This window comes from Homarus americanus, unplaced genomic scaffold (assembly GCF_018991925.1).
Source record: "Homarus americanus isolate GMGI-L3 unplaced genomic scaffold, GMGI_Hamer_2.0 scaffold41027, whole genome shotgun sequence".
NCBI classification, from domain to species: Eukaryota; Metazoa; Arthropoda; class Malacostraca; order Decapoda; family Nephropidae; genus Homarus; species Homarus americanus.
The window spans coordinates 5,981,611-6,107,225 of NW_024745073.1; the positions used below are offsets into that span (position 1 = coordinate 5,981,611).

The following is a 125,615-nucleotide window of genomic DNA, read 5'->3' on the forward strand; positions in this document are numbered from 1 at the left end:
CTCTTTTCTCCCTCAGGTACTCCCTGCTAATGTCCTGCACCCTGCTGCTGTTGTGGACCCAGCTGCTGTCACGAGCCCTCATCCGCTGCTGCTGACACAGCCCCTGCTCCTGACCCAGGCCCACACACCCCAGCAGGCGCATCTGACGACTCTGTACCTGCCGTGAGGGAAGCACAAAATTCATCGCCTCCACACACCCTTATTCTCCCTCTCTACTCCCACAGATATTGTGTATCTAGACAGTTGTCCCCAGCGACCGGCTCATCCACGCCATCGCCGTTGTCTCACATGAGGCACGCACCGCCCGTTCTGCCTCACATGTGCTATGCAACCCTGCAGACAACAAGTCTCCTACACAGCCTGGAGGGAAGGGGGAGTATTGTAGTGGAATTCTCCCCTACAAACGCTGTTTGTCGCTGCCTAGCCGACCCCACCAATTCCCCAGTGTATGCCTCGTGGTCTAGGTCAACCAGCGCCGCCATACACCACGGAGCGGGGGTCAACTGCTAAGCCACGCCTACCCCCGCTATTTAAGACCTGACCTCGTGGTGATCTGCCTCTCTTTCTACCTACACCAACCAGCCAGCAACACCTCTCCGCCTCCTCCCGCCGCTGCCTGGCGGGCTCCTTGCCTGGCGGTCCTCTCTCCCGCTGGCGAGCATGGCGACCCACAAGCTGTCCTTCTCTGAGCGTCCTCACCAACCAGCTCTCTCTACATCACGCTTGTAACCATGCTGCCTTCCCAGCACCAAGCTGCATTGTACATCCAATACAACATGTATATAGAGAGCACATTGTGAGTTTCCTTTCTCCATCCCATCCTGAGTGTGAACCAAACATCTCATACCCCACAATCTACTTCCCGAAAAGTCGATAATCTACTTTCCCGAAAAGTAGAAAATCATCTACTTTTCGGGAAAGTAGATAACCAACTTTCCCGGAAAGTAGATATTTCCCATTTTTATGATACAAATTTCCCGTTTTCTATGATAGGCTAATCTACTTCGCAAAATTAGGTAATATTTCCCCAAAATTCGAAAATCTACTTCCCCGAAAAGTCGATAATCTACTTCCCGAAAAGTAGAAAATCTATCTACTTTTCGGGAAAGTAGATAACCAACTTTCCCGGAAAGTAGATATTTCCCATTTTTTATGATACAAATTTCCCGTTTTCTATGATAATCTACTTCGCAAAATTAGGTAATATTTCCCCCAAAATTCGAAAATCTACTTCCCCGAAAAGTAGATAATCTACTTTCCCGAAAAGTAGAAAATATATCTACTTTTCGGGAAAGTAGATAACCAACTTTCCCGGAAAGTAGATATTTCCCATTTTTATGATACAAATTTCCTGTTTTCTATGATAATCTACTTGGAAAAATTTGGTAATATTTCCCAAAAAGTTGATACTGTACTTCCACAAAAAGTCGATAATCTACTTTCCCGGAAAGTAGATATTTCCCATTTTTTATATTACAAATTTCCCGTTTTCTATGATAATCTACTTCGCAAAATTAGGTAATATTTCACCAACAGTTGATAATCTACTTCCCCAAAAAGTCGATAAACTACTTTCCCGAAAAGTAGAAAAATCTACTTGACCCACCCTGGCCCACTTGGTTCACCTGGCCCACTTTGGCCCACCATGGCCCACCCTGCCCCAGCCTGGTCCACCCTGACCCTTGGCCCACCTAGCCCAACCTGGCCCTCAGTCATCTGGTGTTGGTGGTGGTAATGTAGCCTCCTGTCATCTGGTGGTGGTGGTGGCAGTGATGTAGCATCAGTCATCTGGTGTTGGTGGTGGTAATGTAGCCTCAGTCATCTGGTGGTGGTGGTGGTAATGTAGCCTCAGTCATCTGGTGGTGGTGGTGATGAAGCCTCATGTTATCTGGTGGTGGCGGTGATGTAGCCTCAGTCACCTGGTGGTGGTGGTGGTGGTGGTGATGTAGCCTCAGTCATCTGGTGGTGGTGGTGGTAATATAGCCTCAGTCAACTGGTGGTGGTGGTGATATAGCCTCCTGTCCTCTGGTGGTGGTGATGTAGCTAACTGAAATACTGTACCTGTTGGAGTCAATGAGGACCTCATGACACTGCAAGTCCCACTGAATTACATACTCACGTTATGTCTTCTTCATCAGTGCATATGCCCAAACACTGGATGCAGAGAATGACATCGAGGAGGCCTTTTATGCCGACCTTGAGAGAGTGCTTACCTCTTTCCCCAGAGAAGATAAGGTTGTGCTCCTTGGTGACTTCAATGCCAGAGTTGGCAGAGATGTTGTCTTTGGCAGAGAACCGTAAGGGGCAAGTATAATCCAAACAGCCTACTCCTCTTCAGCAAGTGTGCTGAACACAACCTCACTACTGTACAGGTATACCTTGATAACCGACGCATATGCATGGACTGTGAAAAGTCGACAGTTGCTGAATCAATGGTTATCAAAGCAATTAATCCCATAAGAACATAAATTTGAGAAGTTAGGGACTGGCCACCCCTCAAAAAAAATTCCCATCTACCCTTGATATATCTGTCATGCACACTGTCACGCAAGAAAATAAAGCAGACATGAATAATAAGCATTAAATAAGGAATGTAAACATAAATTGAGTCTTATTTACTAGTGTTGAACCGTTGAGTTAGCATTCCTCCCTGAAGCTGGACAAACATATTGGTTAGGTTGCATGATGGGTAATGCCCATGTCAATGCAGTAACAGCCTTGTTGAAATGCAGGCACTGTACAGACTAGAGACTGCCACCACTGTTTGTCAAAAAGCGACCAGTGCAAATGAGAAGACGGTTCAGCACAACAGAGATGTCATGCATCAGTTGTTGGATGTAACTTTTCTTGTCCAACCATAGTTTGCCTTTTTGTGACCATAGGGTAACAAAGTTTGTGCTTAGGAAAGGTGGAAAGACATGAAGGAGTAAATAATGGTGGCAATTTTCTGGAGTTTGTGAAATTGCTTTCTGTGAAATTGCTTGGAAAGTATGATGCTGTACTAGCCAAGCACTTGTGTGAAGCTAAAGGTAATCAGTCTTACCTAGGTTCTACAAGCCAGAATGACTATATCAAAGAATTTAATGATGATTACCGAGTTCAGTCCTAGCTGAAGTTCATCAGACCAAATATTAGGGCATCGTGATTGACTCAACAACTGACATGTCCCATTGTGACCAATTATCATTTTCAATCGGGTATATGTTGATGACTCCTTCAAAATACAGGAGAGATTTAAAAAATTCACAGACAGTTCCAGATCAGAAAAAAAAAATTGTTTTACTCAAAAGGGAATTCTAGATGACTTAAATCTTGACAGAAGTTGTCACATGCATTATACACAGACAGGACCAGATTGTACTGCTGTCCAGATCCCAGTGCATAAACGACCATCTTATTGATGCCGCCCATGTGCAAAGTTGTGACTAGAGACTCTCGACAGTCCGCATCTGCACTTGTCTGTTGCCATAGGACTTTTGGGGGTTTAGGGGTTCTGATGATGATGATGATTAGCTGGATGATGGCTGCACGTGAGTTGATTATGTGGTAAGGCAGGAGCGCAGGCTGTAACCACAAATCCCTTTTCCTGATCCAGTGGTGCAGGTAGCTGCAACAACTGGGGAGAGGGAAGTTACAATGGACTGCCAATAGCCCAGTTTGTTGGGTTTCGCTTTAGTAGCCTGTCCATCTTACATTGCCTTCATCCACTGGTGTAGTAGTTGGTTTCCCATGTTGGTCACCTGTTTCGCCGTTGGGTTCTTACTGGAGCTCTGTAAGCATGTCTGCCTGATGCGGGGCTCCATCGCAGATTTTTTGTTCAGGGTTAATCCGCAAGGCAGTGGGCCAGTGGTTGGTAGGTGCCAGGACATGTCCACATGCCGGTGGGTTTATGTGCCTTACATCTGGGACCCACTGCTGCTTTGAGATCCCCTGCTGGTTTAGCCTGGGGCCACAAGGCACTCGGTTACCGTGTGTTGTCACAAGGAGGCAGAGCAGGATTTGTGATAAAGAGGCTGTGTATTGGCAGGGGAAGACATATGCAAGGCTGCTTTCCTGTTCACCAGGAGAGCTAGCCAGCGGGGGTAGCTGAAAATGAAAGGAAGCAAGTAATGCATGGACCGTAACACTAACATAATGCTACCACACTAGACTACATTCAATACCCAGTCACCCTCATAGCTCTGAACAGGGCTTCCTGTCTTTCAGTGTCACATTACATCCACTACTCCATTTTCATATCAGTTCGCTCAAGTCTTACTTGTGTCATCCTCTTCAACTGCCCATGTTTCACTGCCGTACAGCATCACACTTCTCTCACCAGCTGCATACATTCTTCCTTTCACTTAGAGGGAAAGTCTTCTAGCCATCAATAAAGACAGCAGCTCAAACTTTTTCAGCCAGTTCTGACTTTTGCAACTGAGAAGGTTTCAGCATCATGGGGTGATTATTGTTTAAATGTCATGAAATAATAATAAAATTGGGTCTGTGACCAACTGGACAATTTCATGTTAGTTGAACATGCCATTAATTGGGAAGTTTGCCTGATAATGCATTTTCTTTTGGGAGTTGCCAGTTGATTAAATGCCTCCCTGTTTGATAGCTGCCTACTACCTGGTAGTAAAATGGTATATGAATATGCTTTACAAATGACAGTGCTGTAGTTAATAAAAAAAATTTGGAGGATGTGAAAAGGAAGAGAAAGTTAAGTTGAATTTGAACAAAGTAATGAGTTGAAAATAAAGAATGGAAATGCAGTGAACATGTAAAGATGTACATACATAGATGAATTTGCATCAGCTATTAAAAAAGGATAACAATAAAATAGAATGTCCGCTTGTCACATTTATTCTACACACTGTACCATAGGGCCGGATGAGGTTCAAAGTTTATGCTCTTTCACAACTCTATTTAGTTATGTTAATATTTTCAATGCAAAGGTAAATTTTTTATGAAAGAAAACTATATTTTGCCATTCATGTGAATTACAATATTTCTTTTTCCAAAGAAAATTTCACTTTTAAAGTGAAAAACAAATGCAGTACTGTATGATCATTTCTGAAATTAGAAGAGCACAAACCTTCCATGGCCCTATGCTAAAGGAACACGCGTCTTCTCACATCATGGTCCAGCAAAATAAATTAATATTAATTAACATTAGTTTCACTTGTATGCAAGGCAGTGGGTACACTATTGGCTTCCTAACATTGGCAGTGATGAACCTCCAATGAGCCTCACAGTAATCATCAGTGTACGAGATCATTGAAATCACGAGCAACATCAGCGCACCATGACCGTAAAATTCCTCTCAAAACAAAGTCATAACAACACTTCCAAGGCAAGGAGCCATATTTTCAAATTTAGGTGTTGAAGTGGCTAAAGTGTATTTGGTGTTTCAACTAGATCTGTTGGAGTTCCAACAAAGTTCATAAATGTGGCTTATGATCATGTGTTAGCTTAAAGTAGCCTCCACAATGGAATGATATCTCAGTTCCTCACACACACAAGCACCGAGAGTTGAATGAAATGGCATTACAAATGGTTATCATCTGCAAATGCAGGCAGTAATTGTAGCTGGCACACTTGTTACTGACATACCCTTATTGTTAATAACCTGACTGTTACTGGCAGTGCTAGTTTCAAGTATCACTATAATAACAAAAGTATCTGGAAAATACACTTAAGACATACACCCCCCAACAAAAGTAAATATATAATTGAAACATCCAATGCTTGAGATCTCCACTTTGAGAAATGAGATACTTCTGACACTAACATCAGCTTACTTATGCAGTAAACTGATTTAAAGGTACAAACATGAACTTTGACTCATGAAGCTGGTGGCTATTGCCTCATATGTGCTCACAATTCAACTACTGTAATAAGTATTGGGCGCTGATGTGCTGAGACAGGGGCATTGAAAATGTAGTTAAAACTGAAACTATACTATACAAGTAGTCAATCACTAGCAGTAAGTCCCATGTAATTAAGGTTACAATATCACCCTAATTTCATATAGATTATTTGCCATGTAGTCAGACTAACTTCAGAGACAAGATTTACTTGCATTTTACAACAGCACCCACAATTCATACGCATCACACTTTTCCAGCCCTACATGATGAGTAGGGACTCAAAAGAACATAAGAAGCTGTGATATGTTCCCTACTGCAGAGGAAAGGCACTGGATATGCTGTGGCCAGGGCTCTACTTGTAGCAAAATTATGGGGGTTAAGAAGAAATGCCCATTTAGGATCTTGCATCAGGAATTATCAGGGGTGAAAAGAGGAGTCATTTTATGAAGCCAATGACAATGGCTCATATTACAGAAGTATTTCATAAAGACATAGTCAATAAATTTACTGCATCTTGGTTCAATAGTAAATAATACAAGATTTCATGTTTTCTATTGACACAAACTGACTAATTTCCTTTTGTATCTGTATGAATGAATAAGCAGCAACAAAGAAAACTTGCATAACTGATGGACCTACTTAAACTAATATTTATATAATTGTCTGATGGACTTGTGGGCATCTTTTTGACATAGTACACCAGTGTAGATCCCAGGATAGCACAGTGACTAGCTCGGAGCACACCATGGCCAGTGATGACCTGCTCTTCGGCTGGTCACCAGATTGAAATTAGGTCCTTAAACTGTTAAATGATGTACACAAACCATTACATCAGTGTCCCAAGAGGAGCATCAGTTTTTACATAGAATCATAAGACCTAAATTACAACTCATATTGTTTCATTGACAAGAGCTACTTGAAAACTGGAGGTTTCTTATCTCTAATGAAGTCACATAAGAGTCTGAATTGTTAAAAGTCATGGCTTTTGTGTTACAAATCCCTGGCCATTTAGATGAAAGCACAGCCTATGTAGGTGTAACTATGAGAATCAAAAGTAAATTGAGCACATAATAGTTAATACTTTTGGAAATTAATGTTTTAATAAATAATAGTAACTATGAACTTAAAAGGCATTACAGATATATAATAATAAAAACTCCCCTATTTTCACCGCCCTATCCTTCCTGGATATTCCTATTGAGATATTGGTGAACCATCAGGGTAACCCTCAATTAAGTACAGAAGGCGCAAAGCCCTGGGACATTAAACTGGTAATCTACAATCCTCATAATTAGTACAGTACTGCCCAGATTTACAACCTCATCAACTTAATGGTGTCATGTACCACAAACAGAACTTTTAAATGACTAATGTGACACCCACAACACCCACATTCACTATTTGACCATTGTGCTCTCTCTCTTGTCTTCTTACAACTTTTTCTATGTCTTCTTTATCTAACACATGTTCAAAGTTATGATAATGAATACAGTTCCACTTACTCTGCCTTATTTCCCATTGTGCTATGGACACTTAGGATGAGTATATAAAGTAGAAAAGTACAAAAAATAACAAAACAGCAGCTGTATAAATGTTCAACAGCTAAAAAAAAGTGTACGTAGAAGACTCTGGTCAAATAAGACATTCTAACATATATTTAGTATTCAAAAAAGGAGATGCATAATTCACACACAAAAAATTTACCGTTAGTGTGTTTTCAGTATTCTTAATACTCTATTAAGAGTAAGTTTGCTGACTGAATTTTGTCTTCTAAATACAGCCTGAAGTTACATTGTACTGAAGGCAAAAAGGACACAGAAATATATAAATAAATACAATATTAACCACATCCTCACAGGACAGGTTAAAACTAATGAAAATGAAATTGGGAAATGGATGTACATGTTGCATATGGCTTAGGCTGCAGCCATCCCCGGGTTACTTAAATCAACAAAGAACATGATAACATATGGGAATACTGTGGGTATACCTGGAGTACCCAGGGTTAACCTACACTCTCCACCACTCGACCTAGCTTTTCCAACAAGTACTTCAAAAGGTAACATAATATTCTGTAAAAATGCACCAATGCAATCTCTAGTAATATAAATTCCTTTTTTTTTTACAGCACAATTAAAGTCCTTTATACAGTAAGTTGTCTTAAAATATCAGAACAAACATGGAATGAATGTAATGTAATTTGTAAATGGAAAAATATGCTCAGTAACTAATTTCTACAAAGCTTGTTGTGTTAAAATCATTATTGATATTTTATTACATTGATCATATTAGTCAATATTCATACAGTAACTGCAATATCATGCCAGATGAAATACCCCATTTGCTCTGATGAATTGGCTTCAGGACATGAGGCTTCTTTTAACAATGTCTTAAAATCATGGCGGAGAAGTGCAGGGGTCCCAAGGTAGGGGTGGGTGGGTTGGGGGTGGGGGAGTAAGGGAATGGAGGGGTGCAGGGTTCGAAAGCAGTGTCACTTGGTAAGCAAATATACACAATTCATATAAATGTTAACTTTCATTTAATTTTTCTTTTTAATCAAACTGTGTGTATATCAACTTAGTTACATGCTCTGAGTGAGCTTTCAATAATCTATTTTACTGACTTGAATCAACATCAAATGCCCATTTTTTTGTTTATATGAAGGATTATGTAAAACAGCTGAGGTAATACAAATCACAAAAGAAACCTGAGAAAGCAAATCTATTACTACTATGACATTAATAAATTAATAGTGCACAGTTCACTTTACATTTCCTGTAACATTGACAGAGAGCCTTTATATATTCTAATCACAAGTGAGGATCTTCCTATACTGTACTGTAGCCCAGTCCATGAGTAAAATACAAATCTTTAAGCTTAAACTTAAGCACTGCTTTCTCAACCCTACACAACCCAAAGTGACTAGTATGACAGTGCGACTCAGCAAAGAGCCAACTCGCCAACCTTGATTTTTGTGGCTAGGTAGAAGAAAATGGATGCCTAAGCCAGTTCTGGTTCTGTTATAGTTTGTGACGATAAATAATATATCCAGATTTTAATAGGTAACAAGTTTGCACTGGTTCATAGTATAGATTTTCCACTAGAGTAAAACAAATTACTTTTAGGTTATGTAGATAAATACTAACAACTAGAATTTATAAAAGATGGTTCAAACTATGTCCCTTACTGAGGCATACAATTATCTTCCACCACATCACATATTTGTTAACAGGGTAACAAGTCCCTGCATTCTACAAAGAGATCACATTGAGCGTATCTGAAGTCTGTCTGTTGGTGAGGAGGGGTGATGTATTACTGCTATGGGTGGGTTCACTTTTGTATAAATATGGCACCAATGTTGGGCATGGGAGGCAAAAAGTATTCACCAACCCTCTATACAGTACAAGAGTAGTTAAAGCAAAGGAAATGGACGTGAAACTGAGTACAGGAAATTATAAAATGGTAGGTAATTTGATATCAAGTATACAAATTAAACAATGAAAACAAATCACATTAACAAAGAGTCTAAGAAGTAAATCTAAATTGACAAACAGGTGAGACTAAGAACCTAGCTGCAGTTACCATAATATGGTACAAAATGCTTTGTTATACATTACAGTAAAATGTTCACGACAACCCTATAAAGTGGACATAAAAGAAATAAGGACAGGAAATGAAAATAAAATATTAAGACAATATAAAATACAATAAAATAATTAATCTTATATTAATGGGCAGTGTTGGCATTCTAGGAACTATCTCGAGCCAGACCCCACTGTAGTCCAAAGCTTTGAGGACTTATAAATAACAAAATAACATTCACACATGAAGCTAACTTATAAATTGGGTGGGGGGGTGGGGGGAGAGAAGAAAAAGTAAGGTGGGGGTAATCCTCCTACACCTTATCTGCAAACTGGCATAACCAGATCTGCTGTACAGTGTTAAGGACAGTGTATTAGAAAAAAACTATATCGAGTTAGATACATACAACATGACAAACAAACAGACATAATGGGCACCCGTTTTGTTGTTTGTGGCCTGGTCTGGCTTAGATGTTCCTGATGTCTGGCAGTGGTGTTTTTTTGGGTGGCCATCTATCAGCATTACAACTCCACTTTACAGATAAATGGCAGCTATTCTACTGTTAGTAATCAGTCTCTATGACTCTATTACTACTAACCATTACAAATCAGGTATTTAATATAAATACATTTTGCATTATCTGACAACAATAAATAAAAAGCATCATGATTTTCAGGTAAGATGCCATAAATCTTTCTGGGAGGAGCAATGTTGGCTCACAAGGATGACATATATTACCCTAACACTGGTCACTTGACCCTTTTACACATAATAATAGTATAAGAGCTCCTGGCAGTGGACAAACTATGCTGGTTGTTCTACTCTCACACTATTTACAAATATACATAGGCAACTGTACACACAGATACATGCTTCTTTTTTAGTTTGCACAGAATATCATTTTTTGGTCCAATATTTGGTCCATTCACTTGGATTCCTATAATCGACAAGTTCAACATTCTGAGCTCCAACTGTGGGCACTACAACATCCCTCAAACACAACACCTGGCTGGGGAATGCTCACACCACACACACACACACATTGTGTTACTCCGTAATGGAATGAGATCAAGACCTAACTTTTGTCTTTAAAAAAATTACTTTCTCCCTAACATCACACTGCTTTAGATATATCTAAAGATAAAGATTTTGGACATGAGGGGCATTTGCGTCTGTGTTTTTGAGGCCGAGCTAAGCTTGGAAAGCATAACTGAGTAACAGCTTGTTTGGCTTCTGGGGACAGCTGCTCTAGGGGCACACTCCGCGATTCTTCAAGCTGGTCCAATTCAACCCACTCATCAGCAAGTCTGCAAATAATTGAAACAATTACCTTGTATAAATTCTCAAATTCGTTACATAGCAGGGATTCATAAACTCATTCACCCACTCACCTGTGGTGAATGAAAAATCTTAAAGGCAGGTTAAATTTTATATTTATTACCTAGTCGGGTGCGTTAAAATTGTGCTGCCTGTGAAATATTATCTCGTAACTTTTACTCAATCACTTCAAATGTTATATACATGGTACAGTATTTCCATAATTTGGAATATATTTTGGGTTAGTAAAAATCTGTGGGCAAGTAGATTTGAGAAATTACTAGCCTAATGGGCTAGTGGAAAATATATAGATTCGAGCAGGCCTACCTAAACATATTAATTTAAAAAGCATACTGTACTTGTAGAATAACAACCAAACATCCTAACAACACAATTTCAAATGTACTGCACAATGAAAATCAATCATAAAGCTTGAAAAAAAAGAGGGGGGAGGGGGTGGATATTTCTCAGATTCTATGGACAGTATTCTATCACAATCTGGCCCTGGGCAGACAGCTAATTTTGGAAGAGTTAAGGTTTCCCATCTGTCTGACAATTGCATACATTTACTATTTGAGATAAATGTACTGAAGTGATCAATAAAGTTTATTCACTTTTAGTCTGCAGCCTATACAGGTATGTGATGTTTATACTGGTCATGTTAGTGTTAAAATTATACTGTACAGTACTAAAAAATGCCTATACCTACAAGTTTTACCAGTAACATGGCTCTTATGTTCTAATATTATTAACTTTTAATTAATTGCATAATATCACCAAGGTAAAAAACCCAGTCTTGTAGTTTCAAAGCCGAGGGCTAGGATGACCCTGCCCACAGGAGGCTTTTGACTTAAATCAACACAAAACAATTAATACTTAACACAAGGTACTTACACTCCTGGTGGACACCATCTTACTAGGACCTCTTTACTTCCTTTGGAACAACTCCGTCTTGCTAGAACCTATGGGAACAAAAATTACCAAGTTCAAAAAGTGAAGAGCATTTATGTCAAACCGCATAAATGGATCACCTTGAGGTAGACAAAGTACTGTACAGTACTCCATTATACTGTACAGTATTATACAGAATATTCTCTTTTGTATGGTAGGCTGTTACAAGACAAACAAAGAACTGAAGGCAGGCATCACTTGAAGACTTGATGCCCCAGGTTATTTCACCTGATGATTAAACACCTAAACACTAACCTAACTTAATGTAATTTAACCAAACCACCAAAGGTAGCAATGTGGTGTTAATCATCAAGTGCAATAAGCTAGGGTGCCTAATCTTCAGATGATCTTAAGTTGGGACTTCACTATGGAAAATCATCCTACTTTGCACACTTAAGACTCATGTACAGGTGATGTAACTACACTGCCCAGAAGAAAAGCAATTTTCTGATTCATCTCAATAAAGGCATAGGTAACTGAACAATTGAAATATAGTGATATCTCCATTAGCCAGAACAATTGGTGCAGAGCACTTCCGGAAATGAGAGATTTCCGGATAACGAGATGACTCTATCAAAGCCGGAAAAAATCCCTTATCCCCAGAATTTTCTGAGTAACGTCAAAATTTTCTCGAAAGTTCCAGAATGATGCATTATTTCAACACTCGAACCTGGAAAAATATCCCCCATCCCCGGGTACTGGGAAATTTTTTTTGTAATTTTCCAGAAAATGTGCCCCTTTGGAAAATTGTTCCCAAAGCCAGAATTTTCTGGAAAATTCCAGCTTTGGGAACAGTTTTCCAAGAAAATTTAAATTCTGGCTATCGGAGAGTTCCAGGTTTGAGGGATTACGGCTAACAGAGATAATACTTTAATAATAATAATAATAATAATAATAATAATAATAATAATAATAATAATAATAATAATGAAAAAAAGTTTGGAGCATTACAAATTCATGCTCAAATATTGTATGATCACAAAGGTAAATTTTCCAAACATATCCCACAACAGTTGCGGTCAAAATAATAGTAAATTGTGATCCAGTTCACAAGGAGTTAAAGAAATATTTGTAACAGAGACAAATACAGTACAGTACTGTATAGCATTAATATGTTTAAAAAAGATGTTTTATGATATTATAAGAGTAAACTCCCCAAGGCAAAGGAGAATTTGTATCTAAGTGCAGTACTTATACTGTATTGTATCTGGCACAGTATTAAGAGGCCAAGAAATACAGTGCAGCTCTTATGAACAATAAGCTACTGAAGAGGGAAAGCTGTGGGGTGTTCCCTTATTTTTGTCAATAAGTAAAACTTCTTTGCATCAAACACAGGGAGGTTGGGGGCTTCAAGGCAGTAGTTTGCAATCGCAGTTTTTTTTTCAAATAAGCATTCTAACACAAAGTAAGTGCTGTTCCAACGAGTGGGGACATCTTGTATTAATATTGTACAGTGAACAAAGATAGTACGCATTTACTGACCCAGAATATTTAATATATGTTAGAGAAAATAAAAACTGCTAGTTACATTCCAGAGTAGTTCACTCACGGTTAGATCTGCCATATGTGTAATAATGGAAATGGATAGTTTTCACTACCAGAGACAAAAATTAAAAAATAAAACTATGAAAGTATCGGCTGAAAATTGGCCGATACCAATACCTGTACAACAAAAATGGGCCAATACTGGTGATACTGATACATCAGTAGATTCCTACAAGACATATCATCAGTACTTTTGGACAATGGGGATGGATGGTGATTATTTTGTGAAGTTGGCAGAGTCCATACCAAGAAGACTTGAGCATGATAAAATCAAAAGGAAATATAACTAATTACTAAATAATATGAAAATAAAAGTTTGAATGTGTAAAAAAATATTTTATGTATCCTTTATATGTGTGTTTATCTGAAAACCATGCAATATTAGTCCACCAGCCAAATCCCAAAAGAGGTCTAGTGGTACCAGTTGTTAGGGTGATGTATGGGGTTCATCATCAGGATAGATGTACAGTATAGTCTGCATTTATGCTGTTTTTGTTTACGCGTTTGGTCATTTACGCCGTGCCTTGCCAGAATGAAACTGCTTTAATTACACGGTAAATTTGGTCATTTACGTGGCGGGCGGCTGGAGAGGTCCAGACCACTGAGCCATTTTTTACTCACAAGGTCCATTCTTGGCCATATGCGGGAAGCGGCGCGATGAGTGGTGCGCATTAGGCCGCTCTTACGTTACCACTGACGTCATATCGGACTGTGATTGGGCCACGCATCCTTACCACCCACGCATTCCCTCCGCCGCTAGCTGTGATTGGTCTAATGTAACATGACGTGCCCTGCCACCAGAGGGAAGAAGTCGCTGACCTAGCAGGGCCTGTCTCATTATTCTCAGTCCGCGTATACAGTTCTGTCTTGTGCCCGCTATTCCCCTCGCAACACACAATGGCTTCCGCAGAATCCCCACCACCAGAGAAAAACATTGAATTACCTGGACCAAGCCATGATAATGTGAAGGAAATCATCGAGTTGGGGGAGAAACTTAAGCTCATCCTTGACAATGACCCAGACAAGTATCGGTATGAAGTGTTTAATAACCATCTGACGAAAGTTATGGAGCCGTATATCCAAATTTATCTCGACAACATCAATGCTAGTCGTCAACGTAGTATTGAGGACTTCCTCGAAAACCTCTGCGAGTAGTGAAAGTGATTCACTGGAGGGCAACTATTCTGCCCTCTGCCTCGGAACCAGCCATCCACGTGTGCCAACCCAGCTTTTCTACTAACGTAAGTGTTAAAAAACCTAATATTATTGATATTTCTCTTAATTATTAATTGTGTGTGCATACCATCATAAAATTAAGATGTTATTTTTACTACAACGTACATATTGTGTCGGAAAAAGTGGAGTTTGGGGGTCGGCCAAGTCTCTATTTCAATTAATCCCATATGTTCTGTTATTTCATTTACGCGTTTCTCGTTTTATGCGGGCCTCCATGGGTTCAATTGACCGCGTAAATGCAGACTATAATGTACAGTAATACCCCGATTTACACGGTCAATTGAACCCGCAGAGGTCCGCGTAAAACGGGAAACGCGTAAATGGAATAACAGAACATATGGGATTAATTGAAATAGAGACTGGGCCGACTCCCAAACTCCACCTTTTCCGACACAAAACCGACACAATACTTATGTTGTAGTAAAAATAACATCTTAATTTTATGATGGTATGCACACACAATTAATATTTAAGAGAAATACAGTCGCCAGGTTAATGTCCATTCAAATAATGGACTCAACTCCCCCCCCTCTCTTCACTCGCTGGCTCCCCCCTCTCTGAGAAATGTTTGGGTTAAAACAGTATATTTACATTTTTAGTAATAAATAATACCTCAGACTAAAGTTAGGATAATATAATTGACATTGCTGGATTCCTTGCAAGACCAGGAATATTTTGAATATACACGTCATATATTTTGCACAAAAGATAACATATTTGCTCTGTGTAAACAAAATTCTTACATTAGATCTAAAATTTGTATGTCTAATGCAAAATCCATGATGTTTATAATCAAAATGATCATCAAATTGTAAGAATTCCAGCAATGTAAATTATATTCTGGCCGGGTAATTTGTATGAATTTTATGAGCTAATTAAAAAAATTATACTTCACCCGCGTATATGAGTAGATGCACCGCGTAAAGTGGGAATTCCGGTTCTGGCGGGGTACCGCGTAAATGTAGAAATGCGTAAACGAGAACCGTGTAAAGCAGGGTATTACTGTAGTCTGAAAGTGCTGCAATTTTTTATTACAGAACCATTTCCATGGCAACCATCAATAATTTATGACAAATACATATTTGGTGTTGAATGAAAGGTCTGACATTACTCTAAACAACAATGTCTCATTGTTATTGCTCAGCTAATTTGCATATAATTATGACATCACAACCTTAAAAAATTTGAATTTTTTCCATTTCTTACATTTTCCATTTCCACTGTGTATTTGTTGTTGCATCTTGGTGGCTCAAAATGGTGCTGTCCAAAAAGAAATATATCTACTGTAGGTCATCAAAAAATTTTCATTGTAAGGAATGAAGGTTAAGGAAATTAACAATTAAGCCTTAGCTTTAGGGTTATGTAAATGACGATTTTGAGTACTTAACCCCTTCACTATGTGGATGCCACTTTTAATGTTTTATGTGGCTAATGCCAGATGATTTTTTTCAGCACAGAGGGGATCCCGTACACAAGTGTAAGTAAATTATCTCCCCCTAAGCAAAGGTAGGTCTTCTCAGGGTTGATAACTCTGCAAGTATAATGTATCCTGTCCTTTATACAAGTCTTATTTTAAAAATTTTATAAATCTTAATCAGGATCTGTGTCCAACTCAAAGAAAGAGTCCTCAATTCCCAATTGCTGCAGTTCTCAACACTGCATTAGTATAAAACAGATTAGTATAAATCAGAACACAACATATCATCTCTGTGACATTATACCTCTGCATAGAACAATCTGCATGGTAGCTACATTGAGTAAATGCTAGTACAGTGGTCCCTCGATTAACGAACAGTTCAATTAACGAAATTTCGGTTAGCGCATTAGCTCCCATAAGGATTTTCAGTTCCATTAATGAACAAAACTTCGATTAACGACAGCCTTACGAGAAACACGCTTTGTTGTGCGCATCAGCTGATCGGCTAGTCCGCCAATACAGTAATTGGTTCTATGTTTACATTCGTTTACAGTGGAGTAAATATCAATAAAGTTGTGCTCTTGAATATTTTTGCATTTTTTATATTAAAATTATTGGTCATTCTGAAATTTAGTTAACATATTGATAATATACAGTGCAGAAATTATTATGAAACATGAAGAAGGCATTAGAACCAATGCACTCTGTAAAGAATATGACATGTCATCATCGACTGCCTCAACAATCAGCTGTTTGATATGTAAACAAAGCTGCCAGGAATACGACATACACACCTCAAAGTAAGTTAAAATACAGTATTCTCTTGTTTTTTATTTATTATTGTACAGTATACTGTATAGTACAGTACTGTATTTAGTTTACATTTAATGCTTTGTTAATTCTATTACCGGTAGACGAAATTTTTGGTTAACAACCGACTCTGTGGAACCAATTGTGTTCATTAATCGAGGGACCACTGTACTGCTTTGGGTACTCAAGGAAGCAACATCATGTTTGGTGCAAGGTGCCAATCATCATCAATCATCCACCCATTGCCAGCAGGTGACACCTTCAGGTACTGGTACGGTGTAAACTTCTAAATTCATGGCAGTTTCTCATTTGTTGTGTTCATCTTTGCAAACAATTTGTGCCATACTAAATCAAACAACACATGTTTCTTTCCACAGTACAATAGACACACCAGTGACACTTAGACCTCCTTGGTTTCCTGGGTGATGTCAGATACTGTCTCAAAGTTGTTTTAGACCACCAATCAATTCAGGATGTGCTTCAACCATCTTCAGCCTTTTTTGCTTTCCTACACAACCGAAGGTAGCATATGGCTCATATCTCCTCTGAGTTCATTTGCCACAACATGCATTGGAATGAATCTCCTTCTTTGACATACACCAGTCGCAAAAAAAACACTCTTTTAAACTATGCATCCAGCAGTATCATGAACACATAGATGCAACATAGAAGTAACCGATTTACTCTCAGTTTCTATTTCCCATGTGCAATATGAAGAAAATGCAAGTCAGCTTTTTCACCTGTACTGAGCTCCAGTACTTCACTGTGGCCTCCTAGAACCACCTTCAGCAAAGGTATACCTCACAGCCAGGTTTCAGCCTATGGTGTAACTTGATGATCCAATCATGTAGTAGAAAGTCAGTAATATTGACCTTGTTCTTTGCATTTGACAACATCTTCAAGCATTATTTTGGAAGTGGTGTCAGTTCTGTTGGGTTCCTTTTACCTTGTATTTGAACACTGCCACAGCAGAATCTTTCACCCGATATGATTGATTCCTCATTCGCAAAGTTGTCACCAACAGAAGCAACATACTGGCAGTTCAGACCAAGAATAGTATCCAATAGCTGATCTGAGAGCTCATCAAACGTGATGCACATCGTGGTGTCAGTATCCTAAGTAACATCATGAGATCAATTACACCCAGTGTTGGCTTGCTAGACTTTAGCAGTTCAACAGTGGCATGGTCTTTCTCAAGCCATGGTAGTATCCCACTTTTCTGTGTCTTTCTGAGTGACACATCTAGGTTAAAGAGAGAAAATGTAACAATCCCTTCATGTCCACATCTCAAGGCTCTTCAATGATCTCCTGGATTGTGACCTCATCTGCTGCGATGTGGCTTTTGGTAGCCTCCTTGTGGAGGTCACCACTATCTGTATGATGAAATCCATTCATGCAACAACAAATGCACAACAGAAATGAAAACTAAAAAATGGAAAAATAAAATTATATGCAAATTACCTGAACAGTAACAATAAGACATGGTTGTTTAGAGCCATCTCAGACCTTTCATTCAACACCATGTTAATAGCAAAATTGTAGCAGTTTCAATGAAGATAGGTTTTTGTGATAATTTGATGTTGGTTGCCATAGAAATGGCTCCGTAATAAAGAATTGCACCACTTTCCGACTCTACACCCACCCAGGTGCAGAAACCTAGCACTAGCTGGTAGACTATATGCCTAAAACTACTTTTTTACATGTCTTTGTAATGTACTAACCTGTGGTCTCAGTGTGAAGGTTTGACTTGAAGGCTGAGTAGCACCTCCATTCTGTATCTGCGTAACACACATGAGCCTCCACCGTACACATTCCATCACACCCACATCAAACATATCAAACATTCGGGCAGCTGGAATAAAATTTGTTGTAAATGTACATTGTACCATTAAATTTTTGGCTATATTTATGAATATGGCAACTAAAGCCCTTGAAATTTAAGAAATTTAAGAAATTTGTACAAAACAGATGGAAATGACTTTTACTACAGCTGCTACTCTTCCTACAACATCTCATATCATAGCTAACCATAATTTGACTCTGATAACTATAGTGTATATAGTATTAAAACTATCAATAGACCAACATCCAGTTTTGTGAAATATGTTTCTATAGTCTCAGAACACTAATAAACAATTATAAAATTGGCAAGGATTCTGTAGAGAAGACTTCAATCAACTCATGACACTGACAGGCTCTAGAAATTAACCTGCCAGACCATTGGCAATGTTCAAGATCATGAAGCATAGGGTATCCCTATAGGGAGGAAATCACGACCGTAGGAAATGCCTACACCATTGGAGTAGTGCATATTCCAAATTGCTCACACCGTGTGCCTTGCTCCAGGGCTATCAACTTGTGAAAATGGGTGGTCTTTTTGACTACTGAAAAGCTTATATCTCCATTAATATCAATTTGCACAATAACCTAGAAAATTTATTCAGAATTCAATTCTACAAAAAGTTATTTGACACATACTATGGAAAAAGTGTGCAGGTTAACGAGCAGAAAAATTTTTGAGAAAAGAAAACGACCAAAATAGAAAAATCAAAATAACCTAATGAACCAAACACAATGTTTCTCATATATCGGCATGCACGACTTTTCCTACCAAACTTAACATCTATCTACGTAGCTTCCAGTCTAATCGCTCTGATAGATAATATAGTTTCTTTAAACACCAGTAGCGTTTCTAAAAATTAGGTGAAGTCTGCTTATTGTTTTATAATATTGTACATTATTTTTTAATTACTCGAAAGTATATTCAAACATGTCTTACATATAGATACTGTACTAATAAATGCATAAATTATTAATGCATTTTTTAATAGGGAAAACCCCCTTCCCATGAACATTCCAGTAATCCTTAGGCAATCCATACGAATATCACTAAGCATTGATCATGCCGTGCAATACACTTCTTGAATATCAACTGTATGCATGGGGATACTGGTACCCTACGCTTCACGTTTCTGAATACGACCACATGACTTATCCAAGCTGATTTTCTTAAAACACCCAAGTGATCTTTCTAGCGATTTAACTTCAAACCTTTTACTGCTTAAGTTAACTGAACATACCGTCATATCGTGGGCCAAAGGCTACTACTTTTGAAGACAGATATCACCTAATCAAGGGACCATCCATAGATCTCAGGGTTGGCAACCATGGTCCTCCATTTACAGGTGTTTTGGGCTGTCTTTACCAATCCTCTACCTTCCCTTGTCCCTTCTACCCCCAATTTTACCCATAGTTAATCTACCATTATCCCCTTATTTCTAATTATATTACCAAAGTACCTCATTTTCTGCTTTCTGTGAATTTTCATTATACTTGTTGTTACTCTCGTCAATTTTTGCACTTCTCATTTACTTTTTCTCTCAGAACAATTTGTCTACCATTCTCCTGCAGAATTTCACAAATCTTTTTCTCAAACCTAAATTAATGTGCCTATTGGAGAGATCTCTACTACAGTATTTGACCTATTCTTGTATAATTTCTTTTGCATCACACTTATGCTTATTGATTCAGTTCATGCTAACAAATCAAAGTGCAAAGAAGAAAAAAAAAAACTCATGATGTGATAAGGCCTTTCTACAACAACCTATATTTAATCGAGACCAGTGTAAATGTCCAATCAAAACCTTCCCTAGCCATTATTCTACTGTATTTCAAAAAATAGCTAATGCAATATTTCTTTATATAATTATTACAGTAGTGTACTACACTCTAATGTATCAAGGGGGAAAATGTTGCCTGTATAATCTTGAGTAATGTGCACTCCCACCCCCCTCTGTCTCTCTACCCCCCCTCTTGCTCTATCCCATTTTTCTCTTTCTCTAACTCCCCCTCTTTTATCCTTCTCTTCTTCTCTCTCTCTCTCTCTCTCTCTCTCTCTAGCTATCTATCTATCCCCCTCTCTCTCTCTCTCTCTCTCTCTTTCTCTCTGATTCATGTTTAATACAACTAATATGTGTAGAGCTAATAAGTAGAACTGATAGACCCACTGAACATAAACTAAAATTATTTTTCATGGTTGATGGTAATTTTTGTTGTTGTTGTTCACGCACGCACGCACGCACGCACACACACACGCACACACACGCACACACACGCACACACCATACTTAAGCCATATCAACTGGGGTACAGTACAGCATATAAATGATACCGACCTCCACTCACATGCAAAACTATGACATCTGCTGGATAAACATGACCCACCTCTCTTTAAACATCTCTCACATACTTATTAATTATTATAATAAAAATAAATAAATAAATAAAAAAATTCACAGAGATGGAAACAGGATGCAGGAAAGCCTATAAGCATATTAAAAGAATGGGTGATTTTTTTTCAGTCTTCAAAGTAAAAATAAAACCAAAGTCATGTCAGGTGTATTTAGTGTATGATGACAAGGCTTATATTACCTTCTCTGTCATGTTAATATTGCATAAATAAATTAATATTGCATCAGTAGAGCAACTTTTGAACAACACTCCCATGGTTTATTTTTATTACAGGCTGCTAGCAGTTTTAGAAGCAGCCACACAGAGAGAGATTAGAAATATACTGAATACAGATTGTACTTCCTGTAGGTACCGTAATCTTTCAGAAACGATTCTCTGCCATAAGGAATAAATCAAACTACTGTACCTAAACTACTCCTCTCATGTTCAATGATTATGTTAACCTAAGTCGTTGTCTACCTTTATTTATGCTTTACAAGAATTATTAGAATGAAACTTTATACTACCAGGGGTATAGGTCTTTTTTCTAATAAAATTTTCTTGGGTTATAGTAAAAATTCCAATTTTCTGTTTTCTAAGGCCAAATTTTTTATCAAGGATTACAAGCCTTAGGCGACTGACATGGCACTTAACACTTAAAAATCCAACAGCAAACACATGGATATTAAACCTCTTGTAAACATCATTACAGTATACTGTACAGTACTGTACATTACTCTTGAAATGTGGATCACAGAAGTCAAACAGAATATTTGGTAAATGATTCTTGAAGTGACTGTCATTCTACATTGTGTATAAAACTGGTGGAGTCAAGAAACAGAAGATTTAGGCAGGGGTTACAGTGGCAGTTTCTGGATCATTCAAGTACTGTACCATTAACTTATAAATTGTGAAAGAAAGTCATAACGAACAAGAATACAATACAATACAAGGGACAATTAAGCCAGTAAGCAAATTATGAAAAATGCTTTATATGATCGATTTGGTTAATGTGTGTGTGTTTGTGTGTACACACATATATATATACAGCACTGTACACACATACTCCACATATGAACAAAAATATCATTCAAACATTTACATACAAGGAAGACAGTTCACAATAAGTGAACACAAACACCCAAGAACAAAAAAGCTTTGGTGCAGAAATAGGCAACAAAAACAAGGAATGAAAGGTTTGCAGCCAACCAGTTCTCCTATAAAACATTACTTACGGACTGGAGCTTTAGCCCTTGAGTCTGGTGGCATTGAAGGAAGGAGGAGTAATATATCAGCTATTTATACCAAATCTTAGCATATATAGTATAATGAATAAATAAGTACAGTATATAGATCTTGGTGTTATAACATATAAAATGCTGTTATAAAGATTCTTATTGCTATGGATTATTTGTTTTTACTGTATGATTGTACACTGCTATATTTATGATAAAGTCGACATATGCATCATATTATAATACATACCTGACCAAGGCTTTTTTCTATAACGGCACTTGCGTCCATTTTTGCGTATCAACTTGGTGGGTGAAGGTTGGGTGGGGGGTCGAGGAGATGGTGTAGCTGCCGCTGTGCTGAAGTGGTGGTTCACGTGCCGACCTAGTGCATTCTGGATGAAGAAATGTACAATAATGAAGATGATAATAATGCTTAAGTTATCCTACCACTCTTTAGGGGTCATTCCAGGATGACAGGATAGTGTGTGTGTGTGTGTGTGTGTGTGTGTTCTGTGCGTGTACTGTGTGTGTACTGTGTGTGTGTGTGTCAAAAACTCAAGTACATATTGTGTTACCTTGGAGCTGACCTTAACTGAGAGATCTCACTGTAGTACATCACATGGTTCTCATCTCGTGTCATAACTACATTGTGTCAAATCAATCAAGATTTAGGTAATAATTCCATCTGTTCAGTTCTAGGTTGACTTATTCTTCACTTTACACATACAACATATAAGATAAATTAAGAAATTGGGCAATGTGAGACTCAGTAATAACTGTTAGATCTAAACCAACTGAATTAAAGGCATTGCAGCAAACGATGTTTAATGTATTTACTACGAGTTTTAAGAGGCAAAACAATTTACTGTACAGTACAGTACCTCACTTGCATCATCACAGCATATATCTTTTGAATGTGTTTACAACTTACTGTATACTAAACTGGATGTACAGGGTAACAAGTAATTTTCATAAGCACAATATTGTCTAGTGTTCAATGTGTCACAGTAAATTTCAGTATATTCTGTATCAATGTAACTTTTTATGCAATCAGAGAATTTCATTAGATTTATCTTTGTCCTATTTTCTGTAAAGTCTCAAAATTTGGGTTCTGCATATCTCTTGAAATTTTGGTAAACTTGGCAACACTTGACTGACAGTACAGTATGTGCCTTGAACTCCTTAACTGGCAACACTTGGTTGTTGAACTGCTAGATGCATAACCAATGAATGTGGTGAAAACCTCTGATATGGCCCAATTATTCCAGATACTCTATTTGATTGATTTTGTTGAATGTGACCAAGGAAATGATGTCCTGGACAAGTTGCATTGTAAATGGCTATACAATATACAATAAAGCACTCTATTATACAGTACTAAAATTTGGGGACTGCAAATTTGAGTTAATCTAAAATAACTTTACAACTTGGTGTCTTTGGGTAGATTTGTCTTGTTACAGTACTGTACTGTACCACATCATTGGCACAAGTTACATTAAGCACCAGATACCAGATAACAACCACAAGCCGGATAGTTGCTATCTGTCAGATATGATAACTGGCACAACCCTATTTGAAAACCATGAAATGAACCCATTAATTTGTAATACAGTACTGTACTTTACATATATAATGAAGTCATTGAATTTAAAGGGATACCTAGGATAGAATTATTCCCAATTATGTTAGAATTAAAAGTGGTGTATGGTGTTACTTTCTCCCTGTGGTTCTTTTCATCCCCTGACTTTGTTGTCACTCATGTACAGTACTGAGAACTATAGTATTCCACACTAACATGGCCCGTAAGCCAAGCCCCTCGTCTATAGCTACAAATAGCTGATTGGTTCCCCTGAGTGTTTTACCTCCCCCCGACTGCGCATATATATAAGCGTGTACAGTATTTATATCGACCTTTTATAATAAATATTTAAAAATTTCTAACATCCTCTCTGAAGTGGAAATGCCCTGAAATGATTTGCATTTTGATAGTCCAGATATTTAACATTATTTTCGATAATAACAAGTCTGCTTGCCAATTGCAAACACATTTAGTTTGAAATTTCTATGAACCAATCAGCTTATTAGCATAGAAGGGGGGGCGTAGCTTAAGGGCCAGGGGCCGGATACTCAAAACACCTCATAAGTTACGTATATCAGCGAGGTACAGTACCATATATTGCAGACTCCTCACAGTCCCATAAATTTAGCATACTCAAAATTTAATTACAGTTCCTTAAGCAGTCCGTAAGTTATCATAACTCTAGCGTTTACCCTGTAAATTCAGTTCTCTTGTCGGAAGGTAGATGACAGTGCAGGAGCTAGTTGGCCAATCAGCACCCAGTTAACAAAATCATCAACCAATCACAAGAGAAGGAGAAATCAGCTGAGAGCGATGCACGTGATATTAGTTTGTAAACAAAAGATGGAAGGACAACCACCTGAAGAAACGACCAAATTTCAGTGAGATTGAAGTATGTGCCATGGTGTGGCAAGTCGCCAAATTGAGAAAGAAAATAATTTTAGGGAAAACATGGTGTTTTCCTTTCAATGTTTGGGTCATTTGGTCTGAATTGTCTTCAAGTTCATACAAAAAACAACAATTTAAAACCTGAAAATATATCTGATTATCCGTAAATTTTCTTAAATTAATACTCTACCCTATGATACTGTTCATGAAAAGTCTGGAACTAGACCTAAGGTAGCTGCTAGACAAAGTGTCTCACTGACGGCCTGACACTCACCAAAAAAAACCATGTACACATTCTCTAACCTAACATACCATAACATAACCAAACCTAACCTATTGGTATAATTTCTTATTTAAATATTCCTCATGTTATAACTAAATTGAGTAGGCCCCACGTTTAAACATTTATTGGTCTAAGAATGAAAAAGGAGTTTTATATGCCCCTATTAATCAAGTTAATTGCAATCCATATTTTATGCATATCATTTAATTTTGGCTGACCTTTAGAGCCTTTCATGTTAACATAAGCCATATACATAAGAAAATAGGGCCAGGCTATTGGTGTTATATTAGAAAAACAAGGCGAAGTCTAGGCAGGAATGTTCACTTCACCTCATATTTGGCTTTCATTACTGAGGGATATTTACGGCTATACAACATTAATAAGGTCTATCTATAAGTTTACGCAGTCATAAAACATATTTTTACCCTAAGTGTGAACAATACAAACCTTCTGTTTTGGTAAAAAATACTTTATAATTTGTAAGATGACCAAAGAAGCGTCTCTTCCAAACTGTGACAACTACAAACACTCAAAGCCTCGTATTATTGCAACAAAAATTTTATGAAAAAGACAAACTGAAATACTATATTTCAGTATGTTGATGTAAAAACATTTTCTTCATTATTCTATGATAAAATAAGTCGAACAAGCATTATTACAACATATATTATTATTATTTTTTATACAATCGGGTTGAGAGTGTTACAGAGCTTCAGGGGCTGGTGTAAGTTATGGGCTTTAACTTACGGAGTTCGATGTCAAATATTTGTTTTGAGTATACCAGTTACGGGGTACACAAAGACATACAGTCCCATAAATGTTTTTGAGTATCCGGCCCCAGATAACATGGAAAGAGTACTGTATAGTGAGTTTTACCTTTCCAGACAATCATGAAACCACATTGGAAATAAGTTTAACTGTACTAAAACAGGTACTTTATGTGTTATCCTTGGTAAATGTTTACATACTGTAATATTTTTACATAATAAAATAAAATCTGACATGAAGTATCTTGTGCACTTGCAACAACACCACTGAGAGTCAGCCCACCTGTCAGTAAAAGGTAGGTGGCTGAGGTGTCTTAAGGTGTGGCTGAATCAATCATCTTACCTGAGACGTAAATCTCTGACCACACCCGTCAACGATACATTTGAATGGCTTGTGTCCTCCATGTGTGAGAACGTGTCTTTCCAACCACGACACAGAGCACGAGGCTTTGTCATACACCTTACAACCGACCCACAGGCACCTGAAGCTCTCTGCCTCCAGTTGACCTTCCACGTGCACAGCCTGAAATACAAAAAAATGTTTTATTCTTTGTATCTGTATTACACTAACAATTTATACCTACGCTGAAAGTAAATTAACTTTCATAAAATATCACAACCATCATGAGTGGACAATACACACCATTAAGTCGAAACTGACAAATGGCGACTTAACACGAGAGTTGGCGATACATTTTCTAGGCAAATATAGACATACAGTACAGTATACTGTATGTATATTCATGAAATATATATTCTGTAAATTGTTTAAAAATCAGAAAGAAAGAAAATTGACAAGTACAGTAGTTTCATAGACAAAAGTCACATTATAAAGAGTGTAGGAGTTAAATTACGGCACCGGTTGAAGGTAGTGTCAGGTTTACATATTTGTGGCTGACACAAAACTCAACAGGCATCTACTTCTGGGTTATATAGTGTATGAATGGTTTATATCTAATAATAATGCTTTTCGTCACGTATTATGTCGGAACCACAAAATAAAAAAAACTCCTTAATAAAAAAAAAACTCCAATCCCCTTACTCCTGATTCTAGCCAGTGTCTAAGCAGGTAATTTTGGTCGAAAATGTACCTTTCCCGATAGTGATAAACCTGTGCACTTTGGTCAAGATCTATCCACTAACACAAGGAAACAAAAAAATTAAGGTTGGGTGAACACAGACAGACGAGATAGACTCAGCAAGCAGTGGTAGGAAACATTAAGAATCTAAACAAAAAATTAACCAAAGAAAGAAAGATGAATTTCATAATACAGCAATAATAATAACAATAAATAATAATAATAATAATAATAATAATAATAATAATAATAATAATAATAATAATAACTAAATACCCCATTAAGTTGTCCGAATGACTGGCCAAGTTTATTATGACTACAGTAATATATTTCCTCCTTATACTGTACCACCAGATACCCCCACACTAAGTAAGCACTTCCGTCTTAAACAGCTACATTTTACTACCAAGTTGTCAAATATTCCCAAATGCATTATTCGTTTACTTTCTTAAAATCTTATCAAGATCCCACGCCAACACCTGATGAGCCGCTCGCCTGCGTGTCGTTATGATTTAAACCAGATGGCTCTCTAAAGTATGTAATAATAAGAGGTATGATAATACCCTTGCTGCCGTCACCGTGATCTGCCTACAACAGCTCATATGCCAAGATATGTGAAGATGACACCGTGCGACGCCAAAGGTGGCAAGTGGCGGCAGCGACGCTAAATGTTCTCATCCCACCACCTGAGCAGCCAATATGCCATCCTCTCTCACGTCATGCACATGGTAAAAATAGTGAAGCTACTCTAAATATAGCAAACAGTACACGTCACACAATGTCCTTTAAAAAGGGTAAAGTCAACTGCACACTTGGTGAAATTGCTGGGTAGTTTACATTATTTAAGGCTGCCCACAATTTCCACAAAAGCATATACTGTACTTTATATACAGCATACACAAACTAATCAGTAAGGCACACACACCTTAATGATTATTTATTTAATTTACAATTTGTAACTTAATCATTGTAAACCAATGACAATTAGGGTCGACACGCCAGGTTATGTTGGCGAATTCACCCACATATAATATAGCACATCTAGTCGTTAACGTTATGTTGGCGGCTTCATCAACCAGGTATGGGGACATGTCGCTGCTTACTGCATATATTTCCTGCTTCAATAACCCGTCACTTGTGTCTCCCAGCACGTAACCTGAGCCAGTTAATACACCACGCAACGATATCAATCAGTGAGAAAGATATCTGGCATGTCTTGGTTTATTATGAATGTGTGCAGTATTGACTGTACAGGAAGGCAGCAGCCAAGTAAGATCGTTATATATAAATATTATGTTAAAACTATTCAGTTTCGAAAATTACGCTAGTGAAATTGGTTTATCTAGCAATCAAGCTAACACACACACACACTGTGTGGCAGAGACAACATGTAGCTCTTGGTGATTTTGTGCGCAATTTGCTTCTGAACATGTGTTAAATACACCAATGCGCTTAAGCAAATTATTTATTTTATTTTTTCACCTGGTTTATGAGTTTATATATAATCGCCACGCGCTCAATTCTATATATATATATATATATATATATATATATATATATATATATATATATATATATATATATATATATATATATATATATATATCAGTGAGATGATTATTACATCACTGTGTTCACGATAGTTTACATCTGACTCATCATCACTCACAGAAAACCTCACATAAATGGCGCTCAAAGGTCTTCGTGAATAAATGTTAAGTAAATTTCTAAAGTTACTGGGATAATTATCCTACGAATCGTGAGTGAATCCGACCTCTCGTACCTCCAGAATACTATCGCTCGTCACACGACAACTCACCTCACAATACAGGACCACGGGTACATCACCAACACCCTTGATCCACATTCTCAGTAAAATACCGCGGCCAAAACTAAGGTACATCACCCTGGCAACCGCACAAGGTCATCCTTATTACCGTAACCAAGAGCATACGTCATCACCCTTGACCCACCAGGCAGCAGCACCAGGCTGTAAATCTGTGCCATACGGTTGCCATCCTTCTCCAGTACAAACCCCACCAGGCTGCTGCTGCCAATGTGGTTTTCTAGTTACTGGACTCCGTCAAGTGTCGTGCACCGAGCCGCGTGACTCCGCTTATTCAATTGATCTGTTGCAGCAGCAGAATTTCATAAATATTACGTAGGATCTCGTATCCCACTAGCCTTCAGCGCCACTTTACGACAACTGTATTGGTGCGTTTTCTCTATGGATGTTCTACGTCACATGAGTGAGCTTCTCTGATAGGTTATGCCGGCTCCGCCTACCAACGTCCTCGCTCTTGTGATAGGTGGAGTTGGTAGCCAAGCAGTGACGTCATCCGCGCATCATGTGACCTTGAGGGGGTGAGGACGCGCGCCGCAGCAGACACCAGCCAGACGATCACAAGACTCTGAGCGTGTACTACATACTTCGCTCCTCCGTCTTCACAACAAGGATTGCATTCTTTACCACGATATATCACCAAAAATTAATATTTAATATATATAATTGGTGTTGTTGTTATTGCTACTAAGAACGTGAAACAACCGTACGTGAGAGCCCAGCTAGCAAAGGTTGCTGGCAACCACGGTCACTACCCTCACTGTTGATTGGTACACGCACACTCTAGGCGCTCTCTTACTTCCTCTTTCTCGTTTGCGCTCTCTCAAACATACACGAGGACATCTGAAACAATCGCAGGCCTTCCCCGATGTGATTATCAATCCCAGAGAAGTAGATGAAGTCTGCCGTGCCACCCGATATGCATTGCAACTCCTGTATGGCTGTCTCACTAATGTGGGTACTTGAGGAGGAAAGTTGGCTGGTCCTGGGTTACACAAGGGAAGTTCAGCCAAGGAAGAGCAAGAGTAAACAACTCAGTCACAGGTTGGTTCTGCGGCATCCTGTGGGACAACCACTAGTGTCTAGCTCCGAGGACTGGCGGCCATAATTATTGCTCATATGTTTTGATACCTGATGCTGGCTCGGCGCCCCCCCCCCTCCTACCCGCCCAGCCGGCCATTCCCCCCCCAACACTAACCCAGCCGGCCACCCGCCCCCCCTCCCGTCTACGCCCCTTTACAACAAGCAAGTTCATCACGCCTGGCGGTCAAACACCCCCCCGTCCATGACCTCCATGTTACAGCCACTTGATGCTGTTTTACTGTCACCCAGACCTCACACTGAGTTGCTACACGATGTGTCTTGCTGTAATGTCTCGCTACAGTGTGTCCTGTTGTTCCTAAGCACCATAAGGAATTACTGAGAGAACGTTATTATTTAGACCAACAGCCATGGTGTTTATTTGTGGATATTCAGGTATCTGGATCACATGGAGATTAGCATTCATTTTATTTGACCTCACCCTAAAACTAACTTAACCCCCAGGTAGCTTTAGGGTGTTTGATCATCAAATGAAATAAGCTAGGGGGAGGGGCTAATTTTCATGTGATTCAAGTCAGCTTTTCATTTATTTATGGTCCAGTAAGAGTGTGTCAGTGCTGGTCAACACAGCCCCATTGTCTCAACTATCACAACTACAAATAGTCACCACCAATTATACCCTTTAAACAAGTCCTACCATCAATAATATACCCGTTAACAACCTCCTTCCCTCCTTTTTTTTAGGAAAGTCTATGAGGTAGTAGATAATGACGAAAATTACGATGTTATTTACTTAGACTTTAGCAAAGCATTTATTTGACAGAGTACCACATCAGAGGCTTCTGAGAAAAGTTAAAACTCGTGGTATCGAGGGGAAAGTTTTAAATTGGATAAAATCATGGCTCACCGATAGAACACAGAGGATCAGCGTAGATGGTTTTAAATCTGAATGGGGCTGTGTAACTAGTGGGGTTCCCCAGGGGTCAGGACTGGGCCCATTCTTGTTCATAATCGACATAAACGATCTAGATATTGGGATCAGCAGTGACATAAGCAAGTTTGTGGATGACCACAATAGGGCGGCAGATTAATTCAGGGCAGAATGCAAATGCACTACAGGAGGATTTAAATAAACTGCAGGAGTGATAAAAAAATGGCAAATGATATTCAACACCAGCAAGTGCAGCGTACTTATTATTGGAAGAACAAATACTGTCAATGTATACAGCTTTAGCAACATCAACCTAGAGAAGTCGACTTGTGAAAGAGACTTAGGGGTAGTTGTAAGCCCGGACCTTCGTCCTAGAAAACAGTGCGTTAATGTTCGAAATAAGGCAAACAGAGTATTAGGTTTTATATCTAAAAGTGTAAGTAATAAGAGTGCGGAGGTCATATTGCAATTATATCTTGCGCTAGTCAGGCCACACCTCGATTATGCTGTTCAGTTCTGGTGCCCTTATTATAGAATGGATATCAATTCACTGGAGTCGGTGCAGCGAAGAATGACGAAAATATTTCAGGGACTTAGAAACCTTCCATATCAAGAGAGATTAAAGAAACTAAACTTGCATTCCCTAGAAAGACGAAGAGTGTGGGGAGATATGATATAAGTATTTAAGTGGGTGAAAGGAATCAATAAAGGAGATATAGATAAAGTTCTTATAATATCCAAGCAGGATAGGACTCGTAGCAACGGATTTAAGTTGGATAAGTTTAGGTTTAGGAGGGAGATAGGAAGGAACTGGTTCACAAATAGGGTGGTGGACGAGTGGAACAAGCTTAGCAACCTTGTAGTAAGTGCTGGGATGCTGAAAAGTTTCAAAAGGAGGCTAGATAGACTCATGGACGATAGAGAGTGGTAGTAACTCTTGACAGAAGCTGCCATGCACAGGCCAACCGGCCTATTGCAGACCCCTTATTTTCTTATGTTCTCAACACCCAAAAGTATACTACATACGTTCACCTATATAATACTAACCCACTTTACCGCACCATAAAACATTAGAAAACATTGCACATATGACCTTAACTAGTTCCTCTGTAAGAAATAATGAAGAAAAAAGAAAACGGCCAATCAGTATCATAAACTTTTCCCGCGCTGAGTTAAACAGATGACAAACGTTCAGAAGCAGTGGGGAGGCAGGCGCGTCTAGCGGTGCGCCTCCCTGATAACATAACTTTTAAGCGACACAACCCACACAAAATACCCTTCCTTTTATTATTCACGACTAAGTTGGGGAGGATGAATGGCTGTAAATATACAAGAGAGGAATAAAAACGGAAAATAATTTACCTTTTAATATAACAAGTTTGAACCCAGTTTTTTTTTAAATTTGAATAATGTTGTTAATGCTTTTTTCGCGTATATAACAACAGCTAGATGTAGTATTTATCAAGTGATTTTTTTTTCAATGACAAGCTCCAACAGGTGACCCCGACAGTACAGGTATTCTTCATTCCCTTGTCATATGATTTCTAATTTCGGATTCCCTGGCCTTGAGGTCAATCCCTAATTTCGTGTCCATAATAACATTAAATAAGAAGAATTTGAGGCCAAACTTTCACTGACCTCCAACAGGAACCAAAAAATGTATAACAATGCGCAAATGGAAAATGTTTGAATATTTGGTTTTGCCAATATGTAATATAATCCCCTACCCAATCTGGGTAAAATAACTTGGTATCATAACGAAGTAAAATAATAATATAATATAACTGCAAGACTGTGAGAACAAATGGAGAATAGGTAAAAGAAGAAGAGAGGAAGACGAAAAAGAGTTGAATTGAATTGAAACAGTTTATTTTGCCAGAAAAACACAGATACAGGGTTGATAATAATTGGCTGTTGAGAACCTGAGCTCTCTTTTAGGCACCTGATAATTATATACTATACATTTATCTCAAGGAAGTATTATGTAACATTTAGTAACATCTGGAATAGTACAATAGCATGATGGTAATAAGAACATCTCACAAGACGAAAAAGAGGAGAAGAAGAAAGACGAAATGAGCCGCCGAACACCAGGACAGCTGCACTACTCGTCGTAGCCAGCACAGTGTACAAGTACAGTAGCCACTATCACAACCTTGTACAACCTAGATAAGCAACATTATGCACTGTGAGAACCACCCCAACAGGCAACTGAGGGTAAACAATACTTATTATCAACCACGAGTAAAGGTCAAGTGAAACACGTGTTGAAGTACTGTAAGGGCGAGTAGAATACCCCAAGGTGTCCTCTTTGGGCCCATTGTATTTGTAATCAGCGATAACGACGAAAACACTGTATTGTATATTTCACCAGGTAGAACTATATAACACGACGATACAGATAGCTTGCATCCCAATAGTCACCAGTGCCCCCCCCACAACATCCTCCTGCCGCTGCCACCACCCACCATAGTAACAGCAGGTGGTCATCCATGTTCACTATCGGGATCCTCCGTTTTATCGGAAATTATCGTGTAAATAGATAAGAAATTACCATTGCAATAAAAATATTTGCCAACTAGACATAATCCTGACAGCTCTGTCCTCTTGTTCAACCTTAATACTGTACAACCCATGTTGTACTGCTCCCCCATTATACTTATGTTTTTCAATTCCACTAATTTATGTATATAATTATAATATAAATAAAATAAATAAACAAAAAAAAATAATAAATAAATAAAATAAATAAACATTGAAGTGATAACCGTGGTAACATGATGAGATGTTCTTATTACCACCATGCTATTGTACTATTCCAGAAGTTACTAAATGTTACATAATACTTCCTTGAGATAAATCTATAGTATATATCAGGTGCCTCAAAGAGAGCTCAGGTTCTCAACTGGCTCAGCCATGTTAATATTGTTATTATTATCCATTCTGTATCTGTGTTTTTCTGGCTAAATAAACTGTTTAAATTCAATTCAACACTTATTTCGCCTGATGATTAAACACCCAGGCGTTAGAGTGGTTGACCTTAATGTGAAATAAAGCTAGGGGTGGCTAATCTTCAGGTGACCTAAAGTCGCCTGAACAACGACGGGTTTGCTATCGCCTGTCTACCAACCAACCGATTCAGCCTATAGAGATAAAGGATAAAAGGGACTGTGCTTGGGTTTCGTGTGGTGAACAAGCAAGCAGGCAAGTAGGTAGACAAGCAAGTAAGCAGACAGGCAGGTTCAGTGCTTGCCAAACCAGTGTCTTTTACCCCTGTCCAGACAAGCATCAATAGAAGGTGAGGTGAGGGGGGGGGAGGAGACAGAGGTTATTGCCTTCGTGGGAGTCGTATCTATTACAACATAAGTTACAACACACACACACACGCGCGCGCCAAGGGGAGGGGAGAGTAGTGGACGCAGCTTCTCACACAGTCCTCTAAAATCGACTTTGGTGACAAGATTGAACCCGCTCCTAGAACTTTACACTAAGTCGAGGCCAAACTAAGAGTTGTGTGTCTCAAAATTGTTGTGATGCCTCCCTCCTGTACTTTCATCCTTATAACCCCCTCCTTCTCCTTCATCCTTCTCTTTTTCCCTCTCTTCATTCTTCACCCCATATCCTCTATACTCTTCAATATTCTATCTTTTCTTTTTCCTTCTCTCGTCCTCCTCCTCCTTCCTGGTGGTAGTCTTCCTGGGGGCCAATCGATAAGGTGCTGTAGAACCACCGTGGGCGCCACCAACACCTCCATACTTGTCCCTACTGCTGCTATACTACACACGCCCTCCCCTCCTCACTCTCACCTTCACCTACTCTTACCCTCAATCTCACTCTCACCTTCACCCACTCTTACCCTCAATCTCACTCTCACCTTCACCACACTCTAACCCTCATTCACCCTCACCCACTGTCACTTAATCACTCTCACCTCCACCCAGTGCAGTTGGCGAGTTGTCCGGTCTTCTCGGATTAATTCCTTGATATCGAGTCCCAGAGCTCGTTAAACTCAGGGTGTGGTGGTTGTGTGGGCAACAGCTTCTACACTTTCAAACACATTCACGCCTAGGGCCAGGATGAACAACAACAACAACAACAACAACAACAATAATAATAATAATAATAATAATAATAATAATAATAATAATAATAACAAACAAGGCAAACGGCTGAGAATCTTAATATCAGAACCAATAATAATACCCAAATATACAAATATACAGTAAACGTAAGCTGTCATCACACCAGGAGATAGGACAGATGTGTGTGTAGTGAAGACGCACAAGGTATAATTAGTGAGACTACCTGGACACCCTCATAAGCTAAGAGGTTTGTTGACGTCGGGTTTTACCTTTGTCATCTCCTCCTCCTCCTTCCCTTCTGCAGCCTCCTCCTCCCCCTTCACTTCTTCCTTCACTTCCGCCTCTTCCTTCCCTTCCGCAGCCTCCTCCTCCCCCTTCACTACTTCCTTCACTTCCGCCTCTTCCTTCCCTTCCGCAGCCTCCTCCTCCTCCACTTCCCCCTTAAAGACAATATCACTAAAAATAAAGTACTGTATGTATGTAGGCATACTATTGACGGGGGAAGCTTGCTTGCTTGACGTGGTAATGAGTTTTGGCTGGGGTGTGTGTGAGAGGGGGTGGATGGTAGAGGGAGGGAGAGGTGGAGAAGGGGAGGGAGAGGTGGAGAGGGGAGGGAGAGGTGGAGAGGGGAGGAGAGGGGAGAGGGAGGGAAGGGGAGAAGGGGAGGGAGAGGGAGAAGGGAGGAGAGGTGGAGAGGGGAGGAGGTGGAGAAGGGAGGGAGAGGTGGAGAGGGGAGGGAGAGGTAGGGGGCGCATCATACATCCCAGGTGCACGCCGTGTCCCCCCCAACAACCCCCTCACCCCTGACCCTCCTGTTCCACTCTTACTCTCTCTCGTCCTCTTGTTATCGTGTTTCATCACACACACACGGCAAGCAAGGCACACACACACACACACACACACACACACACACACACACACACACACACACACACTGTGACACAATAATAATCGAACACAAAATGATTAGATCAATGCCAATATGATTGACTGGACTGACTGATGGATGGATACAAATATTTGCACATATACTGAAATGGTTCGAGAGAGAGAGAGAGAGAGAGAGAGAGATTATAAGTATGTGTACTAAACGTTCATGGTGGTAATTATACACGGAGATGTATGTGTGTGTGTGCGTGTGTGTGTGTGTGTGTGTGTGTGTGTGTGTGTGTGTGTGTGTGTGGTGGGTGTGTGTAGGTGGGTGTGTGTAGGTGGTGGTGTATCTCTCCCTGCCCGTCTCCCTCCTCCTCCTCCTCCATAACGTCTCGTACCTCCTCCTCCTCCTCCTCCCGTCTATAGACTTTACGGGTATAATTATTTATTACCAACTTACAGTATCCGTGTGTGTGTGTGTGTGTGTGTATATATATGTATGTGTGTGTGTGTGTGTGTGTGTGTGTGTGTGTGTGTGTGTGTGTCGAAACCTCGTTTCTATGTCACATCAGCCCTTCCTGCCGTTATATCTAGTGCCAAGAGTGCCAGTATACGCAGGGTGGTTTGAGTGGCCTGGTGGGTGGGTGGTTGGGTGGGCGGCCAAACCCGACGCACTGGCCTTGACCCTGTGTTTCGGGGAGGGGGGGGGGGTTCCTGCCTCCCTGATATGCCACCCACCACCACCCTACCTCACCACCCAGGCCTCAGCTTACCACCTTAATGTGGGCCACCCAAATCGGCATCATTGCCACCCACCCGGTAACAAGGCCACGCAACCCAGTAACACGGCCACCCAGCCCAGTAACACGGCCACCCATCCCAGTAACACGGCCACCCATCCCAGTAACATGGCCACACATCCCAGTAACATGGCCACACATCCCAGTAATATGGCCAGGTGTGGGTAGGCCAGGGTAAATATACTCTCAAGCTAAATGGGTGGCCATGTTAGTGGTTGGGCGGTACAGCAGGGCGTCAGGCGGTACATAGAGCGTCAGGTAGTACAGAAGGGCGTCAGGTGGTAGAGAAGGCGTCATGTGGTAGACAAGGACGTAAGGTGGTAGAGAAGGACGTCATGTGGTACAGAAGGGCGTCAGGTGGTACAGAAGGGCGTCAGGTGGTAGAGAAGGACGTCATGTGGTACAGAAGGACGTCAGGTGGTACAGACGAGCGTCAGGTGGTAGAGAAGGACGTCAGGTGGTAGAGAAGGACGTCATGTGGTACAGAAGGACGTCATGTGGTACAGAAGGACGCGTCAGGTGGTAGACAAGCAGGCAGGTAGAGAAGGACGTCATGTGGTACAGAAGGGCGTCAGGTGGTAAGAGGTGCGTCAGGTAGAGAAGGACGTGTGGTACATAAGAGTAGTAGAGAAGGACGTCATGTGGTAGAGAAGGACGTCATGTGGTACAGAAGGGCGTCATGTGGTAGAGAAGGACGGGTGGTAGAGAAGGACGTCATATGGTACAGAAGGCGTCAGGTGGTAGAGAAGGACGTCAGTGGTACAGAAGGACGTCAGGTGGTCGTAAGGTGGTGTGGTGAGAAGGGCGTCAGGTGGTAGAGAAGGGCGTCAGTGTGGTGAAGGGCGTCAGGTGGTACAGAAGGACGTCATGTGGTACAGAAGGACGTCAGGTGGTAGAGAAGGGCGTCATGTGGTACAGAAGGGCGTCAGGTGGTAGAGAAGGACGTCATGTGGTACAGAAGGGCGTCAGGTGGTAGAGAAGGACGTCATGTGGTACAGAAGGGCGTCATGTGGTAGAGAAGGACGTCATGTGGTACAGAAGGACGTCAGGTGGTACAGACGAGCGTCAGGTGGTAGAGAAGGACGTCAGGTGGTAGAGAAGGACGTCATGTGGTACAGAAGGACGTCAGGTGGTAGAGGTGGGCGTCATGTGGTAAAGGAGGGCGTCAGGTGGTACAGAAGGACGTCAGGTGGTACAGAAGGACGTCAGGTGGTACAGAAGGGCGTCAGGTGTAGAGAAGGACGTCATGTGGTACAGAAGGCGTCATGTGGTAGAGAAGGACTGCGTGGTAGAGAAGGACGCTGCGTGGTACAGAAGGGCGTCGTGTGCAGAAGGACGCGTGGTACAGGATCAGCGTGACAGAGGACGTCATGTGGTAGAGAAGGATGCCGCGTGGGTACAGAAGGGCGTCAGGTGTTAGGAAGGACGTCGCGTGTACAGAAGGGCGCAGGTGGTAGAGAGACGTCATGTGGTAGAGAAGGACGTCAGTGGTACAGAAGGACGTCATGTGGTACAGAAGGACGTCATGTGGTACAGAAGGAGGCCGCGTGGTAGAGAAGGACGTCAGTGGTACAGAAGGGCGCCGCGTGTGGTAAAGAAGGGCGTCATGTGGTACAGAAGGGCGTCAGTGGTGGAGAAGGACGTCAGTGTGTACAGAAGGGCGTCAGGGTGGTGAAGGGCGTCATGTGGTACAGGGGCGTCATGTGGTACAGAAGGGCGTCAGGTGGTAGAGAAGGGCGTCATGTGGTACAGAAGGGCGTCAGGTGGTGGAGAAGGACGTCGCGTGGTACAGAAGGGCGTCAGGTGGTAGAGAAGGACGTCAGTACAGAAGGGCGTCATGTGGTAGAGAAGGACGTCATGTGGTACAGAAGGGCGTCAGGTGGTAGAGAAGGACGTCGTGGTACAGAAGGGCGCTGTGGAGAAGGACGTCATGTGGTACAGAAGGACGTCAGGTGGTACAGACGAGCGTCAGGTGGTAGGGAGCAGAAGGACGTCAGGTGGTAGAGGTGGGCGTCATGTGGTAAAGGAGGGCGTCAGGTGGTAGAAGGACGTCAGGTGTGCAGAAGGACGTCAGGTGGTACAGAAGGACGTCAGGGTGAGGTGGCGTGGTGGAGGAGGCGTCAGGTGGGGGGGGGGGGGTGGTACAGAAGGGCGTCAATGAGCTTAGGGTAACAAAAACAGCAAGAACAAGTGGTGAGGTACTTTGGACCTACTGACACTATGGAGGGTTCTCTCTCTCGTCAACGCCCACTTGTCAACGTGTATATGACTTCTCCTCCTTCTTCACTTCTTCCTTCCTCATCCCATATTCGGATCACCTGAATAACGTCACCCCAGCCTGCTCCACCTGAAGAATCGTCACCCCAGCCCACAGTGAATATAATTTGTATAATTAGGATAACATAAATATATTCCTATGTGTTATGCATCTTTATTGTGAAAAGTTTAAAGAAAAAACGAATAATATACACCTAACCTAACCTAACCATGGAGGGTTTCCTACTTTCACTCTGAAGAATTGTCACCCTGCCAAATTCTGGGGTGACAATTCTTCAGGTGATCCTACCTTCACGTTTTGTCTATCACCGTCTTGTAATAATAATAATAATAATAAAAATAAAAATAACAACAATAATTAATACAAGTTCAATTGTTTCATTCATTAAAGTGTTCTTGCTCTTGTTGTTGCCAGCGCCTGACGTCCATCCGTCAGTCAGTTCGAAACACACACACACACACACACACACACACACACACACACACACACACACACACACACACACACACACACACCGTTAATTATTATTATTATATTATTACACACACATAATAAACAGTACGTAAAGCCTTATAACTGCTAATCTCCGTCTTTTCAAGTGATTGTTAGTCTCTTTCTTCTAGTGCTTCACTCTCCTATTTCCTCCCTCTCTGGGGACCAAGAAGGAAGGAAGAAAGAAAGATTAGAGAGAGAGAGAGAGAGAGAGAGAGAGAGGAGAGAGAGAGAGAGAGAGAGAGAGAGAGGTAGTGTGTAGTGGTGCCCTTCCCTGTGTGCTGCGTGAAGCGCCCTCCACCCATACACACCAACCACCTTGCCTCCTGCCTCCTCTTGCCCGGCCAGGCCAGTCAGGGCGTGGCCACCACACACACACACACACACACACACACACACAACACACAAACACCTTCATCTTGACCAACCTTACCTTGCTACAGACATTCCTTCTGTCTTTAATTCCTTCCCCTTATCATTATTTATTCCTTGCCAGCCCTACACACTTCTCTCTATAACCAATATCATCCCTCTATGTGTGTGTGTGTGTGTGTGTGTGTGTGTGTGTGTGTGTGTGTGTGTGTGTGTGTAGTTTCATATTATTATTCATTACCTAGTGCCTATTATTGTTATCACCGGTGTACAGAGGGTGTGATAAGTGATACAGGTGTGTACAGAGGTGTGATAAGTGATACAGGTGTGTACAGAGGTGTGATAAGTGTGTGTACAGAGGTGTGATAAGTGATACAGGTGTGTACAGAGGTGTGATAAGTGATACAGGTGGGTACAGAGGTGTGATAAGTGATACAGGTGTGTACAGAGGTGTGATAAGTGATACAGGTGTGTACAGAGGTGTGATAAGTGATACAGGTGTATACAGAGGTGTGATAAGATACAGGTGTCAGAGGTGTGATAAGTGATACAGGTGTGTACAGAGGTGTGATAAGTGATACAGGTGTGTACAGAGTGTGATAAGTGATACAGGTGGTACAGAGGTTGGGATAAGTGAACAGGTGTGCGGTGTGATAAGGATACAGGTGTGTAGAGGTGGTGATTGATACAGGTGTGACAGAGGTGGATAAGTGATACAGGTGTGTACAGAGGTGTGATAAGTGATACAGGTGTGTACAGAGGTGTGATAAGTGATACAGGTGTACAGAGGTGTGATAAGTGATACAGGTGTGTGCAGAGGTGTGATAAGTGATACAGGTGTGTACAGAGGTGTGATAAGTGATACAGGTGTGTACAGTGGGTGTACAATTTTTTCCTGTCTCTTTGTTACACCACCGCACGTTGTGATGATGATAATGATGATGATGATGAGGATGATAATAATAATAAGTCACTGCTGGAGATTCGAGGTCATCCTCAACGGCAAAGGTCAAGCAAGTTACTATATCAACTGTGACTGTGTGAGTTTCTCACACACACCCCCTCCTGTCACTATATGTAAACTTGCCGACATAATCCATGGTCCTTCAGGCATTTACGTCCTTAATGCACGAGCCAAGAAGGGTGCCCATTAAACTAGCCTCCTGGGATAAACGAGAAGGAAAAACAACTGTGGTGTGTGTGTGTGTGTGTGTGTGTGTGTGTGTGTGTGTGTGTGTGTGTGTGTGTGTGTGTGTGTGTGTGTTCCTGCACGATGGGACGATAAGGACTCTACAGTACTTAAGGTAGTGAAGAGAAGGTGAGGGAAGAAGTAAGGCAGGTGGAGGGTAGATGGAAGGAGGGAGGAGGGAGGGGAGGGAGGAGGGAGGGAGGGAGGGGAGGGGAGGAGGGTAGGGAGGTGGGAGGGGAGGGAGGGAGGGAGGGGAGGAGGGAGGGAGGGGAGGAGGGAGGGAGGTAGGGAGGTGGGAGGGAGGGAGAGAGGTAGGGAGGGAGGGGAGGGGAGGGAGGGAGAGAGAGGGTAGGGAGGGAGGGGAGGGAGGAGGGAGGGGAGGGAGGGAGGGGAGGGGAGGGGAGGGAGGAGGGGGAGGGAGGGAGGGAGAGAGGTAGTGGAGGGAGGGGAGGGAGGGAGGGAGGAGAGGGGTAGGAGGGAGGAGGGGAGGGAGGAGGGGAGGAGGGAGGGGAGGTGAGGGAGGGGGAGGGGAGGGAGAGAGGGTGGAGGGGAGGGAGGGAGGGAGGGGAGGGGAGGAGGGTAGGTGGGAGGGAGGAGGGAGGGAGGGAGGGAGGGAGGGAGGGGAGGGAGGGAGGGAGGGAGGGAAGGGAGGGGAGGGGAGGGGAGGAGGAGGGAGGGGAAGGTAGAAGGAGGAGAGGAGGGTAGTGGAGGTGACGGAGGGGTGCAGGGAGGGAGGGGGAGGTGAGGGAGGGGAGGGAGGGGAGGAGGAGGGAGGGAGCGAGGGGAGGGGTAGGGAGGGAGGGAGGGAGGGAGGGTAGTGTGGAGGTGAGGGAGGAGGGAGGGAGGGAGGAGGAGGGAGGGGAGGAGGGAGGGAGGGAGGGAGGGGGGAGGAGGGAGGGAGGAGGGAGGGGAGGAGGGAGGGAGTAGTGAAGGAGGAGAGGGGAGGGAGGAAGGGGGTCAGTGAGATAGGTGGGAAGGTGGTGAGGATGAGGTGGTGGGTCAGGCACCCTAGTGAGGTAGATCAGAGTAAACAGTCTCATTGTGCGGTTCTTTTGTGTGGTGAGTCGCTCAGCGACCCTGGCCCACAACACAATCTCCCCACACTAACCACCATACTACACTACAATCACCATCACTGCACCCACCACCATCACACACAACAACAGTACATCAATCACCACAACCACAATCACACCAACAATCACCAACAAACACCACAACATCATACACACCACATATCACAAAACAACACTTAACCAACAACAACACCACCCACACATCATCATCACATACCATATACCTACACACCATCTCACCATACCCACACCATCATACTACCCACTACCATAACCATCACCACACTACACCACCACCACCACCACCTACACCCACCATCCCACCAACCTACACCCACCATCACCACACTACACCCACCACCACACTACACCCATCATCACCACACTACCATCTATACCCACACACCATCATCACTATACCCACACCATCATCACTACACCCACCACACCATCATCTACCCTCACAATCACACTTCATATAATATTTTTTTCTCACATATCCGGCACTACATAACGACTCCCTCCTCAAGAGTTGGACCATCGACGCCTGCCTCCTCCCTCGAGATGTTTACTCACACGATATACACCCGATAAAAGAATCTATTGTCCTATCACCACAGCCTCTTTACACACTGATGTCTTCTTTACCTGGTATTTAAGCTTAATTAATTGTGTAGTGTTGATAAGTTTAGTGTGTATTAAATTATTCCCAGTAATAAAATAATCCACAAGAATTGGAAGAATCTGTCGCGTGGATGAAGAAGGTTTAGGTGGTGGTGAACTCGACTAGGTCTGGGGACGAGATGCCATGCAGAAGGGCTGGGGACAGGCCACACACACACACATATACACACACACGCACACACATACCCCCACCACCACACTGGCCTGGCCAGTGTGTGTGTTGTGTGTGTGTGTGATTCACTTAATGCTCTCCCCCGTAAACAGATTTTTTTTCCTCCATCGCTGAAATAACCTAATTCCTGCCACCTTGAAATACACACAGGAAAAAAAAAGATGACGGGGGGGGAGGAGGGAGGGAAAAAGAAAAGAAAAAATACACAGAATAATTAATGAAAGAGCGAGGAGCGAGAGAGAGAAAAGACTATGCCATCGGGTGATCCCTCCTTTTCCTCCCTCCCTACCTACCTCGGCGCCCTATCTGGTAAAGATTTCCCATACACAGTAACTTTCACAAGAGTACTACTACTACTACTAACCCCAATGGTGTTCAACCGCTCGTTCCGCCATCTACCATCTTAATTGACGGTTTTCTCTACAATATAATAAGGCTTTTAGGAGTTAATAATGAGGTGTGTGTGTAAAGGAAGGAGAGGAGGGACGTGGCCTACTGGTGGAGGTATGGCAGAGAACCATCTGTGAGGTCGTACACACACACACACACACACACACACACACACACACACACACACACACACACACCTAAACTGACAACATTACCAAGAAACACACATTAATCAGGTCAGGTTAGGTCAGTGTAACTAAACTATCGAATAAGACAAAACATTAATACATCAGGTAAAATAACATAACCACCGCAGAGGTTAGTTAACGACCTTCACCTGGAGCTGTTAATGACGAACTGTTTTAGGGTTTATTATGGGTCTTATCTCCCGTGTTATTATTATTATCTCTTGTCTCTCTCTCTCTCTCCATCTCCCTGTCTCTCCCCTCTACCATATCTCTCACCATGTCTCTCTAGCTAACGTTAAATTATCCTAACCTAATATAATCTATTTTTTGTTTTTTTTTACCTACTATTTTTAGCTAACTTGTTTATTTTACCTTAATGTTATAACCTCGCACCTTATTTTACTAACCTAGCTAACCTTGTTAACCTAACGCTAATATATTATAACCTAACGCTAACCTTGTTATTTAACCTAACGCTAACCTTTATTATAACCTAACGCTTTTTAAACGCTAATTTACCTGCTTTTACCTACTTTTTACCTCTTTTTTACCTCACTTTTAACCTTTTTACCTCTTTATAACGCTAACTTTCTTTTTTAACAACGCTAATATTTACTTAACCTAACGCTAACTTTTAAGTCTTAACTATACCTTTACGCATTATACTATTATTTAACCTAACGCTAACCTTATATTACAACCTAACGCTAACCTTGTTATTTTAACCTAACGCTAACCTTATATTATAACCTAACGCTAACCTTGTTTATTTAACCTAACGCTAACATATTATAACCTAACGCTAACCATAGTTAACCCAACGCTAACCTTATTACTTAACCTAACGCTAACCTGCGTTAACTAACCTAACGCTAAACTTAGGTTACTTTAACCTAACGCTAACCTTGTTATTTAACCCAACGCTAACCTTATATTACTTAACCTAACGCTAACCTATATTACTTTCTAACCCAACGCTAACCTTATATTACTTAACCTAACGCTAACCTTTGTTATTTAACCTAACGCTAACCTTATATTACTTAACCTAACGCTAACCTTATTATTTCTTAACCTAAACGCCAACTCTTATATTACTAACTTAACGCTAACCTTATATTACTTTAAATCGCAACGCTAACCTTTTGTTATTTAACCAACGCTAACCTTATAATACTTAACCTAACGCTAACCCTGTTATTTAACCCACCAACGCTAACCTTTATATTACTTAACCTAACGCTAACCTTTGTTATTTAAACTAACGCTAACCTTATATTACTTAACCTAACGCTAACCTTATATTACTTAACCTAACGCTAACCTTATATTACTTCTAACCTAACGCTAACCTTGTTATTTAACCTAACGCCAACCTTATACTACTTAACCTAACGCTAACCTTATATTATTTCTTAACCTAACGCTAACCTTTATATTATTTAACCTAACGCTAACCTTTATATTACTTTAACCCAACGCCATAGCCTTTGTTATTTCAACCTAACGCCAAATCTATATTACTTAACCAACGATAACCTTTTATATTAGCTAACCTAATCGCTAACTTTATATTACTTAACCAACGCTAACCTTATATTATTTAACTCAATGCCAACTTTATATTACGTAACCCAACGCTAACCTTATAATACTTCCTAACCTAACGCTATCCTTGTTATTAACCCAACGTTAACCTTATATTACTTAACCTAACGCTAACCTTGTTATTTAAACTCAACGCTAACCTTATACTACTTAACCTAACGCTAACCTTATATTACTTAACCTAACGCTAACCTTATATTACTTAACCTAACGCTAACTCTTATATTACTTAACCTAACGCTAACCTTTATATTATTTAACCTAACGCTAACCTTTATATTACTAACTAACGCCAACCTGGTATTAGCTTAACCTAACGCTAACCTTTATACTACTTTAAACCTTAACGCTAACCTTATATTATTTAACTCAATCGCCAACTCCATACATTGAACCCTAACGCTAACTCTTATATTACTTAACTCAACGCTAACCTTGTTATTAACCTAACGCTAACCTTTATATTATTTAACCAACGCTAACCTTATATTACTTTCGTTAATCCCAATGCCAACTTTGTTATTTAACCTAACGCTAACCTTATATTACTTAACTAACGCTAACCTTATATTAATACGACCCAATCGCCAACCTTTTATATTACTTAACCTAACGCTAACCTTTATATTACTTAACCCAACGCTAACCTTATACCACTTAACCCAACGCTAACCTTCATATTACTTAAATCAACGCTAAACCTTATATTACTTAAATCCAACGCGAACCTTATATTACTTAACTAACGCTAACTCTTATATTACTTAACCTAACGCTAACCTTATTCTACTCTAACCTAACGCTAACCTTGTTACTTAACCTAACGCTAACCTTGTTACTTAACCTAATGCCAACCTTATATTACTTAACCTAACGCTAACCTTGTTACTTAACCTAACGCTAACCTTGTTATTTAACCCAACGCTAACCTTATATTACTTAACCGTAACGCTAACCTTGTTAGTTTAACCAACGCTAACCTTGTTACTTTAACCTAACGCTAACCTTTATATAACTTAACCTAACGCTAACCTTGTCACTTAACCTAACGCTAACCTTATACTACTTAACCTAACGCTAACCTTTTATATTACTTTTAACCTAACGCTAACCTTATTACTTAACCTAACGCTAACCTTATATTATTTAACCTAACACCAACCTTGTTATTAACCGAACGCTAACCTTATTGTCCCACCGCCAACCTTAGTACTACTTAACCTAACGCTAACCTTATATTACTTAACCTAACGCTTTCAACCTTGTTACTTAACCTAACGCTAACCTTATATTACTTAACCTAACGCTAACCTTATATTACTTTAACCTAACGCCAACCTGTTATTTAACCTAACGCTAACCTTATACTACTTAACCCAACGCTAACCTTGTCAATTTCAACCTAACGCTAACCTTATACTACTTAACCTAACGCTAACCTCCTTATATTACGAACAACGCCAACTCATATTATTATTTAACCTAACGCTAACCTTATTATTTAACCTAACGCTAACCCTTGTTATTTTAAACTCAGCGCCAACCTTATACCACTAACTTCAACGCTAACCTTGTTACTTAACCCAACGCTAACCTTATACTACTTAACCCAATGCCAACCTTATATTACTTAACCAATGCCAACTTGTTATTTAAGAATCCTAACACTAACCTTATATTATTTAAACCAACGCTAACCTTGTTATTTAACCTAACGCTAACCTTATATTATCAACCTAACGCTAACCTTTGTTATTTAACCTAACGCTTAACCTTATATTACTTAACCTAACGCTAACCTTTATATTACTTAACCTAACGCTAACCTTATATTACTTAACCTAACGCTAACCTTGTTATTTAACCCTAACGCTATCCTTATATTATCAACGAACGCTAACCTTATACTACTTAACCTAACGCTAACCTTATACTACTTAACCTAACGCTAACCTTGTTATTTAACCCAACGCTAACCTTATATTACTTAACCTAACGCTAACCTTATATTTAAACCTAACGCTAACCTGGTATTACTTTCTAACCTAACGCTAACCTTATACCACTTAACCTAACGCTAACCTTGTTATTTAACCTAACGCTAACCTTTATATTACTAACCTAACGCTAACCTTTATATTATTTAACCTAACGCTAACCTTGTTATTTAATCCTAACGCTAGCCTTATATTACTTAACCTAACGCTAACCTTTTATATTATTTAACCTAACGCTAACCTTTATATTACTTAACCTACTAACCTTATATTTAACCCAATGCTAACCTATATTACTTAACCCAATTAACCTTATATATTATTTAATCCCTTAATGCTAACTCTGAGTATTACTTAAACTTAACGCTAACCTTATATTACTTAACTCAATCGCTAACCTTGTTATTTAACCTAACGCTAACCTTTTTTATATTATTTAACCTAACGCTAAACGTATATTACTTAACCTAACGCTAACCTTGTTATTTAACCTAACACTAACCTTATATTACTTAACCTAACGCGAACCTTGTTATTTAACCTAACGCTAACCTTAATTACTTAACCTAACGCTAACCTTTGTTATTTAACCTAACGCTAACCTTATACTATCCTAACGTATTAACCTTATATTACTTAACCTAACGCTAACCTTATATTACTTAACCTAACGCCAACTTTGTTATTTAACCCAATGCCAACCTTATACTACTTAACCTAACGCTAACCTTATATTACTTAACCTAACGCTAACCTTATATTACTTAACCTAACGCTAACCTTGTTATTTAACCTAACGCTAACCTTATACTACTTCACCTAACGCTAACCTTATATTACTTAACCTAACGCTAACCTTATACTACTTAACCTAACGCTAACCTTATATTACTTAACCTAACGCTGACCTTGTTATTTAACCTAACGCTAACCTTATATTACTTAACCTAACGCTAACCTTATACTACTTAACCTAACGCTAACCTTATATTACTTAACCTAACGCTAACCTTATATTACTTAACCTAACACTAACCTTATACTACTTAACCTAACGCTAACCTTATATTACTTAACCTAACGCTAACCTTATATTACCTAACCTAACCTAATCTTATATTACCTAACCTAACGCTAACCTTAATTAACTTAACCTAGCGATAATGTCTGCCAGGTGAAATAATTAAGTTGTTCAGGTGATCCACAAACTACACAGGCCTCTTGGTTCACGGGAGGCGGCGGCTCTTTACGCCCAAATTATTACCGGTACTATTCGTGTATGTCTTGACCTATTATAGTATTTTGAACCTTCCTAACCGTCACTGTGACTATTAGTGAGGTTGTCTACTATCTTGTTCTACTCATCTCCAATTCTGTTTTCGTTGTTCATCTGTTTGTTTTTTATATCATGTTTATGTTTGACTCTCTACCGAATCACCTGTTGCGTGTGACCACCGCCAACACCTAAGCTGCGGGTGATTGTAACTTGAGGAACAACATACCAACTTGTGACACTCACTATACCCTTTTGTGAGTGACACTGACCTCTGCGTATGGCACTGACCCGGAGCGTGATAGTACCTTACCCTCACGTAAAGTGGGGGAGTCAACATGGGCGGAGCTACACTCACCTGAATGTGTTCTAGGAGGGAGCAGGCAGGGTCGAGGGTGAGGTTACACTCCCGCCAACGGCACACATCGGCCGCCTCCTTCTTCTCGGGAGGGGGGAAGCGGACTGTGGGCGTTGGCGTGGAGGTGCCCGAGCTGGGAGCGGAGGACCCTGCACCAGAGCTGGCAGAGCTGCTTCTGCTCTTGCTGGTGCAGGGGCTGGTGTGAGCGGGCGGAGGAGACGACTTGGCCGAGCACCGGGCAGCCGTGGGGGATAAGGGAGGCTGGTGTGCGGCCCTGGGGGAAAGGGTGGGCGGCGTGAGGCCGACATCACAGCTCAAAGTTAAGCCCTGAGTTGGGTGAGGGATTCCCTGAGTTGCACGCTTAGCGGCAGTGGGCGAGTGGCCGCCAGTATGGGGGAGGGCTTCACTGTGGGTGAGTTTGGTGGGTGTGGCCGGCAGTAAGGAAGGCGTCTCTATGTTGTTGTTGGTGTGGTGCTCCAACTTCCTCCTGTATTCATCACTCACCACTCGCCGTACACCGTTCACCCGTTCTGGCCGTACTGTGCCGTTAACTCGTCCGTTTACACTACCATTAAAACACTTAATGCCATTTTTACCTAAAAGGTGTCCTACACCGTTCTGTAAAGAGTCTTTTGTAACACCATTGTTTCTATGGTTGTTGTTGGGTCGTGGGCGCTTCTCCCCCGTCCCCGGCAGCCCCGTCAGCCGGTGCAGGAGGGCAGCCGCCTCTCCGTTTACGCCGCCATTGACACAGCCATTGAGGCGTCGCACGCCGTTTACTGGCGACGGTGGCGGCGAGGCCCTCGGTAACTTGGTAAGTCTTTCCGCGCCCATACCGATCTCATCCCCCGACCGCTTGCGGACGTGGCCAACCTGGACCCGGCGGCGGCGGTGAGCGGCGTCGTGAGGGGCGGTGCGGCGTGTGGCCCGCACTGGGAGGTGGGCGGTGTCCGGCGGGCGGTCCTTGTGTGGAGTGTGGCCCACTTGGCCTCCAGGGCCAAACCTGCCCATCAGCTGGTCGCCGTCGTGACCACCCTTCCGCCCCATCCGCACGCCCGACCCATCATTGGGCGCCATGCACGTCAACTGATGCACATTGTGGGCAGCAGGTGGCGGGGGCGTGGTGTGATCTGCCCCTGGCGTGGGCGTGGGATGGGAGGAAAGGAGGGGGGTGGTGCCGGGGCAGCAGTCGTCGAGGTCCTCAGGGCGGGGCGGTGGTGAGCTCGTCAGTGAGGAGCACGGTGAGGACGCGCTCCACTCTCCTCCAACACCACTGAAACAACAAGAAACAAACACATTATCTTCAGTTCACAGTAACACACAACTAACAGCAACATAAACACAGTGTTAGTGGCGGAGCAACACACAAGGTGGTGAGATGTGTGGTGGTGGTGGAGGGGTACAGTGTGTGGTAGTGGACGCTTCAGCCACAATGACACGCCTCGTTACCTCCACCACCACATCTGCTCCACTTCCGCCGGAACTGTTGGCCCTCAACCTCACAGTCTTCACCTGCCCCACCATACATGATATAATTTTAGCCAAAACAAATCTAATATAGGAAGTTATCAATGCAGGAAGAGATGGAACAAAGAGAGAGAGGGCAGGAGAGGGTGCAGGAGAACTGAGAGGGTGTTGGAGAAGAGAGGAAGGAGGTGGGTGTTGGAGAGGGAGGTGTTGAAGAGGAAGGGAGGTGTTGGAGAGAGAGAGAGGGAAGGAGGAGGGTGTTGAGAGAGAGGGAGGGTGTTGGAGAGAGAGAGGAAGGGAGGAGGGTGTTGGAGAGAGAGAGAGGAAGGAGGAGGGTGTTGGAGAGAAGGAAGGAGGAGGTGTTGGAGAGAGGAAGGGGAGGAGGTGTTGGAGAGAGAGAGGAAGGGAGGTGTTGGAGAAGGAGGTGTTGGAGAGGGAAGGGAGGAGGGAGTGTTGGAGAGAGGGAAGGGAGGAGGGTGTTGGAGAGAGAGAGAGGAAGGGAGGAGAAGTGTTGAAGAGGAAGGAGGAGGGTGTTGGAGAAGAGGTGGGTGTTGGAGAGAGGAAGGAGAGGAGTGTTGGAGAGAGAAGGGAGGAGAAAGTGTTGGAGAGAGAAGAAGGAAAGAGTGTTGGAAAGAAATTGGAGAGAGGAAGAGGAGGAGGGTGTTGGAGAGAGAGGGAAGGGAGGAGGTGTGTTGGAGAGAGAGGAAGGGGAGGAGGTTGGAGAGAGAGAGGAAGGAGGAGGGTGTGTTGGAGAGAGAGAGGAAGGGAGGAGGGTGTTGGAGAGAGAGGAAGGGAGGAGGGTGTTGGAGAGAGAAGGGAAGGGAGGTGGGTGTTGGAGAGAGGAAGGGAGGAGGGTGTTGGAGAGAGAGGGAAGGAGACAACAGAACACGGCGCTAATAAACACAGGAACAGGGCGAGGAGAGTGGACAATTATCTCACTCCTCTCACCCAGTAGCTCTGGATCCCCTCCAGAAACACACACACACACACACACACACACACACACACACACACACACACACACACACACACACACACACCACTATCACAACCACCAACACAACAACCCCCCCCTCCTCCTCTCTCGGAAAATCCCAACAAGCTGAGCACGATCCACCTGTACTAGAGGAGGAAGAGGAGGAAGAAGAAGAGGAGCAAGAGGAAGGGGGGGAAGAAGAGGAGGAAGAGGAAGAAGAGGAGGAAGAGGAAGAAGAGGAGGAAGAGGAAAGGGAGGAAGAAGAAGAGAGAGAAGAAGAGGAGGAAGAAGAAGAGGAGGAAGAGGAAGGGGAGGAAGAAGAAGGGGAGGAAGAAGAAGGGGAGGAAGAAGAAGAGGAGGAAGGTGAAGAGGAGGAAGGTGAAGAGGAGGATTTATCTCACTGCTCACCCTACGGATCTTACTATTCATATTTCACTATCCTCTTTGAGTCTTGTCTTCACCTCACCTGGCATACCATTAATCATACATACATACATACAAACGTACACACATACATACATACATACATATACACACACATATACATACATACATACAACTTATCTGTTCACCCAATTATGACAGACCAACAAGTCGCCACTACCACGCCATCATTACCTCCCCGTAGATAACCTAGATACGTGTAATGGGAATTGGCCAAGAGAAGGAGGCCATTTAACAACACCTTCTATGGCCCCTGAGAACGTGTAAATTCATTCTCCTTTGACCTAACCTAACCTAACTTGACCTGACCTGGCCTAACACGTAACACCAACTCCCCCTTTCCTTGGTTGTGGTCCTCGTGATGATGATAAACTCTGACCGGGTCCATAAAAATTCCCTTGAAACTTCAGATAAAAAATTCCTAACACCACCTCATTTCTCCCTCACCTACCCCTCCTCCTCCCTTTCATTTCTCCCTCACCTACCCCTCCTCCTCCCTTTCATTTCTCCCTCACCCACCTCCTCCTCCTCATTCTCCCTACCTCATCTCCTCCCTAGCCTCACCTACTCCTCCCATCTCACCCACCCTCCTCCCTCATATTTCTCCCCACCCACCCCTCCCCCATTCTCCCTCACCCACCCTCCTCCCTTCATTCTCCTCACCCACCTCCTCCTCCTCCTTCATTTCCTCCTCACCCACCCTCCTCCTCCCCATTTCTCCCTCACCACCTCCTCCTCCCATTTCTCCTCACCACCCTCCTCCCTTTCATTTCTCCCTCACCTACCCCTCCTCCTCCCTTTCATTTCTCCCTCACCTGCCCCTCCTCCTCCCTTTCATTTCTCCCTCACCTACCCCTCCTCCTTCCTTTCATTTCTCCCTCACCTACCCCTCCACCCTCCCCAGGTCTTGGAATCAACGTCATAGAGGGAGTCGACTATTTTCCACCAAGGAGACTGACTGATTGTGTTCGGGGATCTATCGCGTGTGTGACTACTAGGGAACGTATTTACCCAGGTGTGTATGGGAGGGTGGGGGGGGAGTCCTCACCACCTGTTGGTCTGGGTGATACTTGAGGTGCAGGTAACATTATAACGAGACAGTACAGGTGTATTTAGAGAACAGGTGTAGGCGTAACACCACACACACACCTTCCGTGTTTAGCCTTGAAGATAAAAGATCAATAGAGGGTACAGAGTGAGATAGTGTGAGGGACTATCTTCTCACCCCCTCCAAGGTAACCCCCCACCCCTCTATCTATCTCACCTGTAACTATTCAATCTCTCTTCACTCCCCCTCACCCCCCATGGCCCCAGCATCTCCCTCTCCGCCTCATCTGTAACAACTCTCTCACTTGTCTCCGACTCTCTTCACTCTCCTCTTGTCACCAGGTCATGTCCTCGACTTCTTCCTCTTGACCCAAAAACCTAATCCAGGGCTGAACGTCACGCCAAGACCCTCTACCTACCTACCACTGTGTGTGTGTGTCTGTGTGTCCCTCGTCACCAGCTCCCTACTTGTCTATCAACCTCAAGTGCTTCACCTTTACCGCCACCGCCAGCACCCGACAAGTCACGCCAAATGCAAATTATGACTAATGCACTTCCGGCGAGCATGAATAATGGAGGTTCGGCGGCGGCTGGTGTATGACACGCTCACGACACACATCACCTGGCAACTGTGAAGGCCGTCACCACAACAAACCCCAGGATTACTTCATGACACACACACACACACACACACACACACGCGCGCGCGCGTGATAACGTGGTTTTTCACCACCTGAAACCCTGGAAGGTCCTCTCCTTCAACTAGCCAGCTGGGTCTTCTTTCACCTTCTCCTCCTCCTCCTCCTCCTCTTAGCTCGTCCTCATCAGAAACAGTAAACAAGCCGTGGCATCAAGACACATTGCCCGGTAGAAGCCCCAATACAGGTGATATAAAAGTTAAGTAAGGTAAGGTAAAGTCAGATAAGGTAAGGTAAGGTAAGGTAAGGTAGGTAAGGTGAGGTTAAGTTAGGTTAGCACCAGTACACCAACACTACACTCGACCCTCTTACTGACACTATCCCACACACCTACCATACCGGTATCAATTATTCAGTTTTAGGTACATATCGTTATTCCTGCAAGACGACGATATGAGGAGGGGAGGATCAAGGGGGAGGAATGGGTCAAGGGGAAGAGGAGGGGTTGAGGGGAAGGGAGGGGTTGAGAGGGAGGAGATGAAGAGGGTTGGAGGAGCAGAAGGTTGAAAGGGATGGGGGGGAGGAGGTGGAGAGGGATCGAGGAGGATGAGGAGGGTCAACAGGAGGTGAGGGGTCGAGGAGAGAGAAGGAGGTGGTGAGAGAGGTACAGGATGCGTGTCAAGGCAGTATACACTGGACTCAGCAGCAGGTACAGGAGAGGCACAGTATAACAGGGAAGAAGAAGAAAGAAGAAGGAAGAAGAAGTGGTTTGCAGGAGTATAAATGAGGAGTTCAAATAGGGGTGGATACTGTGTGTGTGTGTGTGTGTGTGTGTGTGTGTGTGTGTGTGTGTGTGTGTGTGTGTGTGTGTGTGTGTGATAACCACCAGACATCAGCCTGACCTCAGACATGACCCTACAGCATACAAACAACAAATGAATGAATGAACGAGAGTAATATACCAGGATTGATTCAACAAAAGCCGGAAGGAGAGAAGGAGAGAGAGAGAGAGAGAGAGAGAGATATATATGACTGACAATGTAAATCCAACACACACACACACACACACACACACACACGTGGTGAGTGTGTGTAATTATTCCATGTCTGGTACAACCTGCCCCATCACACGCCACCCACTGTCATACAGCCAGCCAGGCATCAGTTACACTCAAACACCTTGATGTCAAGTAATTTAACCCTAACTCTCATCACCCTGACTTTAACTACCTAATTCCACCTAACTACCTAACCTAACTTGACCTACAGCACAGAGCAAGCAAGGTCGAGTGTGTGGTGGGTGAAGGAGGTCGAGGTGTGTGGGTAGGTGAGGGGGGGTCGAGTGTGTGGAGGGTCGAGTGTGTGTGTGGTGGGTGAGGGAGGGTCGAGTGTGTGGTGGGTGAGGGAGGGTCGAGGTGTGGTGGGTGAGGGAGGTCAGTGTGTGGTGGGTTGAGGGAGGGTCGAGGTGGTGGTGGGTGAGGGAGGGGTGAGGGTAGGGGTGAGGGAGAGTTGAGTGTGTGGTGGGGTGGTGAGGGTCGGGTGTGTGGTGGGGTGGAGTGAGGGTCGAGTGTGTGTGTGGTGGTGTGAGAGTCGAGTGTGTGGTGGGGTGAGGGAGAGTCGTGTGTGGTGGGTGAGGGAGGGTCGAGGTGTGTGTGGTGTGTGGGTGAGAGTCGAGTGTGTGGTGGGTGGGGAGAGCCGAGTGTGGGTGGATGAAGGAGGGCCTGAGGTATGGTGGTGAGGAGGTCGGGAGGTGTGGGTGGGTGAGGGGGGTCGAGTGGAGGTGTGTGGTGGGTGAGGGGGGTGAGTGTGTGTGTGGTGGGTGAGTGAGGGGTGGTGGGGGTGGGGAGAGTGAGGTGGGTGGGTGGGGGTCGAGTTGTGTGGTGGGTGAGGGTCGAGGTGTGTGTGGTGGGTGAGGGAGGGTCAGGTGTGTGGGTGGGGTGAGGGAGGGTCGAGTGTGTGGTGGGTGGTGAGGGTCGAGGTGGTGTGTGTGGTGGATGAGGGAGAGTCGAGTGTGTGGTGGGTGGGGAGGTCGAGGTGTGGTGGGTGGGTCAGGGAGGTCTGTGTGTGTGTGGTGGGTCAGGGAGGGTCGAGTGTGTGTGGTGGGTGAGGGAGAGTCGAGAGTGAAATGGGAGAGCGAGGAGGAAAGTGGTAAGCAGGGGCGTTGGGAGAGTAAGTAATGGGTGTATGGGAGAGGGTGGAAGGAGTGGTGGGTGGAGAGACGGGGAGGGGGTGTGGGGAGAGGACAGTGGGCGGAGCAGGGCTTGAACTTGCCTCGTACACTTGGCATGCGGTAAGCAACGCAGTCTATATCGACGAGGCACTACAACATGACACAATGATGACGGTAATAGTTGTAGACTGTGGTGGTAAGTGACTGTGGTAGTGATGGTGGTAGTGGTGATGGTAAGGAAGCGGTGGCAGCGTCGGGAGGTGGTGGTGTAATTCTAGCCAGAATGTGCGCCGTGTCACCATCTGCTGTGAGTTCCTTCCTACACTACTTACCTACCACCTATCTTCTTACCTACACTACACTACCCTCTTACCTACACTACACTACCTTACCTACCCTACACTACCTTATCCCCTACACTACACTACTATCTTACCTACACTACACTACCTTACCCTACACTACCTTTACTACCCTACCCTATCTCCGCCTCTCTCCTGCCCCTACCAGCCTATCCATGCCCCCCTGCCAGCACCACCACAATAACAATCACCCCCACCCCACCCGCAACAGACTCAAAATTACAAGGTGTGGGGGGGATTAAGGGTGTGTGGGGACAGACTGTTTATATTGGGGCCCTCATTCATTGCAATAATTATCCCGGGGCAATATCCATAATAAATTCATTACGGTGATGAGGACCTTCCTGTAGGAGTAACGACGGCGTCCATAACAGTCGACTATTTTGTTCTTCCTGTGGTGGTGGTGGTGATGGACGCCGCTACAGAGAACCTTCATATTATTATTGTTTCTAATAATAATACGGTTCGGTTTACATACTTCACTGTACCTCGTCTTATTCAACAACAAAAATGATACAATTTAACGCTTTTGTTTTAGTCTCTTTTCCCGTCATTGTTGTCATCATTATCCTTTGTCATTATAATAGTCGAGATGGTGTATAGGGAGTTGATCTTTATCTAACAGTGTTCTAACGCATTGTGATGGTGTGTGGTGATGATGGTGATCGCCACCCAATAGTAATAACCAATTACCCCTTCCTCTAACAGTACAACTTCACACACACACAACAGACTTCTTACTGGTGATCGACCCAGGACGCCAGCAGGAGGGAGGAGCCAGAAGGGGTGTGTGATACAGCGTAGGGAGAGATAAGGAGAGGGAGAGAGAGAGAGAGAGAGAGAGAGAGAGAGGAGAGAGAGAGAGAGAGAGAGAGAGAGAGAGAGAGAGAGAGAGAGAGAGAGGGAGAGAGAGAGAGAGAGAGAGAGAGGGGGAGGGAGGGAGGAGGGGAGGGAGGGAGGGAGGGAGGGAGGGGGAGAGAGAGGGAGAGGGGAGGGAGAGAGAGAGAGAGAGCCTTGTGTGATGAAGGTTGCGTGAGGTGCGAGGCAACACACCACACACTAAATACCTCAAACACTATATTAAACAATGCTACTTGACAACAGGTGAGCCGCTGAATAGAAATTACCTTCTTTTACCCCGTGTGAGTGTTAAAGGTGTACACAGTATATGGTAAACATTAAAGCTATTACCTGTGACGTAAAGAGGGCGTGTTATTAACTTTCCCTGGTGTTCTTCCTGAGTGAGAAATTGGCAATATGCGTGAATTGATGATGGCAAAAGTGGTGTGGTAACAATGTGCCATGGCAACAGTGGTGGCACAAGAGAGAGAGTATTTTATGGCAACAGTGAGCGCCACAAAACTCTCATGCTCCATTAAGGATTATCCCCCGACAATTTTCACCCATTTCGGTCACTTTCACTTGATAATAAAATAAAACCTCATCACGTGGCCAGGTGTGTACTCCACCCACCCAATTCCCCAGGTGCGCTAATCTCCCCCCTTTCCCTCCTCCCGCCCGGCAAGTAGTCTGATTCTTAAAGACAGTCTCAGTGCAGCTTCCACTTAGACTGTCATCTTTTTGAGTCTGTCAAGGTACAGTTGTTGTTTCGCACCTTCAGTTAGCGGAAACATTGCATGACGAACCCGCTTCTCTCTCTCTCTTTTTCTTTCTCTCTTTCTCTCTCCTGGGTCGATTTCAGGGCCTTCACTGACGTTGGCTGGGGCTAAATGGGGTAGGGAGGGTGAAGGATGGGACCGAGGAGATGAAGGATGTGAAGGAGGGAGATAGAGTGAAGAATAGAAGGACAGGGGATGAAGGATGGGGGTGTGTGGAGAAGGAGGATAAAGGTTGGGAGGAGGAACGATGATGGATTAGGGTGAGGAGAGGAGAGTCGAAGAATGACCCAAACTGGTATACTAAATCCACGCCTTGATATCCACCTCATCCACCTTGCCCTTCACCCATCCACTCACTACCACCCCACCACCCTCACCTGCCCATCTACCCACGCTCCCATCCACCCACACACCCACCCACCCACCCAGCAGGCTAGTGTGGGGTCCTGGCTCACAGTACAGTAAAAATAGCTCTGTGTGCCTCCCCAACTTTTCACCTTTAGAAGACTTGAAAATATTTGGTAGCTAGCGTATACGAAGTGAGGGGGTGAAGGAGGAGAAAGGGGGAGGGGAGGAAAGGAGAGACGGGAGAAGGAGGGAAGCAGGAGGAAAGGAGGGAGAGAAGGGGAGGAAAGACGGAGGAAAGGAGGAGAAAGGAGGGCGGGAGGAAAGGAGGGGGAAAGGAGGAGGAAAGACGGGAGGAAAGGAGGAGGAGAAAGGAGGGAGACGGGAGGAAAGGAGGGAGACGGGGAAGACGGGGGGAAAGGAGGAGACGGAGGAAGGAGGGGAACGGGAGGGGAGACGGGAGGAAGGAAGGTAGGAATGAAGGTAAGGGATAGAGAGGGGGGGGAGGGTAATGCAAGGGAGGATGGACGGGAGAAGATAGAGGGAGGAGAAGAAAGGGAGAGGGTAGGGAAGGGAGGAAGAGGAATGGGAGGGAAGAAAGGAAGGACTCTACTTACCTAGATACTTTCACAACATTATCTCCTCTCAACTGACCTGGTCTTCCCCTCACACCTGGTCTCCCTCTCCCCTTACACCTCATACCTGGTCTTCCCCTCACACCTGGTCTCCCTCTCCCCTTACACCCCTTCATACCTGGTCTTCCCCACACCTTGTCCCTCTCCTTCCTTCATACCTGGTCTTCCCTCACCTGGTCTCCCCTTACACCCCTTCATACCTGGTCTTCCCCTCACACCTGGTCTCCTCTTACACCCCTTCATACCTGGTCTTCCCTCACCTGGTCTCCCCTTACCCCTTCATACCTGGTCTTCCCTCACACCTGGTCTCCCTTACACCCCTTCATACCTGGTCTTCCCTCACACCAGGCCCCCTACACCCCTTCATACCTGGTCTTCCCCTCACCTGGCCTCCCTTACACCCTTCATACCTGGTCTTCCTTCACACCTGGTCTCCCTTACACCCCTTCATACCTGGTCTTCCCTCACACCTGGTCTCCCCTTACACCCCTTCATACCTGGTCTTCCCCTCATACCTGGTCTCCCTCTCTCCTCACACACTCCCTCCCATAACTAAGTCGTACACAAGTTAACACTCACTCACTCACTCACTCGCTCGCTCGGGAACAGAGTTAAGCAACTGTATTGGTAATTAGCTCAGCGAGTAGTCAAGTCATAACTCCAGCCTTTTAAGATGCTAAGTATAACTCCAGGTAAAGGTTAGATGAGGAAGGTGGAGTTTTGTCAGCTTCTTTTGGCTATTTTTAAAACACACACACACACACACACACACACACACAGTATTAAACGTTGAATGGTGATATTGAACGTGGTAGCAGGAGAAGGTCATCAACTAAGGCACGTCACGCCAATCACTACACACATACCACGCAACTCAACCGATACAGATTGTGTACGAGTAATGTCAATGGCTCGCCTGCTGCTGGTTGTGGTGGTGTAGTGATGATGGTGGTGTGGTGGTGTAGTGTTGATGGTGGTGTGGTGGTGGTGGTGATGTGGTGGTGGTGTAGTGTTGATGGTGGTGTGGTGGTGTAGTGATGATGGTGGTGTGGTGGTGGTGGTGTGGTGGTGGTGTAGTGTTGGTGTTGGTGTAGTGTTGATGGTGGTGTGTGGTGGTGGTGGTGATGTGGTGGTGGTGTAGTGTTGATGGTGGTGTCGTGGTGGTGTAGTGGTGGTGGTGGTGTGTGGTGGTGGTGTGGTGGTGGTGGTGGTGTCGTGGTGGTGGTGTAGTGGTGGTGGTGTAGTGGTGGTGGTGTAGTGTTGATGGTGGTGTGGTGGTGTAGTGTTGATGGTGGTGTCGTAGTGGTGGTGGTGGTGGTGTAGTGTTGATGGTGGTGTGGTGTAGTGTTGATGGTGGTGTCGGTGGTGGTGTAGTGGTGGTGGTGTAGTGATGATGGTGTCATAGTGATATTGGTGGTAATATGGTGGTGGTAGTGATGTGGTGGTGTGATGGTGGTGATGTGGTGTTGATGGTGTCATAGTGATATTGGTGTAATATGGTTGGTAGTGGTGATGATGTGGTGGTATGATGGTGGTGGTGTGGTGTTGATGGTGTCATAGTGATATTGGTGGTAATATGGTTGGTAGTGGTGATGATGTGGTGGTATGATGGTGGTGGTGTGGTGTTGATGGTGTCATAGTGATATTGGTGGTAATATGGTTGGTGGTAATATGGTTGGTGGTGGTAGTGATGTGGTGGTGTGATGGTGATGATGTGGTGGTGTTGATGGTCAAGGGTGTATGCAGTGGCAGTTATAACCGGTAAGGACATCAATATTCATTATAAAGATATCGTTCTGGGCTCACACACACACACACACACACACACACACACACACACACACACACACACACACACACAGAAACAGTTGGATGTTTGTTTATATATTTATTAATTCCTTTAGTGTGTGTGTGTGTATGTGTGTGTGTGTATGTATGTGTATGTGTGTGTGTGTGTGTGGAAGGGAGAGGGGGGGGGCTGTCTGTCTGCCTTGTGTCCGTGGGAATGTCTGTATTTGTGTGGGGGGAGAGAGGGGGGGAAATCGTCTGTCTGTGTGGGGGAGAAGGTGTCGTGTCTGTGGGGGGTGGAGGAGGGATGGAGGAAGGGTCGTCTGTGTGTGTTGGGGAGAGGGGGAGCCAGCCACACACACACACACACACACACACACACACACACACACACACACACTGATTTTAGCCAGATTTTATTTTTTCTTCCTCCTCATGTTGTCTTCCTACCCGTCCTCCTCCTCCCTCCTGTCTCCATTGTTGTCGGGAGAGTCATTGACGATCTCCAGCCCAGCGTGAGTCTCCACAGCACAACCTTTGTGTCTCCCATCTACTCTCCTACCCACCTCTCTCCCACCCTCCTATCTCTCATCTCTCCCACCTATCCTCCCCCTACCATCTCTTTCTACCATCCCTCCTATCTCTCCATCCTTCCCATCACCACCTCCCCACCATCCTCACCTATTCTTCCCCTATCACCACCTCTCCACCTACCATCTCCACCTATTCTTCCCCTATCAACTTCCACTTACCATCTCTCCCACCTATCCTCCCCTATCACCACCTCCATCTCACCTATCCTTCCTATCACCACCTCCCCACCTACCATCTCTCCCAACTATCCTTCCCCTATCACCACCTCCCCTCTCCCACCTATCCTTCTATCACCACCTCCCCACCATCTCCCACCTATCCTTCCTATCACCACCTCCCCACCTACCATCCCTCCCACCTATCCTTCCCCTATCACCACCTCCCCACCCTACCATTCCCTCCCCATATCTCTTCCCTATCACCACCTCCCCACCTACTATCCTCCACCTATCCTTCCCCTTATCACCACCTCCCCACCAACCATCCCTCCACCTATCCTTCCTATCACCCTCCCCACATCCCTCCACCTATCCTTCCCCTATCACCCTCCCCACCTACCACCCTCCCACATACGTTAAGAAACTGTATAAGGGTTGAGGCGTCTAGAATGACTTACAAAATCATAAAGGTTATAACATTAAAGACCCAATGATGATAACTTTAAATTAATCTAATGTAGTGAAAAGTGAACCATTCTACCGTCGCCAAGGCTTAGTTGTTGTTGTAGATCTTCATGATGTTAGGCAACCAAGACACACACACACACACACACACACACACACACACACACACACACACACACACACACACACACACAGTATTACGGTATAACAAAACAAACAGTCACATACAGGTATTGTTATACAGTTTGAGATCTAATTTACAAACGTTAATAGTGTTCGTTGTTGTTTTCAGTGTGTGTGTGTGTGTGCTTGTGTGTGTGTGTAATGTTATGAGACTGGAGATTATAGTCACAGCATTAATATTAATCATGCAGAAAGGAACCGTGTGCGTGTGGGGAACGACACACACACACACACACACACACACACACACACACACACACACACACACACACACACACACACACAGCCTGCAACTCCCAGTCTACAACTAGACAAAAGGAAGGATTGTCTGTCTGTCTGTCTGTCTGTCTGTCTGTCTGGGGGGTACAATAAACAAAGACACTGCACAAAGTAAAATAAAACAATCAAGCTCCAAATTTTCTACAAAAAGCCACAAAAAACGACACACACACACACACATGCACACACACACACACATGCACACACACACACACACATGCCTGCCTCTCCTCCTTCACCCTCTTCACTCACAATCTAACTCGTTTCTTTGTGCCACTGCCTGACGGAGGGTGTCCTGGGTGCCTGTAGATACCTTTCAGTAGTTTTGCTGATCGAGCTGCTTCCTCCCTCCTCTTGGCACCAGCAGCTCCTCCTCCTCCTCCCTGGCCGGCTTGGCACCCCCACCATCTGCTGCTGCCTTGTTCTTCTGACTCTTAGCGCTGCTGGTGATCTGGTGCCGACTGTGTCCGTGTTCTGACTGGCTGGTGGTGATCTGCTGTCGACTGTGTCCGTGTTCTGACTGGCTGGTGGTGATCTGCTGTCGAGTGTGTCCGTGTTCTGACTGGCCGGTGGTGATCTGCTGTCGAGTGTGTCCGTGTTCTGACTGGCCGGTGGTGATCTGCTGTCGAGTGTGTCCGTGTTCTAACTGGCCGGTGGGGGTGCTGGTGGTGACTGTCTTCGAGTGTTTTGCACGTTTAGGATCGACTTTGTGACATGTTTGGTGGTGTGTCAATCTGTGAGTAAACCCGTTTGGTGGATGCTTCCGAGGGACGAGTCCGTTTTGGCCGAGACTGAAGCCATTTCTCGGGAGATTTCCTCTTGTTGGTGGCGGTGGGTCGTGTGTGGCGGGTGTCAGCAGCGGCGTCTGGCCGTGGTTTACCCTCGTCAACATCCTTGCCAGACTTGCTAACTGTCTGCTGCTTTTCAATGCCACGCGGCCTCTGCTTGTCCAGACGACCCGCCGTTTTCTTGATCGATCTCGCAGGTGGGTGACTGGTCCCACCTGTCACTAGTTCTCTCCCGGTGGCCGCCGTCTGCCTCCACGTCCTCTCGGGCCTAGGGCCACGCTTCTTCCCCGGCCCGCCGCCCGCCTTCTCCTCGCTGCTGTTTCCAAGACTTCACACGCCTCCTCTCCTCCTTACCTCTGCTCTCTATGTTCTCTCCCTTTCTACATCCGAGTTTTTTTCTTTCTATGCTTCCGTCACTCCCGTCGATTTCCGTCAGGAGGGACTTCGTAACCTTGGTTTTCCTCATGTTAAGAGGACGAGGTTGTTACGTGAGGGACGGGGGAGGGAGGGAGGGCGTCGTGGTGTGCGTCTGGTAGCGCCTCCCACTTGTCCCCACCGGCGGCGCTGCTGCTTCACTGCCACCCTCGTGTCTCTCTCTCTCCTCCTCCTCCTCCTCCTCACACCCACACTTACAATCTTATCTTTATTATTTATTCTTTATCATTCCTGAAAGATGAATTAGTTTTCCTCCTAACTCTTCCCGGTATATTATCACCCTTATATAACAGTCGAATGTAATCGTTTCCTAATTATAGACAAACACAGCTATATAATCACCCCCTTATTATAATTATAGGGCGTGTTTCCAGCCTTCCATGGTGTACATATATTGACAGTTCACATATGAATCGGTTCCCGCTACACAGGTGTATTCTGGCACACCTGTAATAGGGCGCCACACTCAGGTAACGTTCATGTCGACTCTTAACGCCTTCATTCCTAACTGGTCCTCCTCCCTCAGTGCCGTGACGTGTTGAGGAGGGAGGGAGGGAGGGAGGGAGGAGGAGGGAGGAGGAGGGAGTTTAGATAGGTAGGCATATAGATAGATGGACAAAGACAAATGAAGGAATTTAAATTTGGGTAGCCTGACAGCACCTGACAGCCACAAGACAGCACCTGACAGCCACAAGACAGGACCAGACAGTCACATGACAAAATGACAGCAGTACAGCACCTGACAGCCACAAGACACAATGCACCAGACAGCCACATGACAAAATGACAGCACCTGACAGCCACAAGAGGTAAATAAAATTGTCTTGGCATGGAGAGAGAGAGAGAGAGAGAGAGAGAGAGAGAGAGAGAGAGAGAGAGAGGTAAGGTATGCCATCTAGAGATAACGCAGAGTGAGTGAGTGAGGCAGGCAGTGAACTGAGGGGAATAGCACACCTGCCCGTACACGGTGCATCACTCTCACACACAATCCACGGTTTTTGCTTTATTGTACCCGGAAGGGGAGGGGGCCGAGGGGAGGGAGTGCCCATGGAATAAAGGGGAGGATACAGAAGGTCCGGGGAGGAGGCGAGGTAGGGAGGGAGAAGAGGGGGGGTGGGGGGGAGGAGGGATGGGGTGGTGGTGGCCGAGGATAAGGAGGGGAGGGAGGCGGAGGAGAGAGAGAGAGAGAGAGAGAGAGAGAGAGAGAGAGAGAGAGAGAGAGAGAGAGAGAGAGAGAGAGAGAGAGAGAGAGAGAGAGAGAGAGAGGACAGGAGGAGGGATGGAGGGATGGGGAAGATACAGGGCAGGTGAGAGAGGGAGAAGGAAGAGAAGGAGAGGAGGCAGGGTGAGGGAGGGTTGGGCGGGAAGGCTGGGGAAAAAGGTGACCAGGGAAGGGCGAGGTACGGTACGAGTGAGAGGAGGGAGGGAGGGGAGGAGGAGGAGGGAGGGAGGGAGGGAGGGAGGGAAGGAGGGAGGGAGGAGGAGGGAGGGAGGGAGGGATGGCAGGAGGGATGGATGGCAGGAGGGAGGGATGGCAGGAGGGAGGGAGGCAGGAGGGATGGATGGCAGGAGGAGGGATGGCAGGAGGCCACACACAGGAGTGAAGGCCCAGTGTACCTAATTCAAATGGTAAATAACTCTACTTACACAATGTCCTGCACACACACACACACACACACACACACACACACACACACACACACACACACACACACACACACACACTCACACACACACACACACACACACACACCTGTTTAATCTTGCTACACGACTTCAACACCCATTAACTCTAACTACCAAGTCAATGTCCTCCCAGATGCTGACAGTAGTTACAGAAGCTGACAGTATAGTTCAATTCCATGACAGAGGATTGTAAGGTTCAATTTAGAGGTATACAGGTAACATAGTATAGAGATGTGAGAACCATCTTCTATACACACATTCATAAGTAGGGTTCAAAACAATATATCACGGTACCTTTGAACTCCCGTGAACCCTTAACGTTAATCTCCCCATGCTGTACCTGTTACCACACCACCACATCTTCACCACAACCTGTCACACCTCCAACAGTCACTACCACCAAGTTATCATCGTCACCTCCAACACTACAGCTGGTTCACCACCGTACACCAACCAACTACCCCCCCCCCCAGTTGGTACGGTAACTACGGTTGGTATTCATGGCTACTACAACATTCAGTGTGGTCTTTGCGGGCCATTGCTACTGTCATCAATAATACACAGTAAACCTTGTGGCCAGATCCCCGCCCTAAGGTGCTTTCCCCACCCACTGTATACACCCCACCTACACCACCCACTGTATACACCCCGCCTACGCCACCCACTGTATACACCCCCACCCACACCATCCACTGTATACACCCTGCCCACCCCACCTACTGTATACACCCATCTACACCACCCACTGTATGCACCGCACCTACACCACCCACTGTATGCACCCCATCTACACCACCCACTGTATACAATACTCACACCACCCATTGCATGCCACACCTGCACTCACTGTTCACCTACACCACCGATGGTGTATCATCCGGCTAAAAAACAGACTCCAGGTTGGTTTTGTTACTCTACCTAACCAAAAAATCGAATCACACACACACACACACACACACACACACACACACACACACACACACACACGTACGTTTGGTTAAAAATCTCCACTAGTATTTATGTGAATTATCGTGCACACTACCCCGGATGCACGCGCTGGCGGAAACCAGGTATTTCTTGGCCTCCCCACATTCCAGGAAGCAAAATTATCATCTTGTCTAATACACACCACACCCGCCCTGCCCCCCGCCCTTCCCCGCCCCGCCCTAACGGTTCTACGTTTTCACCACCACTTGTGTATTTCTGTTTACCGGAAACCCATTTAAGACATGATAACTAGTTGAATAGTCGACTTAATAATAATAATAATACCAAAGTTGTACAGTCAAGCGCAAAAGTACCTTGACACTCCTGTTCGATACTGTATCAAGTGTAAATGAGATACATCAGTGGATACAGGAGAAGTGTCTGAGGCCCGTTCCAACATTTCAAAGTCTCAATCAAGCACTCCAGAGTCTCAAGCAGGTAGAAGACTGTCACCACTATCATCGGCTTGCAGCTTAACTCTTGAAACACTTAACACGATATATATATACCGTACTGTATATATAACCTGGACAGACTACAGTACAAATGAAAGGTCAGAGGCCGCGTACACAAGGGTTCTCTACCACACACCTCCACCACCGTACCACACACCACCACCACCGTGCCACCTACTACACACCTCCACCACAGTACCACCAACCACACACCACCACCACAGCACCACCCACATACCTCCACCACAGTACCACCTACCACACACCACCACCACAGTACCACCTACCACACACCTCCACCACAGTACCACCTACCACACACCTCCACCACAGTACCACCAACCACACCACCACCACAGTACCACCTACCACACACCTCCACTTCAGTACCACCTACACCACACCACCACCACAGTACCAAAAACCACACCTCCACCACAGTATCACCTACCACACACCACCACCACAGTAACCTACTCACACACACCTCCACCACAGTACCACCTCCACCACAGTACCACCTACCACACACCTCACCACAGTACCACCTACCACACACCACCACTGCACCACCAACCCCACACCACCACCACAGTACCACCTACCACACACCACCACTGTACTCACCAACCCCACACCACCACCACAGTACCACCTACCACCACAGTACTAGTAGGTCAGGCACAACAGCAGTACTAAGACCATCCTCCTCCCTACCATGATGGTGGAGGAGTGGGAGGTAGGAACTAGAGGGCGTGGAGGAGATGAGCGATGGAGGGAGGAGGAGTGAGGTGAGCAATGGAGGGAGGGAGTGAGTGAAGTGAGCGATGGAGGGAGGGAGGGAGGGAGGGAGGTGGGCGATGGAGGGAGGAGGAGGGAGGGAGGTGGGCGATGGAGGAGGGAGGGGAGGGGAGAGAGGGAGGTGGGCGATGGAGGGAGGAGGTGGGCGGGATGGAGGGAGGGAGGGAGGAAGTGAGCGATGGAGGGAGGGAGGGAGGAGGGAGGGAGGGGGCATGGGAGGGAGGGGGAGGGAGGGAGGGAGGGAGGAGGGAGGGAGGGAGGGAGGGAGGGAGGGAGGAGGGAGCGACGGAGGGAGGGAGCGTGAGGGAGGAGGGAGGAGGGGAGGGAAGGAGGGAGGTATCTACTGTAGATGGGAGAGCTCCAGGACATCAGTAGGGGACGTGGTGCTCAGTAAAAACACACACACACACACACACACACATCCTCATCCCTCCACTTATCCACTTCTACTCTGTACCTCCCTTATAATCCTCCACTGCACTTCCAGTTATCATCACTTATGCCGGCTGTCCTCTCTCTGGTGTACTGTCCTCCCTTCCCTCCTACTGTCATTCCCATCATCTATATTGTCACTCTCACCACCTCCATCTCTACCATTCCACCCCCAACACTGTTTTTTCAGTCGTGGTATCTCTCAGCCTCTCTCTCTCTTCTCCACCCCCAGCCCTGTCCCTCCTCCACCCCCAGCCCTCCTCCTCCCAGCCCTGTCTCCCCTCCCCCAGCCCATCTCCCTCCACCCCAGCCCCCTCTCTCCCCCACCAGCCCTGTCCCTCCACCCCCAGCCCCTCCCTCCCCCACCAGCCCTCCCTCCCCCCACCAGCCCTGTCCCTCCTCCACCCCCAGCCCTCTCTCCCTCCCCCACCAGCCCTGTCCCTCCTCCACCCCCAGCCTCTCTCCCTCCCCACCAGCCCTGTCCCTCCTCCACTTCCAGCCCTCTCCCTCCCCCACCAGCCCCTCTCTCTCCTCCACCAGCCCTCTCCCCCCTCCCCCCACCAGCCCCTCTCCTCTCCACCACCAGCCCTCTCTCCTCCTCCACCAGCCCTCTCTCCCCCCCACCAGCCCCTCCTCCTCCTCCACCGTTGTTGTGTGGCATGTTATCACATCTCCGCCCTCCGTCCTCGCCATTTAACTATCCCTACCGCTATCGTATTTTCCGCGTCCCACATTCCTCTCTCTCTCTCTACGCCACCACCCACTACCTCTATCTCTCTCCTTTCCCCCTCGCGCTTATCCTCTCCTCCCTCCCTACCTCCAGCTACCAAGTCAACCACACCACACCACCTCACCACCACCTCCCCCACACTCATGCCCCACACACACACACACACACACACACACACACACACACACACACCCTCTCTCTCTCTCACCATCTCTCTCTGTCTCTTATCTTCTCCTAACCTTCTCTCCTCTTCCTCCCGTCTCCCCATCCTCTCTTCCTTCCCCTAACTCTCCCATCTTTTTTCGGTCCCCCTTCCTTCTCACCCTTCTCAATGGTCCTTCAGCTCTAAGGTACATGAGGGCCATCAATCCTGGGACCATGGACCACTACTACCATGTCCTTTACTCCTCTCACCACCTCCCTCCCACAGAGATGGTGGTGGGGATGGTGTGGTAGTGGTGGTGGAGATGATGGTGGTGTGGATGATGGTGGTGTGTGGATGATGGTGGTGGAGATGGTGGTGATGTGCGGATGATGGTGGTGTGGATGATGGTGGTGTGGATGAGGGGGATGATGGTGGTGTGTGGATGATGGTGGTGGTGGATGATGGTGTGTGTGGATGATGGCGGTGTGTGGATGATGGTGGTGGAGATGATGGTGATGTGGGATGATGGTGGTGTGGATGATGGGTGATGTGGGGATGATGGTGGTGTGTGGATGATGTGGTGTGATGATGGTGGTGGAGATGATGGTGAAGTGGGGATGATGGTGGTGTGGATGATGATGGTGGTGTGGATGATGATGGCGGTGGGGATGATGGTGGTGTGGATGGTGGATGATGGTGGTGTGGATGGAGATAGTGGTGGTAGTGGTGAGGTCATATGGATGTTACTACTAATAATAACAACGTCAATAAAGACAACCAATATCACCATTAACTCCCCTTGGCCTCTCCCCATTTCCTCCTCTCTCCTCCCATATTTCCCTCCCCTCCTTCCCTTACCCCCCAGCCCTCGCCCCTGTGTGTGTATCACCATTAGCCCTCCCCAAATATTAATTAACACCTCACTGTGAGACGCCCGTGTAATGTTCTTCAACAATAAAACAATAATAATAAATAATAATGGTAATAATAGCTAATAATAATAGTAATAATAATAATAGCTAATAATAAAATAATCCCATTACATTATCAGCCACTCACGTAACCATTTAATCAGATAAAAAAAATATATTATCGTTATTATTACGTTGTAAAAAAATGGAGTAAATCCCCTGATAAAGGATCATTTTTATCAGAGAGAGAGAGAGAGAGAGAGAGAGAGAGAGAGAGAGAGAGAGAGAGAGAGAGAGAGAGAGAGAGAGAGGCACCATGTCGTCACCACCACCGTCACCATGCACCTCTGCACTGCGGCGGTTCACTATACTATACAGTCAAGTCTCCCACCTGCTTCACCATAACATACAACCCTGCCTTCTCTAAACTACATCTTATAGTGTCATAGTGCATAATAGAACACTATCATCATAATTATTTGTGTGTTATTTTAGTACCGTTAATACTGTTTAATGATGATAATGATGATGATAATACATAATAATTTCCACTCACTGTGAGTCTGAGCTCTCTCAACACTAATAGCCAAACACACTAGGTAACTACACTTAACTAACTAATTACCCCAGGTGCTAATGTACACCTTTACCTCAATACTAATCAACAGGTAACATACAAATAAAATATACCCTTGGGTCATCCCTCTGTAACTAGACCAGGTGAGTATAATGTATCAAAGTCCACCTAACCTAACCCAACCCATCCCATCCCAACCCAACCCATCCCATCCCATCCCAACCCAACCCATCCCAACCCAACCCAACCCATCCCAACCCAACCCAACCTAACCCATCCCATCCCAACCCAACCCAACCCAACCCATCCCATCCTAACCCAACCCAACCCAACCAACCCATCCCATCCCAACCCATCCCATCCCATCCCATCCCAACCCAACCTATCCTAACCCAACCCAACTCCATCCCAACCCAACTCACAACCCAACCCAACCCAACCCAACCCAACCCATCCCATCCCAACCCAACCCAACCCAACCCAACCCAACCCAACCCAACCCATCCCAACCCAACCCATCCCAACCCATCCCAACCCATCCCATCCCATCCCAACCCAACCCAACCCATCCCATCCAACCCAACCCAACCCAACCCAACCCAACCCAACCCCATCCCAACCCATCCCATCCCATCCCATCCCAACCCAACCCATCCCCTAACCCAACCCAACCCATCCCAACCCATCACAACCCAACCTAACCCAACCCAACCCAACCCAACCTAACCCATCCCATCCCAACCAACCTAACCCAACTCCAACCCAACCCAACCTAACCCAACCCATCCTATCCCAACCCAACCCATCCCTAAACCCATCCCAACCTAACCCAACCTATCCCAAACCATCATAACCCAACCCAACCTAACCTAACCCAACCCATCCCATCCCAACCCATCCCATCCCATCCCATCCTAACCCAACCTATCCCAACCTAACCCAACCCATCCCAACCCATCACAACCCAACCCAACCCAACCCAACCCAACCCAACCCAACCCATCCCATCCCAACCCAACCCAACCCAACCCAAACCAACAACCCAACCCCATCCCCATCCCAACCCAACCCATCCCAACCCATCCCAACCCAACCCAACCCATCCCAACCCATCACAACCCAATCCCAACCCAATCCCATCCCATCCCTAACCCAACCCAACCCAACCCAACCCAACCCAACCCTAACCATCCCATCCCAACCCAACCTATCCCAACCCAACCCAACCCAACCTAACCCATCCTATCCCAACCTAACCTATCCTAACCCATCCCAACCCAACCCAACCTATCCCCAACCCATCATAAACTCAACCTAACCTAACCTATCCTATCCTAACCCAACCTAACCTATCCTAACCTAACCTATCGATTTCATTTGTATTTGAATAGTTTATTTGTGTGGTGTTGTGTTTGTTTGTTTGTTTTTTGGGTTGGTTGGTTGAGTTGTTGTTGGTTGGTTGGTTGAGTTGGTTGGTTGGTTGGTTGGTTGAGTTGGGTTCACGATATTCTCTATTGGTCAACTACCATCAATCACACTAAGACCATTGTTGTATCAATCACCACACACACACACACCACTAGCATCATCATCACCACTAATCACCACCATTCCCATTCACCAATACCACAGTACCACCACCACTACCCCTAACCACACCTTTACCACATCTCCACCACCACCAACCACAACGCCACCATACCAACCACAACGCCACCATACCAACCACAACGCCACCATAACAACGCCGCCATACCCAAACCACAACACCACCATACCAACCACAACGCCACCATACCAACCACAACACCACCATACCAACCACACCACCACCATACCAACCACAACACCATCATACCAACCACAACACCATCATACCAACCACAACGCCACCATACCAACCACAACACCATCATACCAACCACAACGCCACCATACCAACCACAACACCATCAGCCTCCGCCCTCCAACAGACGCAGCAGAAGGTGAGGGTGCTTCCAACAGCTGCAGGAGGCAGGTGTGTGTGTGTGTGTGTGTGTGTAAAGGCACAACAGAGGCAGGCGTCGAAGCAGTAGGGCAGCAGCAGCGGTTACCAGATCCGCCATCATGGAGAGAGAGAGAGAGAGAGAGAGAGAGAGAGAGAGAGAGAGAGAGAGAGAGAGAGACGCTAATATCCACACCTACACCAACAGTAATCATCAACAGACAACCAACAGTAGCATACCAACAGTGACACACAACAGTATAATATCAACCAACGGCACAAGTGAAGAGTTCTGACAGTGACAACAATAACAACAGTGTGAAGATCAGAACAGGGTGGTACTGACAACAATAAACAACAACAAGTGCCAACATCAACAACCGTGCCAACATCAACAACCGTGCCAACATCAACAACCGTGCCAACATCAAAAGTGCTAACATCAACAACCGTGCCAACATCAACAACGCGTAACATCAACAACCGTGCCAACATCAACAACCGTGCCAACATCAACAACCGTGCCAACATCTATGTGTGAAGATCAGCACGAGGGAATTACCAGCACTGACAACAACAACAACAACAACAACAACAGCAACAACAACAACAACAACAACAACAACAACAACAACAACTGTGTCTGAATGTTTGTTGCTAATATTTGTAACACCAACTGCTGTAACGATAACAGAAACAAGAACAGCACACCAGGACAACAGGACAGCAGCATCAGGAGTGACAAGACAGCAGTACAGCAGCAGCAGCAAGAGTGACATGACAGCAGTACAGCAACAGAAGTGACATGACAGCAACAGCATGAGTGACATAACAGCAGGAGTGACAAGACAGCAGCAGCAAGAGTGACATGACAGCAGTACAGCAACAGAAGTGACATGACAGCAACAGCATGAGTGACATAACAGCAGGAGTGACAAGACAGCAGTACAGCAGCAGCAGCAAGAGTGACATGACAGCAGTACAGCAACAGAAGTGACATGACAGCAACAGCATGAGTGACATAACAGCAGGAGTGACAAGACAGCAGCAGCAAGAGTGACATAACAGTAGTACAGCAGCAGAAGTGACATAACAGCAGTAGCAATGACATAACAGCAGGAGGAGGAGGAGGAAGGTTCAGCTTTAACAAATGGAAGTTAAAAGTAAACAAGAGTACAAAACAGAAAGAGCTTTTGATACAGTACCACCCACCACCACCACCACCTGTACACAACATCAACAACAGCACACAAGAGCATTAGAGAGAGAGAGAAAGAGAAAACAGAATCAGCAGAAGGAAGAAGAGGAGTACCACCAGCAGCAGCAGCAGTAGTAGTAGCAGGCGCGGCAGCAGGGGAGGGGCACTACACCGGCTTGACTACTCCCGCACGCCCCTGCAATCAATACTCAAGCCCAACAGGCAACCAGCTTTATCCGCCCATCTGCCCTACCATGTCCACCATACCCCACCATACTACCACATATTCACCATACCCACCACATCACCATAACCACACCTGTCACAGACCCTAAAGAACATCACTCTACACCATCAACACCATACCATACACACCACACCCACCATAACCCTATCAGGATAAAGGTGTCATTTTATCAAACACCTTCTTCTATGGAGCCTGAGATTGGATAGGGATAAGTGACTTTACTCTCTTTGTGTGTCAAGTGTCGGGTGGTAAGTGTTAGGTATCAGGTGTCATGTGTCAGGTGTCATGTATCAGATATTGGAATAATGAATTAGGTGTCATGTATCAGGTGTCATGTATCAAGTATCAGGTGTCACGTATCAAGTATCAGGTGTCAAGTATCAGGTGTCAAGTGTCAGGTGTCATGTATCAAGTATCAGGTGTCATGTATCAAGTATCAGGTGTCATGTATCAAGTATCAGGTGTCGCGAATCAAGTATCAGGTATACGCATCAGGTAAAACAGTGCATCAAAATAGGAGCCTAATATCATGGTCTTCAAAGTGATAATGACCTGTGTATATAGTGTAGCGCCTTGTATAGATTTTAATTATAATACTTAGTGAATATATGAATACTAATGGAAATATCGCCCGTGTCTTTGATGTATACAACACCACCGTCACTATACCACTATCAATACCACAATACCACTATCAACATCAACACCACCATACTACTGCCCCAACATCATCACTACCACCATACTACTGCCCCAACATCATCACCAACATCAACACAACACCATCATCAACACCACAACACCAACATCAACACAACAGCACGGCCATAAGTACCACAACATCACTATTAACATCACAACACCACCACCATCATCATCAAATATCACAAAACCAACCACAACATCGCCATCACCATAATGCCAACACCACAACACCACCACCATGAATATCACAACACCACCCTCACCACTACAACACTACCAACCACATCAACACCACACTCTTAATCAATCAATATCACAACACCACAACACTACCAACCACAACACCAAAAACTACAACACCACATCAACAATCACAACACCATAACCACACCACAAACACCACCACAACAGGGGAATCAGATCGAGCCTTTTAAACCTTATAAACACTCTCTCTCTCTCTCTCTCTCTCTCTCTCTCTCTCTCTCTCTCTCTCATTAAGCTTGATTGGATAAAATAAAAGGTTGGGTTAGATTAAGTTTGATTAATATTACGTTAAGTTAATGTTAGCTTAAAGTAGTGTTAGGTTTGTGTTAGAGTAGTGTTAAGTTAGGTGTTAGGGTTGGTTAGGTTAGGTTAGGTTAGGTTAGGTTAGCGACGTTAATATTCAGGTATTCCAATTAATTACACAGTACGTGAATTTAAAGAACTCTGAGGGTCTACAGCCAGGAGGAGGGGGAGAAGGAGGAACAGGAAGAGAGAGAGGAAAGGGAGGAGGAGGGAGATGAAGAAGAGGAACGGGAGGGAAATAAAGAGGAGGAGGAAGAGAGAGAGGAAGAAGAGGAGAAACAGAGAGAAGAGGAACACACATGACCCACCACTCCCGCTGTTACTCACCACTATGTTATCTGAATGCCTCAAGGGTAAACCGCACTCAGACCCCCGACCCTGATAGAGAGTTCTGACGAGTGAGACGAGTTACTGGAGACGGAAGCCAGGTAAACACCAGGTAAATCTCCCACGTGTAACCCACCCCCTCCCCCCTCCCCCCTCCCCATTCCGCTGCAGTAAATCAGGACCTTGGTGCAGGTTTGGTACGCGACTTATAATGGCGGCGATTCACTGTACAATGGATGGTGATAATATTTGATAATAATGGTGATTGATAACCGTTAATGACTGTTGATGATGATAAGTTATAATGACCGAAAGATGAAATTGCACGAGGTTGGTGATACTAGCTGGTGAAGAGGACCCCCCCCCCCCCCCCCCCTCCCTCTCAAAATCCTGGTGATAAGCCCTCCTACCTACACCTCATGAAGACCACCGACCTGGTGACACGGTGGTGAGCGGCATCCTCCTCCTCCCCCGCTCACCAATATCGATCACAACCTGGCCCACACACACACACTCGGTGCCTGCTACTACTGCCAGAATTCCGACCTCACCTCATCCTATTCCTCCTACCTCAGACTCGTACCACCTCATCCTTCAACCTCAGGCTCGACCATCTCCTCCTCCTCCTCCTCCTACCACAGGCCACCACCACCTCCTCCTCATCCTACCACAAGCCAGCACCTCCTCCTCTACCTCACCACCACCATCAGGACCCCTAGAATCAGGCTGCCACTCCCTTCTATGCTTCTCCTTTCAGACGGATCCTCACCCACATGTTCTGTTCTCCACGCACCTGAAGTCCCCACGTTCACTCAACCCACTCTATCTGTACTTAACAATCCCTACACACCTACAGTACATACATACATACATACATACATACATACATACATACATACATACATACATACATCCCCTTCCATGACAACGGGGAGGGCCCAGGTGTAGCAACAGGAGGGGCCCCAGTGTAGCAACGGGAGGGGCCCCCAGTGTAGCAACGGGAGGGCCCCAGGTGTAGCAACAGAAGGGGGCCCAGGTGTAACAACAGAAGGAGGCCCAGGTGTAGCAACAGAAAGGAGCCCAGGTGTAGCATCAGGAGGGGCCCCAGGTGTAGTAACGGACCGCAGGAGAGGAGGAAGGTTCCTGAGTAGCATAAAAAATACCGTGGTACCTGTATAACGAGGCCCCACCTGTGGTCTCCCGTTCATGACGAGAATCAATGTTATTTTTTTTCTTTTGGTTTTTATTGTTTAACGCTGGTAATTAGGACCATTATGGAGGCTAATGGTCCTTCTTTCACTCAAGTATTACATTAGACCATTTATGAAGGCTATTGGTCCTTAACACAGACCAATATATATATATATATATATATATATATATATATATATATATATATATATATATATATATATATATATATATATATATATCATGAGATCCACAATGAAAAATAAAATAGGGAAACAACGGAGAACCTTAGCTTGTTGCTCTGAAGATGTTCCTGAATAAAGACGAAAGCTAAGGTGTTCCGTTGTTTCCCTTTTTCCCGTGTGATTTTGTGATATCAAGTATATATATATATATATATATATATAGATATATATATATATATATATATATACATACATACAATAAATAAATAAAATCCCAAGAAAGTGTTCCCAGGATCCTCAGGTGTGAGAGAGATGATGATGTGTTGGGGACGTCAGGGCAGCTTCTTTAACCTGGCCAGTCAGTTAAAGAGGCAGCTCATCTTTAATAAGAACTTGGTGAGTGAGTGACCCCCCTCCCCCCCACACACACGAGAGGAGTATAAACTTAACAACTTGTAATAATCCCCTCCCTCTCCCCCCTCCCTCCACAAACTAAAAGCTTATTTATTTGTCTCGATTCATTTGATGGACAGATTAAAAGACGAGAATGGAACAATATTGTACCATCCTCCTCTTCCTCTTAGTTCCACACGAGGCGAGGGTATAAAACGTTAGTGTTCAGCTGTGTGTGTGTGTGTGTGTGTGTGTGTGTGTGTGTGTGTGTGTTTCCGCCTCTGTATAGTCTTGTTTTGTTTTTCTGTTTTTTGTTGGGGATTTAATAGATACAAAAAACATTACTGTGTATAAACTCATCACCGACAATAACAATAATATGATGTAAGAGACCTTGAGGGAAGGATGTATCGTTGTGTGGGTGTGGGTGTCTCCTTGCTGACTGACCCCCCCCCCCCACACACACACACCCACACACCACCGGTAGCAGCCAGCAACCTTGTCATCTGGGAATCGTGACGGTGGCCGGACATCCCGTCAAACAACCGGATTTTCACCACCGACAAATGATAACAATTCTTTTCTGGAATATGACACCAGTGGTTCTCAGAGACTCGGGGAGCATCACTGAGAGAGAGAGAGTCCCACGTCCTCGGTACTCAACACGCCAGCATACCAACTGAGAGATGGATGGATGGAAGGATACAGCGCCGTTCATTGTTATTCACACGGCTGGTAATATTCTCAAACGCGTTCAAGGGTGAGACAGAGAGACACACACACACACACACAGGGCAGCAGCGTAACACCAACTAACTCTCCCGAACAGTTATACGGGTGTTGAGTGAAGGGTGTTGGAGGTAGCTAAGACACACACACACACACACACACACACACACACACACACACACACACACACACACACACACACACACACACACACACACACACACACACATCCTCTCTTTCAAAACCACCATCACCTCCTCCGTCAGCGGGGTCGTCTGGTGGCAAGTGACGCTCCTCCACTCATTATACATGACGATTATGCTGTGTTCAGTATTCACCTCCTTACACCAGTTCATGCCGGGGTTCCCTCTCTTGCTCAGCTCTTTCAAATGACTGAATAAATATGATGATGCATAACGAGTCACTTTTAAAGGTAAGCAGCAGCTGTTGGGAGTCGCCAGGTCGTCCACCTCACCCACTAACACCCTCTCTCCCTCTCTCTCTCTCGGTATATGTTAAAAAAAATTACGAAATCGGCTATTCTGCAAAATTAACGGCATGCATATTGGTAATTTTGCACAATAACCTACAAACAGGCTAGCCAAAGTTAAAAATACGAACAGGACCACTTAACTGTATATCAAACTACACGAGCCAACCTAACCTAACCTAACCACAAGGATAGGTTAGTTTAGGTTGTCTGTTTTTAAGTTATTTTACAAAATTAACAATATGCATGCCGGTAATTTTGCAAAAGTACCAGCAGCTACTGTATGTAATCTTAAACTTATCTTCATGGCATTTCAATGGTTCAAAATTGGTATGACAACTGTGTGTGTGTGTGTGTGTGTGTGTGTGTGTGTGTGTGTGTGTGTGTGTGTGTGTGTGTGTGTGTGTGTGTGTGTAGAATATTTAGTGACACTAAAATATATTAAAAACCTGAAACAAGACCCTAACACTCATCATGATGTCATCCCAACAGTACTACAGGCTGGAGGGGGTTGAGGATGGTGGATGAGCATATCCTGTATATAAGATATTATATATGCAGATGACATCACTCAAATAACAACACACCGAGGAGAATCAGGAGCACTACAGGTCGACAACACCAGACGAGAAATAGAAAGGGTAAATAACTATATAAAAAAAGGAAAATCCAAACCAGTCTCCCAAATTTCACGGTAATACCCTTATGCAGTAGGAAAACCCATCCATTCGTAACCAATAATGCCCAAATAGCATACAATAGCAGAGGCACCCTCCTGGGCCTGCATATACCCACGACAGGTTACTCCCATCATGTCCACACCAGGAAAGAAAAGGCAAGAAGAGAGCTGAAAAAACCATACTGCTTTAACGCGCTTCCTGAGAAAATAAAACTCTGCCTGGTGACATCACTTATCGTACCGACATTAACTTACCCAGCAGTCCCTCTTCATACTATGAGCACCACCCAATTATGAAAATTACAGGTGGTCCAAAATGAAGCCCTGAGGTTCGCCACAGGTGAAAGATACCCATTTACCAGAACCACAGCCGAGATACATAGAGACCTGAGAATAAAACCCGTCACCCAGCAGCTACACACCATGGCTAGCAGAGTCTGGCAAAAGATAGAACACTCAGAGCAAGAACTCCTTCAAAGACTCCCACCAAACAAACGATAACAAGCATACATGGTTCCCAAAGAGTTACGAAATTACAAAAGGTTCATTACCACCCCCGATCTCTACGGCCAGGCAATAGTCAACCTCCCTAGACCAGCATCCGCCAGTAGGGTCGGCGAAATATGAAATAAGGCCCCCCTAAACACCCATATATGGGATAGGGTAGGATGTCTAGTGCCTGTACCGACTGACAATAACTAACCCATGACACAACCCTAACACACTATTAGCTTAGTTAACTTACAGCAAGTCAGCCCGCCCTCTCGTACCTCCTCATAATTTTTTTTTTCAATTTCCAAACTACAAACTTCCTTACCCCACCTCTGATCTTCTTTCACCCTCTCTATCTCTACACACACAGACAAAAAATAAAAGGTGTAGTCAGCCGCCTGGGTCTTGTTCATCTCTGGCCTCCACGGTGATGACACACACGAGGTAGAGAGAGGTGGTGACGCACTCACTCACTCACATCCCTCGGCACCGCTCCTATATGACACTGACCTCGGCAATGTTGGTGGGAGAGACGAAGGGAGTGTTGGTGAGGGGGACGAAGGGAATAGTGGTGAGAGGGACAAGGGGAATATTGGCGAGAAGGAAGAGGGGAATGTTGGTGAGAGGGACGAAGGTAATGTTGGTAAGAGAGGAGGAAGGGAATGTTGGTGAGAGGGGAAACATTACACTAGCTTAGATAATTACTAACCACCACATGTAGTCGCCAATTAAGTCAAGGAAATCAAGCACTGTACAATAGACACCAGGATGTACTAACGCTCTGTACATTACAATACCCACACCAGGAAGGGAATATCACACTCAAGGCTACAGAGATTCCCCAAGAGAGGACACACACACACACACACACACACACACACACGTAAACACCTAGAAAAAGTGCAAAAGAGGGCATGCAAGATTATTCTCTCCCCTTCCTACTCCACATATCAAGAAGCGCTCAACACACTGACCCTTTCGACTCTCACTGACCATCACCACGACCTCACCTGCAAATTTGGTAAGAAGCTTCTACACCATCCTCGACACCGGCTCCTACTACCACCTGAGATCCCTAGTCCGAGAATTGCTGTTCGACACCACAACCGCATCCAGCCCATACGTGCACGAACTGATCGCTATAAGAACAGCCCAGTCCCAAACCATTGTAAAAATTATCAATAACCTGTAATAAACCAGTGTATTCCCCCAGTAAACACTACTCCTTTCACTGTCACTATGTTGAAATGAACTGTAGTTTGAGCTTTTCCCCATCTAGTTATTATATGTCTTATTTGTGTCACTTATGTGACTTGTATATTATTTGTAATTCGAAACCCATTCCCCAAATATGTAACTGTATATTTTCAGCCTTCTGGCTGCCAAGCTCTTTCAATAAACCGTTAATTATTATTATTATTATTATTATTATTACTTCGAAGCGACCTACAATGGACCTTCAATAAACGACAACTAATGGTACCTACCGACGACAATGTTTACAATACCGGTATACATTAATCTCTCGGAATTAAAGGGCGTGTTTTAAGATGTTGATGAGAGGTAATTGAAACTTAACCCCATATTGGTTAGGTAAGGTAAGGTAAGGTTAGGTTACGTCAGGTAGGTCAGGTAAGGTTATCTTTAGGGTGGCTAATCTTCAGGTAATCATTACACCCAACCACCTGGTGCTCGTATACAGGTTTGGTACTAGTGGTGGTGATAGTGGTAGTAGCTGTGGTAGTGGTAGAGATGGTAATAGTAGTGGGGGTGGTGGTAGTAGTAGTGGGGGGGTGGTGGTAGTAGTAGTGGTAGTACTAGTGGGGTTGGGTGGTGTGGGGGTGTGGGTAGTAGTGGGGTGGGTGGTACAGTAGTGGGGGGTGGGGTAATAGTAGTGGGGTAGTGGGGGTGGTAGGGGGGTGGTAGTAGTGGTGATACTAGTAGTGGTGGTAGTGTGGGGTAGGTGGTGGGTAGTAGTGGTGGTGGTGGTAGTGGTGGTGGGTAGTAGTGGTGGGTGGTGGTGGGTGTAGTAGTGGTGGTGGTGGTGGTAGGTAGTGGTGGTGGTGGTGGTAGTGGTGATGGTAGTAGTGGTGGTAATGGTTGCAGTGATGGTAAAGACCCAACTCAGCCCCGGACCTTACTGTACACACCACCACCATCTTTCCTGTGTGCTCCTCCCACCGATACATTACACTTGGCACGACTAGTGAGCAGGGATACCTCGTGTAGGGATATGTGATTGTTATTAATGTGTGTGTGTGTGTGTGTTTACCTACTCACCCACAAAATGTCCCCTGAACATAATAAACGACCCGTCTTGGCCCACCCACCCAGTCAGCCCACGACCAGATTGTCAACATTCTCGTGTGGTCAGGGAGGAGGCATGGAGGGCAGGCAGGGGTGGGGGGGAAGGTGGGTGGGGGGAGGAAGGTGGGGGGGGGAGAAGGTGTAGGAGGAGAAGGTGGGGGAGACAGTGGTGGGGGAGGGGCAGTACCTGACACGCCCACGCCAGGTAGAAAGACTGCATTCACTGTCAAGGAACTCCAAGTGATTCTCTTCAATAATGCATCCTGATCCCTTGATTCACCCTAAGGTTCAAAATATACACAAATAATAAACAATATATATTTAACTTCTTCCATACTCGTCATATTATTTATCCCTTGCACCACTACCACCACCACCACCACCACACAGGTTTGAAGGTTCGACGCCGCCCAAACTTGCTTGAAGTTGCTCGATATTATCTAATCTAAACCTTATCAAGCACCTTCTCCTCTCCTCCCTCCATCCATCCTTCCGCCCCTTCCATCCTTCCCTCTCGCACCCTCCCTTTTATCCGTCCGCCCCACCCCTGACCTTAACCACTGCATATTTTTCTCGTCTCCCTCCTCTTCATTCCCCAGCCTGCCTACCTTCCTTCCTTCCTTCCTTCTTCGTTTTCTCCTTCTGCCTCGAGTTTCACGATCATCGCTCCCATGAAATTCAATCCAACCGCACCAAATTGAACCTGGGCGAGCCACTTGCCACACCACCGACTGTCACCAATAAAGTCAGGGATCACACACACACACACACACACACACACACACACACACACACACACACACACACACACACACACACACACACACACACACACACACACACACACACACACACACCTACCTCGCCATATGTAAACATTGTATTCACCTCCCTAAGGATTAACTAATTTACATACAGATTACATATTAGCTACATACAGAATATATCCTAGGTACAAGGGTAATAAGGGCGTCAACACCGGCACCTTGGAGGTTATGTACTGTATAATCGCTCGTTGTAAATATAAGTTGTGCGATGTTTTTGTGAGATGTTGTTGAGTTGTGAGATGTTGTTGTTGAGTTGTGAGATGTTGTTGTTGAGTTGTGAGATGTTGTTGTTGAGTTGTGAGATGTTGTTGTTGAGTTGTGAGATGATATTGAGTTGTGAGATGTTGTTGTTGAGTTGTGAGATGTTGTTGTTGAGTTATGAGATGTTGTTGTTGAGTTGTGAGATGTTGTTGTTGAGTTGTGAGATGTTATTGTTGAGTTGTGAGATGTTGTTGTTGAGTTGTGAGATGTTATTGTTGAGTTGTGAGATGATATTGAGTTGTGAGATGTTGTTGTTGAGTTGTGAGATGTTGTTGTTGAGTTGTGAGATGATATTAAGTTGTGAGATGTTGCTGTTGAGTTGTGAGATGTTGTTGTTGAGTTGTGAGATGATATTAAGTTGTGAGATGTTGTTGTTGAGTTGTGAGATGTTGTTGTTGAGTTGTGAGATGATATTAAGTTGTGAGATGATGTTGTTGAGTTGTGAGATGTTATAAAGTTGTGACCCATAACTTAACCTCTACACCTGGCCTTCATCAAACACCTGCAGTTTTACGTGACGCTAATTAATATTTCCAGGTGGTCAGCTGAGATCCGCAACACTTGCCCCAAACCTGTCACCCTCCACAACACCTGTCCCATACATGTCACCCTCCACAACACCTGTCCCATACATGTCACCTCCAACACCTGTCTCTACATGTCACCCTCCACAACACCTGTCCCATACACATGTCACCCTCCACAACACCTGCCCCATACCTGTCACCCTCCACAACACCTGTCCCATACCTGTCACCCTCCACAACACCTGCCCCATACCTGTCACCCTCCACAACACCTGTCCCATACCTGTCACCCTCCACAACACCTGTCCCATACATGTCACCCTCCACAACACCTGCCCCATACATGTCACCCTCCACAACACCTGTCCCATACCTGTCACCCTGCACAACACCTGTTCTACGCCCTGTTAAACTTTCCATTCACAGCATTGTTAGGTCGATCTCTTGATTAATTTTTTGTAGGCCTATATGTTCTGCATACCTGTCCAGGGCTTATTTAGACCTACCCAAGAGACAGTGTGACCATCAATGAGGCAGATTTAATATTCCAGACCATAATGTGTTCTCTCTCTCTCTCTCTCTCTGGCTCCGTAATTTTAATGCTATTTTTGGTAAGGTATTCATTATGCTGCACTTTAGCCACACTACACTAATTTATAATACAATAGTCTACACTACAGTTATAATACAATAGTCTGCACTACAATTTATAATACACAGCTCACACTACACTTCACACGCAGGAGGCTTCTGTGTCCTAAACGCCCTTCAGAAATAAAACTGAGGAGATGTTTTTAGAAAATGAATGTTGGACTCAGACAAGGTGGAGCCTGTCTGGGTGGTGGAGGTGGCTCCAGGAGGAGGTGGAGGGTCTGGTGGTGGGAGGGTCTGGTGGTGGGAGGTGGAGGGGTCTAGTGGTGGTGGTGGGGAGGTGGGGAGGGCCTGGTGGTGGGAGGTGGAGTGGTCTGGTGGGAGGTGGAGGGTCTGTGGTGGGAGGTGGGAGGGTCTAGTGGTGGTGTGGTGGTGGGAGGTGGAGGGTCTAGTAGGAGGTGGAGGAGGGTCTGGTGGTGGAGTGTGTGGAGGGTCTGGTGGTGGGAGGGGAGGGTCTAGTGGTGGTGTGGTGGTGGGAGGTGGAGGGTCTGGTGGTGGAGGTGGAGGGTCTGGTGGTGGAGGTGGAGGGTCTGGTGGTGGAGGTGGAGGGTCTAGTGGTGGTGTGGTGGTGGAGGTGGAGGGTCTAGTGGTGGTGGTGGTGGGAGGTGGAGGGTCTGGTAGGAGGTGGAGGGTCTGGTGGTGGAGGTGGAGGTCTGGTGGTGGAGGTGATGGGTGGTGGTGGGAAGGTCTGGTATAGTAAAATCAAAGTAGTTAGGTGAAACTGTTATACTACAAGATGGTGGGAACTGGTGGTGGTGGTGGTAGAGTCATTGGTGGTCGGAGCGAGGTGGTGACGATGCTACTGGTGGAAGCGAAGGGATGGCTACTTGGTGGAGAGAGGAGAGAGAGAGAGAGAGAGAGAGAGAGAGAGAGAGAGAGAGAGAGAGGAGAGAGAGAGAGAGAGAGAGAGTTGTAGTAGCAGCAGTAGCAGGAAGGGAATGCGGGGGTGGTGGGGGAGGGAAGGGGGGAAGTGGAGAAGAGGGCGATGAACTTATTTAGGCCTATTGTTGACGAAGAGAGAGAGAGAGAAGGAAAAGAGAGAGAGAGAGAGAGAGAGAGAGAGAGAGAGAGAGAGAGAGAGAGAGAGAGAGAGAGAGAGAGAGAGTTAAAATTGAAAAAGAGGAGACAAGAAGGGTGAGTGGGAAAACTTGGAGGGGAAGGAAGAAAAAGAATGAAGGAGGAGGAGAAGAAGACGAAGGAGGAGAAGGATGAGAAGATCGAAGAAGGAGGAGGAGGAGGAGGAGCGTAGACTCCAGAGAAGGCCAGGAAGACGCCATTCGGGTGGTTCAAGAATCACTGAGACCCACCTCCCAAGACCTTTCTCCCCCACCACCACCACAGTCTCCCCTACCACCAGTCTCTTACCTCCCACTAGCCCCACCTCCCACCACCAGTCTCCCCACCCCCACCACCAGTCTCTACCCCTCACCACCAGTCCCCACCCCCACCACCAGCGTCTCTCACCCCCACCACCAGTCCTCCCCCACCACCAGTCCCCCAGTCCCCCAACCAGTCCCCACCCCCACCACCAGTCCCCCACCTCCCCACCACCAGTCCCCAACCCCACACCAGCCCCCACCCCCCACCACCAGTCTCCCCACCACCAGTCCCCACCCCCACCACCAGCCCCCACCACCAGTCCCAACCCCACCACCAGCGTCCCCCACCCCCACCACCAGTCCCCACCACCAGTCCCCCAACTCCACCACCAGTCCCCCACCCCACCACCAGTCCCCCACCCCACCACACCAGTCCCACCCCCACCACCAGTCCCACTCCCACCACCAGTCCCCACCCCACCACCAGTCCCCAACCCCAACCAACCAGTCCCCCACCCCACCACCCCAGTCCCCAACCCCACCACCAGTCCCACCCCACCACCAGTCCCCACCACCAGTCCCAACCCCCACCACCAGTCCCCACCTCCCACCAACCAGTCCCCACCTCCCACCACCAGTCCCCACCCCACCACCAAGGTCCCCACCCCCAACCCCAGTCCCCACCAGTCCCCACCTCCCACCACCAGTCCTCCCCACCACCTCAGTCCCCAACTCCCCACCACCAGTCCCCACCCCACCACCAGTCCCACCTCCCACCAATCAGTCCTCACCACCCTCAGTCCCCACCCCACCACCAGCTCCCCACCCCAATCTCTTCTTATTAACCAGTTCCCCCTTGCCAACTAGTCCCCCCTATCCACAGTCTCCCCTACCCCAACCATATCTCCCCTACCACAAGCTCCTCCCCTACCATCACCAAAGGCTCCTCCCCTTAACACCAAAAAGTTCCTCTCCCCATCACTCAGTTAATTCTCCACCATCACAAGTTCTCCTCCTACCATCACCAGTTCCTCCCTACCATCACCAGTTCCTCCCTACAATCACCATGCTCCTCCCCTACCACCAAAAGTTCCTCTCCCATCACCAATCTCCTACCACCACCAGTCTCCCCTCACCACCAAAAAGTTCTCTCCCATCACCAGTTCCTCCCTACCACCAAAAGTTCTCTCCCATCACCAGTTCTCCCTACCATCACCAGCCTCTCCCTACCATCACTCAGTTCCTCCCCACCACTCACCAGTTCCATACTCCTAATACTACCACCACTCGAGCAGGTGTGTGTGTGTGTGTGTGCAGGTGTGTGTGCAGGTGTGTGCTGAAACTCTTACCTAACCTTGACTCACCACCTCGAGTAATACGTATGAGGCCTCCTGGCTAGTTACCCTCAACACCCCCTACTCCTGAGCTGCGGTAATTCTCCCATCACCTCCGATCACCACTACCACCGCCACTTACATCATCTACACTCATATACCACAACACTATCTTCACCAACACACCATCAGCAATCTCACTTCCACCACTACCAACATACACCCCAACATACAGTACCATTCCACCACCATCACTCTTCTGCACCATCTCCACCACCACCACCACTCTGCACCATCTCCCCACCACCACCACCACTCTGCACTATCTCCCACCACCACCACCACTCTGCACCATCTCTACCACCACCACCACCACCACTCTGCACCACCACCACCCATATCTCACCACCACCACCACCACCCTTATCTCCACCACCACCATCTCCCCCCCCCCCCACCACCACCACCACCACCACCCATCTCCACCACCACTCTGCACTATCTCCACCACCACCACCCTCCCACCTCCACCACCACCACCACTTACCTCTACCACCACCACCCATATCTCCCCACCACTACCACCACTCTGCACTATTCCCACCACCACCACCACCACCACTTGCACTACCACCACCACCACCACCACCACCACCTTGCACCTTATCTCCACCACCACTACCACCACTCTGCACTATTCCACCACCACCACCACCACTTGCACTATCTCACTGCTTGCCACTTGCATCTCCACCACCATCTCCACCACCACCACCACCACCACCACACTTACCTGCACTATCTCCACCACCACTTACCTCCACCACCACCCCCCCCTTCTACCTCCACCACCCACCCCCACCACCACCCACCACCACCACCACCACCACCACCACCACCACTTGCACTATCTCCCACCACCACCACCCCACTTGCACCTCCACCACCACCACCACCACCTGCACCATCTCCACCACCACCACCACCACACCCCTTACACTGCACCATCTCCACCACCACCACCACCACCTGCACCATCTCCACCACCACCACCACCACTTGCACCATCTCCACCACCACTACCACCACTTGCACTATCTCCACCACCACCAACACCACTTGCACTATCTCCACCACCACTACCACCAATTTGCACACCATTCCACCACCACTACCACCACTTCTGCACTATCTCCACCACCAATTGTACTGCTAAACCACCAAATTTATCTCCACCACCACCACCACCACTTGCATTATCTCCACCACCACCACTTGCACCATCTCCACCACCACTACCACCACTTGCACTATCTCCACCACCACCACCACCTTCACACCATCACCACCACTTGCACCATTCCACCACCACCACCACCACTTGCACTATCTCCACCACCACCACCACCACACCACTTGCACTATCTCCACCACCACCACCACCTCACTTGCACTATCTCCACCTCACCACCACTTGCACTATCTCCACCACCACTTGCACTATCTCCACCACCACCACCACACTATCTCTCAGGTTTTCCCTCCTCCTGCACGCCAACTAACCACGTCATCAGCCCTACGACAGGATATAAACCACGTCCAACACTAACCTCCGCTGCTGTAGTACAAGTCACTGACCAGGTTGTTGTTGTTACTGTTGTTGTTGTTGTTACTGTTGTTGTTGTTACTGTTGCTGTTGTTTGTGGTGGTGGGTTCAGTAAAAGTCACAAGAAGTTGAAGAGTTTGTCTCTCATGTGTTCCTAAATAACACGTGATGGTAACTTAGCTATAACTTATTAGACTCTGTGTGTGTGTACAGGAGTCGTTTTATACACTGCCGTGTCTCTGGACCTGACAAACCATCACTCACCCATACCGACTGTGAACTGCTACGATACACACCCCCCTCCCCCTCTAGGTAGGTAGTTAGGTAGGTAGTTAGGTAGGTAGTTAGGTAGGTAGGTAGGTAGGTGTAGGAGGTCTAATCACGTAGGAATGAATTACACACACACACACACACACACACCTCGAGAATCAACTAAAAAACCAGTGGGAGAAAAAAAGGTGAAACGCTCAAGTGTAGAGAGAGAGAGAGAGAAGGGGGGGGGGATGAGGATGGGAAAGAAGATGGGAGGACAAAGGGGGACGAAAGGGTGGCGGGGGTAGGACAAGAGGATGAGGTGAGGATAGAGAAATGAGAGGAGGGACGAGAGGAATGACTGGTGGGAGCTCCTGCCACACTTATCAACAACGACCCTTCAATACAGCGGTGATAAGTGTTCAATCATTGCTCATACTGTTGTTACCGGAAACGTGAGGCCGCAATTGTTGAGGTCATCCAGCTGGTGCCCCAAGACAGTCGGGTGTGTGTGTGTGTGTGTGTGTGTGCTTACGCAATACGTACCCATGACAGCTGACTCACTATACATCTATACATCACAATTCATAACACGGACGAGGCGATGTATTGTAATAGTTGATGATGGTGATAGTGACGATAATGTGTAGTGTTGATGGTGATAATGATGGTGGTGTTACCTTACTAGGAATCATCATCAAACTATATCTACCACCACCACCTCCCCACCCCCTACCACCATCTCCTAAATTAAACACACGAGGGGAGAGAGGGGGGGGGGAGAGGGGGGGAGAGGGATAGAGGAAAGGGAGGAGGGGGGGGACTGACTACGACAATTTGTATAAGCTGATAACACAAAATAACGAAACAGCTAAAAGAAGCCCAACTTTACCTCCCCCCTACCCAGAAAGTAGCTATCAGAGGCACTCGAGGGGGTCTGCTGTCTTATCAGCTGTTAATGTTCACTTGTAGACCACCACAGCTGAAGGTCAAGAGACTGCCTGCCATGCTAACCTGTAATACCCTTCAACCCCCCACCCCAACCTGTAGCACCCCCACCCTAGCTCAGCCTGTAATACCCTCACCCCAGCTCAGCCTGTAATACCCTCACCCCAGCTCAGCCTGTAATACCCTCACCCCAGCTCAGCCTGTAATACCCTCACCCCAGCTCAGCCTGTAATACCCCCACTCCAGCCTGTAACAGCCCCCACAGATAACCTACTGGTACAGGTGCATTAAGCCTTCCTTCCCACCCCTACAAAATATATATATTGTTTTTAATATGAATACATACACACACAGAAGAGTTTGAATTCATTATGGGGTTTATGTGAGTTAGAACACCATTGCCCTGATAGGTGTGTGTGTGTGTGTGTGTGTGATTAGAGGAGGAGGCAAGTGTGGTGGTAGGTTGCCAAGTGTGTGCTCCCGGTCCCAGGTGATGGACTGAATCGCTCTCCCACCAACCACCACCACCACCACCACCAATGCCTGATGACGATATTACCAATGAGGAGACACCGCCGGAGTCGCTGAAGAAGGAGAAGAATGACTGAAACAAAACCTAATGGAGAAATTCGACGAGTATATACCATTTGTACTTTTGGGAGGGAGGGGCGGAGGGGGGGGGTCGGCCCAGCTGGTATCGAACCCACAACAATAACAGCAGATGATTACAGACGAGATCATAATGGTATGCTAATCACTCGAGTACAGGTAAGGGGAGGTAAGGGGGGAGGATTTATCAGTGAATGTTGACCTTCTAGATAACTGTGTGTGTGTGTGTGTGTGTGTGTGTGTGTGTGTGTGTGTGTGTGTGTGTGTGATAAAACATTTGAGTTTCGATTGGTAGATTCTCGTGGTGCAAGGACGACTAATAAAAACGTGGTACACCTGGTGAGAAGGAGGAGGGAGGAGGAGGAGGAGGAGGAGAGGAGGAGGAGGAGGAGGAGGAGGAGGAGGAGGAGGAGGAGGAGGAGGAGGAGGAGGAAGGAAGGGGGAGGGAGATAGGAAACAAGAGACGTCATGGGAGGGAGGGTAGGAGTAACGGGAAGGAGATAGAATACAGAAGCGAGGGAGGGAGAGTGATAAAATGAGGAAGATGGGGGGCTGAGGAGAGGAGGAGCAGGTGAGGGGGGAGAGAAAGAGAAGCAAGGGGGAAGGAAAGGAGGGACAGTGGAAGGGAAGGAGAAAGGCGAAGCAGGAGAGAAGAGAAAGAGAAGGGAGGAGGGAGGGGGAGGGAGGGAGGGAGGGGGAGGGAGGGAGGGAGGGAGGGAGGGGAAAGGAAGAAGGGCGCCAGACAAGCATGAAGGTCCGTGTGAGTTAGTGAGACAAAATCATTTTCTTGACACGGTTCAGAAGGCTGAGGTAACTATACCTGTGAGAGCATTACTTTCCGGTCACCACAACAAACACCTCCATCCTCGCCGCGACACCCCTGGTCCCTATGACAACCCTTGGTCCTGCAACACCCCTAGCCCCTGACACACACACACACACACGTAACCAGGACTCTAAGGTGTCATGAGATTACCGTGTTGGTGTTCCCAGCGGGTATAATACGGCTTCTTATCCACTAGATTCCCACGCCTGCCACGATGACTCAGGGGGTCGCCTATAATCTGTCCTCTATAACCTGTCACGTCACACCATGTGTAACCGGTCACGTCACACCATGTATATAACCTGTCACGCTACACCCCAGAATAGCCTGTCACTCCACGCTATATATATATATATATATATATATATATATATATATATATATATATATATATATATATATATATATATATATATATATATATATATATATATATATATATATATATATATATATATATATGCATGACCTACTCCGCCACACTATGTATAACCTGTCACACCACACCCTGTATAACCTGTCCTGCCACACTATATATGCATGATCTGACCCGCCACACCCTGTATAACCTGTCCTGCCACACTATATATGCATGATCTGACTCGCCACACCCAGTATAACCTACCCCACCTCGTCACTCATCACCCTCGTCACCTTCGCCACTCATCACCCTCGTCACTCATCACCTTCGTCAATCATCACCTTCGTCACGCATCACCGTCCACCCTCATCACCCACGTCACTAAACCACAGCAGCGGCCAAATGGTTCCTCGTGGTGATAAATTGGCTTTTTTTTATTTATTATCACCACCATCACGGCTCACACGAGTATAAACAAATGATTAACAACAACAGGTACATGTATTCGTGTTTTGGAGTCTGTCTGTCTGTCTATCTGTCTGTCTGTCTGTCTGTCTGTCTGTTTGTCTGTCTGTCTGTCTGTCTGTCTGTCTTGTTTGTCTGTCTGTCTGTCTGTCTGTCTGTCTGTCTGTCAGTCTCTGTCTACGAGTCGTCACACCCGCAGGCAAACTATTATAAATGTTTAAGTAAGTTCTGGGGGTGAGGGAGGTGGTGGCTGTGTGTGTGTGTGTGTGTGTGTGTGTGGTGACATCAGGAGGCACTGCGTCAAGTCCCCTACAACGTTTCAAAATTAAACAGATAAAATTCTTTAAGGGGGTAAGTTCAGGGGTAACTTTAAGGGGGGTAACTTTAAGGGTAACTCAGTAACTTAAGGGGGAAAATTAGGGTAACTTTAATGGGGTAGGTAAATTCAAGGGTAACTTTAAAGGGTAAATTCATGGGTAACTTTAAGGGGAAAATTCAGGGTAACTTTAAGGGGTAAATAGGGTAACTAAGGGGATAAGTTCAGGGGTAACTTTAAGGGGGTAAATTCATGGGTAACTTAAGGGGTAACTTTAAGGGGGTAAATTCAGGAGAAACTTTAAGGGGGTAGATAAATTCAGGGGTAACTTTTAAGGGGGTAAGTTCAGGGGTAACTTTAATGGGGTAAATTCAGGAGTAACTTAAGGAGTTGTAAACACAGGGGTAACCTAACCTAACCCCCCTACCATCAATAACTACCGCACCTTACCACGTTCAGAAGGCGCAGCTGGATCCCACACAAAACCAAACACAAACGACACCAGCCTCCGGTAGTAGTATGACTCAGACCCCCAACAGCAAGAGCAGCTCCCGGAAAATTACCACAAAAGAAAAAATAATAATAAATAAAAAAAAAATACAAATAAAAAATCAGATTGTCACGAAGAGTTGTTGAGCCCCGGACGTGAGCATCCCGTGAGCACCATGGTAGTCGAGCACTAAATATCTCTCGGTGTGTGTGTGTGTGTCTCTGTTGCCTCAAAACGCACCGGAAATAGATATCACATGGCAATTATCCACTTACACCAAAACGCTGGAGCCTGTCCTGTATCCAGTATTGGAGGTCACGCACGCGCACACACACGCACGCGCCTTTTCCTCTCCCTCACCGTACTCCAGTTATATATTAATTATTGTTAACTACCACACTACACTGTTTATCACATGTCCACACTCCTATACCATCCTCGTGTTGAGTATCACTAACACCACCTATCTATCTTTCTTTCTTTCTTTCTTTCTTTCTTTATTTATTTCTGAGTCCTCGAGCACTTTCGGTGGGGACCAGGTCACTATACACTCATAGTTTTTTGTTTTTCTCAAGTGTGGAAATAAGGAAAAGTGTGTATGTCTGTCTGTGTGTAGCGGGGAGCACTGCGGAGGGTGACGTGTGGGAGAGATGACTGGTGCAGGCGAGTGTGTCCGGGCGCCACCACCACCGACCCCCACCTCCACACACACACACACACACACACTAAAACTGACACCAAACACCCACCAACAACACCACCACCCCCCCCCCACACACCAAGCAAACAACAACACCTCACCATCACCAGCAGCTAACCTTTTAAATTACATAGATCACATTGCAGAGCTCGCCTATGTCACACACTCACGGGTATATATCTCAATCAAAACTGGAACATTGCTCACATGCGATACAATAACACACCCGTTGCAACACTCACGCTACACCCGCTGCAACACTCACGCTACACCCAGCTGCACATGTCTATACTGGGTGTAAAAAAAAAAGAAGGTCATTCGGTGGTTGTCCGTATTCCCAGTTGAACCAAAACACAAATTAGAGTGAGAGAAAAATATATACAGTATATATAAATTAGAGAAAATTTATAATGTAACGTGGAGTTAACGAGCACAACAAGACATACTTAACACCACTAACGAGGGGATGGCATGCATGCATACATACATACATACATACATACATACATACCACCAGCAGTCCTCCCCTGCAGTTGTTCCCGAGACGTCATGGCCATACTGCAGGAGTAAACCAGAATAGGCAGACCAGCACCACCCGCAGTCTGCCTCCCCTCCCTCACTCCCCAACACTGATGAGGGAGGGAGGGAGGGAGGGATGAACAGGCCGTGTGGGGGAAGCAAGGCATCATTACTCCACGAGGTGTTCACGTCCCCCCCCCCCCCAGTAAAATACCACCAGGACAGGCAGATCTTCTTCAGTAGTGGGGCAAGACTCCTCCTAACAACACTGTGATAAAGGCGCTCCTCATAGACCTGAGTTTATTCCTCTCTGTATTCCCCATAACCTGACTCATATAACACGCAGGGTCTCTACATCATGCAGTACATTACTATAATCAACACGCAACACCACGATAACCACCAGAATATCATCATCTATCGGACATCGAAAATCATTAATCCGATAACACACGATTTTCCACAGTATCAATGACAGTCATCTGATGTGTGACGCTATCTACCCACCTCCGTCCGTCCGGTAAGCTGGGGAAGGAGGGAGGGGTGGGGGGGAGGGTGTAAGGAGAAGAGGGGGAGAAGGACAGGAGACAGAAGCATCCCGGAAGTATATCACCAGGAACTGATAACTCCGGTTCCCACACTCCTCTCGACGCGTTGCCAGTCAGAGTAAAAGTAAGTAAGTAAGTAAGTAAGTAAGTAAGTAAGTAAGAGTTACCTGTGGGGAGAACTTCATCACCCTAACACTACCCACCCAAGTCACTAGTTATCACACAGGTACTCCCTAGTGGCATCGTCTAGTTGATCAGCTGAGGCTCCCACGGGCTGCCAAGGACACGAGATGGAGGTTTGTTTTCACTACTGTATATCTTAAGGTGATAAACTCGACAGGTAAGACAGACGTGAGAACAAAGTGGAAGATGGTAACAAGGGTGTGTGTGTGTGTGTGTGTGTGTGGGAGGAATCAACGTAGCTTTTACCTGACCTCAACACTATTATTATTATTATTATTATTATTATTATTATTATTATTATTATACGGTATGTTAGTGATCAAGGTAGGGGACACCACCAGCGGGCCTCCGTAAATCTCTCCCTCCACCACCACCACAGGCCAGACGCGGGAGATGTTTACACACACGGAAAATACTGTGCGTCTTGGGGGCAGCGGGTGTTTACGGTGGTGGTGCCCTGGGGAGCCGTGCACACCTGGGGGGAGGGACGTGCACACCTGAGGGGGGAAACGTGCACTGGGAACTAATACAATGGTGAACCTCGTATGCAAATCAACGAAAGAGAGAGAGAGAGAGAGGAGGAGGTAAAACAAGCACATAGGGATATTCTCCAGAAGCGACGACACACACACACACACACACACACACACACACACACACACACCACAGGCTGGAGGTCTTCTCAACACGCTTTTAAACCAGACTTTTCCTCTCTGGTCGTATCAACTACACTCACCAGGTGCAACCCCACTCATCTGGACGTATACCCCACTCACCCCTGACGTACATACCCCACTCACCCTGACATACACACCCTCACCCTGACGTACACACCCCCCCTCACCTTGGCCACTCACCCCTGACGACACCACCTGACACCCCCCTCACATCACCCCACCCTGACACCCCCACTCACCCTGACACCACTCACCCCCACTCACCCTGACCACTCACCCTGACGACACACCCCCACCACCCTGACGTACACACCCCACACTGTGACAGACACATCCCCACTCACCCTGACGTACACATGACACACCACATAAACATTATTCACTTCGCCTCCCCAAAATAATAACAATAATAATCATAATAATAACAATAATAATCATAATAATAACAATAATAACAATAATTTTACTCAAGACTACAAGACAACTTAGGGTCGTTAATCTCAACTCTCCCCCTCCCTCCCACCCTCCTCCCCCTCCACCCTCCCTCCTCCCCTCCACCCTCCTCCCCCCCTCCTACCCTCCTTCCTACGCTATTACCTTCCGTGACGTCATCAACTACCTGGGTAAATAATATGCATCACCTTACCCGAAGTTTGTAATATCTTCCATTAAACGTTCACAAAATTGGTTTCACCTTAGAGATTGATAGACTCCCCCCCCCCCATCCTCCCCCCTCCCCCCCCACCCATACACACATTGTTACCTGATAGTTAAATACCATATCTGGGGTGAAGGATGGGGTTAGGTTGGGTTAAATTAGTTTGGAGGGTAAGAAACGTACTTCAGGACACACACACACACACACACACACACACACACACACACACACACACACACACACTACCTATCTCACCAGGTCGAGACACAAAGGAGGAGAGAAAAACACGAGTACAATAAAGGGAACAGGAGGGGAGGAAAAAGGGGAGAAAGAAGAAGGCAGGAGGAGCAGGAGGGAGAGTGGGGTGAGGGGGTAGGGGGGGGGGGGGGGGGGGGGGGAGTGGTGGGGTAGGGGGGGAGGGGTGGTGGGGGTGGTGGGGAGGGGGGGGTAGGGGGGAATGGGGGTTGGGGGTGGGGTGGTGGTGGTGGGGGGGTGGGAGAGGGAGGGGGGGTAGGGAATGGGGTTGGGGAGTGGGGGGAGTAGGGGGGGGGAGTGGTGGGTAGTGGTGGGGGTGGGTGGGGGTGGTGGGGGGGGGGAGGGTGGGTAGTGGGGGTTGGGGAGTGGTGGTAGGGGGGGGGGAGGGGAGGGGGGGAGGGGGGGTGGGGGGGAGTAGAAGGTAATGAATCAGTCAGGGGTGGTGAAAGACAAGCAACAAAAAACGGGGGAGAGGGGAGAGAGGGAGGGTATGAGGGGAGAGAGGGAGGGTAGGCAGCGAGGGAGGGAAGGGTAGGAGGGGAGGGAGGGAAGGGTAGGAGGGATGGAAAGTAGGTCTATTATGATGGTTCTTCCAGTAGTACTGCTATTGTCCACTGCCACCTGATACCCTCCCTCCCCCCCCCTCCTAGTTCTACCCCCTACTCTTCCTAGCTTGATACCTCAACTCCTGTTCCCCCTCACCACCTTCTCCTACTTTCCTCACCACCTCCTAATTCTACCCCATTTCCTCTTCCTCCATCACCACACTTCCTTCCTCCAACCTCACCACCACTTACTTACCTCACCTCTCCTTCCTCACCTCCTCATAGTCCTATTCCTACCTCATCTCCTAGGTACACATAACGCCACATTCCCCCAGGTGTGTAGTCCCCTGGCCCCCCTGCCCCCCTTTCCCCGTCCCACTCAGCTTCAAGTTCCAGCGACGTGGTGATCCAGGAGGCGAAGACAGCCCAGCCTGGTGGAGGACAAAGCCAAGGCCAGGTAAACGCTAGATAAACTATGTAACAGCAGGTGGTGGTGGGGGAGGAGGTGGATGGGTGGAGGTGGTGAATGGGTGTTGGTAGGAGGAAGAGGTCGTGGTGTTGTGAGGTGGAGGTGAGGTGGATGGGAGTTAGTGGTGAGGTAGGGAGGGGGGGTGGATGGTGGTGTTGGAGGAAGAGGTTGGATGGTGGTGTGGTACGGAGGGAGGGAGGGGGGTGGGGGAGGCAGCGTACATCACGGGCATGTCAGACAAGAGAACACACCACATCAATACACGGCGGCCAGTGCTCAGTACAGGTGAAGGCGGTGTAGCGTGCTCACTATGTTAACACGTATCGAACAGCACATAATAGAACACGGGGAGCAAGAGCAGGAAGTCCGGCATAGAAACTGTTGGTGGAGAGGAGAGACACAGCGGAACGACGGAGACAGAGGCAGCACACGACGGAGACAGATGCAGCACACGACGGAGACAGATGCAGCACACGACGGAAAGACACAGCGGAACGACGGAGACAGATGCAGCACACGACGGAGACAGATGCAGCACACGACGGAAAGACACAGCGGAACGACGGAGACAGATGCAGCACACGACGGAGACAGATGCAGCACACGACGGAAAGACACAGCGGAACGACGGAGACAGATGCAGCACACGACGGAACAGCTCCACCCATCAGGAGAAGTCCAGGGGGCGCGCATCAGCCTTGTGTTGACAGGCCACCAAGTGCTACTGCAAACAACAATAGTCCCGCCCATCCATCCATAATTTTCAGCTTTTATTCCCAGGTGTGGCTCAATTGTGCGGGCATCAGCCACACACGGCACACCCCAAACACGGCCCTGGGTGGTAGAGGGGTGAAGCGGGGGGGGGTGCTGAGGCGCACAGGAGGCGGCTGGGACACTGAAGCGGGAGGGGAAGGGAGGACTGCGACCTGTGAGGGGCGTGGGAAAAGGTGGAGGGGGGAAGGCGTTTTATTAAGTTTAACAAATTTATTGGCAAAGCTTGGAGTACAGTTTGCCTATTCTGAGTAATTCAGTCAGGTCTTGACACTGAGGGTGGTATCACTTCTCACTGCCACGCAGGACAGAGGTTCATACACAAAGAAATACATCATATTCATTAACAGAGTATATACAGTAGGTCAGAGTCATGTGGGTGATGTTACTGTTCGCTGCCATGCAAGACAGTGGTCATATACATTGGACGTCATATTCTAATTGAAGACTAATCAGTGTGGGCTAGCAAATTTGGGATAACCAGCAAGAATGTCCCCAAGCACCCGTGATTCGGGGCATCAGGTAGCTGGAGGATGGATAAGGCGTAAAGACAGGACAGGAAGGAAGGCGGAGTGTGAGGCGTGGGGAGAAAGAGATGGGCGGGGCCTAGTGAGGGCAGGGGCGGGACCTTGGGAGCGCGAGGGCAAGGCGTAGGGTCTAAGGCAGGGGTGTCAAACATGCGGCCCGACACACTCTTACATGAGGTCCGCGGCCCAATTGCTGCTCCAGCCTTACCTTGGGGAGCTAAAACTAAATAGTGAGTGTATCCCTCAGCTGAATAAAATAGTCCGCTGTTTCCTAGAACAATATACTCAATCAACATCACCAATGAGCTCCAGTAAAATTCTGTATTGAGGAACAAGTTTTCGAGTGTTGATGGTGGCACATTTTATCAATATTTTGGGCCAAATTATCCCAGGATTAAATGTTTTGCCTCAAAGATTATGTCAATGTTCGGAAGTACATATGTCTGTGAACAACTCTTTTCTGTGATGAACTTGAACAAGTCTCGGCTTCGGTCTCAACTTACTGATGCACACCTTAATTCAATACTGAAGGTTGCTACAGCTCAGTCGTTAGTGCCAAACTTTGATGCACAGGTCCATACCAAGAGGCGCCAATTAGGAAGCAGCAGTAACAAACAATAAGATTGATCAAGGTAAATGAACACTTGATTTGTTTGTTTTTAAAGGTTTCGCTCGAGGGCAGACTAAATCCACCTTTCTTATTTTGTCGTACTACTCACCCAAGAGGTGATTGCGAAGTGCTCATAATTATGTTACTTGGCCCGCATACTGTGTACTCATATTAAATCTGGCCCGCCTTGGCAAATGAGGTTGACACCCCTGGTCTAGGGAGAGCGGGGGGCGGGGCTAGGGAGAACTGGGGGCGGGGCTAGGGAGAACTGGGGGGCAGGACCTAGGGAGCGCGAGGGAAGAGCGTAGGGGCGAGGGCGAGCAGGGGGACCCTAGGGAGGCAGGGGAGGAGAGCGGGGGCAGGGCCTAGGAAAGAGGGGGCGGGGCCTAGGGAAAGTGGGGGGGGGCGTGGAAAAAGAGCCTCAAACGGATATGTGAGAGATAGGAAGGGAAAGGGTAAGTGGAAAAGGGAGGGAACGCGACGGTAAATGGAGGGAGGAAGATAGGCAGGAGAGAGATAAGGAGAAACAAATATGGAAGACGGAGACAAAATAGGAGATAGGAAGAGACAAACAAGAGAGATAGGAAGAGGCAAATAACAGAGAAATAGGGAGAGATAAATAGGAGAGAGATAAGGAGAGACAAATATGAGAGACGGAAACAATCAGGAGACAGAGACAGTGGGAGGTAAATAGGAGATATAGGGAGAACTCTGGAATAGGAGAGAGATAGATCAATTTCCAAAGTTAATCCAAATCGGCCCAAATCCCTCACGTAAATGTTCAATGTTTATACCAATCCCTCACGTAAATATTCAATGTTTATACCAATCCCTCACGTAAATATTCAATGTTTATACTAATCCCTCACGTAAATGTTCAATGTTTATACCAATCCCTCACGTAAATGTTCAATGTTTATACTAATCCCTCACGTAAATGTTCAATGCTTATACCAATCCCTCACGTAAATGTTCAATGTTTATACCAATCCCTCACGTAAATGTTCAATGTTTATACCAATCCCTCACGTAAATGTTCAATGTTTATATCAATCCCTCACGTAAATGTTCAATGTTTATACTAATTCCTCACGTAAATGTTCAATGTTTATACCAATCCCTCACGTAAATGTTCAATGTTTATATCAATCCCTCACGTAAATTTTAAATGTTTATACCAATCCCTCGCGTAAATGTTCAATGTTTATATCAATCCCTCACGAAAATTTTCAATGTTTATTCCAATCCCTCGCGTAAATGTTCAATGTTTATATCAATCCCTCACGTAAATTTTCAATGTTTATACCAATCCCTCGCGTAAATGTTCAATGTTTATATCAATCCCTCACGTAAATTTTCAATGTTTATTCCAATCCCTCGCGTAAATGTTCAATGTTTATATCAATCCCTCACGTAAATGTTCAAAGATTATACTTTTCCCTCGCGTAAATGTTCAATGCTTATACCAATCCCTCACGTAAATGTTCAATGTTTATTCCAATCCCTCACGTAAATGTTCAATGTTTATATCAATCCCTCACGTAAATGTTCAATGTTCATACCAATCCCTCACGTAAATGTTCAATGTTTATACTTTTCCCTCACGTAAATGTTCAATGCTTATACCAATCCCTCACGTAAATGTTCAATGTTTATTCCAATCCCTCACGTAAATGTTCAATGTTTATACCAATCCCTCGCGTAAATGTTCAATGTTCATACCAATCCCTCACGTAAATGTTCAATGTTTATACCAATCCCTCACGTAAATGTCCAATGTCTATACCAATTCCTCACGTAAATGTTCAATGTTCATACCAATCCCTCACGTAAATGTCCAATGTCTATATCAATCCCTCACGTAAATGTTCAATGTCTATATCAATCCCTCACGTAAATGTTCAATGTTTATACCAATCCCTGACGTAAATGTTCAATGTTTATACCAATCCCTCGGAAATTATCATGTAAATAGATGAGTAATTACCATTGCAATAAACATAATTGCCAACAGACATAATCCTGACAGCTCTGTCCTCTTGTTCAACATTATTACTGTACAGCCCATGTTGTACTGCTCCCCCATTGTACTTATGTTTTTCAATTCCACTCTAATTTATGTATATATAAATAAATAAGATAAACTAAAAAAAATAATAATAAATAAATAAAAATTATAAATATTGAAGTGATAACCGTGGTAACAGTACGAGATGTTCTTATTACTACCATGCTATTGTACTATTCCAGACGTTACTGAATGTTACATAATACTTCCTTGAGATATATGTACAGTATATATCAGGTGCCTCAAAGAGAGCTCAGGTTCTCAACTGGCTCAGCCATGTTAATATTGTTATTATTATCCACTCTGTATCTGTGTTTTTCTGGCTAAATAAACTGTTTCAATTCAATTCACGTAAATGTTCAATGTTTATACCAATCATCCACGTATAGATATCTTAGATCCTCGATTATAACCAACAAAATACCCAAGGAATTCCCAAGAAATAACCCAAAATATCCACTCACAATGGAGCCATTTCACAGAATTACAGTGTCTAACCTACCGTACTGTACTCCCCTTGCTGTATCCTCTTTAACCAGAATTCAGGCATCGCGTTACAGTGTGTGTGTGTGTGTGTGTGTGTGTGTGTGTCAGTACCACCACAACACTCTCAGGTATACCCACACCTCGTTTCAAGTCGACTTATCCGAGGTGAGTGGCAAGGTAGGAGTCACCTGGGCGATGATGACAACAACAACAACAACAACAACAACAACAACAACAACAACAACAACAACAACAATAATAATAACAACTCACAATAATAATAATAATAATAACAATAATTAATCGATAAAATAATGAAGAGTGAGTGAGTACCTGTATATGTGAATGAACGAGTGAGTGAGTGAATGAACAGGTGAATGAGAGGTGAGTGAGTAAATTCGTGAATGAAAAAAAAGAATGAACGAATGAGAGCCACAGCACATAACAGGTAAGGTAGTAAAGATAACCAAGAAACACAGGTGGGAGTCGTGAGAGGTAAAGCTACACCAATTAGCACTACAAACTTTTAAAGGCCGGGAGAATGTGCCAGTCACTCTTGATGTTTCGTATGTGTGTGTATCACGTATCTCTCACGTAACATGGCTGTATCTCTCACGTAACATAGCTGGCTGTATCTCTCACGTAACATAGCTGGCTGTATCTCTCACGTAACATGGCTGGCTGTATCTCTCACGTAACATGGCTGGCTTTATCTCTCACGTAACATGGCTGGCTGTATCTCTCACGTAACATAGCTGGCTGTATCTCTCACGTAACATAGCTGGCTGTACTCTCCCGTAACATGGCTGGCTGTATTCTCGTACGGTGGTATCTAGTTGGCTGTATCTCTCACGTAACATGGCTGGCTGTATCTCTCACGTAACATGGCTGTTGTATCTCTCACGTAACATGCGTTGGCTGTATCTCTCACGTAACAGGCTGGCTGTATCTCTCACGTAACACTGGCTTATCTCTCACGTACATAACTGGCTGTATCTTCACGTAACATGGCTGGCTGTATCTCTCACGTAACATGGCTGGCTGTCTCTCACGTAACATGGCTGGCTGTATCTTCTCCGCAACATGGCTGGCTGTATCTCTCACGCAACATAGCTGGCTGTATTCTCACGTAACATGGCTGGCTTGTTTCACGTGAATCATTGGCTTTCTTCGACATAGCTGGTGTATCTCTCACGTAACATGGCTGGCTGTACTTCACGTAACATATGGCTGTATCTTCACATAATATGGTTTGTATCTCACGTAACATGGCTGGCTGTATCTCTCACGTAACATGGCTGGCTGTATCTCTCACGTAACATGGCTGGCTGTATCTCTCACGTAAATAGCTGGCTGGCTGTATCTCACGTAACATGGCTGGCTGTACTCTCACATGGCTGGCTGTATTCTCACGTAACATGGCTGGCTGTATTTCACGTAACATAGCTGGCTGTACTCACGTAACATGGCTGGCTGTATCTACGTACATGGTTGGCTGTATTCTCACGTTGCTGGCTGTATCTTCGCAACATAGCTGGCGTATCTCTCACGTAACATGGCTGGCTGTATCTCTCACGTAACATGGCTGGCTGTATCCTCACAACATGGCTGGCTGTATCTCTCACGTAACATGGCTGGCTGTATTCTCACGCAACATGGCGCGTATCTCTCACGTAACATGGCTGGCTGTATCTCTCACGTAACATTCTGTACTTATACTGTAAGTTTTATTTATTTATTATTACATATAACTGTGATGCCATAATGCTCATACATACATACATACACATATATATTACATGCTGCACGTATATCATATCATACATACATACATACACGTTAAAACAGCGGTGAGGACCACACATTCCAGGTCCTTAGCCCCACCACCCACCCGAAATTATCCTGTGTAACCCGGACCGGCCCTGAGGGTTCTCTCTCTCTCTCTCCACGTACATATACATACATACACATGAGCATGGACACCAACTAACACTTGTATGCTAAAAAAGTGTTCACAGGTGTCTGAGAGAGAGAGAGAGAGAGAGAGAGAGAGAGAGAGAGAGAGAGGAGAGAGAGAGAGAGGGGGAGAGAGAGAGAGAGAAGAGAGAGAGAGAGAGAGAGAGAGAGAGAGAGAGAGAGAGAGAGAGAGAGAGGAGGGGGATTTACTGGAGATGGAAGAGGCGAGGGAGGATGCTGTGGGAAAATCAATTTAAGGATGAAGAAAGAAAGAGAGAGAGAAAGAGAGAGAGAGAGAGAGAGAGGAGAGAGAGAGAGAGAGAGAGAGAGAGAGAGAGAGAAGAGAGATGGGAGGGGAGGAAGGCGTCGAAGATCAACACAACACATCTAATGATAAAGGTGAATGAGAAGAGGGAAGGGCGAGGGGAGAGGGGAGAGGGGGGAGAAGGAAGGCAGCAGAGTGATAGAGAGGGGAAGGGAGAGGACAGGATGACAGAGAACGGTAGGAGGAACAGGAGGAGGGGGAGAGAACAGATAAGGAGGAGGAGGAAAGGGAGGAAGAAGAAGAAGAAGAGGGGAGAGGAAGAGAGGATAATAATGAAGGACACAGGTAAAATGAAAGAGTATGGGAGGAACCTGCTCAGAACATCCGCAGAGGAGAATATTTTACTCGGAGAAGGTTCAAAGGAAGGGAGGTTGAGGGAGGAGGAGAAGAAAGGGTGTAAGGAAGAGAGAACACGGGAGATAAAGAGACTAGTAAAAAACGAGAGAGAGAGAGAGAGAGAGAGAGAGAGAGAGAGAGATGCAAGGGTTGTTTCCAGGTTGGGGGGGGGGAGAGAGAGGAGGAGGTGGAGAGAGGGGAGGAGAGAGAGGGAGAGGGAAGGAGAGTCAGCTGATACCTCACAGAGGGAAGAGGGAGGGAGGAGACGAGAGGGAAAAGAGAGAGGGAGGCAAGAGGGGAAAACATAAACGGGGGGGAGAGAGAGGGAAATATATAGAGGATTAGCGGGAGGGGAAACACAGCCTGTAGGGTACAATAAAATAGGCACAAAAAATACGATAAAAAATACAAACGGTAAAACTGGGAAAACACACACACACACACACACACACACACACACACACACACACACACACACACACACACACCTCGCGACACAAACTTACTAGATGAGCTTTTTTGAGAGAGAGAGAGAGAGAGAGAGAGAGAGAGAGAGAGAGAGAGAGAGTAGATGTTAAACACTCCGATAATAACTTCAATCTAGCGTGTCATCAGGTGAAATAAGCTTGGGTGCCTACTTTTCGTGTGATGCAACGTTTGTTGAAGATATTAATTATTATTATTATTATTATTATTACATATATATATTATCTAAAAACAAGCAGTGTAACTAATACGTGTCCAGGCAGAAGCCACACTGGCGTCACCAACACCATGGGGTGAGGGCAGGGGCAAGGGGTAGAGCGTGGGGGGATATAACGGGGAAACAATTGTTAGATTAAGAAAATGGCGTAATAAATGGAGACAAATGAAGGGGGGGAGGACCAACACACCAGGAGATCTGTGACCCAACATGGTGGAGACTCTGGCGAGGAGGGGAGGAGGAAGGATGGCAGGGGTGAGAGGGAGGGGAGGGAAGGTGGGGAACATGGCCAGGGGTGAGAGGAGGGAGGGAGGGGAACGATGGTGGAGAGAGGAAGGAAAGGAGCATGGAAGGGAGGTAAGGTGGAAATGATGGAAGGAAGGAGAGAGAGAGAGAGAGAGAGAGAGAGAGAGAGAGAGAGAGAGGGAAGACTGAAGAGGAAAGGGAGGAGGGAGGAGGGAGGAGGCAGGAGGGAAAGAAGAACGGTAAAGGGGAGGGAAGGAAAGGAAGGAGCATTGTGAAGGAGGGGAGGAGGAGGAGGGAAATGGGAAAATAGAACAGCAATAGTGATTGATCGGAGGGAGGAGGGGGGTGAGGGAGGGAGTAAGAGGGAGGAGCATGAGGGAGGAGCATGGAGAAGAGGGAGGAGTAGGGGAGGAAGAGGGGAGGGAGTATGAGTAAGAGGGGAGGGAGGGAGGAAGAGGGAGGAGTAGGGAGTAAGAGGGAGGAGTATGAGTAAGAGGGGAGGAGCAGAGTAAGAGGGAGGGAGCATGAGTAAGAGGGAGGGAGTAGGAGTAGAGGGAGGAGGGGAGTAAGAGGGAGGAGAGTAAGAGGGAGGGAGTATGAGGAGGAGGGGAGGAGATGAGAAGAGGGAGGGGAGAATGGTAAGAGGAGGGAGGAGAGTAAGAGGGAGGAGTATGAGGAGAGGGAGGAGTATAGTAAGAGGAGGAGTATGAGTAAGAGGAGGGAGTAAGGAGTAAGAGGGAGGGAGCATGAGGCAAGAAGAAACAATGTATGGGGTGCAGTAGCAGAGGGAGGTGGAGGTGAAAGAGGAAGGAGGTGTGGGAGAGAGAAGGAGGTGTGGAGAGAGGGCGAGGTGGGAGAGAGGAAGGAGGTGTGTGGAGAGAGGGGGAGGTGTGTGGAGAGGAAGGAGGTGTGTGGGAGAGAGGGGAGGTGAGGGTGAGAGGGCGAGGTGGTGAGAGGAAAGGAGGTGTGTGAGAGAGGGCGAGGTGTGTGAGAGGGCGAGGTGGGAGAGGGCGAGGGGAGGGTGAGAGGGCGAGGTGTGGGAGAGGGAGGCGAGGTGGGAGGGGTGAGAGGGCGAGGTGGGGGTGAGAGGGCGAGGTGAGGGAAAGGGAAACACTAAAGAAGAATGATGGGAGGGTGAGCGGCTGACTAGTGATATTTGGGCCAGGCCTGGGAGGAGGGGTGTAGGGACTATGGGGCTGGGACAGTGCTGGGAGTAGGGAGGAAAAACCTGGAGGATACCACTGTTGTTAAATAAAATATGTGTACTCTTTGTATTGCAAAAGCAACAAACCTTTTTAGTTCATGTGACTGGAGAGAGAGAGGGGGAGAGAGGTTGACACCCCACACGTAGCTTCCGACGCCCACCGCACTGCTGCAGTGACGACCCCAGGTCAAGTGATATATATAATGTTACCTGGTAGCCGGATGGTCCCCCTTGCCAGGTCACCTGATACAGCCGCCGCCCACACTAACACTTCCGCATTACTCCCCTAGCGAGGTGTCCAGGTGGCAGGGCGGCGGAGGTTGCCCAGCCTACCCAACAAACCACTTCACTAATGCTTCTGCTGGCGCTGCCCTCACGTTCTCACCCATCACACAGTGCACCGTGAGAACACAACAACGTACCGGTGTAGGCTGCATCCTCACCGACTACATAATGGTATTCCGGCGTATTCTTAAGTCCTGGAGTGGGTAGGTCATTAGTCGTTGTAGCCCCCTTCAGCCTCAGGCAAGACGGTAGCGGCACGACTGTCGGGACCCATGTGCGGGGAGGGGCACACACACATACACGACAATTTTACCTTCACAGACACCTGGCAACACTTCGACCAGTTCTGTGACGCTTTATTACTCTAATTCCCTGAGGATAAAGGTTCATTGGCGCGGAAGGGCTGTGCGTGGTGCGTGGCTGTGGGAGGCTGGAGGTGTGTGACCGGCTAGAGGGCTGCTTGGGGCGTCGGGGACCAGAAGAGGGGTGGTGGAGCAGGAGGAGGGGGGAAGGCAGTGGCATTCTTGTCACACAACACACACACGGCCGTTCACACAAATGAATTTAGAAACAGCCTGACACTCCCACAATTATTATTATGGCAATTAGTGTGTGATAACACTATAAACCACAAGATAGTGTAACTTAGCAGAAGCTGGGTGGTGGGCTGGGTGGTGGCTGGTGGTGAGGCGGTGGTGTGGAGGCTGGTGGGGGCTGGGTGGTGGGCTGGGGTGGTGTGGGGGCTGGGTGGTGGAGGCCAGGTGGTGGGGGCTGGTGGTGGAGGTGGGGTGGAGGCTGGGGTGGATACGGTGGGCTGGTGGTGAGGGCTGGGTGGGGTGCGGAGGCTGGTGGTGGGGCTGGTGGTGTGGGGCTGGTGGTGGAGGCTGGTGGTGGAGGCTGGGTGGGAGGGCTCGGTGGTGTGGGGCTGGGTGGTGTGGAGGCTGGTGGTGGAGGCTGCGGTGTTGGGCGTGATACGCGGTGGATGCTGGGTGGTGGGGCTGGGTGGTGGAGGGTCCGGCGGCGTGGTGCTGGGCAGGATGTGGCAGGTGGTGGAGGCTGGGTGGTGGTGATGGGGGCGGTTGGTGTGCCGGCGGCGTGATGGGTGGCTGGGTGGTGTGGATGTCGGGGTGTGCGGTGATGCGCGGGCGTGGTGTGAGGCGTCGGCTGGGGCGGATGCTGGGTGGCGGTGGCTGGGTGGTGTGGAGGCTGGGTGGTGGGGCTGGGTGGTGTGGGGGTGGTGGAGGCTGGGTGGTGGGGGCTGGGTGGTGAGGTTGGTATGGTGGTGTGGGAGGCTTGGTGGTGTGAGTTTGGGCAGGTGGTGTGGAGGCTGGTGTGGAGGCTGGGTGGAGGTTGTGTGAGTTTGGGTGGTGTGGGGTCGTGGTGAGTTTGGGGAGCCGGGTGGTGGAGGCTGGGTGGTGGAGGCTGGGTGTGGAGGCTGGGTGGTGTTGCGGTGAGTCTGGGTGGTGGGGGTCATGGTGTGGGGCTGGTGGTGTGATGCAGGTTTGCAGGTTTTGGGATGGGCTGGGTGGTGGACTGGTTGGTGGTGTGAGGCGGGGTGGTGGAGGGTGGTGTGGATGGGGTGGTGGCGGTGGTGTGGGCGGGGTGGTGGTGGTGTTGGGTGGTGTGGCGGGTGGTGGGGGCGGATGGATGATAGAAAGTGAGTGGTGTGGAGGCTGGGTGGTGTGGATGCTGGGTGGTGTGAGGGATGGATGGTGGATGCTGAATGGTGAGGGATGGATGGTTGGATGCTGTGGTGGAGGCTGGGGTGGAGGCTGGATGGTGGAGGTGATGTGGAAAGTGAGTGGAGGCTGGGTGGTGGGGCTGGGTGGTGGGCTGGGTGGTGTGTGGAGTTTGGGTGTGAAGGCTGGGTGGTGTGTGGGGGGCTGGGTGATGTAGGCAAGTGGTGTGGATGCTGGGTGTGTGGATGCTGGATGGTGGGGCTGGGTGGTGTGGGGGCTGGGTGGTGTGGGGGTCTGGTGGGGAGTGGTGGTGGGGGCTGGTGGTGGGGGGTTGGGTGGTGTGGGGGTTGGGTGGTGGGGGTTGGGTGGTGGGGTTGGGTGGTGGGGGGTTGGGTGGGTGGGGGCTGGGTGGTGGGGGTTGGGGGTGTGGGGGGCTGGTGGTGGGGGCTTGGGTGGTGGGAGGCTGGGTGGTGTGAGGCTGGGTGGTGTGGAAAGTAAGTGGTGTGGATACTGGTGGATGCTGGGTGGTGGGGGCTGGGTGGTGGAGGCTGGGTGGCGGGAGGCTGGATGGTGGAGGCTGGGTGGTATGGAGGCTGGATTGTGAAGCTGATGGTGTGGGAGGCTGGGTGGTGGAGGGAGCGTGACACAGGTTTGGAAGGGCTCACAGGAGGCGGAGTTACCACTAGTGGGGGAGAGACAGTTCATCACTCGGCTACCAGAGGGCAGGGGGACACGCACACCAGCCTATACAACAGACCGTCATGGGTCCCACTGAGAGTCAAACATTCCTTCTTTTTTCAACAAAGATTCGGATCAAGTGCCGGAAATGGGACCAGATTCGCGCGAGAAAAGTTCGGGGCCGAGCCTCACTACTGAGAGATCTGACGCCCCGGACACAAGAGTTCGTCCTGCAATATCTATTTATCATGTATTTGTTTCTAGGAACTGAAAATTCATGTAAAATCGCAATAGTGTGATGTATGTGTATAGGGGAGGGACGAGTGCTGTAAGGAGGCACTGACGAGTAACAGGTGAGAAAGGCGATGGGTCGTGATAGGCCTACGTGAGGGGCACGTGGTCTGAAAACTTTCTCCGGCAGACCTCCCGGGCCGCCACGGCCACCACCACGTTAACCCCTTCTCCCCCCCCCACAGCCTCCAACACTCCCCACCATGATACAGTAGGGCGGTAACGTTACAACAATCCCGCGTTACTGGACATGTTGTTGGTGCGTGTCATCTAACACGTAACACAAGGTTAAGAGATGCTCATTATATTTCACGATCAATTACCTAATTACAGGTAACGGTGAGACTAAGTGTGACGGCCAGCCAGCTAAAAACCGGTAGACACTTGATGCTCGGGGTAACGTGAGTGTGTACCAGGAACCAAGGTTTTATGGCTGATCCAGGGGGATACACCCCCCACACACACACACACACGAGCCAGGCTTCACACTGTTAACAGCCATACGGAGATATTTATCTCGATGCTGGATTAAATATACTGTATACTTTATCATCAGTGACACGTGCAGCCATTACCACGGAGACCCCTTTTCAACTTAACCCGGAGACCGAGTGCGACAAATTACAATATAATGTTCATACAAGTATACCAATTAAAATGTTCCTCGAAAGGATGAAAAAATTATGGTGTATTGGTTTTGATTTAATGTTGACAACAAGCTCTTCCTGTACAGTTCAACACACACAGGTCCAAGGTCCGAGTTTGACGGAATGTTGAGGCCATCTTGGTGGCCACGGCCAGTTGGTTACGTTCCCACAACATGGTGTACTGTAGGGTAAAAATATAGCGTACGAATGTCTGTGACTCCCAACCCAGTGGCCAGCTGTGAGGTGAGCAAGGCCAAGTGTGGTGAGGGTGTGTGTGTCGCCGCTGGCCGTCCCCCACACCACCAAACATGCTACTCCCGCCAACCACCAGTGCGTGACGTCTAATAATCAATACTTTATTCAATCTCCCCAAGTGCCGATAAGGTACGAAAAATGTACCCTATGTACCCGCCATACTGTGTCTTGGTCGACCGAGCACCTTGGTGGGCAGGTGAGGGTAGCTATGGGGCACCGATAAAAAAGTACCAGTAAAAGTTTTCAGTAACGAGAGGCGGAGGATGATGTCGTGTCCCTCCCCTACGTGGCACCACACCACACTGCCTGCTCTTATTGACACACAACACTTGACCAACATTACTGTAGTACCAGACCACCACCACATAACCTCTCGCTCACTATTTTTCTCCTATATTATTTTCTCAGTATTCTATTTACACACCGGAATCTAAAGACTAATTGGAGTCGAGTCCCGGGAGGAGGAGGGGGAGGATCTTCTAATTCTCACAGCTCGGTCAACGATTAAAAGTTCTCACGTGACGTTAATCAGCCAGATGTTACAGCCGACCTGGCCTGATGGACCCCAGCACCAGAGGGAGGGGGGACTGTTGGAGGAACCTGTTAAGTCCTCTCTCCAAAACCTACTCCAAAATTATAGAATTACAGTATTAATGTTGTATCTATTATAATAAAAACACTAAATAATAATAATAATAATACAAACAACGTAACAAGCTTAAGACAAACACGTGAAGGACTCTCCAAACATTTCTAACTTGGGGACGTCAATATGTACGTCTGCCGCTCCAGAGTCTTAAGACCAACACCGTGGTGATTGTCACGTCCTAACCCCACCACCAGCAGCCAACACCAAATACCATAAGATTTTTACATTAACCACATTATAATTATCCACACACACACACAAATCTACCTAAGCTGGGACGACGTACGACTTTCCTCTACCCAGGATATACGAGTCACGTGAAGTTTAGACACTTAACCTAACCCCCTCAGGTAGAGTTAGGGTGTTTTAACCATCATGATGTAAGCTAAGAGGAGGGGGGGGGGCTAATCTGCACGTGATCCGAAAATATATATAAAGGGATATAAACAATAGGCTTATTAATACTAAATGTAACAAAAAACTTTAATCATTAATAAAACTTGTGATCAAACACCTAAGACCTCTCTTTATTTCGTCCAGGTGTACAGTTAAGGGGGTAAAGGTGTTTATAGATATTTAAAAGTTACCAGAAGCCACACACAGCCAAGTTGAGAGAGAGAGAGAGAGAGAGAGAGAGAGAGAGAGAGAGAGAGAGAGAGAGACCGCAGAAAGAAGGGAGAGAGGAAAAAGACTATTTATCTCAGGTTTAAATTGTTACGTTCCCATCGCCACCACCAACAGTCCCGTCCACCGTCACCACCCGACACTTCCGTCACCCCCTCCCATACACCACCACCCCGTCCCGTCTCCAAACTCGATCAAAGTCCCTAGAAAATTTGACCCATTTACAAAGTTGCTTCTTTCTTCATACACGGCAAATGTTTGTTTTGGTGAAGGAGGTGTGTGTGTGTGTGTGTGTGTGTGTGTGTGTGTGTGTGTGTGTGGTACTATAAATTCATGGACTAGTGTATACAGGTCCATCTGGGATAGTTGACAATAGAGCGCCTGTACACACACACACACACACACACACACACACACACACACACACACACACACACACACACACACACACACACCTATTAGCGTCAACTATAGTTTTCCCAACAAGATTTTTTTTTTTACTTTACTCGAGACAACATGTTAAGTGGTCATCTGTAAGACACTTGACACACTAATGAGCCCTGACCCAACCAGCTGACCACGCCTCATAAAAATACTGTAGTTGGCAGCAAAAACCACCCCATACTTACGGCCAGAAAAACTTAAAAGCTCTGTGAAAAAAAAAGTCAGTAACGACTTCGCATACCGCGTGGTGGTGGCGGCTCTTGCTGCTGTTCCCCGCCTCCCAGTCTTCCCTCCCTCCCTCCCTCCCTCACTCACTCACTCATTCCACGTTTTTACCTCTCACTAACCCTTTTTTTTTCCCTGCTGACCGGCCTCTCCCTCATGCGCACACTATGCAAGGTGAGATTACACGGAACTGAGTCCTGTAACAGTATACGCCAGCAGGAAACAGTGGCGTGATGTGGCGGAGGAAGGGGAAGCCGGGTGGACAAGAGTGCTGCGTGAGGAGAGCACCTATTTCCTCCCTACACTCTCCCTCCCCACCACTACCACCCTGACCCTTGGTTTGACCAGCGGGTGGGTTGGGGTGGCGGTGGGGGAGATGAGAGGAGGCAGGAGATGAAGGGGGAGGAGGTAGGGCAGGGTACGAGCAAGCGTAAACAAAAACAGGGCTACGGTCACGTCCTCACATACAGCCACGCTTACACCAGCTAACTCTGTCTCCACCGTCATGAACTACACATCCGACCACATAAGGCTGTAATACATAAACATTACTGAGGTTCAAAGATATTACACGCGCCAGAAGTGGTTTTAACTGTTGGAAGGTTCCCAACAGTGAAAAAGTGGATTATATGTAGCTGGTGCCCCTAGATACACTCTTACGTATATGGTGATGATCCCGACTGTGTTGTTAAGTCTGTACCTTGAGACTGTCGCCACACCATCCACTCTAGCCTCAACCTGACGCCGGTGGGAGGACTGAAAGAGCCGCCAGCAGCACCCAGGAATACCCAGCACACAATGGGGCAGGTCGAGACAGGCAGGTGCAACACCTGGCCCTGTCACACGTGCAACAAACAACATCATGGCCCCGGACCCCTCTGACCATGACATACTACCACCTGTGAGGAAGGCATCCAGGAGACGGACGTGACACTTATAAATCCTGTGGTACTGTACTGGCGGAGGTCAGCAGCGCCTCTCTCTCTCCCCAGTACACCAATAGACACAGCTACTACTGAACACCTTCCACCCGATATGGTCCTATTACCAATTAGCTGCCACCATCAACACAGGGAAACACTCATTTAGCGTCAATAGGGAGGCCGAGGAGTGATCACTTGTTAGCTGCAATGACAGCCGAGGAGTGAGGCACTGCGTTGTGTAACAACCTGCAGCAGTGTAAATAATTCGATCGTGCCAAAGATATACAAGTTTAGCCTCAAGATGTCAGTCTCGGCTGGTGGGGGGGGCAAGAGGGAGAGGACGGCAGGTGTGTTAGAAAGTCAGTAGGTGGAGGGACGGCTGGAGCTAGGCAAGATGTGGAGAAGGAAAGGATGGGGGAAAGCAGAGAGTGGAAATGAAATGGCAGGGGTGAAGACTGAGCGACAGGGATAAATGTGGTGTAATAATAATAATAATAATAATAAACGGTTTATTAATAGAGTTGCAGCCGGTGGCTGAAAATATACAAACTTACATTTGATTTAGACATAATGATATGCGTTGAATACATTTACAGGGTTGTAAAGTACACAAATCAGGAGTTGTTTATTATTTTAACAATAGATGGGATGGTTATATTCTTATATCTATCGGTGCGGTCTCTTATGGGCTGAATTTTGTTGTAGTGGCGGACTGCGCGAAGTGGGCGGGGGATTGCCGGTGGCAGGAGGTGGCGATGACGAGGATGGTGTGTGTGTGGGCAGGGTGAAGCACAGTGAGGTTATCATAAAAGGTGTGTGTCAGTCAGGTGCCACACCACTACTGTTACCTTATCGACACTCTGCTGCAACACCCTCCCCTCATCAGACCTGAGGAATTACCCAAGAGGCCTTCTCTTGCTCAACACCCGAGTCTCTTATCTAGCAAGGACGACGACAATAAACCCCAACAAACACAACAACATATTCTGGAATTACGGGCGAGGAGGACAAGTGAGAGGGGTGTTAGAAGAAGAGAGAGGGAAGGAGGAGGAGAGGGGGGGTGAGAGAGGGGGTAAGAGGGGAGGAGGAGAGAGGGGGTAAAAAGATGGAAGGAGAGGCGGTCAAAGAGAGGGAATGAGGAAAGAAGAGAGGAGGGGTGTTAGTCAAGAGAGGGAAGGAAGATAGGAAGAGAAGAGGGAAGGGTGGAGAGGGGAAAGCTGAAGCCACCAATACCAACCTAGCATCCCCTCATGAATAAATAATCTCATCACGCATCAATATATTACGTGAGAGAATTAGTTAAGACCAGGGAGGGACACGGCGCAAACACACACACACACACACACAAAAATATTGAGGTTAGTTAAGAGGAGGCTGAGAGGGGAGGGGTGGTAGGAGGAGAAGCAGGAAGAACCCCCCCCCACACTTTCGCCCCCTCTCTCGTGTTTCAGGGGAGGGAGGAGGGAAGGAGCACGATAACCCCCCTCTATGTTGGTCACTTGCAAGCAACACCTCGACACACACACACTGCAGTCATCCATCACCAGCCCTGAGTCAATTCACGATCAATGGACCTCTACGACTTTAGGCTCATCCGCTGTCATATCCCAAACAAAACGGCCCAAGAAACTAACTCCTTCGAACGACGACTCTCCCTGCGGTTTTCAGATTAGCACGAGCCATTCAAAGCGACAGCAGGCGATCATGATAACGCTTATCAGTCTCGCTATCAAATCAATAAAGCTACTGAGGAGATAATCTAAATAACGCTGACAGTATCGAGAGGAAAAAAAAATATGCTAACTTTAAAGTTTGCTCGACGCTGACAAATTCTGAGACTTTTGACACAATCCACAGGAATATCTTTATTATAGCCACACAACGTGCTTCCTCACACGTTCAGTATATACAAAACACGCGAGTCACCTCAAAAAATAGACACCGGAGATTATTTCACCTGAAGATTAACCTCCTTAACACTAACCTAATCTACCCTCCCTCCCCACAAGTAGCGTTTAAGATAGTTAATCTTCAGGTGTTAAATAATCTTGGGTGTCTTAATCTCCCGAGGGATCTATAAATACTCCCACACACACATTTATCAATACAACTTAATCAAGCGGGTAAAAAAAACACGAGAGAGAGAGAGAGAGAGAGGAAGCGATAATAGTCTATCCTCTAATAATAACCAAACGACAGGTGTAAGCCCTAAGAGACGATAAAAGAGTTCAACATTGACCTACACTAAGACAGTCCACTAGAGCCACCCCGCCCCCCCAACCCTGCCACCAGTGATGACGTGTATTACGAAACTTTCCCAATATGTATATGACCTGGAGGGACATAGTCTACTGCACTGGTATTACGGGCGTGTTCATGAGTACAAATTACGGCAATAACTCCACAACAATAACGCCACTAACATTAGCCATCACAATAACGCCACTAACATTAGCCATCACAATACCTGCACTAACATTGACCCTCGCAACACAAAGAAAGTGTCACAAATATTTCACAAGTTCCTGGTCGCCCAACACTCATTCATTTTCTAGCGATATACATACAGTATTTATCAGCTGCCTTCAGGATATAACTGCAGCACTGGAAAAGGCTCAGCCATGCCATGTCGATACTGTTGCTGGTGTTCACTTTGTATCTGGATTATTCTGGCTAAAGTACTTCAACTACAAGTGCACTCTGGCAAACAAGGTCCCTCAGACATCACTACAAAAAGCTCATTGCATAACTACCAGGACTGCCCAGGACAACAAAATTGGTATTACGGGAAATAGGAATTCACCTGGACAATAGTAGGGTACGTTGGTTAACACCCCTCTTGTTAATGTTTAATTACCTTCAACCTCTCTCACCCCCACCAACACCATGGGGAGGGAGGTGCCACACGGGCCAGCTGTTCACGTCAACAAAGGTTGGCAGGTGGCCGGGGCCCAGACACACTCGTTCCAATCGTTGTTATCAAGGCCACACAAGTCACCGTCTCACCTGCGCCAGATAATATATTCGTCACGTAATAAAACGACCCCAAGGTGAACCCGCGACGTGAGTACTGAATAGTCTATTATACACAGTTTGTGTTGGGGTCAAAATCAATATGATCATTTTTTTTACCTGTGTTTGTGTACAGAAGAGTGTACTGTGTATGTACGTGCACAAAAATTCAGGTGTGTTGGGGTGATATATATCTCCCAAATACACAAGAATTTGTATACATGTTAAAGCATTTGGGATTTGTGTGACAGGGCAATGCATTAAAACTTCGGTCCATGAACACACCATAAACGTCTACACCTACACCAGTCCCCATATAGAATGGCAACACTGGTCCCCTCACATGGTCCCTGGGAAGGTTAGTACACTACTTGTTGGTGAGATAATGACTTTATCAACACGAGGAGACACTATGATCCCTAATACCATGATGTAACGCCGCCTGCCACACACTTGAACATTACTAACTATCACACTGCCACTCTACCTGACACAACAAGTGGTGGGACATTGTCACTGGTCTGAACCAAGTTATTTAGGGAACAAAGGGTTGGACACTGACAGCGAGTAAGTCTGGACCCCATCAGCGAGTTGTGCGCCAAGTACGACTACTTGTGTAATGAAATGTACAGGATAAACAGGGTGGGCCGCGCGCTACCCACCAATATACCAGAGTTGGGTACGTCCCGTGAGAACCCTGCCCCCCTCCCCCACCATCCTCAGCGGGTGTGACCTCACTGGCCATCATCTACCCTACACTAACCGGTGGAGAGCAGCCCACCATGACCTAGGTTAGGTGAGGGTCAGGTCAAGTCACTGGTGTTTGGTAGACACGAGGCAACAGGGATCAGCCAAGAACAAGTCAAGAAACACAAAGCTGATGGTGGCAGTAGTGGTCCCTGCGCCTGTACCCACAATGGCAATGACCGAGCCTTCCCCCAGCCAACAACCCTCACCTTACACAAGTACACGCAGCTGTGTGTATGGTCAACAGTGATGGTACGAGGTTACTGTAGTCTACGGTCCAGCTATGGTTCAACTGGGCACAGCCTTGAGTAGGGGGATGATGCCAGCGGGTAGGCCTAGTATATTTATTCGCAAACTACACCTAATATTCAGATGGCAGTTATAATAAAGGCAGCGGAAGGTTCCTCTTATGTTCACATATGCCCCAGTATACATGTCGCGTCTTAAATGTCCTTTAAAAATCAACCAAAAAAATGCACAGAAAAAATCTGTTAGTTTGGCACGCCCAGTGTGGACACCATACACACTGTACGCACCACACGGGGTTTAAACACCATCACAACTCTTAAACACCCACTGACCCACACAGTATATCACTAATAAAACACACAGTGATTCGGGACTACCCATGAGACAAGACATAAACAACATAAAGCAACAGGACGAAAATATAGGAAGTAAACATTAGGGCCTACCAGCAGCCGACGCACGGACAGACGCCGAGTCCCAATGCTCCCTCGATGCTGACTTGATGTGTAAATCCACTGTGTGCAACACTGATCCTTCACACGGTACACAACAACAGCACTGCAATAGCACCTTATCACACATTCAGCGGTGAACTATCTCACTAACTGAGCCACAAACCATATATTAAGTTTCCGCCTGGACCCAGCACGAGCAAACAACCCTCACCCCTAAAGCCACACTGGCAACTGGAGAACCAAGCGTATGTGAGCAGCGACGCGCGGTCCTCGGCCACCACGCACAAAATTTAGGCCCCTGCTCACTGCCGGGATGTGTCGCATACTTTTGAAAGAATCCAAATAAAAAACATAGTTTACCCTTAACCTTCAAAAATACACAAGAGATAATTTTATAAATACGTACATCACATTCCGAACAAAAGATAGTTTATTAAACAAAAGTAATACATTCGTAAATACATAACATATTTATACAGTACAAATAATCAACAATGTTCAGTCATGCCAATAAATTCTAATTGTCAGTTTAAACTTTTATCACCAAACAACAAGTATTACAACCTTGAGAGAGAGATACGTGCAATTCCGCTCGTGTCCCTGTGTACCCAGGGTTCTGTAGTGGCCTGGATATCTGGGAAGATGGGACACAAGGTGATATGAATGGGAGGTAGGAAAGAGCCTGCTCACACACACACACATGAACGCCCGCTAGGGAAGTACACAGTGACTCTGATTTATGGAACACCTGTGGAAACTATCTTATAATTGATAGAAATATACACACACACATAACTCAGGGAAATATGTGTGTTAGAATTTTATCCAAGCCAACCAAAGTACTGGATTGGATAGCGATCGTGTCTTCCACTACTGAGCTACTGGTGTGTAAGTATTTCAAACACAAGTATATTACGGTCTGAATAATTAAATGTGTCTGTCTGTCTGTGTAAATGCATAAAATTCCGTCTCTTTCTCAATAACCCCCCACCACACAACATCACTATACCATACATACACCCATACTACATCACACACACACATCACTATACCATACATACACCCATACTACATCACACACAAACTCAAATATACCATACATACACCCATACTACATCACACACACACAACACTATACCATACATACCCATACTACATCACACACACAACATCACTATACCATACATACACCCATACTACATCACACACACACAACACTATACCATACATACACCCATACTACATCACACACACACATCACTATACCATACATACACCCATACTACATCACACACACAACACTATACCATACATACACCCATACTACATCACACAACACTATACCATACATACACCCATACTACATCACACACACACATCACTATACCAAATACATATACCCATACTCACACACTAACAATATCACAATTACTACCATACATACACCCATACACATCACACACACACACATCACTATACCATACATACACCCATACTACATCACACACACATCACTATACCATACATACACCCATACTACATCACACACACACAACACTATACCATACATACACCCATACTACATCACACACACACATAAATAACACAACACTTACACTAAACCAAACCTATCGTAGACCGACATACACAATCATACACACAGATATACACATATTCACTACACACATGTTAAAAATCACACATTTAAACAACCAACACAATTTAAATGACAAGACCGGTGTGCTAAACTAACCCATTATAGGCAAGGGCGTGTGGGCGTGTGGTTGGGCGTGGGAGGGGGTTGCATGGATGGGTAGCGCGGAGGACCCATAGATAGGTGGTGGGGGTGGGGTGTTGTGGTGCACACACCTCCTCCACAAGGTTACAGCGCCACACACACACACACACACACACACACACACACTATATCATGCATATGAGAGAAAGGATCCTACAAGACTGGAGAGGATCCTACAGTGACTGGAGAGGATCCTACAGTGACTGGAGAGGATCCTACAGTGACTGGAGAGGATCCTACAGTGACTGGAGAGGATCCTACAGTGACTGGAGAGGATCCTACAGTGACTGGAGAGGATCCTACAGTGACTGGAGAGGATCCTACAGTGACTGGGGATGATCCTACAGTGACTGGGAGGATCCTACAGTGATTAAGGGGTCCTACAGAAACTGGGAGGAGCCTAAGTGATTGGAGAGGATCCTACAGTGACTGGAGAGGATCCTACAGTGACTGGGGATGATCCACAGTGACTGGGAGGATCCTACAGTGACTGGGATGATCCTACAGTGACTGGGAGGATCCACAGCGCCTGGAGAGGATCCTACAGTGATTAAGGTCCACAGAAACTGGGAGGAGCCTAAAGTGATTGAGAGGATCCTACAGTGACTGGAGAGGATCCTAAAGTGATTGGAGAGGATCCTACAGACTTGAGAGGATCCCACAGTGACTGGGGATGATCCTACAGTGACTGGAGGATCCTACAGTGACTGAGAGGATCCTACAGTGACTGGGGATGATCCTACAGTGACTGGAGAGGATCCTACAGTAACTGGAGAGGATCCTACAGTGACTGGGGATGATCCTACAGCGCCTGGAGAGGATCCTACAGTGATTAAGGGGTCCTACAGAAACTGGGAGGAGCCTAAAGTGATTGGAGAGGATCCTACAGTGACTGGGATGATCCTACAGTGATTGGGGAGGATCCTGCCATGATTTACGGATCCTACAGTGACTGGGGAGGAGCCTACATAATTTACGGACCCTACAGTGACTGGGGATGATACTACAGTGGCAGAGAGGATCCTAAAGTGACTGGGAATGATCCTACAGTGATTTACGGATCCTACAGTGACTGGGGAGGATACTACACTACTACAGTGACTGGGAAGGATCCTACATAGATTTACGAATCCTACAGTGACTGGGGAAGAACCTACAGTGGTTTACGGATCCTACAGTGACTGAGGAGGATCCTACAGTGATTATGAACTTACAGCGACTGGGGAGGATCCTACGGTGATTGGATCCTACAGTGATTGGGGAGGATCCCACAGTGATTTACGAGTGACTGGGGAAGATCCTACAGTGATCTACGGATCCTACAGTGACTGGGGAGGATCCTACAGTGATTTACGGATCCTATAGTGATTTACGGATCCTACAGAGACTGGGGAGGATCCTACAGTGACTGGGTGATATCACATGTATCAATTTCACACGGGAAGCCTCAGAGGTTAATGAAAATGGGGGATGTGGCGACGGCAGGAAGTGTATCATTTTGAGGATCGTCGGCCCCCCAGCCCGCCCCCTCCCTTCCTCCCTCTCTCTTCCTTCCTGGTCATCCTTCTTCCTCTCTCCTGGCCATCTCTCTTCCTCCCTTCCTCCCTCTTCTTCCCTCTCTCCCTGGCCATCTCTTTCCTCTCTCCCCGGCCATCTCTTCCCTCTCTCCCTGGTCATCTCTTCCTCTCTCCCCTGGCCATCTTCTCTTCCTCTCTTCCTGGTCATCTCTTTCCTCTCTCCCTGGCCAACTCTCTTCCTCTCTCCCTGGCTTCTCTTTCCTCTCTCCGGCATCTCTTCCTCTCTGCCTGGCCATCTCTCTCTCTCCCCTGGCCATCTTCTTCCTCTTCCTGGTCATCTCTTCCTCTCTCCCCGGCCATTCTCTTCCTCTCTCCCGATCATCTCTCTTCCTCTCCCTGGCCATCTCTCTTCCTCACCTCCCGGCCATTCTCTTCCTCTCTTCGGTCATCTTCCTCTCTCCTGGCATCTCTTCCTCACCTCCCTGGCTTTCTTCCTCTCTTCCTGGTCATCTCTTCCTCTCTCCCTGGCCAACTCTCTTCCTCTCACCCTGGCCATCTCTCTTCCTCTCTCCCCTGGCCATCTCTTTCCTCTCTGCCTGGCCATCTTCTTCCTCTCCTGGCCATCTCTCTTCCTCTCTCCCTGGTCATCTCTTCCTCTCTCCCTGGCCATCTCTTCCTTCTCCCTGGCCATCTCTTCCTCACCTCCCTGGCCATCTCTTCCTTCTTCCTTGTCATCTCCTCCTCTCTCCCTGGCCATCTCTTCCTCTCTCCCTGGTCATCTCTCTTCCTCTTCCTGTCATCTCTTCCTTCTTCCTGGCCATCTCTCTTCCTCTCTCCTGGTCATCTCTCTTCCTCTCCTCCCACATCTCTTCCTCTCTCTCCCTGGTCATCTCTCTTCCTCTCCCTGGCCATCTCTCTTCCTCTCTTCCCTGGCCATCTCCTCCTCTCCTGGGCCATCTCTCTTCCTCTTCCTGGTCATCTCTTCCTCTCTCCCTGGCCATCTCTCTTCCTCTCTCCCTGGTCATCTCTTCCTCTTCCTGGCCATCTCTTCCTCTCTCCCTGGCCATCTTCCTCTCTTCCTGATCATCTCTTCCTTCTCCCTGGCCATTCTCTTCCTCTCTCCTGGTCATCTCTTCCTCTCTCTCCCTGGTCATCTCTTCTCCTGGTCATCTCTTCCTTCTCCCGGACATTCTTCCTTCCCACCCTCTCTGGCCATCTACCTGCTTACTACTGTTAATTAACAAGACACAGGTGTAATAATGAGTTGCCAGGTAGGTGAGGGAGGCGGGTAACACAGGCAACAGAATAATGGGTAACACAGGCAACAGATAATGGGTACACAGGCAACAGATAATGGGTAATACTGGCAACAGATAACGGTACAAGCAACAGATAAGGGAATACAGGCACAGATAATGGGTACACAGGCAACAGATAATGGGTACACAGGCAACAGATAATGGGTACACAGGCAACAGATAATGGGTAACACAGGCAACAGATAATGGGTACACAGGCAACAGATAATGGGTACACAGGCAAAAGATAACGGTACACAAGCAAGATAATGGTACACAGGCAACGATAATGGGTACACAAGCAACAGATAATGGGTACACAGGCAACAGATAACGGGTACACAGGCAACAGATAATGGGACACAGGCAACAGATAATGACTACACAAGCAACAGATAATGGGACACAGGCAACAGATAACGGGTACACAGGCAACAGATAATGACACACAAGCAACAGATAATGGGTACACAAGCAACAGATAATGGGTACAGGCAACAGATAACGGGTACAGGCAACAGATAATGGGTACAGAGGCAGCAGATAACGGTACACAGGCAACAGATAATGGTACAGAGGCAGCAGATAACGGGTACACAGGCAACAGATAATGGGTACACAGGGCAACAGATAATGGGTACACAGGCAACAGATAACGGGTACACAGGCAACAGATAATGACTACACAAGCAACAGATAATGGGCACAAGCAACAGATAATGGGTACACAAGCAACAGATAATGGGTACACAGGCAACAGATAACGGGCACTGCCAACAGATAATGGGTACAGAGGCAGCAGATAACGGGTACACAGGCAACAGATAATGGGTACAGAGGCAGCAGACAACGGGTACACAGGCAACAGATAATGGGTACAGAGGCAGCAGATAACGGGACACAGGCAACAGATAATGGGACACAGAAGATAACGGGACACAAGCAACAGATAATGGGTACACAGGCAACAGATAACGGGTACACAAGCAACAGATAACGGGTACACAAGCAACAGATAATGGGTACACAAGCAACAGATAACGGGTACACAGGCAACAGATAATGGGTACAGAGGCAGCAGATAACGGGTACACAAGCAACAGATAACGGGTACACAGGCAACAGATAACGGGTACACAGGCAACAGATAATGGGTACAGAGGCAGCAGATAACGGTACACAGGCAACAGATAATGGGTACACAAGCAACAGATAATGGGTACACAAGCAACAGATAACGGGTACACAGGCAACAGATAATGGGTACAGAGGCAGCAGACAACGGGTACAGAGGCAGCAGACATAACTACTTGAACGTCTGCTCCGTAATTTGCATACTAATATACACGGAGTGATTGGAATGACACATCCGCCATCAGATGAAACACGCAGTCCCTTAGCCTCTGTCTCACCCCCCGGCCACCAACCTAACATAACCTAACCTAACCCAGAGGCCTAGAACCTAACCCAACCCAGGCCTAAAACCTAACCCAACCCAGGCTTAGAACCCAACCTAACCCAGGCCTAGAACCCAACTCCAACCCAGGCTCAGAACCCAACCTAACCCAGGCCTAGAACCCAACTCAACCCAGGCTCTAGAACCTAGCCTCAACCCAGGCCTCAGAACCCAACCTAACCCAGGCTTAGAACCCAATCCCAACCTGGGCCTAGAACCTAACTTACACACTCCAGGCCAGAACCTAATCCCAATTTAACCTAACCTATCCAGGAAAGGTAGGCAGGAGGTGAACTAGCTTGGTAGACAGGCGGTGAACTAGACAGGTAGACAGGGGGTGAACTAAACAGGTAGACAGGAGGTGAACTAAACAGGTAGACAGGGGTGAACCAAACAGGTAGACAGGGGGTGAACTAAACAGGTAGACAGGGGTGAACTAAACAGGTAGACAGGGGGTGAACTAAACAGTAGACAGGGGTGAACCAAACAGACAGGGGGTGAACTAAACAGGTAGACAGGGGTGAACTAAACAGGTAGACAGGGGGTGAACTAAACAGGTAGACAGGGGGTGAACTAAACAGGTAGACAGGGGGTGAACTAAACAGGTAGACAGGGGAACTAAACAGGTAGACAGGGGTGAACTAAACAGGTAGACAGGGGGTGAACTAAACAGGTAGACAGGGGGTAGTAAACAGGTAGACAGGGGGAAGTGGACAAGTAGACAGGGGTGAACTGGACAAGTAGACAGGGGAACTAGACAGGTAGATAGGGTGTGGAGGTAACCAGGTAAACAGGGGGTGAGGTAACCAGGTAGACAGAGGGTGAGGTAATCAGGTAGACAGATGGTGAGGCAGCCAGGTAGATAAGGGGGTGAGGTAGAAAGGTAGACAGGGGGGTGAGGTAACCAGGTAGACAGGGGTGAGGTAACCAGGTAGACAGGGGGTGAGGTAATCAGGTTGACAGATGGTGAGGCAGCCAGGTAGATAAGGGTGAGGGGTAGACAGGGTGTGAGGGTAAACAGGTGACAGGGGTGGGGTAACCAGGTAGACAAGGGGTGAGGTAACCAGGTAGACAGATGGTGAGGCAGCCAGGTAGATAAGGTGAGGTAGACAGGTAGACAGGGGGTGAGGTAACAGGTAGACAGGGGGTGAGGTAACCAGGTAGACAGGGGAGGTAACAGGTAGACAGGGGGTGGGGTAACCAGGTAGACAGAGGGTGGGGACCAGGTAGACAGGGGAGGTTGAGGTAGAAAGGTAGACAGGTGAGACAACAACAAGATGGTAGAAGCAAGACAGTGAGGTGGCGTGGAGGTTCCGGCGGATGTGTCCTCCGGTGCACACCACACATCCGCTCACACACACACACACACACACACACACACACACACACACACACACACACACACACACAAACACACCGGTCCTCGATCACAGGTAAACCATCTATACCCGAAAGTGTAAAAGAGAATGAAAGAAAATGAGAGATAATAAGAGAGAGAGAGGCACCCACCGCGGTCATCAGCACTACCACTCCACCACAACACGCCAACCAACCTGTAAAAGAAAACACAATAATTAAATAAACAATCACACACACACACACACACACACAAACACACACACACACACACACACACACACACACACACACACACACACACACACACACACACACACACACACACACACACACACACACACACACACACACTAAAATTAATAAAAATATATAAGTGAATCGGAAATAAAACTGAATCAATTTAATCACAACTTTACTAATTCAATTCATTCACTGGTCCACAACAGGTGGCCCCGTGTACTATGTGTGGCCAGTGTGGGTACATCAGGTGGCCCCGTGTACTATGTGTGGCCAGTGTGGGTACATCAGTGGCCCTGTACTATGAGTGGCCAGTGTGGGGTACATCAGGTGGCCCTGTACTATGTGTGGTGCCAGTGTGGTACATCAGGTGGCCCCATGTACTATGTGTGGCAGTGTGGGTACATCAGGTGGCCCCGTGTACTATGAGGCCAGTGTGGGAATCAGGTGGCCCCGTGTACTATGTGTGGCCAGTGTGGGTACATCAGGTGGCCCCGTGTACTGTGTGGCCAGTGTGGGTACATGTGGCCCTGTGTACTATGTGTGGCCAGTGTGGGTACACTGTTGGCTCCCTGTACTATGTGTGGCCAGTGTGGGTACATCAGGTGGCCCTGTCTACTATGTGTGGCCAGTGTGGGTACATCAGGGTGGCCCCTGTACTATGTGTGGCCAGTGGGTAGATTAGTGGCCCTGACATAGTGTCTACGTCATTTCTGGTAATGTTCTCCTCGATGTACCATAATCGTACCCTGTCACCCCTGGCTGTAACTTACTGTACCTAATCGTACCCTGTCACCCCTGGCTGTAACTTACTGTACCTTAATCGTACCCTGTCACCCTGGCTGTAACTTACTGTACCATAATCGTACCCTGTCACCCTTGGCTGTAACTTACTGTACCATAATCGTACCCTGTCACCCTTTGGCTGTAACTTACTGTACCATAATCGTACCCTGTCACCCCTGGCTGTATCTTACTGTACCTTAACCTTACCCTGGCACCCCTGGCTGCATCTTACTGTACCTTAACTCTACCACATTCCCCCAAACTGTACCTTATTCTACCTTAAACGTATTGTCAATCGTACCTGTACCCAACTGTACCAAGGAGATCTCTTAATTCAGCAGGACGTACTGTACCTTACAGCTGGTGGGAGTACCGTGGTGTACCTCAGAACAGC

General features: G+C 46.3%; 1 protein-coding gene across 2 annotated transcripts; it reads right to left on the minus strand.

Moving 5' to 3' along the window:
- Positions 1 to 4,829: 4,829 nt before the first annotated feature.
- LOC121878343 lies at positions 4,830 to 117,012 on the minus strand. Of its 2 annotated transcripts, XM_042384509.1 has the most exons (8): positions 116,762 to 117,012; positions 48,419 to 49,691; positions 26,036 to 26,215; positions 22,426 to 22,567; positions 22,176 to 22,199; positions 18,432 to 18,562; positions 11,646 to 11,713; positions 4,830 to 10,741 (listed from the first exon to the last, which is right to left on the minus strand). In XM_042384509.1, exons 2-8 carry the CDS (start codon positions 49,493 to 49,495, stop codon positions 10,549 to 10,551), a joined length of 1,815 nt encoding a protein of 604 aa, XP_042240443.1. In that variant the 5' UTR covers positions 49,496 to 49,691; positions 116,762 to 117,012; the 3' UTR covers positions 4,830 to 10,548. The 2 variants fall into 2 exon arrangements, with proteins under 2 accessions (XP_042240443.1, XP_042240444.1); XM_042384510.1 differs by lacking the exon at positions 22,176 to 22,199.
- Positions 117,013 to 125,615: the final 8,603 nt, after the last annotated feature.

Excerpts from the sequence above, each read along its gene's own strand:
- LOC121878343 (XM_042384509.1), bottom strand. The coding sequence starts at position 49,495 with ATGGCGCCCAATGATGGGTCGGGCGTGCGGATGGGGCGGAAGGGTGGT. Across the intron at positions 22,200-22,425 it reads TAGAAAAAAGCCTTGGTCAG|ACTCAAGGGCTAAAGCTCCA; the intron begins GTATGTATTATA and ends CAATGCCACCAG. Across the intron at positions 18,563-22,175 it reads AAGGGCTAAAGCTCCAGTCC|CTGCCCGAATGTTTGATATG; the intron begins GTAAGTAATGTT and ends ATTTTATTCCAG.